Below are 144,179 nucleotides of genomic sequence, written 5' to 3'. Positions count from 1 at the left end.
AGGACAGATTTGTCCTTGGTTCAGTGCTCTTGAAAGGCAGTGCAATGAAGTTACTGTGAAAATTCCCTAGTCACCACACTCCAGCATCTGTTCGGAGTGTGAATTCAGCATGGCGAATGCACATAACCAGCACGCCTTTTAGACTGTGGGAGGAAACCTAGCACCTTGAAGAAACCCACACAGCCACAGGAGGGACATACTGACTCCACGCACAGACAGTGACCCAAGCCAGGAATCAAACCCAGGTCCCTGGCGCTATGAGGCAGCAGTGCTACCCACTGTGCCACCACTCTCAGCACTGAATTGAATCGTCAACTTGAGTTATGTGATAATATTTCTGAAATGGTACTTGAACCTTGACAGTCTGATTCAAAAGCAAGAGTGCGGCTACCATTGGGTCAAGTCTGCATTAGAGTTAGGATTAAGAGTTTTGTCCCAATCACCAACAACCTGTCCTGGTCCCCCATGACAACTCTAGAGTTAAGAAAGACCACCAACCCCTCTACTTTTTCAGAAGACGAAGGAAATTTGGCATATTAGCTATGACTTTCACCAACTTTTACAAATGCACAATAGAAAGCATTCTTTCTGGTTGTATCACAGCTCGGTGTTGCTCCTGCTCTGCCCAAGACCAAAAGGTCGTGAATGTAGCCCAATCCATCACACAAACCAGCCTCATATCCATTGACTCTGTCTACACTTCCTGCTGCCTCGGCAAAGCAGCCAACATAATTAAGACCCCATGCATGCCTGACATTCTCTCGTCCACCTTTTTCCTTTGGGAAAAAATACAAAAGTCTGGGGTCATGTACCAACCGACTGAAGAACAGCTTCCTCCCTGCTGCTGTCAGACTTTTGAATAGACTTATCTTGCATTAAGTTGATCTTTCTCTGCACCCTAGCCACGACTCTAACTCTCTCTCATTTCCTTCTCTATAAACGGTATGTTTTGTCTGTGCAGCGTGCAAGAAACAATACTTTTCACTGTATGTTAATACACGCTACAATAATAAATCAAATCAAAACATCTTTGGACTGTGGGAGGAAACCAGAGCACCCGGAGGAAACTCATGCAGACATGGGGAGAATGTGCAAACTCCACACAGACAGTGACCCAAGATGTGGTGAGTTTGATAAAACTGAACTGTTGACACTGGAGAGAGGAGCAATACAATATTGGAAACCAAGTGCTTAAAATTCAACCACAAATTCAGCATAAAAAAAGAATCAAGCCCATTGAGAAGCCACTGCTAACATCCCCACATTCCTCTGACTTGCTTTGTCACTTGGACTTAATCAGTCTGCTCAGTTTGAAGAACCAGCCGAGAGGGATCCTGAGAGGGGATAACTAGAAGGCAAACTGGAGCAGAGATTTTCCCTTGTGGTTGCTTTTGCAATTTAGGCCTGGTTCATTCACGCTTTGCTGTTCTGTAAATCATGCGAGAGTCCCTTGGTGTGCCTTATTAACAACACATAATGGCTAATTAAATTACTCCAGTTGTGTTACTTTCCACTAATTGAGACCACGTTGCCTGAGTCCATAGGGACTTGACATCATCGCAGATAACAATATACATATTGTAGCTCTAATATCATGTAGCAGTAGGGGAATTGGTTAGGAGGTGTGCTGGTTGGTATGTTTGTTGTTAAGATATAGCTGAAATCATAGAATCCCTACAGTGCAGAAGGAGGCCATTTGGCCCATTGAGTCTACACCGACCTCAACCCCACCCAGGCCCTATCCATATAACCCCATGCATTTACCCTAGCTAACCCCTCCTGGCACTAAGGGGAAATTTATCATGGTCAATCAACCTAACCCACACATCTTTAGCCTGTGGGAGGAAACCGGAGGAAACCCACACAGAAACAGGGAGAATGTGCAAACTCTACATAGACAGTCACCCAAGACCGGAAATCGAACGCAGGTCCCTGGTGCTGTGAGGCAGCACTGCTAACCACTGTGCCACCTTGCTGAAATATTCTTGAGTATATGACGATACAAAGAATCTGGAGTAGAGCACACAGCCCTTCAAGCCTGCTTCGTCACTAAGGAGATCATTGGTTTAACATCACTTTCCTACCCACTCCACATCTTGCTTCATTCCTTGAGAGGCCAAAGGCCTAAAGTCATTGAGCCATAGAGGTGTACAGCATGGAAACTTGCCCGTTGTCCATGCTGCCAAGTTTTACCACCAAGCTATCTACCTTAGCCTGAAATATAAATGACGATGTATTCACACCCTCTGGGGTGGAGAATTCCAAAGATCCACAAACCCATGGGTGAAAAAATTTTTCTTCATGGCACCCCAAAATGATCAGCCATTTATCCTTTAGACTGCGCCCCCTTCCCCCGATCCCCAGCCACACCCCCATGCCCTAGATTTCCGAGCCAGAGGAAACATCTCTCATTGTCTACCCTGTCAGGCCCCCTTCACAATATTGTGGGAGGAAGTTTCCCGTCCCATCCCCATGGGAATGGCAGCAGGTGAGAGGCGGACCATCAGTGGGATTTTCCAGTTTAAAGGGGGAGCGTGGCTGGAAAATCCTGCCCTGTCTATTTCGAAGAGATCTCCTTTCATTCTTCGAAATTGCAGAGAGAAGAGGCCCAATTTACTCAGCCACTGATCATAGGACAATCATCTCATCCCAGGAACCAATATGCTTCCACTTTATCAAAATCGCAGAATTATATTCATATTCTGCCAAGATTTCTGACACAGTGCTAACGAAACTATGCGTGACCTGTCAGAGGATGGTCCCAATTGTGTGGGTGACTACCTCATGTTTTGTTATTGCTGGAAGGTGCCAGGTATTCATAGAATCACAGAATCCCTACAGTGCAGAAGGAGGCCATTTGGCCCATCAAGTCTACACCAACAACAACCCCACCCAGGTCCCATCCCCGTAACCCTGCCAACTATCCTTACGCTAACGTGGCCTATCAACCTAACCTGCACATCTCTGGACTGTGGGAGGAAACCGGAGTACCCGGAGGAAACGCACACAGACACGGGGGGGGGGCATCGTGCAAACTTCATACTGACAGTGACCCAAGGCCTGAATCGGACCAGGGTCCCTGGCGCTGTGAGGCAGCAGAGCTAGCCACGGGAGGGGAGTGTTAAAATACTTATGACCATTAGTTTGTCATTAGATGTGGTCAGGACATCATTAAGGCCCTACAGGAAAAGGAAGTGGCAAGCTTTGACAGATAATTTCTTGAGCAGATTATCAGTCACTTGGCAGACTGCCTCATCACAGAATTTTCAAACATGCACCAAGATGTAGCTGGGCTGTTGGCGAGAAAGTCCTCCTCAACAGACCCTTTATACACACGTGGAATCTCACACACTCACACCTCCTCCTTCCTCCCACGAAAACAAATTGTCCTCCAGGCTGTGGTGGAGAAGAACCCATTATCTGTGTCCTTCTGGAACGTTCATTGGCAAAGAAGGTTGGGAGAGAGATGAAGTGGTTTTTGTCAAGGTTCACCCTGAGCAGCTCCATGGCACTGAACTCTATGATTTATGGGTTGTTCCCAAGGCCGCACAATGAGACAAACATCAACTTCTGCTGGGGGACCATCTGCTCGCTGGAAGATATCTAAAATCATAGAATCTCACAGTGCAGAACAGGTCCTTCGGCCCATCAAGTCTGCACTGACACACAGGAAAAAACAGACCTCCCACATAACCCTCTTTACTAGCACATGGTCCATAGCCCTGAATGTTATGATGTTCTAAATGCTCATCCAGATAATTTGTAAAGATTGTGAGGCAACCTGCCCCTATCACCCTCCCAGGCAGCACATTCCATCCTCTGGGTAAAAAAAACTTCCTCACATTCTCCCTAAACCTCCTGCCCCTCACCTTGAACCTATGTCCCCTTGTGATTGACCTTTCAGTTAAAGGTAATAGCTGCTCCTTATGCATTCTGTCCATGCCCCTCATAATCTTGTATACTTCAATCAGTTTTCTGTGCTCCAACGGAAACAACACAAGTCTATCCAACCTCCCTTTATAACTTAAATATTCCATTCCAGGCAGCATCCTGGTGAATCTTTTCTGCACCCCCTCCAGCGCAATCATGTCCTTCCAATAATGTGGTGACCAGAACAGCACACAGTACTCTAGCTGTGGCCTCACCAAAGCTCCATACAACTCCAACATGATTTATCTGCTTTTGTAACCTCAAATGATAAAGGAAAGTGTCCCATATGTCTTTTTTACCACGCCACTAATATGCCCTCCTTCTGCCTTCAGGCAAACATGCCAAAGTCCCTTTGTTCCACAGGACTTCCTGGTGTCCTACCATTCATTGAGTACTTCCTTGTCAAATTACTCCATCCAAAGTGTGTCACTTCACACTTTTCAGGGTTAAATTCCATCTGCCACTTATCTACCCATTTGAATATTCTGTTTGTATCTTCTTGTAGCACAAGACACTCAGCCTCACTGTTAACCACCCAGCCAATCTTTGTGTAGTCTGCAAACTTACTAATCCTACCCCCCACATAGTCATCAATCTGATTTATATAAATGACGAATAATTGCCGGTCTCCCAGTACAAAAAGTTGTCCTCGATCGAGTTTTGCAAGCTAGCGCATTCCAAAGTGCAGGACTATGTGCTGAGAGATGCATTAAAGCTTGGGAAAGCGCCATAGAGGCATAATGGGGAAAGGTCACTGACTAAGGTCTTTCAGCCATAATTCACCATGGGGCTGGAAACTGTGCAGAACCCTTTGGGCTGTATGCCTGACAAGGAGTGTATGTTTTGAATATTAAGTGCATTGAAATTCTATTTAGCCACCTCAGAGTGGAACATACTACATGGAGAAAAGTTGAATTTTATTGCACTTTCTGTAATTTTCAATTAGAAATGTTTTGCCCTTGGGTCGCAGGCTTCTCACAGAATGTAAATCGCAACTATCGAGAGAATTACAATTGTATGGAGGCAACCCAACGTGGAATATACTGTATTGAGATAAAGTTGAATTCTATTGTACTTTCTGTAATTTTCAAGTCAAAACATTTTGCAATGGGGTTTTACAAATTTAATGAAGGAAGTCAAATTTTAGAGTTAAAAAATAAGGAGAAGAATTTGGAAGTCACCTTTAAAGTCAACCAAGGCTACTTATTAAAGTTGGGCAGTACACCGTGCTAATTTTGATATTGTTATAAAAGGACAATTTACATTATTGGGATTGTGAAATCAATTGTAACCATCATTCTATGTGGTCACGTGATATGAAATGATGCAGCTTAATGATTAATATCAAGTCTCCTTCCACCACATTTCTCTCACCAACTTTTGCAGACGTGTCATAGAAAGCATTCTTCCTGCTTGTATCAAAGCTTGACATGGCTCCTGCTCCACCCAAGACCGCAAGGAACTACAGAAGGTCATAAATGTAGCCCAATCCATCATACAAACCAGCCTCCCATCCATTGACTCTGTCTACACTTCACACTGCCTCGGCAAAGCAGCCAGCATAATCAAGGACCCTCACATACCCTGGACATTCTCGCTTCCACCTTCTTCCTCAGGAAAAAGATACAAAAGTCTAAGGTCATGTACCAAGCGACTCAAGAACAGCTTCTTCCCTGCTGCTTTCAGAATTTTGAATGGACTTACCTTGCATTAAGTTGATCTTTCTCTACGCCCTAGCTATAACTGTAACATTACATTCTGCACGTTCATGAATGGTATGCTTTGTCTGGATAGCGCGCAAGAAACTTTTCACTGTCTGTTAATACATGTGACAATAATAAATCAAATCAAATCAAATCACATGGTCTATGCAGACTAACATCAGAGAAATACGTGTCCAAACCATAAATCATTATCATTATGGTCCCTAGTTTATGTTTTTCCTGTAAGCAGCTGTGTTAATCAACATGTATTAAATAAGATACAGAGGCTGTGTAAGGGGGCAACAGATATTACTGAATCTTCACAGGTATTCACAGCAGACCTCATATGCCTTCAATCCTCAACATCTGACACTTTGCCAAAACAAGCTATATGGCTTGACAGGATTACCTTGGTTTTGGCACCTGACAATGCTTTTGCGAATGTTTTTTGTAGTCGCTATAATTATTTGACACCACTGAGTCAGTTGTCGTTAAATGGTGGATGAGGTTTATAGTGTAAAAATTAAAGTGGTTAAAGATTATGCTATGTTCAACTTAGCATCTGGGTTCCTGAAGAGGCTGCTCACTGGCCTTAATGATGCAATTGGGATGTTGTGTGGAAATTAAGGCAAGTTGATTAGCAATTAGCAAGGACACAGTGGGAGTAATAAGGTAACTGTTCAATCAATTACTTCCTAAGTGGCTTAGATTACCTCCTTTTGTATCCTTCCTGCTCAATTTTGTGGACCTGACACTGGAACCATTGGATTGTCACAAAATGCAGAGAGAAGTAATACTGAATAAAAGTCAGCTGAAAACAGTGACAAAAGGAGTAAAAACTGCAAGAGTTATTTATGTTTATTAGGGATTAATTATTAGGGATAGGATTTATAGTTATTTGGAGAATAATGAAATGATTAGAGATAGTCAGCATGGTTTTGTGGAGGGTAGGTCATGCCTTACTAACCTTATTGAGTTTTTTGAGGAAGTGACCAAAGAGGTGGATGGGGGTAAGGCAGTTGACATGGTATATATGGACTTTAGTAAGGCGTTTGTTAAGGTTCACCATGGAAGCCTTCTGCAGAAATTGCAGATGTATGGGATTGAGGGTGATTTAGGAAATTGGATTAGGAACTGGCTGGCGGATAGGAGACAGAGGGTGGTGGTTGATGGTAGGTATTCGACATGGAGTTCAGTTATGAGTGGTGTGCCTCAGGGATCTGTTTTGGGGCCACTGCTGTTTGTAATTTTTATAAATGATCTGGATGAGGGTATAGCTGGGTGGATTATTAAATTTGCTGATGACACCAAAGTCGCAGGTGTGGTTGATAGTGAGGAAGGGTGTCTTAGTCTACAGGGAGACTTGGACAAGTTTCAGAGCTGGGCCGAGAGGTGGAGGATGGAGTTTAATGCGGAAAAGTGTGAGGTAATTCACTTTGGCAGGAATAATGGGTGTGTAGAGTATAGGGCTAACGGTAGGACTCTGAATAGTGTGGATGAACAGAGGGATCTAGATGTATGTGTACATAGATCCCTGAAAGTTGGGAATCAAGTAGATAGGGTTGTTAGGAAGGCATACGGTGTCTTGGCGTTTATTGGTAGGGGGATTGAATTTAGGAGCCGCAGCGTCATGTTGCAACTGTACAAAACTCTTGTGCGTCTGCACTTGGAGTATTGTGTGCAGTTCTGGCCCCCACATTATAGGAAGGATGTGGAGGCTTTGAAGAGGGTGCAGAGGAGGTTTACCAGGATGTTGCCTGGTATGGAGGGGAGGTCCTATGAGGAGAGACTGAGGGATTTGAGGTTGTTTTCATTAGAAAGAAGGCGGCTGCGAGGGGACCTTATTGAAACATATAAGATGATTAGAGGTTTGGATAGGGTGGACAGTGATAGCCTTTTTCCTCGGATGGAGAAAGCTAGCACGAGGGGGCATAGCTTTAAATTAAGGGGTGGTAATTATAGGACGGATGTCAGGGGTAGGTTCTTTACCCAGAGGGTGGTGAGGGATTGGAATGCCCTGCCTGCTGCAGTTGTAAATGCGCCTAGTTTGGGGGCGTTTAAGAGATCCGTGGATAGGTTTATGGATGGAAAGGGTTTGGTTTAGGTTAGAGGGTCATTGTTTTTTAACTGGTCGGCGCAACATCATGGGCCGAAGGGCCTGTTCTGAGCTGTTATGTTCTATGTTCTATTTACATTCTGAGGTGTGATTGCAGAACTTTTTGTAATGCAAAACCCACACAGACTCCGCACAAATAGCGATCCAGTTCAGGAATCAAACCCAAGTCCCTGGTACTCTGAGGCAGCAGTGCTAACCGTTGGGCTATTGTGCCACACTTCCATGCCCAATCACCTTTGTGGATTTTCATTCATGCCAGTCTCACCCAATCCTCCAACCCAAATGGGGCGAGATCGGAGATTGAAGAAGGGCGTGGCCATTTTTTTACAACACTAGCTGCCATAAACTAATCCCTCCAAGCTATGGAATAGATAAGTGTCTAAGATAAGAGGATAGGGCAGGGTGTGAAATGTCATGGGGGAGGGTCAGGGGGAGTGGTGATTCCATCCGTGGGAGGGGATGGTTATTTGTTGGGTGTGGAACGTCTCCTGAGGAATAGGGAATATCATATCAGGGGGGTCGTGGGTGAAGGTCTGGGTCTTTACAATGGTTACGCAGAAGTTAGAAGAGGTTTTAATCCTAAGATTTTCTGGGTAACTATTGATGTAATCCTGTCAGACCCATCCAGGGTTGGTGATTTTAACACAGTTTTGGATGGTTCCCAGCGCACAGACTTACTCAGGAAAAGTTTGCACTTCTAGGCAATTGCCTTGCAGACCCTTCCCTATAAAATTCTGAGAGGGATTCCCCAGCGTATCTTTGAGTTTCCCCCAATCCGACACTGGGGAACTCAGAAGTTATGGCCAATGTCATGATGATGTGGCTAAGGCATGAGTGATATCAATCTGAAATTCTATCATCTAATCAAACATATGGTTAGCAGGAAAAGATGTTGATGTAAGATGGCTGCCATAAGACACCTGATATCTAAAATTATAAGTTGACCGATTCCAGGAAATTTCCAACGTGAATTATTCAGACACACCATATCACAACATCATTCTCTGGAATGTCATACCTGCTGATGTCAAGGACTGCTTCAAAAGAATAGCTGTACAGATCCTCATATTTCCTACAAGGCTACCTCTCAAACAGAGACAGAAATTCTACTAAGACAACAGATGTAAGGAATTTTATTATTCTATCTATATCATCAAATTGGATAACGGATATTCAGGAGTTAATACTTAGGACATTATAGAATCTAATCACCCAAGCCAAGAAACGAAAGCCTCAGTTAGCTCAGACATCAGATAAGCTGAAATCATTATGGGGGATAGAGGGTCATATGACTAGAGTAACCATTTTTCAATCTCGATTCAACACAATGCACAAGCTGCTAAAGCAGTAGCCTGGAAGAATTTGACAAAGAGGTTCTCTTCCCTCCCAATTAAAGCCCTATCTCTTATAGTTTAACAACTCAGCACAGAGATGGCGAATTTTCATCAAAATATACGTATATACAAAACTCTTTGGATCCTGGAAAAGACAGGTTAAGTTTTGAAAAGAAATTGCCTTTGGCAATTACAAGTCAACATGGGCTTCAATTCCATTGAAATTACAAGCTCACCACAGAGAAAGATTTCTGTCACAGCCACAAGTATCAGCAAAGGACTCATTAAAAATCAACTTGTATTTTTGACCTTTTAGCATTGAAACTTTCATTTGCCAAAAAAGTAACAGCCTACTATATCCCTTGGAAGTGTGTGTGTGTGTGTGTGTGTGTGTGTGTGTGCACGTGTATGTCTGTGTGTGTGTATATGTGTGTGTCTGTGGGTATGTTTTTGTGTGCACGTGTGTGTGGCTCTGTGTCTGTGTGTGCATGTGCAAGCTCAATAAAAGGTAAGGGCACGACCTTACCACCCGTTCATGCTACACACCCACCGCAGCGAAGGTGGGGAATTTGGCAACAAGGCAAGTCTCCATTCTCTGCAACGAGATGGGAAAATCCCGCTGACGTGAACGGTTTGGAAAATTCCAGCCTAAGTGTTTGTGTTTAAGTTCAAGAATGCCTATCCGACTGAGTTCTTGGTAATCAGTATGTGAGTGGTTAAGTGCAGATATCAAATTAAACCTTTACCTTGAAAAATGACAAAAAACCCTGCCATGGTGAACCACAGAATGAGAAAGAAAACCAAGTCCTGATATGTATACTCACTAATCGTATACAAATCTCTGCAGGCTCCTCGCCATGGCCTCTGCGAGATATAAACAGCCTCCTTTGTCGCACCTTTAACGTAACAGAACATCCCAAAGCGCTTCATCGTAACATTTTAATTATCCAAATTTCCCTTCTTAATGTTAATAAGGAAATGATGCACATTGGCTGAAAATGATGGAACAGGGCTTGTCAAGGTTTGGGATTAATGGATACCAGACAGCTAAAATGTAATGGTATTTTCTGCAAGAGTAGCTGTAATCAACTTAATGCTACTTCAATATTGATTGCCAGTGATAGATGGGTAAATGGCAGACAGTGGCATTGTGGTAATATTGCTAGACTAATAATTCATCAGGCCCAGGCTAATGTTCCGGGGTACTGGTTCAAATCCCACCACAGTAGCTGGTGGAATTTAAAATTCAGAAAAAAAATCTGGAATTCAAAGCTAGTCTCAATATTGGTGCCAGCAAAACTATTATAGATTGTCTTAAAAAAAAGTCCTCTGGCTCACTAATGTCCTTCAGGGAAGGAAATCTGCCATACTCGCCTGGTCTTGTCTACACATGACTCCAGATCCATAGTAATATGGTTGACTCTTAACTCCCCTCTGAAATAGCTTAGCAAGCCACTTAGTTCAAGGGCAATTAAGGATGGGCAACAATTGTTGCCCTTGCCAGTGACAACACATCCCATAAAAGAATGTTTTATTTAAACCTGGAAAAACGCATTTAAACTCTTGTTGACCTTTGCACTAGACAGTGGAGAATCTCTGTGTGTTTGAGAGATGTAGTGGCCGTTTAAAACCATTATTCCTGAAACTATCCAATGGAACCAAAACGAATTACTGTTAAGTATTGATCAGAATTCTCCATACCGACTGGATTTTAAAGAGAGAATGGATTCTGATGAAGAGACCATAAAGTTGTTGATGTGTGGCAGTTACATTCCATCAACAACACTATTCACCCAGTAACATGAATATTTCCCTTGTATATCTTTATTCTTTATTAAAAAAAGATTCTGCCATTTTTAGTGAGGAAATTCAGGAAAGGTTGGTTCTAATGAAAGACTAACAACATGAATTCAGCCTGTTTCTCCCGCCTCCACCGCGCCCCCCCTCCCCACCCCCGAGCAATGTAAAAGATCCCATAGCATTATTACAAAGGAGAGTAAAGGATAGTTCCCCTATGTACTGCCCTTAACAAACATCACTAAAACAGATTATCTTGGCACAGTAGTTAGTACTGCTGTCTCACAGCCCCAGGGATCGGGTTCAATTCCCGGATTGGATCACTGTCTGTGTGGAGTTTGCACGTTCTCCCGGCATGGGTCTATGTGGGTTTCTTCCAGGTGCTCCGGCTTCCTCCCAAAGAAGTGCGGGTTAGGCCATGCTAAATTGATCCTTGGTGTCAGGGGGACTAGTTAAGGTAAATGCATGGGGCTATGGGTTAGGGCCTGGGTGTTTTTCCCAGCTGAATGGGTCAAATAGCCTCCTTCTGCACTGTAGGATTCTATGATTATCACATTTGTTTTGGGAGTCTGCTGCATAGAAATTGGATGCTGTGTTTACCTAGTAATTTCTGTTTTAATTTGATCACTGGATGTGGAGCGCACTAGCAAGGCAAGCAATTATCACCCATCCTTCACTGCCAAGAAGGTACTTTTGAATATTTACCTGGCAGGGGTGAAGCCATGGGGATGAGGCTAGCCCATTGCATTGGGGGTGTGCTGATACCTACGATCGTGGTTTGCCCAGACTAGGATTAGTGTAGCCAATGAGGTTAAACTAAGGCTTTACACAATGCAACTTTTCTAAAGCCATCTCGGCATTTTGGCTAAGATGAAGCATTAGATGGAGCCCAGGGTGGGGTGCAATGCCTCATCCCATCAGCTTGGATCTGGTTTGATCGAGCCCAAGTTGGGATGTAAGGTCTTGTCAGCTTGGATCTGGCTTGTCCCTTATGTGGGCATCATGATTGGACCTCATTTGAATTGGCTTATTTGTTAGATTAAAATTACCAAAAGGTATCAAAAAAAATGAGGAATTTCAGTAGGCAGGCAAGAATCACTATGGAGTAGATCAGATCAGATAAAGAAGGCCGATTTTCTCCCCTGAAGGACTTCACTGAACCAGATAAGTTTTTAACAACAACCTAGTCGTTTCGTGATCACCATTGCTAAGGTCAGATTTTTAATTCCAGGTTGATTTGGTTAACTGAATTTAAATTTCCCAGCTACCATGGTGAGATTTGAACTCACATCTCCATATCATTAGTTCAGGCTCCAATAACCAACAATAATTTCTCCCTCAATGTCAACAAAACGAAGGAGATTGTCATCGACTTCAGGAAGCATAAAAGAGAACATGCCCCTGTCTACATCAATGGGGACGAAGTAGAAAGTGTCAAGAGCTTCAAGTTTTTAAATGTCCAGATCAACAACAATCTGTCCTGGTCCCCCCCATGCTGACACTATAATTAAGAAAGCCCACCAACGTCTCTACTTTCTCAGAAAAGTAAGGAAATTTGGCATGTCAGCTACAACTCTCGCCAACTTTTGCAGATGCACCATAGAAAGCATTCTTTCTGGTTATATCACAGCTTAGTATGGCTCCTGCTCTGCCCAAGACTGCAAGGAACTACAAAAAGTGGTGAATATAGCCCAATCCATCATGCTAACCAGCCTCCCATCCATTGACTCTGTCTACATATCCCACTGCCTCAGCAAAGAAGCCAGCATAATTAATGACCCCACGCACCCTGGACATTCGCTCTTCCACTTTTTTCTATTGGGAAAAAGAGACAAGAGTCTGAGGTCACGTACCAACCGACTCAAGAATAGCTTCTTCCCTGCTGCTGTCAGACTTTTGAATGGATTTACCTTGCTTTAAGTTGATCTTTCTCTACACCCTAGCTATGACTGTGACACTACATTCTGCAATCTCTTGTTTCTTCCTCTATGAACAGTATGCTTTGTCTGTACAGCACGCAAGAAACAGTACTTTTCACTGTCTGTTAATACATGTGATAGTAATAAAGCAAATCAAATCAAATCAAGAATTACTGATCTGGTAACATGACCTTTATGGTACTGTACCCTGTAATGCATTGTAATGCTGTAATACACTGGCTGCAATGTGCTGTGTGATGTACAAGGGACAGGAAAGGTGTTGCAACAATACAAGTTCTTTCCTAAACAGCCAACTTAGCATCTAAAATACAAAGCCTCAGATGGTGCCGCACTTCATCAGAACCCTACTGAAAGGTTGACCTGGATTACATGCTTGGAGGGAGACTTAACTCTTCCTGCCATCCAACTAATGGAAAAGGATGAGGCTGAGGCAACCCTCAACTCCCTAAGTACAATGAGATAGAATTTTCAGAGAGTTCCCTTGATACCGTTACTCATGCCATTAAGGTTCCCATTGGGCACATATTCAGAAGGCAGCAGAAGCCACACCAAAACCTGTGCTTTAAAGAATTGGAGTTGCCATCATCTTGAAAAACCTAAAGATACTTACACCCTGATGGGAATCTCACATATCTATAATCAGCTGCACTCCTGTGCAATAAAAGTGTATTTTTTTATATGCTCCATCCTTACAAAGCCAATGCTCACAATGGACCGGGCAAACCCAAATCCATTCCTTGCTTACTCCAAAAACCAAATTTAAAGTCCAATTGAATCCAATTCAAGGTCCCCACAAAGGAGATAAACAAGATCTAAGCTGACAAGATGGGGCATCTTGGGCTTGAGCTGACACTTGACCTTGGCCAAAAGGCCGAGAAGTATCTTTCCTGTTAATAAAATCAGGAGGGCAGCACAGTGGCGCTGTTGTTAGCACTGCTGCTTCACAGTGCCAGGGACTCGGATTCGATGGCCAGCTTGGGTCACTGTCCATACAATGTCTGCATGTTCTCCCCATGTCTGCATGGGTTTCTTCCAGGTGCTTCAGTTTCTTCCCAGTCTGAAAAACGTGCTGGTTAGGTGCATTGGCCATGCTAAATTCTCCCTCAGTGTACATGAACAGGCAGCAGAGTGTGTCAACTAGGCGATTTATGCAGTTGCTTCACTGCAGTTTTACTTGTAACAGTTATAAATAAACTTTAATCCAACACTAGAAATTCTAGGAACGGGAAGTAATGCAGTATCTTTATCCCGCACCACTTTGTGCCCTGCTCTTTTGATGAAACGAGTAAGATGTTTTGCAAGACAATGACAAAAATAGTTCTTACATGGGTTTCAACATGAACCGATGCACTGACCACACTCTATAACTGTAGAGTAATGGGAGGATAAAACCACATCCATCCAAAATGATGGGCTGGTCACTGCAAAAATGGAAATATTTGTAACCCATTTAAAACAATTGCTGAAAGTAATTGTAAGAAAGGCTTAACTGAAGCAGTAAATATCATTAGTCATTCCAATGAGGATGTGACCTCACTTTATAATTCTCACCAGAAGAAAATCCAAATTCTAATTATAAATCTCGAAGGTCAGAAAGACTCTTTTTTAGATAAACAAATTTTGTGCACTTTCAAGTTTTATAGGCAACCAAACATGTTGGTCCATTCGGACATGATGAGAATAGTGTTTTTGTTGCAAGCTAGGACCATTCTGGGTTTGGCTTCCTGTTCTCTGACATGGTCTTCCCAACTTCCCCCACAAGCAAATTCAAGGATCGAGAATGGCCATCCCATCCAGAGGCCAATAGAAGCCCTTGAAGACCACTCAATGTAGTGTAATGGGTTAATAAATGAGATATGATAACATATAATGTAAACGATATTGTGCCACTGATTCAATCAGCCATGTATTGGATTCAAGAGAGAGAGGTTGGAACACCCTGCCTGGGAGCAACATGCCTCACATAGTCTTCATAACCAATCCAAAGGTGTGCGGGTTAGGTGGCTTGACCATGTTAAATTGCCCCTTGGTGTCCAAAGGTGTATAGATTAGGGCGATTAGCACAGTAAATGCTGGGGTTACAGAGGTAGGGTGCAGGGTGGGGTGGTTAAGATGTCAGAAAGACTCAATGGGCCAAATGGAGTCCTACTGCACTGTAGAGATTCTATGATTCTAAGTGCTGAGCAAGTAACAGAGTATGGCTGCAGATTGTCTATTGACCTAGTTCCACGACTGGGCCAGAATTTTACCGTTCCGCCCACCATGGGAATCGGAGTGGGCGAGGGGCAGAACATGGAAAGATGAGTTCACCTCAGGCAGGATTTTATGGTTTCAGAACCAGTGAGACCGTAAAATCCTGCCCATAGAGTCCAAGAATGGAAGATTATTCCAAAATACTTAAGGCCTCATTTTGCCACTCCTTCTCAGGCACCACATTTTCAATGACAGGATCACCCAGAGGCTTAGAGAGAGAGAGAGACATTCCCTGCCCTTCATTGCAACTCCTTCTCCCATTGCCAGGGGCCTACCTGACCAGACCTGGTGACAGCGCCCCACTTATCTACATTCCGTGGCTCCCGCAATGATCTATGTCCATGGGCCTCCTGCAGTACCAGTGGTGGTCACCAGTGGCTCTTGCCAGTACTGGATAGCTGAGGACCTCTGACTGGCCAACAGCTCTTAGAGGCGGGACACTTCAGCGCTGCAGGAGAAGATGCAGCAGCAAATTGCCCCCTAGTGGTGCGCTGAACTGGGAATTAGTCCCAAAGAGACTCCTGGAAAGGCTGTTGGCGTGACTGCCACGGCCATTAAATTCTGCCCAAGTGTTTCCAAGATTAATTCATCATGAGCAGGTTGTATCCTTTGCTTCAATTCTTCTGGATGAGGTGAAAATTAACATGGTCTGCATCATCTAATCCTATTAGAAGTCTAAAAATAACCTTCTCTTTCCTTGTAGAAGTATTTTCAAATTGCTCCTGGTATTCTTTTCTTCCAGACCCGGGAGGTATGTTAAAACACTCACGAATCCGTAAAGTTTAAACAAAACTCCTTCATGTGATGTGGGCGCCACTAGCAAGGCCAGCATTTATTGTATATTCCTTTTAGGTGTCCAGATCACCAACAACCTGTCCTGGTTCCCCCCAATGCTGACACTACAGTTCAGGAAGCCCACCAATGCCTCTGCTTTCTCAGAAGGCGAAGGAAATTTGGCCCGTCCAATACAACTCTCGCCAACTTTTATGGATGTAGCATAGAAAACCTTCTTTCTGGTTGTATCACAGTTTGGTGTGGCTCATGCTTTGTCCAAGATAGCAAGAAACTACAAAGGGTGGTGAATGAAACCCAGTCGATCACTCAAACCAGCTTTCCACACATTGACACCGTCTACATTTCGGAAAAGCAGCCAGCGTAATTAAGGATGCTACGCACACCGGACATACTCTCTTCCACCTGCTTCCGTTGAGAGAAAGATACAAAAGACTGAGTTCACATAACAATCGACTCAAGAACAACTTCTTCCCTGTTGCCATCAGATTTTTGAATGGACCTACCTCACATTAAGTTGATCTTTCTCTACACCCTAGCTATAACTGGAACATTACATTTTGCACTCTGTCCTTTACTTCTCTATGAACAGTTTGCTTTGTCTGTTTCATGCGCAACAAACAATAATTTCACTGTATACCAATACATATGACAATAATAAATCAAATCAAATTGCCCTTGAACTGAATGGCTTGCTAGGCATTTCAGAGGGGCATTTTAGGAGTCAACCACGTTGCTGTGGTTCTGGGGTCACATGTATAATGTGGGTGTAACCCAGGGATTAATAATAGGACCACTGATTTTTGTTTTGCTATATATTCATGGCCTGTACATCCAGATGGCACAAAATGCATAACTAAGAAATAGTGAGGAGGTTTCAGGAAGTCATAGAGAAACTGGTGAAATGGACAGACACTTGGGAGATCAAATTTAATGCGGAGGAGTGTGAAGTGATTCATTTTTTGGTCGGAAAAATTAGCGGGGGCAGTTTAAACTGAGTAGTATGATTTTAAAAGGAGATGCAGAAACAACCGGAGAGACCTGGGGGTGTAGGTGCACAAATCTCTGAAGAAGGTACAAGTTGAGAAGGTTGTTAAAAACGCAGATGGAATCCTTGATTTTTTACAATACCAGGTTAAAGTTTATCACGAGCTTTCAGAGCACTGCTCCTTCATCAGGTGAAACTTCTTACAGTGCCCACCTCAGTACAACGCCAGCATCTGCACATCTTGATTTCTTTTATGACTAAGAGCCCATATACATTACAAAAGCAAGAGAGTGATGCCTTTTTTATGGGCCACTCAATTGGAACTTTGAAAAGGGAATTGATAAATACTGCAAAGGGAAAAAATTGAAAGGGTTCTAGGGAAAGAGCTAAGGAGTGGAATTAATTTGGTAGCTCTTATAAAGAACAAGCACAGTCACAGCAAGCTGAATGGTCTCATTCTATCCTTATCATTCTATGATTCTTAGATCAGAATGGAATCCCTATAGTGCAGAAATAAGCCATTCGGCCCATCGAGTCTGCACCAACTCTCCAGCTTAGCCATGCCTTCTTCTCCGCCCTATTCTCATAACTACACAAATTTAAGCCCACTAATCCCCCAAAACTACACATCTTGGGACACTAAAAGGCAATTTAACATAGCCAATCCACCTAACCTTCATAAACTCCTACAGGACAGAATGAGGCCATTCGGATCATTGAGTCTGCACTGACCACAATCCCACCCAGGCCTTTATCCCCATAACCCCATGCATCAAAGTACCAAATGAGTCCCCAACACCCTTTCAGGCGGTGTATGCCAGATTATTTCACTGCACAAGACATTTTGTCCTCATGTCTGGTTTGATTATTTGTCAATTATCTTCAATCTGTGCCCTTTGGTTAGCAATCATGTTGCTATGACAACCAGATTCTCCCTATTTTTTCTGTCATTGATTTTGAACACCTCTGTTAAATCTCACATTGACCCTCCTCTCCCCCCATTACCCCACCCCCCACCCATGTTCCATGGAGAACAATCATGGCTTCTCCAGTCTCTCCTACTGAATTCTCACATCCCTGGGAATATAGTAAATCCCCTCTGCAGCACCTCCAAGTCCTTCCTTACTCATGATGCCCAGGACTGATTCCTTAATTCCTCAGCAAGTGGCCCATAAAAAAATATAACTTTCTTGCTTTTGCGTTGTACCAAATCAAGGTGTGGAGATGCCGGCGTTGTACTGGGGTGGGCACAGTAAGAAGTCTCACCTGATGAAGGAGGTGCTAGTCCCCCTGACACTAAGGGGCAATTTAGCATAGCCAATCAACCTAACCCGCACATCTTTGGACCGTGGGAGGAAACCGGAGTACCCAGAGGAAACCCATGCAGACACGAGGAGAATGTGCAAACTCGACACAGATAGTCACCCAAAGCCAGAGTCGAACTTGAGTCTTTAAGGAGTAGATTGTATTCAAAAAGCAGCTAAGTCAGCTGATGTATTGGTCAATATCCTCCCTTCAATTCATTACACCAAAATAACTGGTCATCCATTCGATAATATTTCATTGGCTATTTTCTTCAAAACTGACACCACATAAATTGAACAAAAATATATGAATTTCCTGATTATGTATGCTATCTGATATTGCACTAACGCCAATGACTCCAAATTTCTTTGGAAATACAATATTGGATTTGATGCAATGGTTTGTTACTTTGGTTAGATTGATTAAAATGAATTAACAAAATGGAAGACTTGCATGTATTTAACATCTTTCAGGATTTCAGGGCTAAGTAGTTATTAAAAGTGGGTTGAAAGTGTAGTCTCTGTAGTAATGTAGGAAACATGGCAGTACATTTCCAGCTTCCTCAGCCAGCAATGGAATGAGTGACCAAATCACCTTTCTGAGTTGTTGGTTGAGGGATAATCATTGTCCAGGGCATAGTGAGATGGGTGAACTACTGCACTCCACCTAGAAATAACATCTTGGCGTATTTACATTCACCTGAGCAGATCATATAATCATCAAATCCCTACAGTGCAAAATAAGGCCATTGAGTCTGCAGTGATGACAATCTCACCCAGGCCCTATCCCCGTAACCCCATGTTAGTCCCCCTGACACTAAGGGTCAATTTAGCCAATCAATCTAACCCGCACATCTTTGGACTGTGGGAGGAAACCGGAGCACCCGGAGGAAGCCCATGCAGACACAGGGAGAATGTACAAACTCCACACAGACAGTGACCTGAAGCCAGAATTGAATCAAAGTCTCTGGCACTTTGAGGCAGCAGTGCTAACCACCATGCCATCATGCCAACAGGCAGGTAGGCCCTGGATCTCATGTCGCATAATTGTACAAAAAGAAAGAGATGCATAAGAAACCAAATTGGAGGAGCGTGGAAATGATGGATGGATGGATGGATGGAAGGATGGACGGATGATGGTTAGACAGACGGACACTCGGTTCTAGGTAGCATTCTGTAATATCTTCCCTTTTAAAAATATTGCTACCCAAAAACAGTCACTGATAGGCCTATTGATTCATATGGTGGAATTTTGCCATCCTGCCCGTCATGGGAATCGTAGCTGGTGAGACATAGACCATGTAAAGGTCTGTTGATCTCTGGCAGAATTTTCTAGTCTTGGGGCGAGCGTGGTCGGAAAATCCTACCCTATGTAAAAGCTTTCCTCTGCTTGAGGTATGACGAAGCTGTACTGCAATCATCAATTTCTGTAACTTCCTCTCAGTCATCCAGATTTGACATGAAACAGGGCTTAGTTTCCTAACCTATCCTCATTGTATAAACTCTCTGATGTTGAGGATTGATTGGCCTTGTGGCTTCTCTCTGAACTATCTGCTGAGTTTGAACGCCCCACGTCTACTGACTTGGTTACGAAACCAAGCCACAGCATTCAAGCTGTGGTCAGGCTAAGGCGACTATATAATTTTAGTGTAGCCTCCTCCAACTCATGTTCCACTGATCTGGTAAAATGGTTCAATATTATGTTTGCTTTGCTCATTAAGACTGCTATTTCAGAATCTAGACTCCTTTGTGAGTACAATGCCTTTTTCTATTCTCACTGCGGCTGGGTCAAATTCCTGAAGCTCTACAGTACGAGAAAAGCATCTTTACCATGAAGATGGCTGTTATCGGTTCAAGGAGACAGCTCACGGCCACGTTCTCACCGCAACCAGGGACAGACAATAAATGACAATAAATCATTAAAGTAACATTGTAAAAAGACTCAGATTTGAAGGCCGTCTGAAAGCCAATTCCTTCACATAATCGATCCTCTGTGCTCACCATCAGAAATTTCATTCAGTTCATTTGGAATTTATAGAATTTCCCATCAAATTTTTGTGGTTTCATGCATTTAGAACATTCTCCTCCAAAGGTAGCTAGGAAAAGAAAGACTGGGGGTAAGGAATCATTCATTCTATGGGTGGAGTTCTGCTTTTATCTGTTAAAGTGCTCGTGTTAGGAATGAGTGACTTCAATGACATAGGGAGACCAGAGACACCTGGATTTTTTTTTTCCCTCGACAACAGATTAAAGGGAGATTTAATAGAGGTGTTCAGAATTATGTGACAGAAGTCTAGTGAAGCACCCCAATGATCTTATTATCAAATCATATGATCTACTCTTAAAGCAATCATGCGACCACTTAAAAAGAGTCACTGCAGTGTAGAAAAAGGCCATTCAGCCCGCACCGAACAACAAACCCACTCAGGCCCTATCCCCACGAATTTACCCCATTAATTTCCCTGACAATAAGAGACAATTTAGCATGGCCAATCAACCTAACCCACACATCTTTGGACCCTGGGAGGGAACCGGAGAACCCAGAGGAAATCCACAGAGAGCACATGAAAGCTCCACTTAGACAGTCACCCGATTCCAGAATTGAACCCTGGTCCTCTGCACTGTGAGGCAGCAGTGCTAACCACTGTACCACCATGCCAGCCTTAAACATCCCTCCCCCTTTACTTCTGTTGTCATGACTATAAAATACAATGATGTTCAGCATATGGTTAATACTATTCTGAGCACTGTACAATGCACCAATAACTAGTATACACTGTCAATAAGAAAGTCAATCAGAGGGGCATTTATTCCTCTTTGGTTGTATATCATGTTTAGAATTAGTTTTAGATTATTTAATAGTGTCACAAGTAAGGCTTACATTAACACTGCAACTAAGTTACAGCGAAAATCCCCTAGTCACCACTGTCTTTGACCCCAGCAGCACGATTTGGACCTTCAGTAGACATCTCCTGTTGGAACTAATTCTGCATCATTCTCATGTGGTATAGTAACACAAACACAATGATCAGGTAACTCAGATTCAACTAAGTCTTCCACAGTAGGATTCATACAACACTAAGGACTAAAGAAGTCGGGACTTCTGGAGATGATTCTGAGAAATCATTTTGACGTGACAATAATTGGTCAGTATTTCTCTTTAGCAAACTGCCCCATCTTCAGTTTGAACTATGTAAGAAATTGGACCTGCTTTTTGCTAAAACTACGCCTGGCACCCATTTGTCAATCATGGCATAATTCTGAGCTAACACTCAATCTCCTTGTTAAAATGAGTGTTGCTTGCCCTCACTTCTTGTCTAGCTTGAGATTATTGGTGCTGCTGAAATAACCCTTAAGTTTCTTCGGGTGATAACAAATCAAACATTGGTCAGAACATTGAATACAGGAGTTGGGATGTCTTTGTTGAAGACATTGATAAGACCACACTTGGAATACTGTGTACAGTTCTGGTCACCCTATTATAGGAAGGATATTATTAAGCTGGAAAGAGCACTGAAAGATTTACTAGGATGCTATTGGGACCTGATGGGTTGAGTTATAAGGAGAGGCTGGATAGACTGTGACTTTTTTCCAATCTCATTATAAAATAATGAGGGGCATAGATCAGTTAAATAGTCAACATCTTTCCCCAAAGGTAGGGGACTGTAAAACTAGAGGGCATAGGTTTAAGGTGAGGGGAGAGATACAAAAGAGTCCAGAGGGGCAATTTTTTCACACACAGGATGGTGAGTGTCTGGCACAAGCTGCCATAGCTAGTAGTAGAGGCAGGTACAATCTTGTCTTTTGAAAAACATTTAGACAGTTACATGGATAAATTGGGTATCGAGGGATATGGGCCAAACGCATGCAATTGGGACTAGCCTAGTGATTTTAAAAAAAGGGCAGCATGGACAAGTTGGGCTAAAGAGCCTGTTACCTTGCTGTAAACCTATATGACTCCATGACTCTAAACATATTTCTCAACTTTCTTTTTAAGAGTAGTAATGCAGGTAAACTTTGGATGGTCGCATGAGCAGAGTTTCTATGAGACTTCAAAAAGCTATTCTCACGACATGATAATGAACCTTGCTCTCTTGAAGCTTTTAAAGAATGTTTCAAGGACTGTCCTAATCTTTCCGCTAATCCATTGTTGTTAAGGTGTGGATTTTATATGCTGAACACCATCTACTTTTGAGATACTTTGAGATAATCCTCAAACACTTGTGAAGTAAATTGTGAACCATTATCGTTGATAATCTGTTCCAGTTTACCAAATCTTGTAAAAAGTTTGTCAAAGTTTCTCATTCGGATGTAGTAGATCTCACAATAACAGCTTCTGGTCAGTTTGAACGTAAACCCTGCAGCTTAGAAGAGCCTATCCATTATTTTCCCAGTATGAAATGCAACTTTTTTCTTTTTTTTACTTGCCCTCCCTTCACTGGCACTTCAATCTTTAAACCTTTTGATTTTCCTCGCAATTCTAATACTTGAAGTGTGAGAACCCACAATGTTTGTTCTCTACTTGGGGTCTTTTCTCAATATTCTCAATGAAACAAAATCCCCTCTCACTGCCTATTTTATTTTTATAATGTTCTAACTCTGATAGGGATTCAGGGTTTTAATACAAAGGAAAAGATGTGGTTTGCATACGTCGATTCGAACTAACACACAGCAGGTTTATTGAAAGAGATGTTGTCTGCACAGAATGTCAAATGAAACTAAGACAGAAGCCTGTGACACACCCCAATGTCCAAATTTTCAAGACATGTGACCTGCAATCATGCAACCACTTCAATATAAACCATGTTGTTACTGGACTAGAGGCCCATGGTCTAGGAACCCGAGGTTGAATCCCACCAAGGCAGAGGGTGAAATTTGAATATCTGTAATTAAAAGCCTAAAGAGGAGGATCATTGTCCATCGTTGTAATAACCCATCTGGTTCACAGATGTCCTTTATCTGTCATCCTTACCTAGTCTGGCCTACATGTGACTCCAGGCCCACAGCAATGTGGTTCACTGAACTGCCCTCCGAAATAGTCCAACCATCCCTTCAGTTTAAGCACAATTAGGGATGGGTAACAAATGAAAGTATAATCAAATGGTAGGCACAGGAATGCTAAATAAGTTCACAAGGTGATGGTCAGCCTGTAATGACTTTAATCAGGCAATTGAGGTGGGCCTGTTAGAATATGAACTCTGGGATTAAGGGCCAAATTGATGGGCCAATCAGGGAGCTTCTTGCTTTGTACTTAACCAGGAGTTTCAGCTCCTCTGGGGTTCCTAGTATAGACTGCTGACTGAAAGCATGCAGTTGTCAGACTTAAATAAAGGGATTTTGGTGAAGGACTTCTGTCTCTGAGGATTTATTACATTCCCATAACTGTCTGTGTAAAGCTGCCTGTCTATCACTGTATATGTAGTATATACCAGAAACAATGTTTCTGTATATTGAATCTAAATGGTGGGTTTGAGTTGGGTTCCCTTCAACCAAACCTACACATTTCTGCTGTAAGTTGGGGGACAATATATCTAATGGGTTGGAATCTTAAATTTGGTAATAAGGTGAATCTTAGGGCACTTGACATTTTCAATATCAAATGCTGTTGACTTAATTGGCATGGGGATTTGGTGAAACCAGGTGGTAAATGCCTTCACATCTACATGCCAAATCCAAGTTCCTGCCTGAGAAGCCTGCATGGTTGGACATGACTATACCCCCCCAAAGCTCCAATTCCTTTTTCTCCTCAGCTCTGATCCCAACTGCTTGTGCTGGCACTCAGGGTATGAATGATTGTCTGGGTTCTCAGCCAAGTATACAAAGTAAGGCTTAGCTGAGAGCCTTGACATCCATTAAACTTGCCGAAAACACCGCACCCCAGTGAAATTATTGGCTGATTAACAGTTCAGGATCCCTGGTCCCTGTTGTCACTTTCACAATATTTGTTTATGCCAGGTTAAATAATTTCAAGTGTTTGTGGTTTTTGTTATTGAACCTGGATGATTAACACTTTTATTAGTTTGTAGCTAAATTACTTTTATAAGAACATAAGAAATAGGAGCAGGAGTAGGCCATCCAGCCCTTCGAGCCTGCCCCGCCATTCAATAAGATCATGGCTGATCTGTCGCTGCTCAGTTCCACTTTCCCGCCCTCTCCCCATAACCCTTAATCCCCTCTCCTATCAAAAACCCATCAACCCGCGTCTTAAAAATATTTAGCGAGGCAGCCTCCACCACTTCAACGGGCAGAGAATTCCAGAGATTCACCACCCTTTGAGTGAAGAAGTTCCTCCTCAACTCTGTTCTAAACCGCTCCCCCTTTATCTTGAGGCTGTGCCCCCTAGTCCTACTATCCTTTCTGAGCGGGAAGAATCTCTCCACCTCTATCCTATCCATCCCATTCATCATCTTATACGTCTCAATGAGATCTCCCCTCATTCTTCTAAACTCTAACGAGTACAAGCCTAATCTATTCAGCCTCTCCTCATAGCTCAACCCCCTCAACTCCGGAATCAGCCTAGTAAACCTCCTCTGCACTCCCTCCAAGACTAAAATATCCTTGCGTAAGTACGGCGCCCAAAACTGCACACAGTACTCCAGCTGCAGCCTCACCAATGCCCTATACAGCCGCAGCAAGACCTCCCTACTTTTATATTCAATCCCCCTCGCGATGAAAGCCAGCATCCCATTCGCCTTCCTGACCACCTACTGCACCTGCAAGCTGGGTTTTTGCGACTCATGCACAAGGACCCCGAGGTCCCTCTGCACCGTCGCCTGCTGCAGTTTTTCTCCACGTAAGTAATAATCCTTCCTACCATTATTCCTACCAAAGTGGACCACCTCGCACTTACCAACATTAAATTCCATTTGCCATTTCCTGGCCCATTCGCCCAGCCTATCTAGATCCTTCTGTAGACTCTCCCCACCCTCCGCACAATTTGCCTTTCCACCAATTTTGGTGTCATCAGCAAATTTCGACACCCTACACTCGGTTCCCTCCTCCAGATCATCTATATAAATGGTAAATAGCTGAGGCCCCAGCACCGACCCCTGGGGCACTCCACTAGTCACCATCCGCCAATCCGAATAGCACCCATTGACCCCCACTCTCTGCCTCCTATTTGACAACCAGTCCTCTATCCACGCTAACACCCTACCCCCAACTCCATGTCCCTCGACCTTCTGCAATAACCTCTTGTGAGGTACCTTGTCAAACGCCTTCTGAAAATCCAGGAAGACCACATCCACTGGCTCTCCTCTATCCACCGCCCTAGACACATCCTCATAGAACTCCAGTAAATTTGTCAGACACGACTTCCCTTTAAGGAAACCGTGCTGCGTCTGCTCTATCAAGCAATTCCCCTCAAGATGTTTCGCTATTTCCTCCTTGATGACGGATTCTAACATTTTACCTACAACAGACGTTAAACTAACAGGCCTATAATTCCCCGCCTTTTGCCTGGCACCCTTCTTAAACAACGGCGTAATATTAGCCGTTTTCCAATCTTCCGGCACTTCCCCGGAATCCAGCGACGTCTGGAAAATTAGCCATGCTAAATTGCCCCTTAGTGTCACAGGGGTTAGCAGGATAAATATGTTAGGTTAAGAGGATAGGGCCTGGGTGGGATTGTTGTCAGTGCAGCCTCAATGGGTCAAATGGTTGTAGGGTTTCACTGTAGGAAACACTGTAAGATTTCTGTGAATTCAGTATATATGGATTGGTTTTATCACAAAATTCTTCACTCAATTTAACCAATATCTTCTATTCCTTATCTCTCCCAATATGTAAAACAATGTATTTCAAATTTGCATTGGCACGCATTTGATGTACTAATGCAAACATGCAACATTTGCCTTGTATGAATGCACAAACACTGAAGTCTGTGCAATTGGAAATGGAAAGAAGTCTCACAACTCCAGCTTAAAGTCCAACAGGTTTATTTGTAGCAAACGCCACAAGCTTTTGGAACAGGCTGTCCCTTTGTCAGGTGGGTGGGAGTTCTGATCACAAACAGGGCACAAAGACACAAACTCAATTTACATGAATAATGATTGGAATATGTGTCTTTACAGCTAATCAAATCTTAAAGGTACAGACAATGTGAGTGGAGAGAGCATTAAGCACAGGTTAAAAGGATGTGTATTGTTTCCAGACAGGAAAGTTAGCGAGATTTTGCAAGTCCAGGCAAGTTGTGGGGGTTACAGATAGCGTGACATGAACCCAAGATCCCGGTTGAGGCCGTCCTCATGTGTGCGGAACTTGGCTATCAGTCTCTGCTCAGCCACTCTGCGCTGTCGTGTGTTGTGAAGGCCGCCTTGGAGAACGCTTAACCGAAGATCAGAGGCCGAATGTCCATGATCGCTGAAGTGTTCTCCAATTGGAAATGGGACAGCACTATTTAATGCAGTTGAACTTTGACCCCAGATTAATGGCATTTATGTATTACAGAACTGTTCCTTGATGACATTTGGCATCAACGCCTCAGGGTGCTGGGTGCTGTAGAAACCACAGTGTTTATTTTGGAGGTTGCCACAGAGATTGGAACAATAGGGAAGTAAGATCTGCAAAGGTCAGTGAGAGTTATAACCTTAAGCTGGTCCATTCAGCCCTCCAGCAGTCAGCTATCTCTGCTTGCAATTTTTATGTTGCTGTTCAAAACTGGATGCAAGATTCTGCTTTTCATGCAACAACTGGTATTTTTGTGGTGAATTTAACCTAGTGAAACATTTCAAGGTGCTTTACTGGAGCATCAGCAGAGATAATATGACACCACGCTGAGACACTTAAGGAGATATCAGGGCAAAGTGGGTTGGTCAAAGATTTTGACTTTAAATTGCACCTTAAAAAGATGAATAGAGAGGTGACAAAGATCTTCAAGGAGGAAAATTCACCAGTTTAGGACCAATTGCAACACAGCCCCCAGTGTTGGGGAAAAAGTATTCACAAGAGGGTAGAATTAGAGGGATTCAGGTTCTCAGATGGAGGAAGTTATAATAATTGGCAGCAAAGACAACTGTACCTCAATTTAAGGATGACATCTACACAAGGTCCTGAGGTTCTGCTGTGGGCGACATGGTGGCACAGTGGTTAGCACTGCTACTTCATAGCGCCAGGGACCCAGGTCTAATTCCGGCCTCAGGTCACTGTCTGTGTGGAGTTGCACATTCTCCCCATTTTGCGTGGGTTTCCTCCGGGTGTTCAGGTTTGCTTCAGCATTCAAAAGATGTGCAGGTTAGGTGGATTGGCCATGCTCAATTGTCCCTTAGTGTCAAGGAGATTAACAGGGTAAATATGTGTGGGGTTCCAGGGATATGGCCTGGGTGGGATTGTTGGCAGTGTAGGCTCGATGGGCCGAATGGCCCCTGTCTGCACTGTAAGGATTCTATGATTTCAGGGGTGTGTCTGCTATTGACCGAACAGACAGACCTTGATCTAAATATTTCTGGGTACAGGACGTCCCATGAGGTGCTGGGATCTGGAAGGCAAAATTTGATTCCCTTGTTTTCCATTCTCTGCAACCACTCTGCTTCATCATTAAGACATTGGCCCTGATTTTACCAGCACACCCACCCCAAAATTGGAATGGGTGAGGCTTGCAGAACAGCACCCTCCATGGCCTCAGGCATGATTTTATAAGCCTCGAGCAAGCGTGCCGGTAAACATTCGGCCATTGTGACCGAACACATGCTGCGGTTAGATGGACAAGCCATTGTCATTTTGAACTGATGCCCCACAGGGCCAGGGAAGCAGGTTCAGTTCTGGCCTTGGGTGACTGTCTGCGTGGAGTTTGCATGTTCTCCCCATGTCTGCATGTGTTTCCTTTGGGTGCTCCAGTTTCCTCCCACAGTGCAAACATGTGCACGTTAGATGGGTTGGCCATGCTAAATTGCCCCTGATTGACCTAAAATGGATAGATTAGATGGACTAGCCATGGTAAATGTGTGGGGTTATGGGGATAGTGTGGGGGAGAGGACCTCTCAGTCAGAGTGTCAGTGTGGACTTGATGGGCTGAATGGTCTCCTCCTGTACTGTACAGATTCTATGAACGATAGATAGCAAGCTCCTCCCAGCCTGTTGTGCTTCAAAGAGAGTTTCAGAGCATCTTTGAAATGTTTTCTTTGTCCTCCTCTTGAATGTTGTCCACTTGTTGAGTGAACAGCACCTGATGGTAGAGGCAGTTTTTAGCTATCTGGATATAGTGTCTAGTCCATCAAAGTTGGTTCTGCAGGAACTATTCCTGAATGTTTCTGGAACTGGCTGTTAGCACTGCTACCTCACAGCACCAGGGACTTGGGTTTGATTCCTGGCTTGGGTCACTATCTGTGAGGAGTCTGTGCGTTCTCCCCGCGTCTGTGTCGATTTCCACCAGGCGCTCTGATTTCCTCCCACAGTCCAAAAGACGTGCTGGTTAGGTGCATTGGCCATGATAAATTCTCCCTCAGGGTATCCAAACAGGCGCCAGAGTGTAGCAATTGGGGAATTTTCACAGTAACTTCATTGCAGTGTTAATGTAAGCCTACTTGTGACACTAATAAATAAACTTAAATTTGTTCTGTTTGCATGATGGTCTTCCCATTGAATCCATAAGATGCAGAACAAGCGCTGTTGATGGAATTCCTCCAGCATTCATACAATGAAGATTATACCAGTACAGTTATGTAAAACCTCACCCATTTTAACATAAAGACCTTCTTTTCCTGAAAGTTGTTCCGCTCCTGTTGTATCCAGGATTTCCAGAGTGTATTGTCACCTATCAAATTCAATGCTGTTTCTGTAAGGGCCCTGTATTTTTGGATCATACTTTTCAATAACTTCTTTTGAACAAATCAGACGGTACAAATAAGTGGTTTGTTATATCCTGCTTTGTTCTGCTTGCTTGCCTCAGGTGAATGTAAATGAGAGTATGTAAACATTGCACTGATGGAAGCCGTAGCCATAATAACAATAACCCTATCTCTCTGTTTTCCCATCCCGGCTGAGGTTATCCGTGAAGGCCCCGCCTTCACAACCTTGCCCCTCACCTGAGGTGTGGTTATCCTCAGATTAAATCACCGTCAGTCAACTCTCTGTCAGCAGATAGAGCAGCCTATGGTCATCTGGGATTATGGCCACCTTCACGTTTCGTCTCTTTGTTAAGCTACAGAAAGAGTCCATTTTCTCCAAGATAAAAGCGAAATACTGCAGATGCTCAGTCAGCCCAATTGCTTCCAAAGTTGCTTACCATGAGCACACAACAGCTTGTTACATCTTACCCCTTCTTCATTTCATTGATGTTGTCTGTCCGTACTCATCAAAGTGAAGGAGGCATAATGAACATTTTCATTATCAGCCTCCAAGATCAGCATCAAAGCACACATGAGGATGGCAGTGGCACAGTGCTATGGTTACTGGACGTGTAATCCAGAGACCCTGGGGACTCAGGTTCAAATCCCACCATGGCAGATGGTGAAGTTCGAATTTAATAAAAATCTGGAATTAAAAGGCTAATGATGACAATTGTCGCAAAAATCCATCTGATTCACTAATATCATTTAGGGAAGGAAATCTGCCCTTAACCTGGCTTGGCCTATATGTAACTCCAGGCCCACAACAATGTGGTTAACCCTTACCTGTTCCCTCAAGGGCAATTAGGGATAAATGCTGGTCCAGCCTGCGACACCCATGCCCAATGAACGAATAAAAAGAACACGAGAGTCAAGCAAAACACTGTCAAATGTAGATTAATATCCCCTCTATACTATGCATGTTAACCACAACTTTCCTCAGAAGTGCATACCCCACTGCACCAACATGACATTTAATGACCCAAATGTGCCATCATTGTCTTCTTCAGAATATTAAAACATTGTCGCTGATTTCAATTACTGAGTGCCATTTCCACAAAATGCTCTTTGAGAGTTTGTTGCAAAGACAATAACCGCAGGCGATGCTGCCATATATAGACACAAACTCAATTACAAGATAATGGTTGGAATGCGAGTTTTAACAGGTAATCAAGTCTTTACAGGTACGGACAATGTGAGTGGAGAGAGGGTTAAGCACAGGTTAAAGAGGTGTGTATTGTCTCCAAACCAGGACAGTTAGTGAGATTTTGCAAGCCCAGGCAAGTCGTGGAGGTTACAGATAATGTGACACGAACCCAGGATCCTGGTTGAGGCCACCCTTGTATGCGGAACTTGGCTATCAGTTTCTGCTCAGCGGTTCTGCGTTGTTCTGTGTCATAAAAGCTGCCTTGGAGAATGCTTACCCAAAGGCTAAATGCCCGTGACTGCTGAAGTGTTCCCCGATAGGAAGAGAACACTCCTGGTGATTGTCAACTGGTGTCCATTCATCCATTATCATAGCGCCTGCATGGTCTCCCCGAAGTACCATGCTTCGGGACATCCTTTCTTGCAGTGTCTCAGGTGGGCAATGTTGGCCAAGCTACAAGTGTATGTACCGTGTACCTGGTGGATGGTGTTCTCACGTCAGATGATGGCATCCATGTCGATGATCCGCATGTCTTGCTGAGGTTGCTGTAGCAGGGTTGTATGGTGTTGTGGTCACTGTTCTCCTGAAGGCTGGCAATTGGCCTGGCTGGGAACCCATAAAGGCCAATTTATCTAAATATAGCACAGATTTACCAGAATAATACTGGGAGTATATTGTGAAGTCAAGTGACATAAACAGAGCTTGTATTCTCATGTGTATAGAGAATTGAAGGGCGGCACAGTGGCACAATGGTTAGCACAGCTGCCTCACGATGCCCAGGAGTTGAGTTCACTTCTGGCCTCAGGTCACTGTTTGCATGGAGTTTGCACATTCTCCCCGTGTCCTCCTGGTTTCCTCCGGGTGCTCTGATTTCCTCCAAGAGTCCAAAGACGAGCAGGTTTGGTGAATTGACCATGGTAAATGACCCCTTGTGTCCAATGATGCGTAGGTTAGATGGATTGGCCATGCTAAAGTGCCACTTAATGTCCCAGGATATGTAGGTTAAGGGGAGGTTGGGTTAGCAGGGGATAGTGTCTAGGAGGGATGCTCTGATGAAGAGTTGGTGCAGACTCGATGGGCTGAATGGCTTCTTCCTGCACTGTCGGGATTCTATCATGCATTTGTTAAGTGCAACCTAGGATGGCGGCACAGTGGCACAATGGTTAGCACTGCTGTGTCAGAGCCATGGGGACTTGGGTTTGACTCTGGCTTGGGTCACTGCCTATGCGGAGTCTGCATGTCCTCCCTGTGTCTATGTGGGTTCCCTCTATGTACTCCAGTTTCTCCCCACAGTCTGAAAGACGTGTTGGTTAGGTGCATTGGCCGTGCTAAAGTTTCCCTTAGTGTACCCAAACAGGTGTGGGAGTGTGGTGACTATGGAATTCACAATAACTTAATTGCTGTGTTAATGTAAACCTACTTGTGACACTAATAAATAAACTTAAAATTTAACGGAGATGGGACTGTTGAAGCTAATACAATATTTTATTTTCAAGAGTTGCAGGGAGATAGATCAAATAATTTTTTTATTACTCCCCTGCTGAATCTATTAAATCTTGAGCGAATCTTGAGTAGTTTAAGATCATATTATACACATACAATGGAAAAAAAACCCAGAACACTCAAACACAACCTATAGAGTGAGACCAGGAACTGCCAGCAACGCCTGCGTAGTTGGGACTTTGTAAGTTACAGCAACTGTTATGGTTTCAAGAGCCTTCCTTTGTAGAGGGGGAGGGGATTGCGACGTGCAATCATTATTCATTTGAAAATATAATGGCAGTGCAGAAAGAAAGGGCTGAAAGGGAGAGAGAGAAAGAGGAGGGGGGTAAGTTCTGAGAGTGGTTTGTGTGAAAGAATCATTGTGAGTTCAGTAACACAAAGCAAGCAGCTCTCTCCTCTGTCAGTCAGTCCACCTGATTACTCTCTGGATCAGTCCATTTCCAAGTGTGTGTGTGTGAGAGAGAGAGAGAGACTGGTGTCAGCAGAAAACCCAAGTGAGGGGAGACGCAGCGGTGGAGAGAGACAGACAGACAGAGAGCTTTACCCAGGAATGTGAAGGCTAAGGTCGGCTTTCCAATCCCCTCCTCTCCCTGGGCAGAAGGGGAACATTGGTGGAAGGAGCCCCCTTCCCCCATCCCCTGCCCTTCTATTTTTAGCATCAGCTGTTGAAGCATGGATTAGGGAGTAAAGTCAGGGGCAGGTCTGTGCAGAGGAGAAGGAGAGAGGCTTTCTTTGTAATAAAGGGAAAGGAGGGACATTCACAGCGGCTACACTCTCTTTCATTTAAAGAGAGTGGCAGAGCAGATTGTTGTTGGAGCTGTGTGTGTGTGTGTGTGTGTGTGGATGGCAGGGGTTCGGTAAGGGAGCAGCCCTGGGCTGCCTGCCGGGTTCTCGCTACAGTTTTGACATGTTGGCCAGCACCGTGTAGAAAGAGGCAGCGACAAGCAGGAGTAGCAGCGGCGACTTTAGGGTAAGTTACTGGGCAGGAATTAAGACTTTGTTCATTTTGACTCAGCTCGGATTAAAACCATTTTATTCAAAAGAAAGTAACGAAAAAAAAAGATTCTGCAATTTTCATTCCTTAACTTTTCCCCCTTAACTTCTCCACCTCCCCCATATTATTTCATATCTTAAATAATAATCCTTCATTCCAACCTGCCTCTCAGCTGTCTGTTCTCAGATTCAATCCAGACATATTGTGTAATGATTCCAGATATTGTACAATTTCAGAAGCTTAATAGTCACAGAGCATTGGACTTAATGTAATGTGTTAGCCTGCAATTTATCTAAGATTATGCATTTTGCTGCGATGTAACTTTTCTGAGGAACCATTGTGTCTTGGATATTTTGATTTTTGATTATAATTTTTTTGTCTTTTTTCAAAAAAACTATAATGCTTTAAGACACTGAAATAACTCATTATTCAGTCTATTTCTTATGTTCTTATGTTCTAACGAGTCAGCAGGAGTGTGAAAGGATGCATGGTTTGATGGAAGCAGGTACATTTTAATCCTTGATCATGCTGATATCAGCTTTCTCAGGCCTCTGTTTTCAGGCTTCGTATAAAACCACAATTTGTTTTTTTTTTGTTTTCACTTTATATTTCTGTGAATATCGGATTAAGATCAGTAACCTTTGCACCCATGTTCTCCACACACACACCCACACCCTTCCCCCCCCACCCTCCATGCTAAATGAAGGACCAAAAGGACTCTGAGATCATTAGCTGGTTCACTAAAGAATTTAAAAACACTGCTTAAGATTGACTTTGAGGAAGTAACCCTACACCAGCCTTTATTAAAAAAAAGCAATTCAAATGTTAGATTTATTTATCACAGGGTGGCTGTCACTTGTGAACAATGAAGGAGCAGTACTGGGATGTTGCACGACCGTTCCAATACGCCTTCTGATCTTCTCATAACATTGGTAATCCCCTATTTCTAACCCTCTCTCTCACTCAAGCTGTGGTACCATTGTCAGGTGGGGAGAGGAAACCTGTCAAGGAAATGGAACTGTCGCAGTATTACAAGCTGTAAAATGAACCAGCACTGCTTGATATGGATTACAAGCGGTGGATGATATAGAAATGTGTACAAGAGAGTGATATAACATTGGGGTTCAGACAGCTGACCTAAACCATACAGGATTAGCCTCATCATTAATGGTGTTTTGAACCCCTTGACTGGATGATTATCTTGTGTATATAGTCAGCATTGTTCCAAGCTTCCATTCTTTACGGCAATTATAGTGCGGGTAGGAGGGAGAGAGAGAGGTTACAATGAGGTTAACTTCAATCAAGAGATATTAACCCAGTTCTAAATTAGGTCAGAATCGTAATAGAGCAGTTCAATATTTGATTGATTTTAAGTTATTCTGTTATAATAATTAACCACGGCAAGGACAATATTACTTCATGTTCAACAGGCTTCTACAGTTGGACCATTTGATTCTTGTTTTTTTTTCTGATTTTTTTTTAATCAACCAATTCAAGGTACTTGAAGGTTAGTGCGAGCAGTTTCTTTCCATTTTGTGTAGCTGTCATGTGGAAGTTAGTGAAAGATATTCTCAATCAGACCCATGTCTTAGCTCCAATTTATGTATACATTGTTTTGAAATGGAAAAGAAATGGGATTTTTGAATAATTAATTATCACAGCATTCTGGACACTTTTTTCTGAGACGCAGAATGCATCAAATTAGTCTTTCTCTGCAGTCCATCCTGATTAAATGAGATTTAATAAGTCAAATTAAATGATATAACTGTACTTTGGAACTAACCTATGCCACAAAGCCATCACCACCACCCCCCCCCCACCCAATGCAATGGACTAAGACAAAGGAGGAAAAAAAAATCACAAAACTAGGCTTGAATGCTGTAGGATTCGCCATTTCAGAACCAATTTAAATCCATCGCTCGAGTGCTCTGTCCACAATAAATTTATTTTTTGTCAAAAGTTTTCCTTATATGGGATAGCACATATTTATTATGTGGCTTTGGGCTTGACTGTGGATAGAAAGCAGTGATTGGCTGGTCTTGGCTTCCTGAAAGCAGGCCACACTAGTTAAGGGGGTGTTACAGCTTTAGGAACATCTCTTCAACATCGTAGCGTTTCATTTTTAAAGGAAAGAAGACTTCTGATCTTGATGACCGAGAGGCGAAATGTGAGATTGTTGACAATTGTTTCTTATGCGGAGGAAGCTGTTCTTTTCCGAGAATTGTTGTAAGGAAATTGGCTGGGGGTTGTCTGTGTGTGTGTGTGTGTGTGTGTGTGTGTGTGTGTGTGTGTGTGTGTGTGTCTTTTTTGTGTGTGTGATTCCAAGGCTGATTTTGCAGTAGTTTGTAAGATGAATGGTGGATTATTGTGCTATCCCTCCTCTCTGGAGCAAGTATCTCCATTCCTTTTTTTAATGATCTAACTGTTATTAAAAAGATTTCTTCTTTTCAAACCTGGTGCTGTGAATCATATCAGTCATGGAATGAAGCCCCAAGGCTGATGTGAATCCTCAGCTGTTTCATAACATGAGTTGTTTTTGGTTGACCAGTGTCAGATTTCACTGTTTAAAATTATGACAGAGCGTTGAGTCATTGAGCGCTAAAATCATACATACAAATATAGTGTATGTGTGTGATATAGGCACAGCAAAATAACGGAACAATAGCCCAGAAAGAAAAACAATAGCCGCATTGTTCAGCAAGAAACAATCTATTGAATAAATTCCAGTGTCCTTCTGTGCCCGCTGAGTTTCTGTACTTTATAAAGTTTCTGCAAATTCTATGCGTTTCCCTTGACTAACGTGGATTGCCCAGTGAAAGGCTGGCTAATTCAACACTCACGTTGCCCACGTAAGTTAAGTACTGCAGATTCTGGAAATCTGAAATAAAAGTGGAAAATGCTGAGAATACTCAGCAGGTCAGACAGCTCCCTGTGGAGAGGGAACATTTCAGCAGAACGCTGCCCTGAATTTTGTGCAGTCGTAGTACACCAAACAATGCAAATTCCATCTCAGCGACTTCAATTTTTAAACACCAGTAAAAGCCAAGGATATAAACTAATTCTAATGAAAATGGGATTTGGTTTATTCATGTTGAAGCAGCCTTGTTTATTAATGTGGAGACAATGGATTGTGTATCTTGGCTGCCCCTGATATCTTATGTCAAGAATTTATTCTAAGTTAAATCAAAATAAGCAGAGCTGGAAAAAATAATGATTTTAAAGTATGTCAAGATGACTGAAACTAATTTAGTCGTCTTACAATCCTTGTGTGTGGCTGCTTAGACAGAACATCAAGATGTATCTTCCCAGTTTTAGTGATTGTGAGAGGTTTTGTTTTAATTCGTTCATTTATTGCCTATCCCTGAGGGCATTTAAGGGCATCCATTGCTGTGGATCTGGAGCCACATCTGGGCCAGACCAGGATAAGGACAAATTTCTTCCCTAAAAGGTATTAAGGAACCACTTGGGATTTTATGACAATCGACAATGGTTTCATGGTCATCCTCAGACTTTTGATTCATTCAGACTTCACCATCTGCCATGGTGGGATTCAAACTCGGGTCCCCAGAATGTTACTCTGGATTACTAATCCAGCGACAATACCACTCCGCCAGCATCTCCCCTCCACTTATAAACTTTGGGCCCAGTGCATTCCTTTAGAGCTTTCATTTTTGTTTCTGTAGTCAACCCAGATTCGCTTTTATGTTGTCCAGCCCATGACAATATGGCCTCTGCTGGGTTCTATCTAAATCTGGAAACAAGTGATAATGAAACCATTGCAAATAATGGAAAATAACGGCTTCCTTTTTTTGGATTTAACTCAAATTTTGATCTCTAGATGCCTAAATTATGGGCGGGATCTTGAGCCTGTGCTCGCTGTCCACGAGACTGCTGATGGTGACTAAAGATGTGGCGAAACCCAAAAATCACACATCTTGCCAAGGGATCGGTACTTCCAATTTTTGCCACCCTTCGCCAGTGACATAATCAGATTCAGTCTCACAAGTGGCATGAAGCTGATTCAAATATATTTTAATAGATTTACATCTTATTAAACAACCCCCCCGCCCCCCCACTATATATTGACCACCTCCGCCATATTTTCAAACTGAACCAATGTTACGTCACATCACTGAGGTTAACAACAGGTTCGTCCAGATGTGAACCTGTCATGGGGATTGCCCTGGGGAGGTAAAAAGTGAGCATTGCCCTCGAGGGAGAAGGACATTTGATTTGATTTATTATTGTCACGTGTTTTGGGATATAGTGAAGAGAATTGTTTGTTGTGAGCTATACAGACAAAGCATACTGTTCATAGAGAAGGAAACAAGAGAGTGCAGAATATAGTGTTACAGTCATAGCTACAGTGTAGAGAAAGATCAACTTAATGCAAGGTAGGTCCATTGAGCAGCAGAGAAGAAGCTGTTCTTGAGTCAGTTGGTACATGATTCAAGAACAGCTCCTTCCCTGCTGCCATCAGACTTTTCACAAGGCCAGACACTGGCCTGGCAACACTCTCTGGCACATGTTGGTGCTGCATTGGATGTGTAGGGGAAGGGGTCTGATGTTTGAGGGTGGGAGGGAACGTTCCTGGCTTGTATGGGTAGAGGAGAGATGTTAACTCCAATGCAGGCTCCAACTCTGATCGCAGAAGGCAATGGGGGAGCCCCTAAGATCTCCATGATGGACTGGAGGGGGAAAGGTTTCTTCATATTCTGATTGAGGAGCACTTTAAACGTGGTGCTGTGAACTCAGTGCAGTTGGGCCTTTCCAGCATGTTTAGGCCCTGCCCCCTGCATAATGGTGTGAACATGCCCAGCTGGGTTTGTTTTTTTTTGACAGTGTGGTAAGATCTGGCAGTAAACGCCAACCTGTTTCTCTGAAGAGAAGCACACCAGTTTTCTCACCTGAACCAGCACCCTGTCAAATTCTGATAAGATCACCCTCATTGAATATGACCAATCTAGGTTTTAGTGTACTGGACTCTAACTTCTCCAGCACTTCTGGTGATAATGTCACTAATCCAAAGACCTGGGCTCAGTCTCTGGGGACATTGTTCAAATCCCACTACATCAGCTGCTGGAATTTAAAGTCAATTGATTTTTTTTTTAAGTCTGAAGTTGTAAGCTGATAACCATGAAACTATCATTGATTGTCATTAAAAACCCATCTGGTTCACTGATGTCCTCAAGTGAAGGAAATTTGCCGTCCTTACCTGGTCTACATTCGAGCCCAGATCTGCAGCAACGTAGCTGCCCTCATTCTTTCTGATTTCTGATAGACAAGGGAATTAAGGGTTATGGGGAGAAAGCGGGAAAGTGGAACTGATCCACTTCAGATCAGCCATGATCTTATTGAATGGCGGGGCAGGCTCGAAGGGCTAGATGGCCTACTCCTGCTCCTATTTCTTATGTTCTTATTTAGGGGCAGTTAGTGCTAGGTAAGAAATGCTGGCCTTGCCAGTGATGCCTACAACCCTTAAAGGAATAAAGTTTTTAAGAAATCTTCTCTTTCTTTTGAAATCTAACACTTTTTTTCTTTCAACGTTTTAAAGTTTGAATATTATCTCTTTATTTGTCGTAGTATCAGAATTTTGTCTGATAATGCTCTTCCTGAAGTGTCATAGAATCCCTATTGTCGGTGTAGGCCCATCAAGCCTACACCGACAATGATCCCACCTAGATCCAATCCCTGTAACTCCACATACTTACTCTGCTAGTCCCCCTGACACTAAGAGTCAATTTATCATGGCCAATCAACCTAACCTGCACATCTTGGACTGTGGGACGAAACCGGAGGACTCGAAGGAAACCCATGCAGACACGGAAAGAACGTGCAGACTCCGCACAGAGAGTGACCTGAGGCCAGAATTGAACCCGGCTCCCTGGCGCTGTGAGACAGCAGTGCTAACGACTGTGACACCGTGCCATGGGACATCCCCTGATTACATTTCAAGGCACTATATGAATGCAAGTTGGAGTGTATTGGAGGCTGACTCTGGGCGTGCCTGGGTACTATACTCCTGGAATCCAGAAAAATCTTACTGGTGTTATTTCTGACTGTTTTACCTGACATACTGACATCACATTACTTAGCTGTCCCTTTGTAAATGAGGATGATCTGATATTCAACATAGTTGCTGAGAAAAGCTGAATAAAACCCCCTAATTGCCCAAATCAGCTGAAGTGTTAACCAATGTAAATTCCAATCTTCAGTACATTAAAGGTATAGACATTCACTGGCTGTATTTATAAGGAGGGAGCTTGATTGCGTAACAATATAAATGTCGTATTCAAATAAGCACTCTTGATGGGCAACAGTCTTTTTCCACCTACACGTTTTAAAGTGTTCCTCTTCAAATAGATGAAACATTGCCTGTTGCTATTTGAGAATGTGTCACTGTGATGGTGTCTGTGAGATTCTCGCTGGTCCTATGTGATGTTTCGTACACATAAAATGAGTCATTGGCCAAATGTGCCATTTATATAAGATTTCAGGCTACCCTGCCATCAAAGTTGAAGATTATACAGACAGATGTTACTGTATACATGATCTGCCCAGTATTTTGTGCGGTAGTTCTCTCTTTGTACAGAATTGAGTAAATGTTGATGTTTGCTTAACATGCAGAAAATTGCCTACACTTTAATTCCTTCCTCTTGGGAAATACATGGTTTCCAACTAATCTATTCCAATGATATTTTGAGTCAGAATTGTGTTTGGTGAGTTGAGGAGTTAAGTATTAATCCCCAATCCTTAAATCCCAGTTACTTCATTCACCGGAGCATCAAGAACAGCTTTTTTATGAGCTCTCTTTTGATAGAAAGCTGTCTCAAGGCATGACAGATGCATGGAAATGAGGGAGAGTGAGATATTATTTAAAATTTTTATCCATCAAAAAGTTTGTCTGTGCCTATTGTGAATATTAGATTCCTTCTCCTCCACCTCTTCCACCAAGGTCATAAAGAAGATGGAGGAATGTAGTGATCAACTTCCAGAGTGTGAAACGCACAATGATGGAGAGAGAGAGGGATGTACAAGAGGCTGGTATCAGATGCACAGAGTGTAGGGAGGACGGGCTTGTACTCCTGAACTAGGTTGTACAAATGTTGAGGGGTTCTGGGATTTTAAACATAACTAGCTTTTGAGGAGTTAGGGAGAATAAGAAGCCATTGTAAGTGACAGACCAAGTGGGAACTGATGCAGAGTGGGATGCTGGTTGCAGGTTTTGGGATGAGTTGATATTTGTGGGGGAAGACAGAGACAGGCTAGACGGTTGTCACCTTTAGATTTAGTTACTCCAACAATGACAGAGATGAGGGGTTGATAACAAATGGGCTGAGATAAAGTTTAAAGTTTTTTTTGTTATTCATTCATGGGACATGGGTATCGCTAGCTGGCCAGCATTTATTGCCCATCCCTAGTTGTCCGTGGAGGGCAGTTAAGAGCCAGCCACATTGCTGTGGCTCTGGAGTCACATGTAGGTCAGACCAAGTAAGGATGGTAGATTTCCTTCACTAAAGGACATAGTGAACCAGATGGGATTTTCAGACAATTGACAATGATTTCATGAGTAGATTTTCAATTCCATATATTTTTAGTGAATTCAAATTCCATTAGCTACCATGGCTGGATTTGAACCTGGGTCTCCAGAACGTTAGCTGACTTTCTGGATTAATAGTCTAGTGATAATATCACTCGGCCATTGTTCTTGGTTCAGAATGGGACACTGGTTGGGAGGAGGAGGGAGCCCTCAAACAACAGTCAAAATCATTGAAAAAAATTCAATTTGTAATTCATTAGTATTTTAAAGCATTTCTCCTTGAATTCAGGCTAAAGAACTGCAGAGATTAAGCTTTGCTAATGTGCATATTACCTTAAATGATCTAAGGAGGCTTCTTAGATCTTGGTACCCATATTGAGGTCTTCACTTAATCCTGTTCCCCTGCCAATTCCTCAAGTCCTTCAAATCTTTCAATAATTATTCACTTCCATTTTAGAAGCTATTGTAGATTCTGTTTTCCTTACCTGTATGTGGTCAGGAATTCTATATCCTAACCAGTTTAAGTCATCATCTATTCACTTTACCAAAGCCTCTTGGTTCTTTCAGCATGTTTGAGTGGAAAGAGCCTCAGTTTCTCATGTCTGTCTTCATCTTTGGTGACATCTTATTAAACCTCTTCTTCATGGCCTTGACATTGTCCCAAAAGAAGGCACTCAAAGCCGAACGCAATATTCTATCTATGGCCTAACAAATAGTGATGAAGTGGAGATGCCAGCGTTGGACTGGAGTGTGCACAGTAAGAAGTCTCACAACAGGTTAAAATCCAACAGGGTGCACCCACCTGATGAAAGGGCAGCGCACTCAAAGCTCATAATTCCAAATAAACATGTTGGACTTCAGTCTGCTGTTGTGAGACTTCTTACTGCAACAAATAATGTGCATAGCTTTAGTATTCCATCTTTACTTTAGTACGTGTGCTAAAATCATGATTTCATATGTTTTATTTGACTTATTTTGCAATTTTCATCTCTCTCTCTCTCTCTCTCAGATCTGGCTATCCAAGCTCCCAAAATCCCGATTTCTAACCCGCAGTGGGTTTGAGCCAGTCAGGGTACCATTCACGCTCCTCGGTGAGAGTTCTGGGCCCCATTTTTAAATTCCGATTGGGCAGTCTTCCAATGCCAGCAGGACTGATGGTCCATGATGGTGGGAAGGGAGCCTACATCAAGATGCCCAAGGCGGTATTTCACCACCCAGTGCTGGGAGCACGGGTTTCCAGAGAGCTGCAAGTGGTGAGAGGAAAGGAATGGGAAGGCAGAGGATTCCCAATGGAGTCTGGTAAAATCACACCTGAGCCAGAGTGCAACCTCCCAAAAAAAAGGAACATGTCTTTTGGCTACTCTGGCCTAATTTTTTTTTAAATTAAAAGTGCGGCAGGAAACCAGTCACCTCACTGGGCCACAACTTGATTTGATTAATTATTGTCATGTGGATTAGCAAACAGTGGAAAGTATTGTTTCTTGCATGCTAACATACAAAGCATATCGTACATAGAGAAGGAAACGAGACAGTGCAGAATGTAGTGTTACAGTCATAGCTAGGATGTAGAGAAAGATCAATTTAATGCAAGATAAGTCCATTCAAAAGTAGCAGCAAAGAAGAAGCTGTTCTTGAGTTGATTGGTACCTGACCTCAGACTTTTGCATCTTCTTCCAACTGAAGAAGGTGGAAGAGAGAATGTCCGGGGTGCATGGGGTCCTTAATTATGCTGGTTGTTTAGCAAGGCAGCGGGAAGTGTAGACAGAGTCAGTGGTTGGGAGGCTGGTTTGTGTGATGGATTGGGACACGCTCACAACCTTTTGTAGCTCCTTGCCGTCTTAGGCAGAGGAGGATCCATACCAAGCTGTGAAACAACCAGAAAGAATGCTTTCTATGGTGCATCTGTAAAAGTTGGTGAGTCATAGCCGACATGCCAAATTCCGTTAGCCTTCTGAGAAAGTAGAGGCGTTGATTGAAATTTTGATTAGGTTCCTACCGCCATAAGTTTTTAAAAATTACTATTCTTTCCTAGCATGTGGGTGTTGTGGGCAACGCCAACATTTGCTATCCATCCTGAATTGCCCTCAAGGACCTTGTGGTAAGCTACCTTGAATCATTCCGATCTTTGTGGTGTAGGTATACCCACAATGTTGTTGGGAAGAGTGTTCCAGGATTTTGACCCAGGGACAGTGAAGGAGGGGTGGTATGGTTCCAAGTTAGGAAGTTGTGTGGCTTAAAGGGGAACTCGCAGCCTGTGGTGTTGCCCATGCGTCTACTGCCCTTATCCGTTGAAGCAGCAGAAGTGGCGGGTTTGGAGGATACTGTTGACAGAGCCTTGGTGAGTTGCTGCACTATATCCTTTAGATGGTGTATGCTGTGCACTGTGCATTGGTGTAGATGGGGTGAATGTTAGAGATGGCTGACAATCAAGTGGGCTGTTTTGTCTTGGATAGCATTGAGTTTGAGTGTTGTTAGAGCTTGCACACACACAGGCAAGTGGGGATGCGATAGCCTATTGGCATTATCGCTAGAGTATTAATCTACAAATTCAGCTAACGTTCGGGGTTCAAATCCCACCACGGAATTTGAATTCATTAAAAATATCTGGAATTTAGAATCTGCTGATAACCATGAAACCATTGTCGATTGTTGTAAAGACCCATCTGGTTCACTAATGTCCTTTTAGGGAAGGAAATCTGCCACCCTTAGCCAGCTGGCCTACATGTGACCCCAGAGCCATAGCAATGTGGTTGACACTCAATTTCCCTCAGGCAACTAGGGATGGGCAATAAATGCTGGCCAGCCAGTGATGCCCATGTCCCACAAATAACTTAAAAGAACACTCCTGACTTGTGCCTTGTAAATGATGTGTAAACTTTGGGGAGATGGGAGGTGAGTTACTTGCTACAGAATTCCCAGCCTCTGTAGATGATGTGTAAACTTTGGGGAGATGGGAGGTGAGTTACTTGCTACAGAATTCCCAGCCTCTGTAGATGATGTGTAAACTTTGGGGAGATGGGAGGTGAGTTACTTGCTACAGAATTCCCAGCCTCTGACCTGCTCTGGAAGCAACAGTAAATGGCTAGTCCAGCCTGACTCATTTTAAAACTCCACATCCCCAGCAGACTTGGTTAAAATCAAGCTTTGAATCCAATGTTTCTGCCCTTCTGCGCTAGGGACCCGGCCTCGGGTCACTGTCTGTTGGAATTTTCACATTCTTTCCGTGTCTGCATGGGTTTCCTCCGGGTGCTCTGGTTTCCTTCCACAGTCCAAAGATCTGCAAGTTAAGTTGATTGGCCATGCTAAATTAACCCTAGTGTCAGTGGGATTAGCAGGGTAAATATGAGGGAGTACGGGAATACGGCCTGGATGGGATTGTGATTGGTACAGACTTGATGGGCAAAATGGCCATCCTCTGCACTGTGGGGATTCTATGATCTATGAATCTCCTTTTACGTGTGTTTTTACTATTATATTCCTTCTCAATGAAACCAACATAGAAGTGCAATGATTTTGACATTTAAGTGTGGGAGCGTCACCACTATTCATGTCCCTCTTGTTGGAGAAGCCTTTGTTGACTGTTACTCTGCCTTTTGGCCAGCCTCCTATTGGTGCTGGCCACATATAATTAATGTGTGTGTTTCAATTTCTTTGATAAGTTTCTGTTCTTTTCTTAAATAACGCAAATAAATTCGTCAACAGCAATATGTCATTTGCCAATCCGTGTGAACTGACCCTTGTTAACCTGAGCCTTTCGAGGTAGTATTTTTGTGTTGTATATTATGGTCCCTGGTGCTTGCAAAAACTTGGGTTGGAGAACTGAATAGTGTTGCGCTGGGTTTTTCTTATGATTGAATGATGAAGTGTACATTGAATCAAATTACCTGAGGAACTTTATGTCAACGGGAGGCAGTGAATATTGTATAGCAGGCTGAGATAGCAGGCTTTGAGAGCAAAGCGAATCAATTAAAAATTGACGTCTATGAATTTTTACACTACTTGATGGAATTGGCAATAGCAGTTCTCTCGTCCAGAGGGAGGGGAAAATTGATGTATCAATTTGAATACCACTTGGTGGAACTGGCAATGTTTTTGAGAATAAGTCCCCTCGCTGCCAAGTCAGTGAATTGTGAGATTTTGAGATTTAATGAGGTAGAGAATAGGGACTTGCGAAACAAGGAAGGAAATGAAGGCATGTGACCTCACTGGTAAATCAACATTTCATGAAAGCTGTATGCAGCAACTGGGAGAAGCAGGAACTATATGTGTCCGACTCCGATCAAACTTGCACCTTTTAGGAGCAACTGGAGAGTCATTGGTAACGATGAACTACTGCATTCATTTTCTTTCCCTGTTGCAAAGATCTTCTAATTAAACTCTTGGTTCCTTAGCTCTTACTTAACTCCTGTTAACTGAGCAAAGAGCGAAAAAGTGAGCAAAACTTTTTCTTTAAATAGATTCTTAATTCGGTGAGTCCTAACCTGAACTGCAATTGCTGGTCTCCTATATAGCCCTGTATTGTTAATGGGTCTCTTGTTATAGAACAACAGTACAACGCAGCCATCTGCATGGCACAATTTTTTTTTGCCTAACTCACAAAGACACTATTATACTAAAGTTATCCAGTCTACTTCAGACTCCTCAGCAATACTTGTGTTTCTCTCGGTCTGAATGTCAATTTTTTTGCTAGACCCATGAGTGTGACGCTGTGAAGCTTCTGAAGTGTTCTAGTTTGTGTAAGCTTTTTTGATATTATTAATTTTAATGAATGCCTGAAAAGTGTAGATAGGTTATTGTTAGTCTGTAATAGCACTGAGCAGTTCCATTGAATCATTTTTTTGAGGCCCATATACCCCAAACACTGCATAATTTCTCAATGTTTTCAAAAATACACATTCAACCCTGCCAACAGTAACCATCACTTGACTTTTCAAAAGGACTTGCTTTTTGTGTGCGATCCTTTAAAAAAAAATGAAATTGCTTCAGATGTTCAAGTGGATTTAGCGAGGCGATGGCCCAGTGGTATTATCGCTAGACCATTAATCCAGAAACTCAGCTAATGTTCTGGGGACCCAGGTTCAAATCCCACCACAGCAGATAGTGGAATTTGACTTCAATTTTTAAGAATCTACTGATGACCATAAAACCATTGTCAATTGTCGGAAAAAAGCCATCTGGTTCACTAATGTTCTTCAGGAAAGGAAATCTGCCTTCCTTACCTGGTCTGGCCTACATCTGACTTCAGAGCCACGGCAACATAATTCACTCTCAACTGCCATCAGGCAGCTAGGCGAAGGGCAATGAATACTGGTCATCCAATGATGCCCATGTCCCATAAATGAATTAAAGTCTTGTCTGAATCACAAGGTACAAGTACTGCACCCCAGTGCTTCCCTAATATCTGTAACTCTGTGCGTTTTCTTGTGTCCAGAAATGGCTGAACTGAATTTTGTAGTTTGATAGCTAAATATTTTTTCGTTGTTTCTGTTTCCAAGCAGTTTCCAAAGTCAATGGCTTCAGGAGAAGGTAGCTTATCTCTGCTGGAGATAGCCTCTCCTGGTTCAGTGGCATCAGTTGCTTTCAAAAGCAGCTCAAACATGTTGCTTTTGTGGCCATAGATATTTTCCCAATACCTGCTTGTGCGATAGTGTGACTCTAGTGTGTAACAATGGAATTTGGGATCTAAAATTCAGGTCGGGTTAGGGTTGATTGGCCATGGTAAATTGCCTCTTATTGTCGGGGGTGGGGGAGGCTAGCAGGGTAAATACACGAGCTTAAGGGGATAGGGCCTGGGTGGGATTGTTATCGATGCAGACTTGATGGGCTGAATGGCACTGTAGGGTTCAATGGAACTGAGAAAGGGTAACCATAAGTTTGTTGAAAGATGGTGTGGCCATTAGGGAAAGTCTTAATGTACAGAGATGTGAATTAGTGGCAGCAGCAGGCCATTCAGCCCCTTGGACCTGCTTCACCTTTCAATAAGTGTGTGTCTGAGCTTATTGGGGCCTCAATTTCACATCCCGCCTACCCCGATAACCTGTACTCCCTTATTGGTTCAGAATCTTTCTACCTTTTGCTTCAAAGATATTCCTTCACCATTTTCCAGAGAAAAGAGTTCCAAAGGCTGAAATTTTCCAGCTCAGGAGAATGCAGCTAAAGCCATTGACATCGGCGGGACTGGAAGATCCTGCCACCAGGCAATGGCTAGGAAAAAATTCTTCACGTTCTCTACTAGTACAAGGGGACACAAAATAAAAATAAGGGGTTTCCCATTTAAGTCAAAGTGGAAAAGAGGTAGAGAGATGGTGTGGCACTGTGGTTAGCACTTCTGCCTCTCAGCACCAGGGACCAGGGTTTGATTCTGGTCTTGAGTGACTATGTGTGGAATTTGGGTTCCCATCAGGTGCTCCAGTTTCTACCCGCAGTCCAAAGATGTTCAGGTTAGGTGGATTGGCCTTGCTAATTTGCTCCTTTGGGCCTAAAGAGATGTCGGGTAAATGCATGGGGTTACAGCAATAGGGTGGGGCGGACCTGGGTAAGCTGCTCTGTCATGGAGTTGGTGCAGACTTGCTGGGCCGAATGGCCTCCTTCTGCATGCAGGCTTTCTAAAATTCTATGAGAACTGTACTGGGAAAAATTTCAGAGCCTGCAGCCATGGCCACTGAAGGATTTGGCAACTGGCCCAATAAGTTCCGTGGGAGTTACTGTAGATTATAAATGGGTAGGGTAAGAACATGGGTGAGAGAAACATCAAGGTGAAAACTCTTCTTAAAAACAGTTAATGAATTGGCAGGTAAAAAGGTGGCAAGGTTTAGATTTAGAATCTCAGGGTTTAGGACCATGGCAGCTGAAGGCACAGTTGCCAATTGTGGAGCAGTGAAAACTGGGGATGTGCCAGAGGCTAAAGTTGAAAGGGGGAGCGATATCTCAGTTAGCTGAAGAACTGAATGAGCTTACAGACATGGGGGTGGCCATGGAGGCACAGGGGTGAGAATTTTAAAACATTCTCCCAATGGCACTGTATGGACTTTGGAAAGTATGCAGCTTTTTGGAGGCAGAAACATTGGAAAATGTTCAACTAACAAATTATGAAATTCTGTTCAACCATTTGTGAACACACATCACCACAAATCCCCCTTCTTTGTGCCTCCTTAGCCTAATATGTGAACCCAAGAGCAATGTGAAGAAATTGCCCACAACAATTGAATTTACCTTAAGTCTCCCCTCTTCGCATCTTTGCTTTCCCTTTGCTTTCCCTAATATGTGAACCCTTGGGCATTGTGAAGAAATTGCCCACAACAATGGCCTTTACAGTTAAAACAAAGTTCTGATTTTAATTTCTATCCTTCTACATGTTGCAGGTTAAACTAAGACATGGCAACAAGTGCGGTTCCAAGTGACAATCTCCCCACGTACAAACTTGTGGTGGTGGGAGACGGTGGTGTTGGAAAAAGTGCTCTCACCATCCAGTTCTTCCAGAAGATTTTTGTGCCCGATTATGATCCAACAATTGAAGACTCTTACTTGAAGCATACAGAAATCGATGGGCAGTGGGCCATCCTAGATGGTAAGTTTGCGATTATATCATGTATCTAACTCCTAAAAGTGCAGTTTTTTTAAGTTGCAGAAAGATTATTGAAATATTAATTCAGAAAAACCTCACTATGTACTATAAAGCCTATTTATTAACATTTTGGTTTTTTTTTTATAAACTTGCATTTTGCATGGCTTATTTCCAGAACTCCACCCAAAAGATATTAGCCAGAATTCTTTGACCTCGCTTGCAGCTGGGATTCTCCCTTCCCGCTGCAGTGAATGGATATTTGGCAGAGCACCAAATTCTCTGTTTTCACTGGCAGCAGTAGCGGCATCGGAGAATCCTGGCCATTGAGTAAAAAAAAACTCAGTGCTGGATGTATACAATAGGTCGATGAGCGACTGGCAGAGGAATTGTTTAATGGGGCGGCACTGTGGCATAGTGGTTAGCACTGCTGCTTCACAGGGCCAGGGACTTGGGTTCGATTCCCGGCTTGGGTCACTGTCTGTGTGGAGTTTGCACATTCTCCCCATGTCTGCGTGGGTTTCCTCTGGGTGCTTGGGATTCCTCCAACATTCAGGAAGACATGCACGGATAAATGTGTAGTGGTCCATTTTGGCAGGTCCAATGGGATGAAGGAGTATAATATCAAGGGTAAGACTCTTAGCAGTGTAGAGGATCAGCAGGACCTTGGGGTCCAGGTCCATAGGACTCTTAAATTGGCCTCGCAGGTGGAGGATGTGGTCAAGAAGGCGTATGGTGTACTAGCCTTCATTAATCGAGGGATTGAGTTTAGGAGTTGGGAGATAATGCTGCAACTTTATAAGACCCTTGTCAGACCCCACTTGGAGTACTGTGCTCAGTTCTGGTCGCCTTACTACAAGAAGGATGTGGAAGCTATTGAAAGGGTGCAGAGGAGATTTACAAGGATATTGCCTGGATTGGGTGGCATGCCTTACGAGGATAGGTTGAGGGAGCTCGGTCTTTTCTCCCTGGGGAGACGATGGATGAGAGGTGACCGGATAGACGTTTATAAGATATTGAGAGGTATAGATAAGGTGGATTCTCAGAGGCTATTTCCCAGGGCTGAAATGGTCACTATGAGAGGACACAGGTTTAAGGTGCTGGGGAGTAGGTACAGAGGAGATGTCGGGGTAAGTTTTTCACTCAGAGGGTGGTGAGTGAGTGGAATCGGCTGCCATCAGTGGTGGTGGAGGCGAACTCGTTGGGGTCTTAAGAGACTTCTGGATGAGTACGTGGGATTTAACAGGATTGAGGGTTATAGATAGGCCTTGTAGGTAGGGATATGATCGGCGCAACTTGTGGGCCGAAGGGCCTGTTTGTGCTGTAGTGTTCTATGTTCTATGCACTGACCTGAACAGGCACCGGACTGTGGCAAACTAGGGGAATTTCACAGTAACTTCATTGCAGTGTTAATGTAAGCGTTACTTGTGGCTAATGAATAAACTTGAAACTTTTAACTAAATGTTTGAGGATATGTTCTACTGTTCTCACCACAGAAGCCGATGAATCTGCATTTACCCATTTCGATATATTCTGTTTCAGTATCAGAGCATTCAATGTGTTTTCTTTTCCTTTTGCCCTCCATATTACAAGAAATTTGCCCCATCTAGTCTTTTGTTACACTGTGAACTGGAGTTGTGCCAATAGTTGTGCTTTGGGTGATATTTCTTTTTACAATCAGAGGAAATTATAACCTGTCCTAGAGGCATTTTCTCATTTCTTCAAAATCGTACCCTTGCTGTAGGAGTTTGGTGCATTAAATTTAATGCTTTTCGTACTGGGCGTTGCAGCAATTGCTATCCACAACAAAAATACAATTTCTCCCCTCCCTTATCAATTATTGTAGGTCATTGCTGTAAGAAAAAAACAAAATTTTTCGGCCTGAGTTCATCAGGACATTGAAGACAAAAAGCTTCAACAAAAACTGTCTCTCTTTTCAGAAGTTCCATACTCCCAAACAACTATTGTTGGTCACCAGGGATACCGAGTAAAGAAGCATTTTATTTTTTTGACTGTCTATTTAAAACCTACGTTATGTTAGGAATTTTATAGAGTCAATTGTTGCTGCAGCAACTTAGAAACATGGGGGGAAAAGGAGCACGAGTAGCCCATTCAGCCCATTGAGGCCACTTTGCCATTCATAGAACGTAGAAAAACTACAGCACATTGCAGGCCCTTCGGCCCACAAAGTTGTGCCGAACATGTCCCTACAGAGATGGTGCTGATCATTTACCCTTACCGCATTTTTCCCTCTATCCCCATGTCCCTTAATGCCACTAGTATCCAGACTTGTTTTTGTATGGCATCTTCTACCATATTAAAAATGTCCAAAACCTTTCACAGGAATATGATTGTAAACGTAGCTAATTTCCCTATTAAAGTCTCTTTGGCTTGTATCAGCGTGAAAAGCATGTCAAATTATACATCCAATCAGCGATAATCAAATTTTATTTCAAACAAGTGAACAGCCTCCGAATTTATTCTCGATACATATTCACATATGACCAACAGTTGGAGCTTGCCTCAGTACAATTCTCGGTTGAATTTGGAGCTGAATGTTGTGTCATGATACTTGCAAATTGCTTTAGTGACTGAAATAACATTGCATGCTTTGAATATTTGAATATGGCTTGAACGTTGCCACAGTGGTTCACACTGCTGCCCCTCAGCACCACGGATCCGGGTTCGATTCCCAGCTTAGATCACAGTCTGTACAGAGTCTGCATGTTCTCCCGTGTCTGGGTGGGTTTCCTCCAGTTTCCTCGACACAATCCGAAAGACATGTTGGTTAGATGCATTAGCCATGCTAACAAATTCTCCTTCAGTTATCCAAACAGAGTTATGGCGATAAGGGAATTTTCACAGTAACTTCATTGCACTGTTAACGTAGGCCTACTTGTGGCACTAATCAATAAACTTTAAAAAACTTTAAAATATTGTTTGCAGCACCATGCCACGTAGAAGGTGCTTGTAAATGATGACATGAGCGCAATGCAGCACATCTTTGGACCCAGTTTCTGAAGTGCCAAACAAGTGCCCCCCCACCCCCCCGCCACTAACTTATTAAATTCCTTTCCCTTCACAAAGAAATCCAGGAACTGATTATGACGTTTGTCATTGAAACAGCATTACTGATAGTTAAGTCTCCCTCTACTCTGTTTCCAAGATGTGCCTTAGCTCCCAACCCCAGGCTTACAAAAAACACAATGCTTTATATCTCATACCACCCCCCCTTGTACTTTCCTCAAGTGACACCAACATCCTTATAGTCAATTGGTTTGGACTCACATATACTAGAACCTTGATTCAGGCTGTCCAAAGGTCTTTGAGCCAGAGGCGATCTGTCAGTATCAATAGTCTCTGCTCGTTCTGAACCTAGACCCCAGAAATAAAAGAACACAGTTCAAACCTAGTGAACTATGCAATTCAAATACAAAACCTTTGACCTACATCCAATCCCAGCAAATTATTTTATACGTTTCGTACAGTTGTGCAATTTTGAGGGCCATGTCACTTTAATTATGCAAACATTCTCAATAGATTTGCAAAGTATGGAAATAAATCTGCCATTTTCAAGTTGTGCTTTTAATATGGTAGACAGCAGAAGATTTAATTAAGAAAGCATTATGCGATTCCACATTTGTCCTCGTGACAGTTCCCAAAAGGAATTAAAATGCCACGTTTGTCTCCTGGCAACCATCAGTGCAGCAATGCTGGTGTTAAGAGCATCAGAGATATCAGGACTAGACTATCCTACGCCACCATTCACTCAAATCGTGGCTCTGTGGAAGAACCGATGTAGACCTGATGGGCTGAATGGTCTCTTGTACTGTATTATTCTATGATTCTGCTTCCCCATTTTCTATCCCAGCTGTCTTAATTCCCTTCAAAGGCAAAGAAGTAGGAATGCTGGGAATGTAAAGAAACAAATAAGACCAACTGAGTTTCCTTATCTTCAAGGACCAAAGTTGGAAGTTTGATGTCTCCCCCACCCCTCCACCCTCCTGCACCATCAATTAAGTGGTTTAAGTACCGCCCTTTCGTCCTCATGGCTTAGGTTTAAATCCAGATTTGAAATGCATTTGAGTTGTCTTCATACAGTTCCTGGTTGCTATGGGCCCCAGTGCAAAGCTACATTTCATTCAGCAGTGAATGGCAAGGTCATTCAGAGAACCTACAGAGTGGTTCTCTGGCAGAGTGAGAGGCTTTTCTTAATTCATTGGACATCTGATTGAAAAGTTGTTGCTTAGTCAGTCCTTAATTTTAAACCTGAGATTAGTTAGCAAGGGCCAATGAAAAGTATTAAGGTTATGGAGTTAAAGTGGGTTCATTGAGTTCGCTGACCAGTCAGCCATCATATCATTGACTGGCAGAACTAGCCTGAGAGGCTAAATGGCCTACTCCTGTTCTCGCTTTTCAAAAAGGAAAGTTTAGATGGATTGGCCATGCTAAATTGCCTCTTAATTTCCAAAGATGTGTAGGTTGGATGGTAAATGCTCAGGGTCACAGGGATAGGGCAGAGAGGAGGGCCTGGGTGGGATGCTGTTCTGGAGAGTCAGTACAGACCCGATAGGCCGAATGGTCTCTTTTTGCATGTAGCGCTTGTTTGGATTTTGTAGAAAGGACTATGTGGCAACAAGAGTGGAGCTAACCGGAAAGTTCTTTCAAAGGGCACCGTGGGCCAAAAGGCCTACTTCTGCACTCTGCGATTATGTGACAGGGACAGGTTCACAATACCATCACTATTTAATACTCATCAGTGCTGGGTTCAGTTTGTGCTGAAGATTTCCTTTCTCCACAAACCTACTTTTCCAATTTTACATTTAAATCGAAAAATAGAAATGAGATTTGAGAAACAGTTGTTGCGATTTGGAATGATTTGTAATAGCTGTACTGCAGATCTTGTCTCTCACGCATACACACACCAGTATTGCAAGACACTTGTACCAAGGTGACTTTAATGCAATGTTTTGCATTGACTCAAATTAAGAGGCAAAGTGTGGTTTCCTAAGTTCCAGTATTCAGTCATCAACTCTGCCAACTGTCATAACTATAATTACAGAGAATTAAAGCAAGGAAGTTTCACCTTTCTGAAACACCTGGTTCAACCTCCGCTGGAGTATTGTGTCAAATTCTGGATGCCACACTTTAGGAAGGTTGTGAAGACCTTAAAATGGCACCAAAATAATTTTACAGTAATGGTGCCGGGGATGAGGGACCTCCGTTAATGAAGAAAGATTGGAGGAACTGGAGTTAGTGAGGAGAAGATCAAATTCAAGTTTCAAGTCCGTTGAATTACCTTGCACCTTCTCGACGGCACGGTGACGCAGTGGTTAGCACTGCAGCCTCACAGCACCAGGGACCAGGGTTCAATTCCCGCCTTGGGTTACTGTCTGTGTGGAGTTTGCACGTTGTCCCTGGGTCTGCATGGTTTCCTATGAGTACTCCGATTTCCCCCCACAATCCGAAAGATGTGCTGATTACATAAGAACATAAGAAATAGGAGCAGGAGTAGGCCATCTAGCCCTTCGAGCCTGCCCCGCCATTCAATAAGATCATGGCTGATCTGTCGTGGCTCAGTTCCACATTCCCGCCCTCTCCCCATAACCCTTAATCCCCTCTCTTATCAAAAACCCATCAACCCGCTTCTTAAAAATATTTAGCGAGGCAGCCTCCACCACTTCAACAGGCAGAGAATTCCAGAGATTCACCACCCTTTGAGTGAAGAAATTCTTCCTCAACTCCGTTCTAAACCGCCCCCCCTTTATCTTGAGGCTGTGCCCCCTAGTCCTACTGTCCTTTCTGAGCATTTTGGTTGTGCTAAATTCTCCCTCAATGTACCCGAACAGCTGCCAGGGTGTGGCGTCTAGAAGCTTTTCACAGTAACTTTACTGCAGTGTTAAATGACTAATAAGTAAACTTAGGTGGTGAAAGCAAAGCCTTTGAATATTTTTAAGACAAGAGCTAGATTGATTTTTGATAAAGAAGGAGGTGAAAGGTTATTGGGGGTAGGTAGGAATGTGGCGAGCAGAGTCTTATTGAGTGATAGAACAAGCTTGAGGAGCTGAGTGGCCTACTCTTTCCAATTCATATATATGTTTGAAAACCTTTTTTATGCAGCAAGTGGTAAGGATCTGGAATGCACTGACTATGAAGTGCGGTGAAGTCAATCGTGGCTTTCAAAAGGGAATTGGATAATTATCCAAGTGGGAAATATTTGCATGGTTACAGGGAAAAGGTTGGAGAGTTGGACAAGCTGAGAAGCTCGTGAAGACAGACATAATGGACCAAATGACTCCCTGTCTTGTAACCATTATAGGATTCTATTAACAACCCTGAGAGATTTGGTGAGACAGTATATTATACTGTACACTCTATACCTCGGCACATTGATTCCATCAAAGATTAATGAGCTGATCAAGGTGAGGGCCCTTGGATGTTTAATACTGTTCCTAGCTGAACAGCAGTTACCTATTTGTCATCTGACACCACTGGCAATATATCTCTGAAATTACTTTTGAAAAGCTGGAATGATAAATCAAATGTTACATTACAAAATTGGTGCATTTCCCTAAGTTTGGAATTGAGCCGTGATGTAGCAATGGACATTTCATCTCAAAGAGGAAGGATGCTCTCTGGCTAGATTCTTCTGCTGGTGAGAGCAAACTTGATGTTGACACATAAAAAGCCTTTTGTATTTAAAAAAAAATCTGAATAATGTATATAATCGATAATAAGAACATAAGAACATAAGAAATAGGAGCAGGAGTAGGCCATCTAGCCCTTCGAGCCTGCCCCGCCATTCAATAAGATCATGGCTGATCTGTTGTGGCTCAGTTCCACTTTCCCGCCCTCTCCCCATAACCCTTAATCCCCTCTCTTATCAAGAACCCATCAACTTGCTTCTTAAAAATATTTAGCGAGGCAGCCTCCACCACTTCAACGGGCAGAGAATTCCAGAGATTCACCACCCTTTGAGTGAAGAAGTTCCTCCTCAACTCCGTTCTAAACCGCCTCCCCTTTATCTTGAGGCTGTGCCCCCTAGTCCTACTGTCTTTTTTGAGCGGGAAGAGTCTCTCCACCTCTATCCTATCCATCCCATTCATCATCTTATACGTCTCAATGAGATCTCCCCTCATTCTTCTAAACTCTAACGAGTACAAGCCTAGTTTATTCAGCCTCTCCTCATAGCTCAATCCCCTCAACTCCAGTATCAGCCTAGTAAACTTCCTCTGCACTCCCTCCAGGGCCAAAATATCCTTGCGCAGGTGCGGCGCCCAAAACTGCACACAGTACTCCAGCTGCGGCCTCACCAATGCCCTATACAGCTGCAGCAAGACCTCCCTACTTTTATATTCAATCCCCCTCGCTATGAAGGCCAGCATCCCATTCGCCTTCCTGACCACCTGCTGCACCTGCAAGCTGGGTTTTTGCGACTCATGCACAAGGACCCCATGATGGCACCAGGGACCTGAGTTCAATTCCAGCCTTGGGTGACTGTCTGTGTGAAGTCTGCACATTCTCCCCATGTTTGGTTGGGTTACCTCCGGGTGCTTTGGTTTCCTCCCATAATCCAATAATGTGCGGGTTGGGTTGATTGGCCACGCTAAACTGACACCGTTGGTGTCAGGGGGATTAGCAGGGTAAATACATGGGGTTATGGGGATAGAGCCTGGGTGGGATTATTGGCGGTGCAGGCCCGATGACCGCCCCCCAGCTCCTGCACAGTTAAGATTCCATGATTAAATTCTTTGAAAAATCACAAACTTGGTCCTCAGGGAAACTGTACTGGTGACATTCCTGAAACAGGTTTGATTCCTATCGCTGAAGTGCCTAGAATTCTAATACTCAGTGCTGAAGTTATTTTCCCCTTTGTGAAACAATTGAGTTTTATCAGTTCCGAGGCAGCTGACATGTGAAGGCTGCATCAGGAAGGCTTTATTTAATGACCTCACAGTTGCAGTGAAGGCACTTTAGTAAAGCAATTGCCAGGGGAATTTGGGCATGCAAACCTTTTGAACTTTACTTCGTGTTCTTGTTTATATTGGCCACATGTTGACTTCAGCAAAATAAATCACTTTTTTAAAGTTACATTTATGAGGCATAGCATGGGTACTATTAGTGATACATTAATTCAATTTCCAATATCATGTCAGCCCTCAGCGGCGTTATTCTCACACATGGGGTCAACTTCCACTTGTATGCCAAGCTGTAATCCTTCCACTGCTCTCAATGACTACGTTGTCTGCCTACTAAACTGACATCAAGTTAAGGATGAACCAGCTGAATACTAGAAAAGTCAAATACGTTCATAGAAAAAGAGAGAATAGGAGCAGGAGTAGGCCATTTGGTCCGTCAAGCCTGTTCTGCCATTCATTATGATCGTAGCTAATCGTCCGACTCCTCTCCCCACCCACCTCACCATCACACACATATCATGTCCTTTGATTCCTTTAGTCCTTAATCCCTATTTATTCCTATCAGAATCTCTTGTCGCCTACCCACTGACTGCCTCCTCACCATACTGTCTCGGGCAGAACCAGATTTATGCAACCTCGGACGTCCTGCTCAGTTTCTTTGAACTGAGGTTGTTTCCATTCTCCATAGTTTACCCCTCCCTCACTTTGCCTCTGAAGCCAGTGTCAGCACCAGTGTTGTATCCAGGGTCGACGTCTGCGATGGTTTCCTTTTGTTGGCCTCTCCAGGTCCATTCTACACAGTCTGCAACATGTGCCAAGCTCAGCTACGTGCATCCTGTGCAAACTTCTGCTTGGCATCACCTTGTTCTCTCTGAATACCACCAGGTCCCAATCCTCCAGGGCACTGAAACCCTTGTTAGCAAATTCCTCGCAGCCTTATCCCCCATTCTATTTCAGCATCCTCCTCCTCCTCCAGTGCTGTGACTCAGCTAATACCATTCTGTCCTCCAACTCTGGCCATCTGTGCATCTCCATTCCACAGACGTTACTCCACTTGAATTTTTGGCATCCTCTCCCTTTCTAAAACTCACCATTTCTCTCCCTGTCTTGGGAAACCTGTCTTTTTGTTGAGGCTATTAGTCATGTTTCTTAACAAGCCCTCTGTAAAAGCCCAGTGAGGTAAGATAAAGTTGGTGTGTAGGTACAAGTTATTGCCACTATCGTATTTCAATATTAATGAATGTACACCCATGAAATGCTGATGGATTAGATCAGTTAGCTAGATTGCTGAAATGTGATGCAGAATGATGGCAACGGCACTGGTCCAGTTCCCGTATCCGTTGTGGGTTCGTGGAGACCTGCCTCCTTGCCTTGCGGGCACTGGTGGAGAAGTGTCCCAAGGCTGTGTGTAAGCAATTGTGTCGCGATGCTAATGGTCCTTTGTGGACTATGGCTGATTACCCATGTCGAATAACTGGGCAACTGCCTCAACTCAATAGCAAAAAACAGAATCGCTTTAATACAGGCTTCCCACCAATACTGAGCACCTCACAGTGCTTTACAGTCAACACAAGACTTTTGAATTGTAGTCGCTGTTGTAAAGTACAAATTGGGGCTCAATGAACTCCTACAAACCACGGTGCGGTAATAACCAGATAAGCTGCTTTGGTGATATTGAATGGGGATAAATATTGGACAAGACTTCAGGGATAACTCCCCCGATCTTCTTTAAAATACTGCTTCTGGATCTTTTACATGCACCTGAGCAGACAGACTGGGCCATGATTTAACATCTCATCTGAAAGTCAACAGCTCCTGACAGTGCAGCACGGTGTTGCAATACTGCAGGACTGTACTCGAGGGCCAGGCTTGATTCTTGTGTTCAAGTCACGATACATTTTGATTGTGTGTTAACCGTGCCGTCATCAATAATGCAAATATTAATGATGCTCGCTGAGAAAAATGCTGATGAGTTCTCTGTTAGAGTCTATCGCAAGTCACCTACTCTAGTCAATACACTCATTGGCATTCCTACAATTCCCTGAACTATCAGATTGACCTTATCAGTGATCTTGTAAATAAGTCCCATGCCATTCGTTGACCAGGAAAGCTTGAGGCCGAAATAGGGTGGGATCTGTGGGATAATTGTCTATCCTAATCAGATTATTGCTTGTTGTGTGTTAGGAGTTTGCATGACAGGGCTTAAGACTGCCACTCTCAGTTCAGAATGTGCTCAGTCTATCTCCAATTACTCCGGAATGGCAAGTATCGCAAAACTCTGAGTGATGAACAAGCTAACCATTTCATGCTACTATTACACAGTAGCGGGTAAAAGATAAACTTGCCATCATTCCAGGTAATTATAGGCTGCTCTCCCCTAAAAGGGTAGTGGTGATTTAACCTGAGGATTACCACACCTCCGGCAAGGGGTGCGGTTGAGAAGGCTGCCTTCGAAGAATTGAACCCGTGCCATTAGCACCATTGCGCATTACTAACCAACTGTCCAGCCAACTGAGCTAACCCAATCCATATTATATATCAGCAATGCATGTGGTGTTCTCCACAAGGTGCTGCCATCGAACCAAAAAGACGTTCTGCCCACCACAAAATGAGTAATGTGTATGGATTTCAGTGTCAGTGTGATGTCAGGTATGTAGGCCTCAGTGACTGATGCACCATATCAAGCAGCACATCCTTTTGACTGTTTGCAACAAGCAAAGTACTGACTGTACCAATGAACCTTTGTTTGCAAAACTCAGAGCATGGTGTCCAACACTCAATGTGATTCTGTAACTGGGCAACACTTGGACAGCAATCCTGATTGGTTGCTAGTGTAACTTTTTTAGCACAATGTAAGATTCAGTTGAGCTCATAGCGTGGCTCATGTGTTGGAAGCCTCATACGTTTTTGATCTTTGCAGACAGAACATGTCCACCCATTGCACCTTTTCAACTGAACAACAGTTCGGGTAACAGGTATTACCTGGTCCCCCGCCTAGTTTGAATTTGAACAAAAGCTTGACAATTAACTGTTCCCTGGTCCATTCCTCATGGCAATTGGAATCCACTTGCCAACCAATATGTACCTTCTTCTCAAGCAATACAAGTAGTTCCCTTTGGTATTCAGTATTCTTGTGATTCTGTCCTGATGAGTGCGAGGAAAAAACTTTGACAGTATGTCTTTTTTCCAGTAATATTCAAATAATAATTCTCAGCTTGTGTTTTTTTTAAATTCTAGGATCAATTTTATTTGTCCTATAAAATCATACTTGTTTGCTCCAAAGATTGAGGTGAAATTTTTTTTCTTTTATATTCTTTCATGGGATGTGGGTGTCACTGGGCCAGCATTTGTTGCCCATCCCTAATTGCCTGAGAGTATTTAAGAGTCAACCACAATGCTGTGGCTCTGGAGTCACATGACCAGGTAAGGATGGCAGATTTCCTTCCCTCAGGGACATTAGTGAACCAGATGGGTTTTTCCCAACAATGGTTTCATGGTCATCAGTAGATTCTTGATTCCAGGGTTTTTTTAAATTAAATTCGAATTCCACTATCTGCTATGGCAGGATTCAAACCCGGGTCCCCAGAAAAGTAGCTGAGCTTCGAGATTAATAGTCTGGTGATAATAACCTCTCTGCTGTAAATTTCAACAATTTTACATTAGCTGATGAGGAACTCTTTACACACTCCTTAGTCTCATATATTGTAAAATCAGCATGTGATGCAAAGTGCACTTACATTTGCAGTGAGTCTCTTTGCAGCAGCACTGCAGCTCCAGTATATGTCTCACCTCAAAATCTGATGACCGGACCCGACCTTCGTCTGAAAGGCAATAATTAGCTCAGGCTTGCACGACTGATGTACAAGTTTAATCTCGCCAAATATTTGCCTCTGCGCTAACCCTGCTGAATCTAAATCCACTGTTAAAGCATGGGGGACAATTTTTCTCAGCTGGTGTGAATCGAGTGTAAAAAGATTAGGAAGCAGCCTGCTCCTGGCACGTGTTGTGAACACTTATTCCAATATTGCCTTTTGAGTGAGTAAGAACAATCTGTGCCGACCACAGCATTCAGAGCATGGTGTCCAGCATTCAGTGTGATTCTGTGACTGGGCAACACTTGGACAGCAATCCTGATTGTGCTAAAAAAAATACACTAGCAACTAATGTAAGATTCAGCTGGGCTCATAGTGTGGCTCGTGTGTTGGAAGCCTCGTACGTATTTGATCTTTGCAGAGAGAACATGTCCACTCATCGCACCTTTTCAACTGAACAACGGTTCGGGTAACAGGTAAAGTGGGGGCTGAGATTGTTTCAGCTGTGGCCCAGTGGCTTGCTCTGCTGCCTTGCAATGCCAGGGACCCAGGTTCAATTCCAGCCTCTGCTAACTCTGTGTGGAGTTTTCGCATTGTCCCAATATCTGCATGGGTTTCTCCGGGTGCTCCGGTTTCCTCCCACAGTCCAAAAATGTGTGGGTTAGGTGGATTGACCATGCTAAATTAATGCTTGGTGTCAAGGGGATTATCAGGGTAAATGCATGGGATTGCGGGGATAAAGCCTGTGTGAGGTTGTTGTCACAGGCTCGATGTGTGTTTTTCTCTGTTAAATCCATAAAATAATTGATGTCCAGCCAAAGAGGGCTTGCATTACCCGACTTAATTCTACATGAAATAAGGTAGTGGGAGTTGGTAAATTAAAACAATGGGTGTGGGAATAATCACACGACAATGTAGCCTCCAGGCAAAGCATTTGCTGTAACCTCTCCTCGATCATACCAAGGAGGCAGATTGCAATTGTCTGATCATAGGCACTGATAGTGGGTTTGATTTCTCTTATCATATATTTAGATGTATTTGTCCGGCTTGAACACGAGCTGTGTGCGATACATCGAATGTGTTTCACTTGAACCCTTTCACTAATCACAAAGGAATCCTGTTAAATTAGTGAGAAAACCTTTGTGACTAGTCCTCATTGCTTGTAAACACAGAGTGGTGATGGGAGAGTGTAGCAAACTAGCAACCACTTTCTTTGCAATTTGTCTTGCATTTGGGAGTGACACTAATCGATAGTGTTGTTTGAGAGATAAATATTCAAGGTGTCAGGGAAAACCTCCCAATTTTTTTCAGAAGAGTGTAGTGATGGTGCCTCTCTGTTTAATGTCTCAGTATCGTGCTGCGATGTCAGGCTGGATTTTCTACTGAAGCTTCGAAGTGGGGCAGCCAGCTTGAGGTCAACAGCCACACTGAAGCTACATATCCAATATCGCTTGCATGTGTTGGCAAATCACTGGTTGGGTGGGGTACTGTAGTCATCTTGTGCCTGAGGGGAGATCTGATAGAGGTCTACAAAATTATGAGGGGCGTAGGGTGCAGAGCCCAAGGCTTTTTTCCAGGGTGTCAATTACAAGGGGGCACAGGTTCGAGGTGAGAGAGGGAAAGTTGAAGGGAGATGTGCGGGGGAGGTTTTTCATGCAGAGAGTGGTGGGTGCATGGAAGGCGCTGTCAGAGGTAGTGGAAACAAGCACATTAGCAACATTTAAGAGGCATCTGGATGGGTACATGAATAGGGGGAGAATAGAGGAATATGGACCAAGTGAAGGCTTTTTTTAAATTTAGTTAGGGCATCACGATCGGCACAGGCTTGGAGGGCCGAGGGACCTGCTCCTGTGCTGTATTTTTCTTTGTTCTTTGACAGCACAGTGAACAATTGACTCCCTACAGCAGCACTGACCTCTTCCAGCTGAAGGCTAGAGTTGTTGGCTGAGGGGAACACGTCACCCATTAACTGGTCACTGACTCCTGCGCTGCTCCATCCTTCAGCTGTCATAGCATGAACTTCCATGACCCCTGTTTACATTCATTTGTTGGGACAGTGTTTCAAGCTTTAAAAACAAAGAACAACCCAGCACGGGAAACAGGCCCTTCGGCCCAACGAGCCTGCGCCGCCGCATCCTCCTACACCTACCCTGCCCTGCGTGTCTGCGAGTGGAACCCCTAACTTAGCCAGATTCAGGGGAGAATAGTGTCAATTTGGTAAAACCAATCAGCCTAAGAGCACATCTTTGGGGTGTGGGAGGAAACCGGAGCGCCCAGAGGAAACCCACGCAACCACAGGGAGAATACGCAAACTCCCACAGACACAGGCCCAAATCCATGTGTCTGCACAGCCAGCAGTGCGAGTCACTGAGCTGTTGCGGCGCCCGTCTACCGGTCCAGGATCAAGCACACACACTGACACGAAGTACTAGGCCACTCCCGGAACCTCCAAGAGCAGCCCACGCACGACCCACCGTGTGCATGCCCCTTGTTTGACAACAAGGTGGACCTCCACCTGCGGAATAAAAAGACAAAAACGTTGACATATAAGTCTGCATTTCCGGTGTCTCCCGAGGCTCTGACCCTATTTAATACCCCCTACTATAACCCTCCATCCTTGTTTCGCTCATGTGTCTATCTAAGTAAACCTTAAACAAGTCCAACGTGCCTGCCTCCACCACCCTACTTGGTAGCGCGTTCCATACCCCCACGACCCTCTGCGTGAAGAACCTTCCTCTCACATCCAAATTATACTTCTCCCCCCTCACCCTTAGATCATGACCTCTCGTAATTGTACCCAATCTAGGGAGCAGCCTCTCACTATTGACTCTATCTGTTCCCTTCAGTATCTTACATACCTCTATCATGTCCCCCCCTCAATCTCCGTCTTTCCAAGGAGAAAAGTCCCAGTTTCTCCAACCTTTCCTCATAACTCAGGCCTTCCATGCCAGGCAACATCCTGGTAAACCTCCTCTGTACCCTCTCCAGAGTCTCCAATTGTCAATTGATTTAATATTTTTGTTAAATAGTAAACTGGGTTGACGGTGAAGGCTGAAGGGTGTCTTGGCTGAGGTGTACAAAATTATGAGGGGAAGAGATAGAATGAACAGGATCAATTGTTGCCCTTGGAAGAGAATTCCAGAACCAGGAGACATGGATTCAAGATAAGTGGCAGTAGAGGGGACATCAGAAGAATCTTTTTTAAATAAAGGGTGGTGGGTGGCTGAGACCCTAAACTCTTTTTTGTAAAAGTACTGGATCTGCACCTTTAGTGGTGTAAACTACAGGGCTATGGGCCGGGTGCCAAAAGGTGGGATTTGAAAGGGCACCTGGGTGCTGGATTGGACAAGATGGGCCAAATGACCTCTTTCTGTGTTTGTAACTTTTCTATAATTCTATGAAACGCTTTGTTCATTGAGTAATTATGAAAATCCAACCCACTTCTTACCTGATTCTGAAAACTTTAACTCTTAAACTGCTGGTGAGTGTAACAGATTCCAATCATCCCGCTGCTATTAAAATTGACCAATGACCCTACAGGCTTAGAGTAGAGGTCATTTATTTTTAATTAAAATTGTTTTAATATTCCACATCATCTACTTCGACCATTCACTTTTCTCTAGTTTTATGCTTAATGTTTGACATTGCCACCTGAAAACAAAATGAAATAAAATATTTAATTTACTCATTTTTTTTAAAGCAATTGCAGTGATGGTACAAGTTCCTATTTCTGAAGACCACATCTGTAGCAATATCAATTGCATATTGCAGACGTAACTATTGGAAACCTCGCCAGAAACATAAACATTGCCTCACACACCGGCTATATTGCTGACTATATTGTTTCCAGTAAATTACAAGTAAAATGTCTTGTTCTGAAATGAAGCTGCCTTTGTACTTTGGGCACAGCAAGAAGTCTCACAACACCAGGTTAAAGTCCAACAGGTTTATGTGGTAACAAACGCCACTAGTTTTCGGAGCGCTGGTGAGTGACCTGATGGAGTAGCGCTCCGAAAGTTAGTGGCATTTGTTATCAAATAAACCTGTTGGACTTTAACCTGGTGTTGTGAGATTCCTTACTGCGTTTACCCAGTCCAACGCCAGTATCTCCACATCATTTGTACTTTGGGGACAGTGCAAGGGGATAATGCTCAGTCATACTTCCTCACTCCCGTCATTCAGTGTTCAGCCAAAGTGACATAAGCTAACTCATACATGTACAGAGTTCCACCCGCAGATGTCTCAGTGCTGTTCACTACTATCAAAAATTTCAGGGCAGTTCAACAAAATACCAGACAGAGAGCTTTTTAACTTTAACCCTAAAATTAAAAAATATTTCCTCCTTCTCATTTTGGCCACCATAACGTTTCCTCACCTGATGTGGTTGGTTGTCTTGAACTTAGCGTAACTGATGAAGGGTCATCTAGACTCGAAACGTTGGCTGTGCTCTACTCTCCACGGATGCTGTCAGACTTTTTGTTTCAGATTCCAGCATCCGCAGTGTTTTGCATTTATCTTACATCGAGGAGTTGACATCTTGGAATATAGGGGTGGCACGCTGGTTGGCGCTGCTGCCTCACAGCACCAGGACCCTGGTTCAATTCCCAGCTTGGCTCACTATCTGTGTGGAGTTTGCATGTTCTCCCTGTGTCTGCGTGGGTTTCCTCCCAGGTGCTCCGGCTTCCTCCCACAGTCTGAAAGACGTGCTGGTTAGGAGTGTTGACCCGAACAGGCACTGAACTATGGCGACTTGGGGAATTTCACAGTAACTTCATTGCAATGTTAATGTAAGCCTTACTTGTGACTGATAAATTAACTTTAACATAGGAACAAGAGTAATCCAGTTAACTCTTCCGGTCTATTCTGTCCTTCAGTACGATCGTAGCTGATCTGCAGCCTAACTCCATGGCTGGAATTCTCTGCCTCATTTGCCCTTGCCACCGCAAGACGGGAGAATTTGGCACTCAGGCAAATCGCCATTCGCATCAGCAGGAGCGGACAATCCCAGCTGCAGGCGAGGTCAGAGCATTCCAGCCCATTTTTCCATCTTTTTCCCTATTTCTGGAATGCTTCCACCTTCTGATGCCAGGACAATCTTCCCAATCAATGATGTCCTTCATCATGCTTGACTCCACAGCACAGAGACCACCCTCCAGAAAATGGAACTTAGATGGATAGACTATATCCTCCCCCCCACCATGGATGATGACAGAATCCCCAAGCAGACCTCCCATGGGAAACTGTCTTGGGGTAAATGACATCAAGAGGGTCAGTAGAAACAATATAAGGACACCCTAAAAAGAGAGCTGTACAAACTTCTGCAGACCACCTCTCTTGGGGGGAAAAAAAACACACTGCAGCTGACCACCCCATGTGGAGGCAGGCACTGAAATGTGGTTCAGCAAGTTCTGAGACTATCTGAGCCAAACCCACAAAACCAGAGGAAGGGAGAGGTGGCACAGCTGCAAAAGTTCTTCCCCCAACTCCGGAACACACTTGCACATACACACACATGCACATGCACACGCAAACATGCACACACACACCCTTCCTCTCCCAACATGAACCGCCAGTTCTGTGACCATCCATGCCAATCGTACATGGGCATCTGAATTAGGAGCAGGACCCATTGTTTGACAAGATCGTGGCTGATCTGATTGTGGCCTCTACCATCCTGTCTACCCCACTACGCTCTTAGATTTTTTACTGACCACGGAGTCAATCTAATTCGGCTTTAAAAATATGCAATGACCCTGCTTCCGTTGCATGCTGGGGAAGAGCATTCCACGATCTAATAACCCTCTCTGTAAAATAATGAGGGGCATGGATAAGGGAGATAGACAACATCTTTTCCCAAAGGTAGGGGAGTCTAAAACTAGAGGGCATAGGGTTAAGGTGAGGGAGGAGAGACACGAAAGGGTCCAGACAGGCAATTTTTTCTCACAGAGGGTGGTGAGTGTCTGGAACGAGCTGCCAGAGGGAGTAGTAGAGGCGGGTACTATTTTATCTTTTAAAAAGCATTTAGACAGTATAGATACATTGGTATTGGTATAGTGGGATATGGGCCAAATCAATGAGGTCCTTCATCATACTGGGCTCCACAGCACAGAGACCATCCTCCAGAAAATGGAATGTAGATGGACAGACTATATCACCCCTGTAGATAGACTATATCGCGGGCAATTGGGACTTGCTTATTGGGCGGTACACACAAGTTGGGCTGAAGGCCCTGTTTCCAGACCTGTAAACCTCAATGACTCAGAGACTAAATTCCTACTCCTTGTCATAGACTGGAAATCCCTTTTAATAGTACCCCTGGCTCGGGTCACACCCTTAAGGAGAAAAATTCTTTCAGCATTCATCCTGTCAAGCCCCGCAGAATCTTCTGTTTCTTTAAGATCATCTTTTATTTTTCTAACCTCCAATGGATATGCACCTGACTTCTCCTCCATAAGACAATTCCTCCAACCCAGGAATTAACCGAGTAAATCTTCCCTGAACTGCTTTAAATGCAATTAAATAAGGAGACTAAAACTGTACACCAAGCTCCAGCTGTGGTCTGACCAATGCATTGTGCGATTGTAGGAAAACATCCTTGCTTTTATATTCAATTCCCCTTGCAATAAACAACATTCCATTTGCCTTGCTGTACCTGGATTCTAATGTTGGTGATTCAGGTACCAGAACACTCTGTGCTGCAAAGTTTTGCAATCTCTGTCCATTTAAATAACACACTGCGTTTCTATTCTTCCTGCCAAATTGGAAAGTTCACATTATCCTGCATTATATTTCATCTGCCAAATTTTTATCCACTCGCTTAACCTATCTACATCTCTTTGCAGAATCTTTCTTTATCCTCTCACAGCTTATTCTATCCTTCGAATCATGGAATCCCTACAGTGCAGAAGGAGGCCATTTGGCCCATTGAGCCTGAGCCAACAACAATCCCACCCACGTCCCATCCCTGTAACCCCACATATTTACCCTCCTAATCCCCCTGACACTAAGGGGCAATTTATCATGGCCAATCAACCTAATCTGCACATTTTTGGACTGTGGGAGGGAGCCAAAGCACCCATGATTTCTGGGATGTTATTTATGACTGCAACAATGAAGGCATACACATTATTAGTTCAATATATCTGCCATTTTATTACTTTTCCCCCAAAGGGGGTGGCACAGTGGTTAGGGCCCTGGGTTCGATTCCCAGCTTGGATCACTGTCTGTGTGGAGTTTGCACATTCTCCCCGTGTCTGTGTGGGTTTCCTCCCACAGTCCAAAGATGTGCTGGTTAGATGCATTGACCAAAATAAATTATGTCTCGGTGCACCTGAGCAGGCGCAGAGTGTGGCGACTGGGGAATTTTCACAGTAACTTCATTGCACTGTTCATGTGAGCCTACTCATGACACTAATAAATAAACTTTTGAAAAAAATTATTAATTTGCCAGACATACTGTCGCTGACTCATGTGCATTTTAGTTTAGCATTGAACTCAGTCATTAAGTTGCCACAAAAAAAATTACAGTTTTGAGATACTTGATGTAGAGATGCTGGCATTGGACTGGGGTAGGCAGACTTCTCACAACTACAGGTTAAAGTCCAACAGGTGCTACCAAATAACTGTGTTGGACTTTAACGCGTCGGTATACTTGAATAACAAGTCTCCCCGAATAGCTTTGGCTAATAAAAGTCTATCACTCTCAGATTTTTAAATTGACAACTATTGTAGTAACAAATGTCATTTGTGTAGAGAGTTCCAAGTTCTGCCAATGTTTCAAGTCTGGAAGACCCTTTATCAGGACTGTGACAGGGTCATCGAGACTCAAAACACTGACTCTTCTCTCTCTCTCTCTCCACAGATGCTGTCAGACCTGCTGAGATTTTCCAGCATTTTTTTGTTTCAGATTCCAGCATCTGCGGTATTTTGCCTTTATGTTCCAAATTCTGCCAACCTTTTGCATGAATAGTTATTTCCTAATTTCACTCCTGACTTTAACTTCAGACTATCGCCACTCAGTCCTGGAGTCCCCAACTAAAATTGTTGCTTCCAATCTTTTCACCTTTTTATTACCTTGGGTTTTCAAGGTAGTATTCATCACTGGCCTGAAAAGAAGCTGGCAAGTTCTGGGTTATTACAGTGTGAAAGTGTTCCTTTTAGGATAAACCCGAGCATTTGAGTGAAACGCTCCAAGCGCACAGGGGTTTATTTGAAGTAACGTTTCACTGAGAAGCAGCTTGAACAATGAGCTGTTCTTCTGGGTGATATGAAAATGAAAGATCTTTGTCGCTGATGACCACCTTCAGCAGAGGTGACAAAATTAGAGGCCTCCCCCACAAGTTTCGAATGGCTATATTTGTGCAGTGTTCTTGTCGGAATGATACTTGATGGGAAGGGAATGTTCTCGATTTTGCCCTTTCTGTCAGAGCTTCACATGGAGGGAAGTGTATTGCGGAGTTTGGAGGTGGAGCACATTGATTTTAAACAGGAGGAATGGACTCCCCACTCTCATTCCCCAATCAAGTGAGGCATCTTGCCAAGGGTGCCTGATGAAGCAATTATCATCTCGTATCTCGCAATATAAATGTTTTGTGGGAAATGATTTGAGCTATCTGGCAAGATTGCTGCGATTAACTCCTGTAATTTTTATAGTTTTTTTTTAATCATTTAAAATAAATTGTCATTTGGACTTTTTTTTAAATGGGAAGTTATGTGAGACTGAATTGGTAATGGCATAATGGATTTGTAGAATCACTACAATGCAGAAGGAGGCCATTCAGCCCATCAAGACTGCACCGTCTCACTGAGAGCATCGCACACAGGCCCTATTCCGCAGTAGCCTCACTGATTTCTCCCACTAATCCCCCTAGCCTACGCATATTGGGGCAATCTGGCATGGCCAACGCACCTAACTTATACATCTTTGGGAGGAAACCGGCGCACCCGGTTTCTTATGTTCACCTGGAGGAAATCCATGCAGACTCGGGGAGAATGTGCGAAGTCCGCACAGATAGTCACCCAAGGCCGGAATTGAATCCGGGTCCCTGGCGCTGTAAGGCAGCAGTGCTAACCACTGGGCTTCCGTGCCACCGCATATGTTTTGTGGTCAATGCACCTAACCTATACGTCTTTGGACTGTGGGAGGAAACCAGGGCACCCAGAGGAAACCCAAGCAGATACAGGGAGAAAGTGCGAACTCCACACAGACAGTGATCCAAGGCAGGAATCGAACCTGGGTCCCTGATGCTGTTAGTCAGCAGTACTAACCACTGTGCCACCCAAAAGTATAGCCGTGCACCCAGTTGGAACCAAATGATGTTTTGATGATGAAACGGCTCCTTTAATCTGCTTAAGTTGCCCTGTCTACTTCAGAGCGTACTTTTAAGCCAAATGTCCTGTTGCTTATGTGAAATACATGGGAAGTGGGTATGTTATGGTCAATTATAATTTCTGAAGAGGCTACGCCACTCTTTTTGACAGTAGATTAATGCATAGTGCACAACATGGTATTCTTGTCCTTAAGAAACATCATCCAACTGGGAAATCTGTTTGGTGCTGTATTAATATAATTTACATTTGCTTTTTTATTTAATTTAGCATTCGATATTGCTTTGACTCCATGGGGAGTCTGAGGGAGATGCTGAGTTCATTTTAAGCGTGAGAATGAATTGCTTTCTGAAAATCAAAATGCAGTTGAGTCTGTCTCCAAATGAGAAATTTTCTGATCTGCAGGTCAGACAGTCTCAAAGACAGGAGATGACTTTCAATGAAAAGTACGTGTGTGGGCAGGTAGTCAGAATTTCACAGAACCATAGAATCCCTACAGTGCAGAAGGAGGCCATTCAGCCCTTCAAGTCTGCACCAAGTGCTTACACAAGCCCACATCAACCCACCCCCATTCTGTCACCCTACACATTTACCGTGGCAAATCCACCTAACCTACACATCTTTGGATCATCTGCACAGAAAAGAAATTCAGGAATTCTCTCTTCCAACCACCTCTCGAACCCTCCCCCCCCCCAAAAAAAAACCTCCTATGACTTAGGTCAGTTGAACTAAAACGGAGCTGGATTGATTGTTTTGTTTTGTTGTTGGGAATCACGGTGGGTAGATTAGCCCTGTCTATCTAAATGACTTTCGGCACAGGCTCGAAGGACTGAATAGCCACCCCCTGTTTCTAGCTGTACAATTACAAACTTGGACAGGGCACAGTAACCTCAGAAAAAAGACCCTCATAGTAGCTGCTATGTTCATGAGCTGGCTCACGGAACAAGGGAGATTATATTGCTGTGATGTTTCCTGCTTTGTATTTCATTTTAAAACATCTCGAGGAGCCTTTTGTTCGATCTGCATAGAACTCCAGGCAGCTGTGTTTTTCTGAACTAGGTGTAACATTCAAGGCTATATATAATTTGCAGAAAAAACATAACCCAAATGTTCAAGCTATAAATTGCAGTGGTACAAGTCATGCTAACATTTAAGTTTATTTATTAGTGTCACAAGTAGGCTTACAGGTAATCAAGAAGGCATAATTAACACTGCAATGAAGTTACTGTGAAAATCCTCTAGTCGCCACACTCCGGCACCTATTTGGGTACACTGAGGGAGAATTTAGCATGGCCAATGCACCTAATCAACATGTCTTTTGGACTCTGGGAGGAACCCACAACACCCGGAGGAAACCCACACAGACATGGGAAAAACGTGCAAACTCCACACAGACAGTAACCCAAACCAGGAATGGAATCTGGGTCCCTGGCACTGTGAGGCTGCAGCGCTAACCACTGTGCTGCTGTGCCACCCCATTTTAACAGGCAGCACAGTGGTATAATGGTTAGCCCTGCTGCCTCAGTGCCAGGGACTCAGGTTCGATTCCCAATTTGGGTCACTGTCTGTGTGGAGTTCGCACGTTCTCTTCGTGTTTGTGTGGGTTTCCTCCGGGTGCTCCAGTTTCTTCCCGAAAGACGTGCTGATAAGGTGCATTGGCCAGGCTAATTTCTCTCTCAGTGTACCTGAACAGGCGCCAGAGTGTGGTGACTAGGGGATGTTCACAATGTAACTTCATTGCGGTGTTAATGTAAGCCTTGTGACTAATAAATAAATTTTAACTTTAATATTCAAGGAAAGGTACAAATTTGTACCTTTGAAACTGTGAATGTTTCCATTCCTATGAATATGTTCAAGTATTTACGTGCCAGGTAGAACTTGATAAAGAACAAAGTGCAACTGTTATTTTTGGAATTAAAGAATTTATTTTAAAATCTTAACTACTGAAGGGGCAAATTCTTTTGAGTTTAATTTCTTTTTCTCGCCAGTGCTAACACGTCTGACTGTATCTGTGAGTACCAGACATTGCAATGAATTGCGAATTTCTAAACTTTTGTTCCGTGTATTGTTGCTAATTTTCCTCAATTTTGTTTTGTCCTTTTGTTTTAATTTTGAAGGTTACATCATTATTTGTGCCTTTTACATTTTGAACTCTCTCTATTAACATCAACAGGGTTACCAAAACAGAGCAGAGGCCTCATTCTGTGCGGCAACTGTATTAGTAACTTTGCAGTTGTAAACATTTCATTTTTTTTAATCCTGTTACCAAACCACACAGGCACTATTGAGACTCCAGTCCAAGGCTGAAAAAGTTCATTTAAATTATTGGAAAGACCGAAGTGTAGCTTTCCACAAACTGCTGCAATTCCAGTTGCGTGCAATATTTCAATAACCGCTTTTGTCTTTTCTCTCACCATGACTCTAGTGCTCGACACTGCAGGTCAAGAGGAGTTCAGTGCCATGAGGGAGCAGTACATGAGAACGGGGGATGGGTTCCTCATAGTCTATTCAGTCACCGACAAGGCCAGCTTTGAACATGTGGATAGGTTTCACCAGCTGATCCTCCGGGTCAAAGACAGGTGAGTGTCTGCAGAACCCGATATTTTAATAAGTTTTTTGTGAGCCGTTCTTCTTCAAACTTGGTCGGCTAAAGCCCTCTCACTCCCCCTTCTTTCTCTCTCTCTCTCTCTCTCTCTCTCTCACACATGAGGATGGCCTTAACTGGGATCTTGGGTTCATGTCACACTACCTGTAACCCCCACAACTTGCCTGAGTTTGCAAAATCCTGCTAAGTGTTCTGGCTTGCGACAATCCACACCTCTTTAACCTGTGATTAACCCTCTCTCCGTTCACATTGTCTGTACCTTTAAGACTTGATTACCTGTTAAGACTCACATTCCAACCATTATCTTGCAATTGAGTCTATATATCACCAAAAAGAGAAAATGTTGGAAAATCTCAGCAGGTCTGGCAGCATCTGTAAGGAGAGAAAAGAGCTGACGTTTCAAGTCCAGATAAGCCTTTGTCAAACGTTTACCCTGTGTCTACATGCTCTGTTTGTGAACCCAACCCTACTGATGAAGGGGCAGTACTTCAAAAGCTCGTGCTACCAAATAAACCTGTTGGACTTTAACCTGGTGTTGTGAGACTTCTTACTCTCTCAACACTGCCTGAAAACCAACACCTCACTTGGAACGAAGGTTTGAAACATTAGCGTTTGAATGCCTGTTGGAACTTGATATTCCTTTACTGTTCTAACAATGGTGGTAACCCCACAGACCTGACAGCATCTGTGGAGAGTGATTAGAGCCAACGTTTTGAGTCTGGATGACCCTTTGTCAGAGCAGAGCTTGATGAAGGGTCATCCTGACCAGCAACATTGTCTGTACTCTCTCTCCACACACGCTGTGAGATCCAGCATTTTCCGTTTTCGTTTCAAATTCCAGTGTCCGCAGTATTTTCCCTTTATTATAAAGGTGTTAACCCATCCACTTTAAAGGAAAAACTAATCAGTTTAAAATGCAGGGAAATGTTAGGCATGCATGCCAAACGCACCAATAGAGATCAGAAATAGGAGCAGGAGTTTCAGCCCCTTGCATTGAACGAAGAAAATTACAGCACAGGAACAGATCCTTTGTCCCTCCAAGCCTGCACTGACCATGCTGCCCAACTTAACTAAAACCCACTACCCTTCTGGGGATCATATCCCTCGATTCCCATCCTATTCATGTACTTGTTAAGGTGCTCCTTTAAAAGTCACTACCGTATCTGCCTCCACTACCTCCCCCAGCAACAAGTTCCAGGTACCCACCACTCTGTGTGAAAAATTTACCTTGTACATCTCCTTTACACTTTGTCCCTTGCACCTTTAATCCGTGCCCCAAGTAATTGGATTTGATTTATTATTGTATCGGGATACAGTGAAAAGTATTGTTTCTTGCGCGCTATGCAGACAAAGCATACAGTACGTAGGAAAGGAGAAGGTGCAGGATGTAGTATTACAGACATACCTAGGCTGCAGAGAAAGTTCAGCTTAGCCTATGACCAGTCCATCGGGATCCTTGTGCATGAGTCGCAAAAACCCAGCTTGCAGGTGCAGCAGGTGGTCAGGAAGGCGAATGGGATGCTGGCCTTCATAGCGAGGGGGATTGAATATAAAAGTAGGGAGGTCTTGCTGCAGCTGTACAGGGCATTGGTGAGGCCGCAGCTGGAGTACTGTGTGCAGTTTTGGGCGTCGCACCTGCGCAAAGATATTTTGGCCTTGGAGGGAGTGCAGAGGAGGTTTACTAGGCTGATACCGGAGTTGAGGGGGTTGAGCTATGAGGAGAGGCTGAATAAACTGGGCTTGTACTCGTTAGAGTTTAGAAGAATGAGGGGAGATCTCATTGAGACGTATAAGATGATGAATGGGATGGATAGGATAGAGGTGGAGAGACTCTTCCCGCTCAAAAAAGACAGTAGGACTAGGGGGCACAGCCTCAAGATAAAGGGGGGGCGGTTTAGAACGGAGTTGAGGTGGAACTTCTTCACTCAAAGGGTGGTGAATCTCTGGAATTCTCTGCCCGTTGAAGTGGTGGAGGCTACCTCGCTAAATATTTTTAAGACGCGGGTTGATGGGTTTTTGATAAGAGAGGGGATTGAGGGTTATGGGGAGAAAGCGGGAAAGTGGAACTGAGCAGCGACAGATCAGCCATGATCTTATTGAATGGCGGGGCAGGCTCAAAGGGCTAGATGGCCTACTCCTGCTCCTATTTCTTATGTTCTTAAAAGTGATGGCAGCAGGGAAGAAGCTGTTCTTGAATCGGTTGATATGTGACCTCAGACTTGTGTATCTTTTTCCCGATGGAAGAAGGTGAAAGACAGTATGCCCATGGTGCATGGGGTCCTTGGTTATGCTGGCTGCTTGCTCCACCATTCAGGAAGATCATGGCTGATCCAGGAACAGAAACAACTGCACCTACAATATATTTGCCACTACCCAGCTCTGATATCCAGCCTCTGCATTCTTCAATGGGATCATCATCTGAGCTCGGAAGGCTGTGAACTTTTTAATCTGGTTTCAACCAGTTTCAGCTGTTTTCCAATCTCAGTTTTGGTCTTAGTTTCTCTGGAAACCAGGAGTTATGGTTTCCCAATTTCCTGGTTCGACAACAATATAAGCCATATTCAACTTGAAGCCATAGGTTCCATTGGTGTACAATTAGTCAGAAACTGCAGGAATGTTTTTTATCGTATGCATCCTTTTGGAAGCAGTTTCAGAGTCGGGTTTTTTTTTCAGTTGACTGAACAGCTGGTTAGTGATGCAGAGCAACGCCAACAGCGCGGGTTCCATTCCTGTACCAGCTGAGGTTATTCATGAAGGCCCTGGCTTCTCGGCCTTGCCCCTTGTCTGAGGTGTGGTGGTTGTCAGGTTAAAATCCTCACCAGTCAGCTCTTCCCCTCAAAGGAGGCCTATAGTCAAGGTATAGAGACTATACCTTGCAGAGGATTATAAACTTGCAAGCGATGTTGATATCAAGTGCTAAACACGTCCATGCTTTGATGACATTCTTTTGCCAGCTTTTTTAATGTGGTTGTTAATCTGATTTTAAAATGGCCTTATGCCCTCCATATTAAACAGCAGGCAGTGATGTTATAATACGTGTCAAGTGTTTTCATCTATTATTAATATGAACATATTTTAATCTTTTGTCCTAGCAACATACATGATAACTCTTTCATAAATCTATATTGACTCTGCCCAATCCTATCATTATTTTCAGTTTCACATCCTTTATAATAGATTCCAGCATTTCCCCTATTCTTGATGTCAGACTAACACGCCTGTAGTTCCCCATTTTCTCTCTCCCTCCTTCCTTAAATACTGGAGTTAAGCTTGTTATCTTCCTATCTGAAGGAACTATTCCAGAATCTACAGACTTTTGGAAGATGACCACCAATGCATCCACCATCTCTAACTCTTTCAACACTCTGGGTTGTATATCATCGGGTTCAGGAGATTTATCAACTTTCGATCCCATTAATTTTTCAAGTATTACTTTGTTAATTCCTTTCAGTTCCTCATTCTTGCTACTGCTTTGGCTTTGTAGTATTCCCAGAAGGACTTTTGTATCTTCCTCAGTGAAGACGAGCACGAAAGCACTTTGTTTCGTTTCTCTGCCATTTACTTATTCCCCATTATAAATGTTGCTGTCTCTGCTTGTCTCCATCTGAGAAGCTTTTACAGCCATTTTTGCTTCTTGTTCATTTCCTACTCTATTTTTTCAGTTCCTTGGACCTCCTTCGCTGAATTCCAAAATGCTAAAAATCCTCGGGTTTACTTTTGTTTTGGTAATGATTGACAATTTAGGATTATAATTTATATATTTTCACTAAGACCTAGAATCAGTGGTCAACTTTTTTGCTGAAACTAAGTAGATGCTAATGGAAAATGAGGTAGCTTGTTAGAATCTAGCGTTCTGAACTTATGAAGTTGTCAAAATATCTCCTTCTCCCATTCATTGAACCAGTCTTGAACTGAAAAGATGTTGTATTGAACATCTTTGTATATTCTTTATTTCCTGGAAACTTCTAATATTGTTGCATAGGCATTGATGTGAATTTTTTTTATTCATTTGTGGGACATGGGTGTGATTGGCTAGCTCATCCTTAAGTGCCCTTGAGAAAGAGGTGATGAGCTGCCTTCTTGAATCGCTACCAATCTTCTATGCGTTGAACTACATTGCCATTAGGGAGGGAATTCCGTGATTTTGACCCAGTGACTGCGAAGGAACAGTGATATATTTCCAAGTCAAATGTCATCTGGGACTATGGTGGCGTGGGCTCGTTGGGTCGAAGGGCCTGTTTCCCGTGCTGTGTTGTTCTTTGTTCTAAGTCAGGATGGTGAGTGTTGGAGGGTGTTCCCATGCATCTACTACCCTTGTCCTTCTAAATGGAAATGGTTGTGGGTTTGGAAGGTGCTATCTAAGGATCTTTGGTGAATTGCTGCAGTGCATCTTGTAGATAGTATACACCGCTGCCACTGAGCGTTGGTGCTGGAGGGAGTGGATGTTTGTAGATATGGTGCCAATCACGTGGGCTGCTTTGTGGGATGATCCTAAGTGTGGAATCTCTGAGCAGAAAACGTGGACAGATGAAACATGTGCCAGTTCTCTCAAACATTTGGAACCATTGACAGGTGGTTTCTGTAGGAGTTAAAAGTATCCTTTCAGTGTGGTTTCAGCCCAGAAAAACCTCGATCATCAAAAGGATATGGCTTGATTAGCTCTGGTTTACCATTAAATGCATGGGAATAGGGCCTGGCTGGGTTGTGATCTGTGCAGACTCGATGGGCCAAATGGCCTCTTTCTATACTGTAGGATTCTATGACCCCAGTTTAACACTCATCTAAAATCAGCACTGCTGACTGTGCAGCACCCCCTCAAGATTAAGTGTTCAAGTCTCTGGAATGGGGTTCAAAGCCATAACCTTCCAATTCAAAGCCACAAGAGACTGGACTCAAGGTTGCCACTTGATTCCATTTATGGGCAGGCCACATTTCTCAAGTTTAAAAATTCTAGAGAGATTTTCTGGCACATCGCTGAAAGAGCTAATTTTAGCAATATAAAAAACAACCTTATTGATACTTGACTGCGATGCTTGTCAAAACTTGCTGACAGGTAGAGAGGGACTGATGTGAGGCACCGCACTGGCCATTCCTTAGCCCTTGGCCAAACCATGAGCAAGACAATTGGGCAAGCTTGGGTCATCAATTATCAGGATCTCGGGGTCTCAAATACTCAATGTGTGTAGATTTAATGTACTTATTTTTTTAAAACTTGTCTTCTGTTCTTGCCCACATTTGTTTCCAAGGTGAAGTTTATTTTCAAACCATTCTCCCAACTAAAGTCACCTTTTGGGCTTCAGAAATTTTACAGGATTTGGATTCACCTTCTCACTTAATTTCAATCCCTTCCAAATGCCTCACCTTTCTGCATTAATGCCTACTCAGAAAACTGCAACTGGCACAAGCCTGCTTTCTGTTGACCCTGTATATTCACATGTGAGGTGCTATAATTTTACATCAGTCTCTCTCTACCTGTCAGCAAGTTTTGACAAGCATCGCAGTCAAATTTCAATAAGGTGGTTATTTGTGTTGCTAAAATTAGCTCTTTCAGTGATGTGCTAGAAAATCTCTTTAGAATTTTTGGCTTGAGAAATGTGGCCTGCCCATAAATGGAATCAAGTGGCAATCCTGGTTCCAGTTTCTTCTGCCTTTGAATTGGAAGGTTATGAGTCTGCACCCCATTCCAGAGACTTGAACACTTAAGCTTGAGAGAGTGCTGCACGGTCAGCAATGCTGATTTCAGATGTGTGTTAAACTGGGGTCATAGAATCCTATTGTACAGGAGGAGGCCATTCAGCCCATTGAGTCTGCACTGACCACAATCCCTCCACCAGGCCCTATTCCCATAACACCATGCATTTACCCCAGCTATTTCCCCTGACACTAAAGGGCAATTTAGCATGGCCAATCCACCTAACCTGCACATCTTTGAACTGTGGGAGGAAGCCGGAGCACCTGGAGAAATCCCACGCAGACACGGGGGACAACATGCAACCTCCACACAGACAATGACCCAAGCCGGGAACTGAATCTGAGTCTGTGTGCTGTGGGGTAACAATGCTAGTCACTGTGCCACCATGCCACTGTCCACCTTGTCAGATAAACATAAAATATCTATTTGAAGAGGAGCAGGAGAGATTTCCTGGTGCCCTGACCACTATTTATCCCTCAGCCAACTTCACTGCAATAGATCCATGACTCCGTCTACACTCCCCACTGCCTCGGCAAAGCAGCCAGCATAATTAAGGACCCCACACACCCCAGACATACTCTGTTCCACCTTCTTCCATCAGGAAAACGATACAAAATTCTGAGGTCATGTATCAACCGACTCAAGAACAATTTCTTCTCTGCTGCCATCAGACTTTTGAATGGACCTACCGTATATTAAGTTGATCTTTCTCTACACCCTAGCTATCACTGTAACACTCCATTCTGCACTCTCTCCTTTCCTTCTCTATGAGCAGTATGTCTTGTCTGTGTAACACGCCAGAAACAATAGTTTTCGCTATGTCACAGTATGTGGGGACACACAGTCATTGCTGTGAGCACTTGCTGTGCAAATACTTGCTGCCTCATTTCCTATGTTACAGCAGTGTCTATATTTCAGGTGTATTTTATTGGCAGTCAACAACATTGAGACATCAGGAAGTTGTGAAAGGCTCTATATACATGCAATATAATTGTTCTGGCAATGTTACATCAGTTTACCCCAATCCAATGCCGGCATCTCCACATCAGTGTTACATCTCCCCAGAACCTGCTTGTCCGATGGGTAAATGAACAACTATCCTGGCACTGAGACATATCCACCAGAATTGTTTAATTGACAATCTATGCTGATATCAACTGCACAGCAACTAGTCATTGCGTTCAAGCTCCACTTTCCGTGGAATAGTTTAACAGAACTAGAAAGAATAGGAGCAGGATTAGACTGCGTGGCTTCTCGAGGGACTTCAGGAACAACATTTTTACGCAAAGGGTGCGGGATGTCTGGAATTCACTGTCCGAGTTGGTGTGGATGCAGAGACATTAAACTCTTTTTTTTAAATACGTGGATCTGCATCTTAAGTGCTGTAAACTACAGGGCTATCGCCAGGTGCAGGAAGATGGGATTAGAAAGGGCACCTGGGCCTCCTTGGGCTGGCATGGACAAGATGGGGCTAATGGCCTCCTTCTGCGCTGTAACTTTTCTATGGTTCAATAAGAACATGGCTGCTATTCTACCTCCTGCTGTATCACCATTTTATTTCATTCTCTTAAGAGTCCAGAAGGTTATTAATCTCTGTCCTGTATATACTCAATAACTGATCATCGCTTGATTTCTGGAGTACAGGATTGCCAAAGATTCACAACCCTTGGAGTGAAGAAATCACTCCCCTTCTCCATCCTGAATGGCTAATCCCTTATCCTAAGACTTTGACCCCTGGCTCCAGACCCTTATCCTGAGACAATGACCCCTGGCTTTAGACTTTCAACCTGAGACCGTAACTTCTTTCTCTAGATCCTTATCCTGAGACCATGAATGCCTGGCTCTAGATCCTTATGTTGGGACCATGACCCCCTAGCTCCAGACTCTTATCCTGAGACCGTAACCACAGGCTCTAAACATTTAGCCTGAGACTGTGACCCCTATTCCAGACTCTTATCCTGAGGCCATGACCCCTAGCTCTAGACCCCTACCTGGGACAATGACCCCTGGCTCTAGACTCTCATCTTGAGATCCTGACCTCCTAGTTCTAGATCTAGCAACCAAGGGGGATGTTCAAATCAAGTGAACACAGCTAAGAACTTGCGTTCAAATCAAGATAGGATTAACATGGTTATGGTGTTCCACTTGGTCAAATAAACAACATCCATCGTCCAGGATTATGTATCGAGAAAGGTGAGAACAGCACCTTGAATTAGTTGGTTTCCCGGGAAGAGGTTAGAGAAATGGGGATTTCAAGAAGTCCTGGGGCAGAGTGAAATTGAGGGCCTGTGCTGTAGAAATTCCATTTGGAAATAATTGGGGGCAAGGTTATCAAATGAAACTTTCAACAAAAACAAAGGGTGCGTTAAGGCTGCTGATCAATTTCTTTTCAGTGATGTTGCACGTCCATGAGGCTTGGTTTGTTTCCCACTGACGACCCCAGCCATGTTACAGGGACACTTGGTTGAAAGCAGAGCAATGCCAACACCAGACTCTGCCTCCCCGTCTGCAACGTGATTTCACATCAAACTGCCAAAATTGCTTTGAAGACTCTGGAGTTCACAGAATCCCTACAGTGCAGAAGGAAGCCATTCGGCCCATCAAATCTGCACCGACCATAATCCTACCTATCCCCCCATAACCCCATACATTTATCCTAGCTAGTGCTCCTGACACTGAGAGACAATTTAGCATGGCCGATCCACTTGACCTGTATATCATTTGTCCTGGTGAAGATCTTACATTCTCGCATCAATGTTATCAGTTCCCGCTGTAAATACACTGCCTTGGAGGCAGTATTTCACAAGATAAATCCATGGCCATGAATGCAGTGAAACTGAAGCTCAGTATATTCCTTGGATTTGGCCTGTAAAGCAAATGGAATGCAGAAAATGATCCTCAGCTGGTTAATTGGAAACGGTGTTCAATTTTGCCTCCGGTCTCTGATCGAAAGGGAATTTTACACTGGTTTTGACAGCAGTTTTAAGCAAAGTAAATGCTCTCAAAAACTTCCATATCTTGTTCACAGGTCAGTGATTCTAAACAGAAAGGACGTTCTGCTAATTAATATTGTATGACCATTTTTCTTTATCTACATTTATCCAACTTCATATTTTTCTGTGAAGGTGTATGACCTGATGCAGTATAAAATGGATAAATATGAGGTTATTCACTTCAGTAGCAAAAATAGGAAGGGTGATTATTATATAAAAGGATGTAAATTGTGGGAGGTGGATACTCAGCAGGACTTTGGTGTCCTTGTGCATCAGTCGCTGAAAATAAGTGTGCAGGTACAAGAGAAAGTAAAGAAGGCAAATGATATGTTGGCCTTCATAGTGAAAGGGTTTGAGTATAGGAGTAAGAATGTTTTACTGCAATTGTATAGGGATGTTGGTGTGGCCACACCTGGAATACTATGTGCCACTTTGGTATCCTTACCTTAGGAAGAATGCCCTTGCTATAGAGGGAGAACAGCAAAGATTTACCAGGCTGATTCCCAGGATGGCAGGTCTGTCATATGAGGAGAGATTAAGTCGGTTGGGATTATATTCAGTGGAATTTAGAAGGGTAAGAGGAGATCGCGTAGAAACTTACAAAATTCTAACAGAATTAGATAGGGTAGATTCAGAAGAATTGTACTCAATGGTGGAGAAGTCCAGAACTAGGGGTCATAGTTTGAGGATCAGGGTAAATCTTTAAGACTAAGGAGAGGAGAAATTTCTTTGCCCAGAGAGTGATGAATTCACTTCCACAGAAAGTAGTTGAGGCTAAAATGTTGTGCAATTTTTGAGAAGAAATTAGAAATAGCTCTTGGGGCTAAAGGGATATAGGGGAAAAGGTGGGATCATGGTATGATCATATGAATGGCTGAACAGGCTCAAAGGACCAAATAACCTACTCCTGCTTCTATTTTCTACGTATGTTTAAGAACAAAGAACAGTACATCACAGGAACAAGTCCTTCGGCCCTCCAAGTGACGTGAAAACATTTCTTCCCTCTTGATTGTCTCCCTGTATTCATTCTCTCCTGTTCGATTGTGGTTCCTGCTAACTGTGGTTACATGGGTGGCATCTGGTATCTCACTGTATACTAGCTGATGGCGTGAGAATGGAAGGGAAAGATTTATGGGCTGGTTGACGTTGGTGGTTTTCCAAAGGCACAACCTCCAGCTTGGATCGTTAAACAGCAGGAGAATCGACGTTGAGTTTCACCTTCGCAAACAAAAACTGGTGTCGCCAAGGGGAGCACCCTACTCAACTGGTTCCACCTTTGAACAACCTACTGGCCTGCATGTCTCAGCAGCACAGCAAGTGGTGAATAAAGCTATGATTTGGAAGAAATGCAGAACCAGTCTTATCGATGGGTTGAGATCCTTGATTGATTTGTGCAAGAGTTGGTGTTTCATATACCTTTTCCATTTTGCAAAACACTTTCCAGATATTTTCATGCGGAACAGGCTTTAAATGCAAAAGGTTACTGTTTATTGACAACTTGGTGCTTTATGTGTGTGAATGGAGGAAAGTCAATTAGTTTCAGTGATCTTTCTCTCTGAGCGTTGTCGAGCATATAATGCCTCCAGTTAATCTGTGTTTCTATTTATTTTATTGCAGAGACTCTTTCCCCATGATACTGGTGGCCAATAAGGTTGATTTGATGCATTTGCGAAAAGTCACAAGTGAACAAGGGCGGGAGATGGCTGCAAAGTACAATGTGAGTTTGTAATTTTTCAAAGGGAGCTTTGCTTCCAAGTGCTTCCTAACTGGATGAAAGATGTTGAAATCTGTGTATTATTGATAACAAATTGCTGCTGTCTCACTCTGCACGACAGATTATTTGTGTCATGAAGCCCAAGTGATATATTTCCCAGCTCTGACCTTCTGTCATTTGTTTGTGGACATTTGTTTGAACAGACAAGCTTTTGACACATTGCACAATGAATGGGAACACTTGATACCAGCAATCCAAAGCTTAATTTGCTCCGGATTTAATAGTACGAGATGGGGGTCGGGATTTTAGAACTTTGCTTGGGCAATGCTCGTAAAATCCCATCTCAATGGAGAAGTCCGTTCTGCGAGCCTCAAAATTGGGGGGGGCAAAGCGGTAAAATTGCACCCAGGGACTCTCTCCTGTCTCGGCTGATCTGACAGTGAAACTCAATGTTACCTGTAGACTTGACTCCACACTGGTCAACCTCATTCTGCTCTCCGTAAATTTGAGCAAAACATTGTTGCCCAAATCTCACCCAAATCCTGCACGCACTGACCAACAGTGACCCCTGGTCAAACATTGTTATAATGTATAACATTGTTATACATTATAAAATTTGTATTCTTGTTTTCAGGTACCCACGTGGCTTCACCCCTTGCTCTCTCGCTAATCTCCTCCAGCCCCCAAACTCTCCAAGCTCTCTGCCCTCATCTAATTCTGGCCTCTTGAACATCCTCAATTTGCTCCACCATTGGTGGCCATGCTTTCAGTTGTCTAGGCCCTAAGCTTTAGCATGTCCTTCTACATATCTCTGCCTCCCTACCTTGCTTTCGTTACTGAAGATACTTCTTTAAAATCTAACTTTTCGATCAAGTTGACATGTGTCGTTTGGAAAGTTCCACAGGATGTTTTAATGCATTAAAGGTGCTACCTTTTTTTGTTTTTATTTATTCATTCACGGAATGTGGATGTCAATGCTAAGCCAGCATTTGTGCCCCATTCCTAATGGCTCCTGAGAAGGCGATGGTAAGAAACCTTCTAGAACTGCTGCTGTCCATGTGGTGTAGGTACAACCACAGTGCTGTTAGGAAGGGAGTGCCAGGATTTTGACCCAGAGACAGTGAAGCAACGGTGATATATTTCCAAGTCAGGATGGTGTGTGGCTTGAGAGAGGAACTTGCAAGTGGTGTACCTGCTGCCTTCTCTCGTCCTCGGTGGAAGAGGTCACAGGTTTGGAAGGTGCTGTTGAAGGAGCCTGGGTGAGTTGCTGCAGGGCATCTTGTACATAGTAGACACCATTGCCACTCTGTCGGTTGCAGATGGGGTGCTATTTGAGCAGTCTGATTTGTCCTGATGGAGTTGAGCTTTGTGACTGTTGTTGGACCGCACTCATCCAGTTGAGTGGAGAGTTTCCCATCACACTCCCACCTTGTGCCTTGTAGATGGTTGTTGCAATACTCTCTTCAGAGGCAGTGCCACTTGTCTGCCTGGGTTTCCTCCGGGTGCTCCAGTTTCCTCCCACAATCCGAAAGACATGCTGGTTAGGTGCATTAGCAATGCCAAATTCCCCCTCGGTGTACCCGAACAGGGGCCAGAATGTGGCAACTAGGGAAATTTTCACAGTAACTTCATTTCAGTGTTAATATAGCCTACATGTGATACTAATAAATAAACTTCTGTTCTTGAATGTAGCTGCATGCATGTCTTTGGAACACCAGCATTGCTCTGTATCTTTGAGCAGAGTAAATGGGATGCTACTTGTTCATGGTGCTACCATCTCGTTCTGAGTTGCAGGCTGAGCTCCCAGTGTGCCTGTTCAGCACAGCACCGTGACAAAGGCACAGAGTGATGGATTTAAAACCACTGTGCAGGCTTCATGTTGTTGGAGTGTTGCCGTCAATATTCTAAATCTGCCTCCACAGCACAAACAGGGTGAACTTAATACACAGCCACCTTCACCGGCATTGAAAAGGTCCACCCACACAAAGTACTATTGCACTGAACAAAGCATTGCTTAATTATTGCCGTGCAACAGATTCAGTGTGCAAGTTTCATCACACCCAAGTTGAATTGTTGCCATGGCCACCAATTTATTTCAACGCTTTGCTATTTTTAGCCGCCTAGCTCAGTGACTTCACTCGTACTCCTCCTCCCTACTTGAATGCAAAATCCATCTTGAACTTGACTAGAATGAGCCTGCTTTCCGGTTGATTTCACTAGCTATAGACATGTGAATGTTAAGCAGCAATATTCTAATATTTTGGGCACCCTGATTTATGCAAGAGGGCCAGATTCATGTGTAACAAAAGCATCTCTTTCTGGTTATGATGGGCCTGTGTACTTGCCAACATGAAGGACATCACTGCTGAAATTTGGAGCACTTTGCCATTTTACACTTTGCCATTTTACACTTTGCCATTTTACACTTTGCCATTTTACACTTTGCCATTTTACACTTTGCCATTTTACACTTTGCCATTTTACACTTTGCCATTTTACACTTTGCCATTTTACACTTTGCCATTTTACACTGTGTTCGTATCAAGTACTTCAAGTCAGGCTATAGCATGACTTCAGTATAGGGTAATACATTCCTCTTGTTGTACCCATGATGTGCATTACTTTATTTGCTTGTTTTGCTTTCATGGGCTTCTTCCCACAAAATTGCTCATTTTCATCGTGATTGCACTCCCCTTAAACCACTTAAACCAGCCACCATGATGGCCATGGCGTTCCTTCAATTCTGATGATGGTAGGGATGTACCAAAGCACATGATGGCATGGGGGCGGCACAGTGGCACCATGGTTAGCACTGCAAGTTCAATCCGAGTTCAATTCCCAGCTTGGTCATTGTCTGTGTGGAGTTTGCACATTCTCCCCGTGTCTGCATGGGTTTCCTCTGCGTGCTCCAGATTCCTCCTACGCTCCAAAAATGCGCTGGTTAGGTGAATTGGCCATGATAAATTCTCCCTCGGTGTACCTGAACAGGCACTGGAATATGGCAATTAGAGAATTTTCACAGTAACTACATTGCAGTGTGAATGTAAACCTATTTGTGACTAATAAATAAACTTTACATTATTGTTTCTCCACACCTTGCTGCCTTATGTTTTCCTCTTCAGTTGCTTGTAGAAACGTCTAATATCAGATGTCTAATATCATCATTTCCTTTCTCCTTCTTGATTTACAAACCTTTAACCTTCCTTCAGCAAGTTCTCAGGCCTGAGAATATGGTCAGTCTAGCCTTGTTACCTTTTCTTAATGACACTCTGAATTGTGATAATCTTTCTGTTTCCTGCCATTCTGAGAACTCCTTCAATTCTCTTGCATTCTCTCCAGTTGATGTTTTAATTTCACTCTGATTATGCTGAGAGGCAAGTCGGCACCTTGGGCTGTTTTATTATATTAAAGGCCCTACATAAAGAGAAGCATGGTGGCTCAGTGACTAGCACTGCTGCCTCACAGCGCCAGGGACCCGGGTTCGATTCCCGGCTTGGGTCACTGTCTGTGTGGAGTTTGCACGTTCTCCCCAGGTTTCCTCCGGGTGCTCCGGTTTCCCCCCTCACTCCAAAGGTGTGCGGATTGGGTAGATCGGCCATGCTAAATTAACCTTAGTGTCAGGGGGACTAGCTAGGGTGAATGCTTGCGGTTGTGGGGATAGGACCTGGGTGGGATTGTAGTCGGTGCAGACTCGATGGGCTGAATGGCCTCCTTCCGGACTGTTGGGATTCTGTGTTGTTAGGCCAGCCACTTTTATTTTGATAAATGACACTAAATAATTTGCCATTTCAATTGAATTCAATTGCAGAGGCATTGCTTATCACAGACTGGCTACTCAAGTCAGCAGTAGGTGAAGGTCATCATATTGCGTGGTAAACCGAACCACAGGCAGATCAGCAGTTTCAAAATAGTCAAACCATAATCTGTTTTGCTGTTACTGTTTGTGACCAACCCCCCTCTCCTTCCCCACCCACCCCCCCCCCCGCCCCTCCAGCTCCAGCCCCAGCCCACTGCGCTGTGCCATTTGGTAGATTGCAGCCCCCGATTCTTTATTTTGGAGGTGGGCAACCACAAGACCATTTCTAGAAAGGGATGCAACAGGACTTGCTATCAAACCTTCTTTAACAGGCACAAGTTTTTCTTTTGTAGCTCCCCTACTTGCCAGAATATGCACTCACTGCCACCCTCCAGCTCCCAGAATGTTACCATTACAATAACCGATAGTAGATGTGCGGTGTGACTGTCTGCCTCGTGGGGGGGGTGGAATATCATCATTGACAGTGACACTCCAGTGATAAACGGTGGAGAGTGTAATATCAAATTAAAAGCTGTGGTGTTTTGCGAGTCCTTGTTTATTGTGAGCTGGATAGAGGCACGCTTTGAAATTCGATCCTGAATGTCATCCATGAACTTTGAAGACATCAGGCAGCTTGTGTTCACATAAGAATTAAATTTAATACCATCCACCTTGTGAATATTTGACCCCCACCGCACCAGCTGGCCGGGATATCTGAACAAGGTGAAGGGATTGAACCTCGATAGTTATGCTTTTGCTTTGTTTTTTTTTGCTCCAGATACCTTACATAGAAACTAGTGCCAAGGATCCACCTCTCAATGTTGACAAAGCCTTTCACGATCTTGTTCGAGTCATAAGGTAGGTACTTGAAATTACGTCAGTCTGCTGTAGAATTCATCTATTCTATTTTCAGTGTGATTTTCTGCAATCTTTCTAATGCAAAGACACTTGAATGATGTATAAATAAAAGAACAGTATTTATAGAATCCCTACACTGCAGAAGGAGGCCATTCGACCCATCGAGCCTGCACCAACAATAATCCCACCCAGGCCCCATCCCTGCAACCCCATATATTTACCCTGTGAATTCTCCTAGATCCTAAGGGACAATTTAGCACGGCCAATCCACCTAACCCGCACACCTTTGGAGTGTGGAGCACCCAGAGAAAACCCACAGAGAGATGGGGAGAATGTGCAAGCTCCACACAGACAGTGACCCGAGGCAGGAATTGAACCTGCGTCCCTGGCACTATGAGGCAGCAGTGCTAACCACTGTGCCACCCGTGAACATTATACGATGTAAACATGGGGAATGGCGTCTCCAGATTTAAACCCATTATTGAGGGAAAGCTCAGGTTAGGATTCAGACCTCAGACCTTTGGACATTTCCTTTTGAGCTACCAGTTGCAATGAAATTCAACTTCATTTTTCCTTTGAGGAATTATTTTTTATTCTTCAACCTAAAATCCCCAATCGTCAAAGGTTTGCGACACAGAAAGAAGCCGTTCAGCCTATTGTGCCAGTCAATGAAAAACCACCCAGTCTAATCCTATCTTCCTGCTTTCAGTTTGTAACCCTGCAGATCCCAGCTCTTCGAATCTAGAATCATAGAATCCTGCAATGCAGAAGGAAGCCATTTAGCCCATTGAGTCTGCACCGACTAGTGTCCCACCCACATCCTATTCCCGCAATCCCACATATTTACCCTGCTAATTCCCCTGACAGTAGGGTCAATTTAGCATGGGCAATCAACCTAACCAGCACATTTTTTTGAAGTGTGGAAGGAAACCCACACAGACACGGGGAGAATGTGAAAATGCCACACAGACACTGACCCGAGGCCGGAATTGAACCCGGGTCCCTGGCGCTGTGAGGCAGCGGTGCTAACCACTGTGCCACCGTGCCGCCCTTGCATGTGCAGACATACAAGAACATTTTAAAAATGTGCAGAGGGTTTCCGCCTCTGCCGCACTTTGAGTCGGGGAATTCCAGGTCACTACCATCCTCTGGCTGAAAATAAAATTTCTTCCTCTCCGCTCCTGAGCCTTCTACCAATTACTTCAAACCCGTTACGCCCTGGTTTTTGACCTCCTCCGCTAAGGTGAATGGAGTAAATTGGATGGACTGTCTCAGCCCCTCCGTTTTGTACACAATATAAATCTGGCACTGTTGTCTACTTCCACTGGATGTTAGACAGTAAAAGCACTTAAGGATCATAAAGTTTAACTTTAACAAATCTTGCTGTGGAATTGAAAGTTTTCATAATTTGACTTGATCATTTGATTCAAAAAATGTAGAAAAGTCAAACACAAACAATTCCACTGCCACGCCCTAATTACTCGCTTCCACACAGGAGCCTTACGACTCAAATTGTCTATATTGCTGTCAATGTTTCATCTGTCTCTCCTCCCTCCCTGCTTCACTCAACTCTGTTTGCAATTTCTTCTATTGCTTTCTCCCCTTTTCATCCTTTTTGGGCAGCACAGTGGTTAGCACTGCTGCCCCACAGTGCCACAGACTTTTTTTTATTCATTTGTGGGCATGGGTGATGCTGGCAAGGCCAGCATTTATTGCCCATCCCTAGTTGCCCTTGTGAAGGTGGTGGTGAGCTGCCTTCTTGAGTCGCTGCAATCCATGTTCGATTCCCGGCTTGGGTCACTGTCTGTGCGGAGTCTGCACATTCTTCTCGTGTCTGCATAGGTTTTCTCTGGATGCTCTGGGTTCCTCCCACAGTCCGAAAGGCGTGCTAGCTAGGTGCATTAGCCATGCTAAAATTCTCCCTCAGCGTACCGAAACAGGCACCAGAGTGTGGCAACTGGGGGATTTTCACTGTAACTTCATTGCAGTGTTAACGTAAGTCTACCCATGACTAATAAATAAACTTTACTTTTAAATGTGCCATCAAGAAACCCAAGTGAAACAGGTTTCAATGAGAGGGAACACACCCCACTAGTTGAAGTCATACCTAGCACAAGGAAAGATGGTTGTAGCTATTAGAGACCAATCATCTCAGTCCGCAGATTTCACTGCGTGTGTTCCTCAAGAAAGAGTCCATGACCTAACCATCTTCAGCTGTTTCATCAATGATCTCCCCTTTATGGTAAGGTCAGAGGTGGGGATGTTTCCTGACTATGCTCCCTGATGACTACACAATGTTGGCATGATTTGCAAGTCCTCAGATACTGATGTTGCAAGACATTCAGGTTTGGGCTAAAAATGACATGCAACGCCAATCCCACACAAATGCCAGGGAATGACCATCTATATACAAGAGAGAATCTAGCCAACTCCCCTTGATGTACAATGAGATTAACATTGCTGAATCCCCCATTATCAACATTCTGGGTGGTTACCATTACATGGAGGTGCTGGCATTGGACTGGGGTAAACACAGTAAGAAGTCTCAACACCAGGTTTATTTGGTAGCACAAGCCATTAGCTTTCAGGGCACTGCTCCTTCATCAGGTGAGTTGGATTTCAGTTCACAAACAGGGCATATAAAGAGACAAACTCAATTTACTAAATGATGGTTGGAATACGAGTCTTTACAGGTAATCAACTCTTAAAGGTACAGACAGTGTGAGTGGAGAGAGGGTTAAGCACAGGTTAAAGAGATGTGTAATGTCTCCAGCCAGGACAGTTAGTGAGATTTTGCAAACCCAGGCAAGTTGTGCGGGTTACAGTGTGTACCATCTACAACGTGCACTGCAGCAACTCATAAGGACTTCCTCCAGCACCTTTCAAACCCACAAGCTTTACCACCTAGCAGGACAAGGGCAGCAACTGCAAAGGAACACCACCACCTGCAAGTTCCCCTCCCAGCCACACACCATCCTGATTTGGAAATATATCACAAGTCCTTCTGGGTCTGAAGGACTCTGGATCAAAATCCTGAATCTCCCTCCCTAACATCAATGTGGGTGTCCCAACAGTTCGTGCAGTGGTTCAAGAAGGCAGCTCACCACAACCACCTTGGGGGCAATTGGAAATGGACAATAAATGCTGGCCTAACCAAAGATATCCACATCCTATGAACAAATGCATTTTTAAAAATGCGTCTTGCAATTTTCCTTGACGACTCCATGCGATAGCTGGCTCCACATTCTAAGCACACTTGAGATTTTAAAAAAAGACATTTCTCCTAGATCATTGACTGGACTTCATAATGCCACAGAGGAGTGATTTGGAGCAGTTGCCAGCTTTCCTTGTGTTTTTTTTCCCCCCTTACTCCACAGTAAGCAAACAAAGGAGTCCATTGACCCAAAGTGTGAAAATAATGAAACTGTTGGCAAAGGAAGGACATTAACTCACGATGCGCTGTGTGTGTTTTTCTTTTCGTCTCTCGTTCCAAACAGGCAACAAATACCAGAGAAGAGCCAGAAAAAGAAGAAAGCAAAATGGCGTGGAGACAGGACAGCTGGCTCCAACAAACTGCAATGCTCGGTTATGTGACCAGCCCCTCTGCCTACTTGAAAGCTGCTATTGTCCAATTCAATAGGAACGTTGAAGCCAGTGCTAAGTTATATATCGCCTGTGTAATACACAAGGACCTTTCATACTGTGCGCAGTAAACTGTAGCAGTGTTATGTATGGGACGGGGGCGGGGGGGGTTCGGTGGTGGGGGGAGATACTCCCCTCCTCCGTGGAACAGGTTTACGCTCTGGGTAAGGACCCGTTTTGTGAAATGCAAAGGCACCTCGTCTGACTTCACTCTGACCGAATTTGGCAGAGAAGCCACTATTCTTTTTATTTTATTTGACACCAAGTCGTGCGTCAAACTGAACTGCTGCACTGAACTGAGCTGTCATGTGCCCAACTCGACGAGTGACGTGGCACCTTGCCTCATTTTCCAGGACGCAGGGCAACGTCGCCAACACCTGCCTGGTGGAGAGAGGAGACGGACTGGAATGGTGAATGGAGAGAATTAAATCCATCTGCGGTTGCCTCCTGCACATTGCGTCAAACTTGGCACACAGCAGACTTACAGTCCATAAATTTGAACAACTGCGGCTCTCTCACTCTCTCCCCCAACCCCATCCACAATGTTTTTTTTTAAATGCATAAAGAAAAGCTTCACATTACTTGTCCCATTCAATTGTGGCTGCTCAGTAGCCCATAGTCTGCAACTACTCAATGCAAAAATGGAAGACCTTCACAGAAAAGGAGGCAGTTTGTCTTTATTTTTTTCTTTTTGTAATTGTTTAAAATATCTGCACTTTTTTGTTGGGTTTACAACCCCATTTTATACACTTGGTTGTTAAATACTGCACTGCAATTTGATTTGTTTAAACAGTGTATTTGTATAAGTGGCAACTTTTCTGGTACCAGACATATGAAAAAGATAATGCCCTAACTGATCAAGAGGGAAATTCTTCCTTCCCAGAGTAAGCCAGACACAAAAATGATCTTTTGTTCTCGTGTCATTTTCTGTAGCCAGAGAAAGGCAGCAGTCAGTCACAGGCTTGTTTCTAATTGAACCAGCTGGGGCAGAGCTCATGGGCAAGGTGGAATTCCTTATCTGTAAAGTGGGCAGAGCGCGGACGGGAGAGGAGCTTGCAAGTTGTGTTTAAAGCTCTGTTTCGACTGCTGCAATGTTAGCAAGGAAAATCTGTAACTGGATACATGCCAGGAAGCGTGCAGGAGCTGACTTACACACAACTCACCCTCTACGTAATCTTTACAGTGGCCTCTTGAGTAAAATGGGAAGTGCTGACTTAGCCTTTTGAGATTTTTCAATGTTCACCCCACTATTTAGCTCCATGCTTTGGGCATTTTATTTTCCCCAGTGAATGTTTGTTGACGCATCGCAGTTAATGTTCTGTAGCGAGTGATTTCACCAAGAGCTTGGGACACTACTCTGGATGTCACTACCTTTAATGTTATGTGACCAGGTGCTGTATGAAACTCTTCCCCATGGCTGGCATCAGCCCAGCGATGCTCAGCTTTTGGCCTTGGAAGTCATTGACATCCAATTGGGAAATCATGCAATTTCTACCGAGTGGGTCTGAGCAACAATAGAATTAGAAGTGTCATTGTCCCTTTGTGGCAGTTCTCCTTTCCACATGGGGTTCGGTTTCAGTTCCAGGGGCTCAGTCCTTACAGCCTGAAGATTCTGCTAATAGAGAACTGGGAGAATTCACAATGCTGCAACCTAATTTTTACATTAACTGCTTTCAGCTGAACAACTGTTGCACAAGAGTACATGCGCTAATTGCTATATGACTGTGTCCCCATAATGGAACAGACGTGAGAATGCAGAGTGTTTCTGTTAATGAAGCATTTGGACATGTGGCCACTGTTGTAAATAAATATGGCAGCCAGTTTGTGCTTGGAGGGAACAGCAGTGAAATGAGATTAATGACAAGCTAATCTGTTAATGATTAACTAATTAGCCATGAGACCTCCCCTGCTCTGATTGGATTGGATCTCTTGCATCCACTCAAAAGAACGTGCTCTGTTTAGCATTTGGTCTGAAGGGTGGGGATAACTGGCAGTGCCAGCAGACCCAGCCCTGCACTAGGCTCAAGTGCTCTGGCATGACCTCCTGACTGAGGTGAGAGTGCATCAGGGCTACCACCTTTAACCTCTGGCAGCTGTTCAAATCCAGCCAAGACCAGAGGGATTTTGATCGAAATAAGTTTGAACAGACTAGCCATCAGCACAAAACTAGCCCTAACTTCGTAACCTTTGGTAATCACCCTCCAACATTCCGCAGGGTGGCTGCTGTGGAGGAATATAAGATGGTGGCTTCCAGAAATATGTTAGGCCAGAACTATGGGGCACAATGGGACTGATGTGCTTTGCAACTATAAACATTGGATCCTCCTGCTCAGTTGGTGTTTTGCCACCGGAATAATTTATTAAGACTCATGATGTTGCGACATCATTTTATTGAGAGAGTCCCCTGTATTACATAGGATTGGTAAAGTTGTCTGCAGGTGGTGTGACCAAGCTTTTCCTTGTATTTTGTAATTGCTGCGTAGTGACATGAATTGTTGGCACCAGCTAATTGTTGGTTGCAAGATACCGGTGAATTCGGTAAGTGACGCGATGAGGTCAGAGCATCTCAACCTTTTTTAAAGTGCAATTTGGTAACTATAACCATGCATTAAATTGTTTACACAACAGTTTAAAGGGATGATGACACCCTTTCAGTATCTGGTACCAGAGAGGAGTAAGGGCTTGGAATTTTTGGACTACACCTTTAACTGTATGAGTACCACACACTGGTGGAAAACCCCCACAGAAGGACACGTTTCCAGTTCTTTGACTCCACTGCCATAAACTGTTCCACGTAGCGGACTGTTGTTCCATTGAAAAGTAAGCTGGTGACGTTTAAGGGGTTAACCACGGCCTCGTGTGAATAGCATTCGTTTGTAAGATGAACTTGAACAGTTGCAAAGACAACAGCCGTCTGAATCTGTTGGCTACTGCTGTACTTCAAGTTAAGAGATTTGGAGGTTGGAGATTTAGAGGTTTTGTGTGTGGTAAATTGTACAATGTGACCTTAATTGCGAAAAAAAAAGAGGTTAAAAAAAAAGTTTTAAACAAGCGATGTAATATTTTAATAAAATTCTAACTGGAGGACTGGTTTCTGTGTAATTGTTTTGAGTAACACATATATGTGCAGTGATGGATGGACTAAATCAACCGATTCTCATTTCTCATTTCTGTTAAATTTGTTCTTGGATTTTGATGTGGGATATATTTCTTTGCATGACCTATTCTATAATACCAAACAAATTGACAAAACTGAGACTGAGTTTCTGCAGTTGGTATATGCGGGAGTCATAGAATTGGGCCATTCGGCCCATCGAACCTGCTGCATCATGTAAACCGATCATGGCTGAACACCATTTCCCCCCCTCCCCACTATCCCTAAATCCCTTTGTGTCATTTATTATCCAGAAATCTATCCATTTCTGGGCAGCACAGTGTCACAGTGGTTAGCACAGCTGCCTGACAGTGCCAGGAACCTGTGTTTAATGCTGGCCTTGGGTGACTATTGCAGTGGAGTTTGCACTTTTTTTCCATGTCTGCGTGGGTTTCCTCCCAGGTGCTCTAGTTTCTTCCCACAATCCAAAGATGTGCAAGTTGGGTTGATTGGCCACACTCAATAGACCCTAGTGTCAGTGGAATTTGCAGGGTAAATGAGGGTTACAGGAATAGGGTGGGTGGGATTGTGGTTGGTACAGACTTAAAGGGCCAATGGCCTCCTTCTGTACTGTAGGGATTGTGTGATTGCCCACGTTCAGAGCAGAATGAGCATCGAAGGTAGAGGAATCCAAAGATTCAGCACCCTCTTGAGTGAAGAAATTCATCCTCATCTCAGTCCTAAATCATAGACTCAACCATAGAATAGAATAGAATCCCTACAGTGTAGAAAGAAGCCATTTGAGTCTGAACCTACTCTCCAACAGAGCCTCTTAACCAGGCTCACCCCTGCCCTATCCCCAGAACTCCATGCAGTTATCTCACAAACCTCTCTAACCTAATACCTTGGGGTGTTAAGGGGCATTTTAGCATGGCTAATCCACCTAACCTGCACATTTTTGGAACGTGGGGGGAAACTGGAGGAAACCCATGCAGACAGTGATCCAAGGCTGAATATGAACCCAGGTCCCTGGCTTTGTGAGGCAGTAGTGCTGCCCACTGTGCCTAAACTGCCTGGCCCTTGTTCTTAAGAGTGTGTCCTGTGACAGTTGGCTAAAGCATATGTGTTTATCTGAAACGGGAAGGAGTGTTGCCCGTGTCTATCTTTCAGATCTAGGGATTGATGGAAATAAATTAGGAGAGAGTTAAAATAAGGATACTGACTCCCATCCCCTGTTTTCCACCATTGTACAAATTTGAGATCTACACCCTGAGTTTAATAAAGGCAGTTGTTTGTCTTTCGTTCTGAATTTTCTGGCACAAGTATCTGGAAAAGATCCACTTCTTAATGGCACGTGGCAGGTCTGCCTTCACTCAAACTGCTGAGCAAGTGAGAGTAACACTCCATTCCTGAGCGGAGATTGGCACTCTTGTGAGAATATTTCCTTGTTTGGGAAAAAAAAAGAGAATTAAAAAGTGGACTGCTTGTGGCTTGGGTCTGCCAGCCGTTCTGCTTTTTGGCTGGCCTTTTGTCAATGCACTCTCTCCCTCCTCCCCATTAACACCCTCCCTGGTCCAGGCAAAGTGCCAACATAGATGGTCGCCTCTGTCACATCTGTTAGCCCACGGCTCACGGCCTGGGAAACCAGCCCAAGTGTGTGTCGGACCGTGCATCTGCTGTCTCGACTAAGTTTAAAACGCTGGACAGAGAAGGATAGCAAACAAAAACATAAATCCCAGAATGTTGTCGGAACTTAATTGTATCATCCACCCACTTCATTTAGCGTCTGAGCCTCAGCTTTTAACTGTAAGTGACATTAAGTAGGAAATTCCTTCCTGTCTGGCATTTCTTCCCGTACCTGCCAACATTTGTATTTAAGTAACGCTGCGAAGTAAATCTTTTTCACCAGTTTCTCGTTCACGCTGGCTTTGAAACAAACACGAGACTGGCAAACACATTTCATCATCTGCTTTAACATTATGAGTCAGTGAATGTGAAATCTTTAAATTCTCTTGAGGTTAATGGGAGTATGCTGGTTCATTTAGCAGGATGTACTGCAAGGATCGATTACCAGAGCAGGAATGAATTTTTGCTTATTGAGATAATTAGCTGGGGATTTTTTTTGCATCGAGATGGTCTACTTTTTTTAAAAAAAAAGCGGTTTAACTCCATAGTTAATGGAGTTAAAAATGACATGCCGACTGAATAGTGATGTAGTTGTTACCTTGTCAATTCTATGACCTTCACATGCTCTTGCTACTTAATAGTGGACAGGCCAAAGGCAGGAAGAATTTAAAGAGAACTGGACAGTTAAGTACTCAGGATAAGTTTCCTGCTTCTCTGCAGTGTCCAATGTGGAGGAAGAGGGTTGTGAAACTGTACCTCCCTCGTGGCTGGTATAAAAAGGTCTGATTAGTTGATATGAATTCATATCCTTTACAGCTTAAATACAAATCTTAAAACGCACAACTCTGAGATCCTGTCTTGGGATCGATGGCTAAAAGGTTTTTGTTCCCTGATTTTTCTCTTGGCAAGGTGATTGTGAATTGAAAATCTTTGTCCACAGACTGTTTTAAGCACCAGTGTGGTATCCGAATGGAATGCGTCTAAATAGACCATCGAACATGACTAACAACCTCATGTCTCCCGCTGTCTGGAGAGCTCGGCAGCCTTTCCAAAAAGGGCGTACACTGTCAACTGAGTTCTTACAGCAGGTCCAGTATAATTAACTCATGATCTGAGGCAGTATTCCTGCACTGTGTGCAAAAAGTAACATTGCAGTATCATAGTTTTCTTTTCTCTCAGTCTGCACTCTTGAGTAAATATATACTTAAGTAAATATACACTCAAGTAAATATATATAAATATTAAATAAATGTACATCTGTGTACAATTGTTCACCGAGTTTTTAAGAACCTACTTAATACTGTTTAAATTCTGTCAGCAAATCCCTTTCTTTAATAAGGTGCTTCGCTGTTGTTTTAAATAGTGGGTAGCAATGAATCATAAAATTCCTACAGTGCTGAAGAGGGTCAATTGGCCCATCAGGTCTTTATTTTTATCCATTTTTGGCACATGGGCATCGCTAGCTGGCCAGCATTTATTGCCCATCCCTAGCTGCCCTTGGAGGGCAGTTGAGAGTCAACCACATTGCTGTGTCACTGGAGTCACAGGTAGCCCAGACCAGGTAAAGTCAGCAGATTTCATTCCCTAAAGGACATTAGTGAACCTGGTGGGTTTCTTTGACCATCAACAATGGTTCCATGGTTATCAGTAGGTTTTTTTTTATTGAATTCAAATTCCACCATCTGCCATGATGGGAATCGAGCCTGGGTCCCCAGAACATTCTGGATTAATAGTCTATCAATAATACCACTAGGCCATTGCCTCCCCCAGCTCTCTGACAGAGTGCTTTTCTCCAACACCATCCCCTAACCCTGTATGTTTTACTATGGCTAATCCACCTAACCTACACATGGACAAGGCTTCCCCATCAGTGGAGCAAACTTGAAAAAGTCAGACCAATGTTGCTTCCTTGTGTTAAGGTTCATCGAATGGCTACAACACAGAAGCAGGCCATTCAGCCTGCCATGTTCCTGCTGGCTCTCTGCAAGATCTGATCCCATTACTTTGCCCTTTCCCTGTAGCAAATATTTTCTCTTTGGATGCTTATTCTCTTTTGAAAGCCACCATTGAAGGTGCCAGCAAACCATGCTCTCAGGCAGTGCACTCTAGATCCTAACCACCTGCCGCATGCAAATGTTTTTCTTCAGGACACAGTTGGTTCTTTCGCCATTCACCTTAGCTGGGTGCCCCCTGATTCTCTCCCTGTGGGAGTAGTTTATGTCTACCTGCCCTGATAGACCCTTTAAGATTTGAACCCCACCCCTGCCTCTCCGCCCCCCCCCACCCCCCCACATCACCAATCAAAACTCCCTTCCAAGGAGAACAACACTAAAATCTCCAATCAATCCATGTAACTAAGTTTCTTATCTCTGAAATCATGCTCATAAATCTTTTCGGCACCCTCTCTAGTGTCTTGAACTGCTCCCGACAGTGTTGTGCCTGGAAATGGACACTGTACTCTAATTCAGGCCAAACCACAAACATTTTAATGGTGATTTAATATAAAAATTCCTGACTGTTGATTATCTTAGGCACATCCTTGCCTTTGGGTCAAATGTTGTGAATCTGGCCACACTCCAGTACTTGAACACAGGCCCACATCTTCCGAGCAGCGACAATGATAGTCTGATTGAATACTACTATACACGTCTTCCAGGATCTTGGGATCCATTGGGACTTGGGAGTCATTGGTCAAGATTCTCTTAATGTTAACGTGCGGGTTCAGTCAGCAATTAGGAAGGCAAATGCAATGTTCGCATTCACGTTGAGAGGGCTGGAATACAAGAGCAGGGATGTATTCCTGAGGCTGTATAAGGCTCTGGTCAGTTCCCATTTGAAGTATTGTGAGCAGTTTTGGGCCCCGTAATCTAAGGAAGGATGTGCTGGCCTTGGAAAGGATTCTGAGAAGGTTCACCAGAATGATCCCTGAAATGACGAGTTTGTCACATGAGGAACGGTTGAGGACTCTGGGTCTGTACTTATTGGAGTTTAGAAGGATGAGGGGGAATCTTATTGAAACTTACAGGACACTGCAAGGCCTAGATAGGATGGACACAGGAAAAACTAGAACCAGAGGACACAATCTCAGGCTAAAAGGACGATCCTTTAAAACAGAGATGAGGAGGAATTTCTTCAGCCAGAGTGTGGTGAATCTGTACCACAGAAGGTTGTGGAGGCCAGGTCATTGGAGGTCTTTAAGACAGAGAGAGATAGTTTTGATTGTTAAGTGGTTCGGGGTTATGGGGAAAAGACAGGAGAAAGGGGATGAGAAAAAAAAATCAGCCATGATTGAATGGCGGAGCAGACTCGATGGGCCTAATTCTGATCCTACGTCTTATATCAGCTATCACAAAGGTGTGTCCAAATACATGTGGATTAGGTGGAATGGCCATGCTAAATTGCCCTTAGTGTCAGGAGGATTAGCAGGGTAAATGTATGAAGTTATGGGCAGCGAGCCTGGGTGGGATTATGATCAGTGCAGACTTGATGGGCCAAATGGCCACCTTCTGCACTGCAGGATTCTATGATTGATCTATTTGCAGTACAGCATGCCTTGGGGAACTGTGTTGAAGCAGAATCAGGGTAAGATGGGGCATGTCCCCTTTTTATGGGACAAATTGAATAGGGTTGGGAGGGTCCAGTGGTGGTGGGGGACAGATAGGTATGGGAAGTTGGTAGTTAGGTGTCAGTTGTGTCATTACCCAGGTGTTAGGGACTAAGTTTTAATCTGTCCAACATTACCTAAATACCCAGGCAAGTGTTGCGGGAGCTATCCGAGATCTTTAAATTTATCTCACAATTGGAGACATTAGCAGAGGGTCCCAGGAAGTAGGGGAATAGCCCATTGGAAGTTGACGCTTCTTGGGCAATTCCCATGTAGGTCTATTGGTCAAGAGCTTCACAGGGTCATTGTGGGTTGGCACAGTGGTTAGCACTGCTGCCTCACAGCACCAGTGACACAGGTTCAATTCTGGCTCAGATCATTGTCTGTGTGGAGTTTTCACATTCTCCCTGTAGCTGTGTAGGTTTCCTCCAGGTGCTGTAGTTTCCTCTCATGCTCCAAAGATTAGCTTGATTGGCCATGCTAAATTGCCCCTGAGTGTCAGGGAAATTAGTCGGGTAAATACGTGGGGTGACAGGGATAGGCTCTGGGTGTGATTGTTGTCAGTTTAAGCTGGTTGGGCCAAACGGCTTCCTCGTGTATTGTAGGGATTCTGTGATCCTGCCCCACATTGCACTTGTCCACTGTGGAAATGCATTTCTTTTTAGAAGCAGTCTACTTAAAAAAAAATCTATTTATACACATATTAGGTTAGATTGATTAATCATGATAAATGCACAGTGTTATGTGGATCAGGCGGGGCAGGGGTAACCTTGGATAAGATGCTCTTTCGGAGAGTCAGTGCAGACTTGATGGGTCGAATGGCCTCCCTGTGCACTGTAGGGATTCTATGGTTCTACATTCAAGTGAGAAAATGAGGACGGAAGCGTTAACATTCTAGTGAGGATAGGGCTGTAACACCAGTGTGTAATTTAAAAGTGGCAGCTCCAGTTAATCCATGCATGAGGATTTGCACATTGATCTGAGACTATGGCTCTGGGTCTTTGCATTAGCCTGGGCATCAGGTTGGATAAACCTGCTCTGAAGCTGGGAAAATGAAGGGTCCAACAAAAGATAAATTTAGGTCATGACCCAACTGAAAATAGTTGATCTGGAAAAATCAATTGTCGCTTTCTGGAGGGTGAGGAAGGTATTGGCTCAGATGTGCATGAGGTTGAACAGGCTGACACTTCCACCCTCCACACTGGGGCCGGGGGTCAGGAGTTTAATTGATTAAGGTTTCACTTTCTATAATATTCACGTCTTCGGCGTCTGAAAGCACAAGGGGGTGAGGTTATGCTTGGCCATTTTCAACCGCATACCAGAAGCATTAATTCCATTAACCTCCTCCAGTGTTCAGCTCTCCAGGGAAAAGGCAGATTTACTGTTCCGCATCAACTTACAAAACACCGGCTCTGCAACCACTCACTGGAGCTGCATTTATCTGCAGCATCTGTGTAATTACAAATAGATTCGTTTTTAAAACTTGATGTGTCTATTTGTCCTGCTCCCATTATGATGTAGATGTTTCTGTGCCCTCTGGGAGCAGCACTCTGTAAAGATCTTTATTTAAACAGGGGGGCAAAGTAGACTTTATTACAGACCGTCAGCTATTGCTAAAGGAGATTTGGGGTTGGACCCTGGTGATTAATTTTATTTAATTTTAGCCAGCCCAGTCCTGCGTCAAGCTCAGCTGATCAGCCAATTGTAAGGCTCACCCATCAGAATCAGCCCAGCGTGTCTAAACCATTAGGCCAATTAAGCACGAGACTGCACTCTCCCACATTTTAAATCCCGTGTGACATATTTCTACCCCTTACAGTTCAAGTGAGGTCTTTAGAGATAAAACTTCCACTTATGGGAGCAGCCGCATCACATTGGAGTGTAGGGTGAAATCAGCACTTTAACATGGAAGGCAATATTAACCTCGAGACAGCCTTGACCCACAGGGTGTCCACAGCTCATTTTGGGAAGCAGCTACAAGGCTGAAGTGAGCTCAACAGAAAGGGGTGGCACAGCGGTTAGCACTGCTGCCTCACTAATACCAGGGACCCAGGTTCAATTCCAGCCTCGGGCCAATATCTGTGTGTGGTTTGCATGTTCTCCCTGTGTCTGCGTGGGTTTACTCTGATTTCCTCCCACAGTCCAAAAACGTGCGGGGTAAGTTGATTGGCGATGCTAAATTGCCCCTTAATCCTAAAATTTGTAGGTTAGAGGAATTAACAGGGTAAATATGTGGGGTGACTGGGATACAGTCTGGGTGGGATTGTTGCTGGTGCACTCCCGATGGACCAACTGGCCTCCTTCTGCACCATGGGGATTCTATTGTTCCTATGAAATATTTTTGAGGACCAGCCTTCCTTAGATTCTTCATTTTATGAAAATAGTGGGAATTTATTTTTACAAATCTGCCATTTTTTCTTCACACAGGTTCAAAAAGCATTAGGTCATCACAATCCATAAGTTTTTGATGTATTTTTCATTTGTTATGGAGGAAGCCTTTGTTAAAAAAAACTCTGGAATAACATCGTTAATCAAAACATGGGTTAATGAGCTCCAAGAACCAACTTGTTTGAAAACAAAAGATCCAGGAACTTCCAGCAGCTCTAGAAGATGATTTGATTTGATCTGATTTATTATTGTCACATGTATTAACATACAGTGAAAAATATTGTTTCTTGCACGCTATACATAGAGAAGGAAAAAAGAGAGTGCAGAATGTAGTGTTATAGTCATAGCTAGAGTGTAGAGAAAGATCAACTTAATGCAAGGTAAGTCCATTCAAAAGTATGACAGCAGCAGGGAAGCAGCTGTTCTTGAGTTGGTTGGTAAATGACTTCAGCTTTTGTTTCTTTTTTCCAAAGGAAGAAGGTGAAAGGGAGAATGTCCGGGGTGCATGAGGCCTTTAATTATGCTGGCTGCTTTGCCAAGGCAGCGGGAAGTGTAGACAGAGTCAATGGATGGGAGGCTGATTTGTGTGATAGATTGGGCTACGTTCATGACCTTTTGTAGTTCCTTGCTGTCTTGGGCAGAGCATGAGTCACACCAACCTGTTATACAACCAGAAAGAATACTTTCTATGATGCATCTGGTGAGAGTCATAGCTGACGTACCAAATTTCCTTAGTCTCCTGAGAAAGTAGAGGCGTTGGTGGGCTTTCTTAACTATAGTGTCGACATGGGAGACTAGGACACATTGGTGATCTGGGCACCTAAAAACTTGAAGCTCTCGACCTTTTCTACTTCATCCCCATTGATGTAGACAGGGGCATATAGTCCTTTATGTCCCCTGAAGTCAATGACAAGCTCCTTCGTTTAGTTGACATTGAGGGAGAGATTATTGTTGCTGCACCAATTTACCAGATTCTATATCTCATTCCTGTGCTCTGTCTCGACATTGTTATACTGTGCAGTTTGGTATCCTTTGGAAATGAGGCGATATTGCATTGTGGCTTACCTTGCATAGTAATGAATACATAGTAATGAATACTTTTAAACAAGAGTTAGTTGCATTGTCTTTACTATGACTTTAATACGTCTCTCAGAATCATTACATCAAAGCATACATTGGAATGGAGTCATTGTTGGTAAATCATAACATTTTTAGAGAAGTCAACAAGATTTGGTTAATCTATCTTTGGTGGTGTTGGGAGAGTTAGACATGTTGGCCAGGAAAAATCACTACTTCTCTGACTATTAATTCCAGTAAATTTAGGCAAATGAGATCTTTAGTTGATTTCTCATCTTAAAGGCCAATCAATATCTGTAGCATTTCTCAACCAATTTTTTCAGTCTCCAGATTGTCAGAGGCGAAACCTATTTCTGAAGATACGTGTGATCAATGTGTGGGTTGCTGCCTTTGAGTTTGATCAAAGGGTGTTGATGTGTGAGTTTTCCTGGATATTTTCTTTCAAAACTATTGAGGCTCATGAGGTATTGCAGAGAGCTAATTCTCTGGAAAATAAATGATGAAAGACAAATGTAATCAATGTGCATTTACAAGATTCAGATTTTGCCAGACAACCCTCTGAGGACACTAGAAATAAGCTAGATAGCCGAACTCTTGATAACAGAGTCTAATTTGACTTTCAGAAAGCTTTTGTTGAGGACAGTCTGTCGGTGCCCCTAACTATCAAGTCCCCAACTACCACTGCTCAACTGCACTTCGATCCACCCTGCTGTATAACAGAACCAGTTGTGGTGCCACTATTCTGGCTACTGCCGTTGTCACCCCCTGAATGGTACCTAACACGGTATATCCGTTTGAGAGGGGAACAGCCACAGGGGACTCCTGCACTGAGTGCCTACCCCTTGTGACCATCACCCATCTATCTGCCTGACATAGATTTATTGCTGTTTGTGGGACCATACTATGGTCAAATTGGTTGTTACATTACACAGTGTCTATACTTCAAAAGGATTTCATTGAAAAGCACTTTGGAACATCTTAGTGTAGTGAAAGGCATTACAACAAGTACTTTCCATTGCAATACTTCCAGTATCTTTGCATATTATAATATTTTATTTCAGGGTATTTCATTACTTCTCAGTTTTTTTTGTAACATGGAGAGTTGAAATAATATTTAGGGAGGCAAGGTTTAGTTCCCCTTCACAGTAAGTTTGTTTTTCAATACCTGGAATTAATCATCCTGTATTACTCACCAAAGGCCCTGCAAAGTGGATATAAAGCTTGAAGTTTATTTATTAGTGTCATATGTAGGCTTACATTAACACTGCAAAAAAGTTACTGTAAAAATCCCCTACTAGCCACACTCTAGCACCTGTTCGGGCTCACTGAGGGAGAATTTAGCATGGTCAATGCATCTAACCAGCACGTCTTTTGGACTGTGGGAGGAAACCGGAGCACCCGAAGGAAACCCACATCAGCACTGGGAGAATGTGCAAACCCAACACAGATAGTGACCCAATGTGGGAATCGAAACCAGGGATCCTGGTGCTGTGAGGCAGCCGTGCTAACCGCAGTGCCACTATGCCGTATTTTAAACATTTAAAGAATTTTCTATAAAACAGAAAGAAATGAAAAAGAAAGGCAGATGAAAGGACTTGTCCATGATACCAATCTTCATTGGGAGCCACCAAGTATTGCGGTGCAATGCAGAGACTGTAGGTGGTCAGCGGCTGGACACATTGGAATGACTGTTAGCTAGTTGTAATGCTAACAGAGTCAATGTTGAAAGGAGAAATGCCAAGGAAATCAGAAGGGACACTGTTTAAAATGCCTCCACACACTAATGTGTCACCATATCTAGCTAGCAGTTCCATGCCATCTGTCGAGATAGTACTGCTATTGACAGTCAAGCTCACTTCCTTCCTTGCCTTTTTTTCCCTGTTTCCAAGGAGCAGAGCCTAGATGTTAAGTAACTGTGGTTAGAATGTGGAACTCATTCCCAAAAGGCGTCTGTTGAGGCAAATAGAACTTAAGGGAAGGCTAGACAACATACAAGGTCATTCTTATAGCATTAGAGTATTTGAAGGAAGAATGAGTGAAGCATAAACAGTGGCATAAACATGTTGGGCAAAATAGTCTCTTCCTGAGCCATATGTTCTAAACAATTCTGTGTAACTAATTAACATATCACTATAGCTAGCATTTCCATTATCCTTTCTCCCCAGTGTCATAGCAAGCTGTGTTTCCATGTTGCTGCCGACCCTATGTGAAAATAAAAGTGGCTATACATTAAGTGGGTTAGGTGGGTAAGTGGGTCAGGAAGGTAAATAGGTAGCCAGGTTGGAGGAGGGCAGTAGTCAGGTTTGTTGGGCAGGGGTATATTATTTGGGTTTGGCTGGGAATGGAATCAGGTCAGTGGAGGGCAGGTAGTTAAGGCATCACTTGAGTATTTTACCCAGATGTTAGACCAGGTTTTAATCTGTCCAACATTTCCTGGGTAACTACCCAGATAAATACCACAGAGCTGGTATACCAAAGGCTCCAACTGTAACTCACAGTTGGAGACACTCATAGAGGACACTTGGGAACAAGTTGAATCTTCCCAGTCAATTCCTATATGAGTCCACGGGTCAGGACTTTCACGGGGACTTAGAATCCCTACAGTGCAGAAGGACGCCATTTGGCCTATTGCGCCTGCATCAACATCAATGCACCCTATCCCCCACATATTTACCCTGCTAGTCCCCCTGACAATAAGGGACAATTTAGCATGGTCAGTCAACTTAACCCGCACATCTTTGGACTGTGGGAGGAAACCGGAGCACCCAGAGGAAACCCATGGGGAGAACATGCAAATTCCACACTGATAGTCACCCAAAGCTGGAACTGAACCTGGGTCATTGACTCTGTGAGGCAGCAGTGCTAACCATTGTGCTGCCATGCTGCCCATGAACGTCATGAAGCCTGTCTTTAGTCATACAGATGATCTGAAAACTGGAAGATTTGGCCCAATACTTGATGTGTGAAGATGTCAGTGTGTCATGTTTGGCAGTTGTCAATTATATCTCTCTTGCAGAATGTGTGTACATGACAAGCACAAAGTCTTGCACTTACATAGTTACGTTCATGACCTCAGGATATGCCAGATGCTCTATGGTCAATAAAGTATTTTTGAAATGTGGTAACTGTTATAACATTGGAAATGTGGCAGTCAACTTGTGCACAGCAAGCTCTCACTTACAGCAATTTGATAATGACCAGGTATCCTTCCTTTAGCTCTTGATTGAGGGATAAATTTTGCCCTGGAAACCTACAAAAGAAACATTTAGAGTTTAATCCAAAAGAGAGTGCCTCCAACAGTGCAGCACTCCCTCAGTGAGACACTGAAGTCTCAGCCTAGATTTTATACTCACATTCACAATGTGGCTCAAGCCCATAATGGGAGAACTCAACATGGACCAGTGGGAAAGCTGGAACATATGGAACATCAACATTTCCCTTGAGTAATCTAGATGTCAAATAATCATAGAATCCTACAGTGCAGAAGGAGGCCATTCAGCCCATAGAGTCTGCACCGACCACAATCCCACCCAGGCCCTATCCTCATTACCCCATGTATTTACTCTAGCTAGTCCCTAATGCTGGTGGCTGGTCTTAATTTGGAGTGCCACCTATTTTTGCACTTGTTCTCAGGTCCTGTGGAGGCTGTGTTGAGCCTAGTGCTGCAGTGCTGACCTCTTGAAAGGGCACCGCTTGTATCCATCTCATACAGCAACATCTCATGTAACAGATGAGGAGGGGAGGGGTGCTTAGCAGTGGATGCTCAATAACCTTCTCACTGATCTTGTTTCTCGCTTTCATGTCTTTTTCCAGATTCTGATTTTGATTGCTCGGACACTTTTTGGAACCTATTAAATACATGTGGTCTTTCGTAAAGGCCTCACAAAGGTTGCCAATAGGCACAGCTGCTTTTAAAGCCCACTGGCTTGAATCATTTCCCAGCAAGCTCCTACCAGCAAGGCCAATGTGGACCAGAGGCACACTAGGCCTGAAGTAAATTATGAGGAAGATGCATAGCCCTGGTCTATTAACCCTTTGGTCTTAGAAGATTACTCGATTACCCAAACACGATGTTGAAGGCAGTAAAAAGATTTGATAGGGTGAATATTTACTTGGGTCAGATAATCCAATACAAGAAGACATGCCCTTAAAATAAGAGCTAGGCCATTTGCGAATGAAGGCTAGGAGCTCTTTCTCACACTAAGGACGGTGAAAATCTGGTACTCCCTACCAAAGGTCTGTGGACACTGGATCAGTTGAAATGGTCAAGATTACAATCAATAGAGTGAGTCTGTCCCTATCTCTGTAACCTCCTCCAGCACAGCAAAGCTCCAAGAACTCTCCAACTCTGACACTTGATGCAACACACTTCCTCCATTCCATCATTTCTGCCTGTGTCTTCACCCAGTTGCGACCCCAGGGCACGGGATTCCCTTTCTAGACCTCACCACCACTGTATCACTCTCTGCTCCATTAAAATGTTGGTTAAAACCTGCCGCTTAGCACAAGCAGTTTGTCATCCATCCTGTTGTCTCCTTGTTTGACTGCGTTATCTTTTATCTGAATACACTCCTAGAAAATGCCTTGGAATGATTTTTGTTTCTACATTAAAGGCACTATATAAATAGAAGTTATTGTTGTTGCAACGAGAAACCAGTCTTTTTTATATTTAAAACACTTAGGAGCAAAAGAAAAGGTGTCCTTGAACAAAATCTCTAAGGCAGAAGATTTGGTGATTCTTATCTTTAAAGTTAAGAAGGATGAGGGTCCATTCAAATGTCTGACAGCAGCAGGGAAGAAGCTGTTCTTAAATCAGTTCGTGTATGACCTCAGATTTTTATATCTTTTTCCCGACGGAAGGACGTGGAAAAGTTAATGAGTTAAAGGGTTAGAAAGAGAGGGGGAGAAATTTCTTCAGCCAGAGAGTGGTGGAATTCATTGCCACAGAAGGCTGTGGAGGCCAGGTCATTGAGTGTATTTAAGACAGAGCTAGATCGATTCCTGATTGGTAGGGGGATCAATGGTTACAGGGAAAAGGAGAATAGGGTTGAGAAACTTATCAGCCATGATTGAATAGTGGAGCAGGCTCAATGGGCTGAATGGCCTATTTCTGCTCCTATATCTTACGGTCTTATTGACTTATCTTGTAAGTGATCGGCAAAGAAAGTGAAAAAATAAAATTACTTCCTCATCTTTTTTGCTGCTTTTCTGCCATTCGCAATGCCACAGCTCCCATGTGAGGCCTGTTTCTCGTATAACCATCTGCATCAGTGACATTGCAAAAGTGACTCTCACAATGGTAGGTACTATCTTTGGTAAGTCTGCTTGCTTTGCTGGACAAATTTTCAAAAGGGAAAAGGGGTTAAGGGAATTGGAGCAGGAGAACACAAGCTGCTAAATATTCAGCGACATTGTCAAGCGAAATATTCCGAGCTAACAGTTTCCAAAAAAACTGGAGCCAGTCAGGCAGCTGTGTCTCCATGGCAACACTAGCAAAGCTGGTGTTTGAGTGGATTGAGATCAGGCTTTATTTCTATTGAAAGTCTTTAAAAAAAATTGACCTTGCAATCGAAGAGCGGGGACAAAATCCAACAACAGCATTAGCGGTTTGCCGCTGTCTTTGGGGCGTTGCAATTAATGGAGTGTTTCGATGTTAATTTATCCTCATTTTGAACAACTGGGTTTCAGTAATCTTCACTCCCAGGCTCCTGGAGTTTGTCAGGTCGGCACATTACAGAATTCTCAAAGGTGCCCCCAAAGTTACCCCTTAAACCTGTGTCCCCTCATGGCAACCAGAGCTGAAATGGTTGCTACGAGAGGACACAGGTTTAAGGTGCTGGGGAGTAGGTACAGAGGCGATGTCAGGGGTAAGTTTTTCACTCAGAGGGTGGTGGGTGAGTGGAATCGGCTGCCGTCGGTGGTGGTGGAGGCAAATTCGAAAGGGTCTGGATGAGTACATGGCACTTAATAGGATTGAGGGTTATAGGTAAGCCTAGTAGGTCGGAGTATGATCGGCGCAACTTGTGGGCCGAAGGGCCTGATTGTGCTGTAGTTTTTCTATGTTTCTAAAGTGCGGTCCACATGTTCCCAGGGGCACAATTCTTTGATCATTCTGCCGCGCCGTCATAATTTGCTATCATTAAACTGATGCTCAAAGCCCACAGGGAGGTGCACCACCCCATTACTGAAATCACACAAAAAACACAGCAGGTTATGATTAACGAATGTTTTACAGTTTCCAAGGCTTGTCTTCCTATGGCAAAGATATTCATCTTTATTATCGTTTTCTGTGGGCTGGGTGAGTGGAAACTGAATGAAACGCAAGCCTTCGAAAGGTAGCAACAAATTTGAAATCGTGCACTTAAAGGGTTAGTGCTGTGTGGCACCAACAATGGAACTACTCAGAGTGTAGCTGGACTGTAATGTAATATTTAATATGTCCCTTGAGATTTACAACAATCTTTTTACTTCACGGCTGAACATAAAATCATTGATAGTGGCTGAGGTCCACCCTCACCCTTTCCTGATGTGTTTCCATTGAAAAATATAAGAAAACAAAAACAATGAGGAAAGACCCTTGATCCTATCGAGTTGATTTCTTCCACAAGCCATGTACAATCCTCGCTTTTTCACATTCCATCCATTCTGGACAAGATTCTCCCTCTGATGGTACCTGACCACCCTTTCATTTTGCATTAGTCACTTTAACTATCCATAGACAGCACAGAAGGAGGCCATTCGGCCCACGGAGTCTGCATCGACTCTCCGAAAGAGTTCTGTGTGGAGTTTCCATTCGGGGACTAAGTCCCGTGTGGGAGGCTGGAATGGGAAGGATTTCCCGCCACAGGGACCAGTAGGAATTTACACCATATCACACAATTCTAGCCTAATTAGCTATACAGTCGGGGATTTGCTGGAGTTTTGTATGATGGACTTGGCTGGATGACTCACGTCCCACCATCATATCCGGGTGTCATGTTTAAAAGATGCCTGAACATCAACTGACCCACCGTTGAGGGAGAAATTCTACCTCCTAAATGATCCTACACTCCGATTCCCAAGTGGTTGATGCTGGATCTACACATTGCCACGCATGGTGTTCCAGGGTCTGTTGATTGGACGGTCACGTCTTCCTTTCCGATTTCAAGGAACTCCCAGGCCTTCTTTCAAGTAAATCCAACATGTGCCTATCATGTAGGCCGGGTGTGTCTGGACCAACGCAATATCCTGCTGGTAGTGAGGAGAGCAGTATAATTCCGGTCAGGCCTTTATTTGCTTCTCATTGGGCAGCACAGTGGCACAAGTGTTTAGTACTGCTGCCTCACAGCGCCAGGGACCCAGGTTCGATTCCCAGCTTGGGTCATTGTCAGTGTGGAGTCTGCACGTTCTCCCTGTGTCTGCATTGGGTTTCCTCCGGGTGCTCCGGTTTCCTCCCACATGCTGGTTAGATGGATTGGCCATGTTAAATTCTCCCTCGGTGTACCTGAACAGGTGCCAGAGTGTGGCAACTAGGGGATTTTCACAGTAACTTCACTGCAGTGTTAATGTAAGTCTACTTGTCACATTAATAAATAAACGTAAACTTTAACTGGCTGCAAAACTGTGTCACACAGACCTCTGGATTCCCACCGTGTGTGAATTTTTCATCTCCTGCTACATTGTCCCTCTGCGTTCACCATTAAACTCGCCATGGGGGAACTAGAAAGTTCTGCCATCTAAGTCTACTCCATTATCTTAATATTCATATCAGACATTCCATATTCTTTTTCTTTTTCAAGGATATAATTTCAGAATAATTGTTCTGGAAAGTTTTCTTGGCAGCTTTTTAAAAATTATTTTCCCTGAAGTGTGAACAGACAGTTTGCAGAGATTGTGACCTCACTGAAGTTTTCAAAATTATAAAGATGGCAAATAAAATTGACCCTCACAAACTACGCACTATGGTTAAAAAAAAAGAAAGAACTTGCATGTGTATAGCACCTTTTAAGATCTCAGGATGCCCAAAGAATTTCCAGCCAATAAAGAGTTTGCCAAAGTTGTGTGTCAGCCAATTCTCAGACAGCAAACTACCTACAATTTGGTAATAATCAGATTTTTCAGTAAGGTTAGTTATGAGATGAATATTGACCAAATCACCAAAGGGAAGTTTTCCAAATTTTCTTCAAAATAGTGTCATGGGATCATCCCATTATATCTGAGAGGGGGGACAATTTAACGTCTCAGTCAAAAAAATGGTCCCACCAGCAGGACAGTGCTCAATACCAGAAGAGACAGATTTACTGTGTGATACTGGTGTTGAGAATTAACAGACAATGCATGGCCACTAGTCAAAGCTTTTAAGCTTATATTACCTGCTAGCAAGGAGAACAGTCACAGAGAATTTCACTATGGTGTTTTGTCGATTCATACAGAAAATGTAACAATTATAGTTCACCGTATCTTGCTCTTGTTATTGGGTCTTATTTTCATTCTGTGGCCAAGGCTGGGAACGCAGTGTTTATGAAACTGACAAAAAGTTTAGATTAGTCACTAATCCTGAGTATGTAAGTGCTGAAGGACTTGTTTGCCAATAAGCAATCTCCACTACTTGACAGAGTTGTTTGTCATAACTTAATTTCCACAATTGTTGTAAATTAGTTTCTCCATACCAGCATCTGGTGTTTTTAATTGCTTTTAACTATAGTTTCACAAGTTCCAGCAACCTCATGGTGCTTTATTTGAAGTGAGCACCCTTAATCTTGCAGAACAAGCTAAATTAAATATTTGGCCAAAGCTGGAATTACAACTTAATTTCCACATTGGCATATGAGGGAGGCAATTTCAGGTAGGCATGTTAAAGAGTTGGCAAGTAGATAATCCACAGTGTACGTCATGGTGCAGGAATCTCAGCAATGTGGAAAGAATTTCTTTTTAAACACACAAGTAAAAGTAAGGAAGACCATTGAAGGAAAAATGAAGAAGTTTTTTAAAATGTACAAGCAAAATCCATTCTGTGCATGCTGGAATTTGAAACAAAAACAGAAAATGTTGGAAAATCTCAGCAGATCTAACATCATAAAGGTCATAAATCAGCAAAGATTTGTAACTCAAGGGTGGGTCGGGGAGGTGTGGTAATAGGACAAAGGGAATGTAAGTGAAGATAAAGATGACGGAGAGAGGTGCTAAAAGTCTTTAGCTCTGTCTTTATCCCCTTTTTTCTCTTACATCCCCCCCCCGCCACCCTCATAGTATAAATCTTTACTGATTTTCTTTGCCCTTGACTCTGAAGAAGGGCCATCCAGACTCGAAATGTTGGCTCTATTTTCTCTCCACAGATGCCGTCAGACCTGCTGAGATTTTCCAGCATCTTCTGCATTTAAAGTGTACTTAGATTCTTGGTGTGAGAAGCACCTGAGGAACTGTTCCATTGAGAGGGCAACCAGGTGACACGAACACAAGAAATGTGAGCAGGAATTGGCCACAAGGCCCATCAAGCCTGCCTCAACTTTGAATTTGATTATGGCCGATCTTGAACTTCTGCTTCATTTTCCTGTCCCTTAATTCCCTTAAGAGAACAACATACATTCGTTCAAGAGATGTGGGCTTTGCTGGCTAGGCCAACATTTATTGCCCACCCCTAATTGCCCTTGAGAAGGCTGTGATGAGCTGCCTACTTGGATTGCCACAGTCTGTACTGGGGGAACACCCACAATGCTGTTAGGAAGGGAGTTGCAGGGTTTTAATCCCATGACAGTGAAGGAATTTATTAATAATTCATTAAAACATTTGTTTTGCATTCCTTGTGGAACTAGTGGGAGCAGGGATGTGCCTCAAAGGGAAAAAAAAGGTTTTCCCACTCTTTAGTTACCCCCCACCCTCACTTCTTTCGATTGTGAGGCTCCCCAAAAACTCCTTTCCCATCACGTACCTGAATGTTTTTCCTCCCATCTAGCATCTCCTGCTCCCCCACATTCTGTTCCCACCTGCCAACAAGTTAGAGGAGGTCTACTGAATAAGAGACATGCATAGAAACATAGAAGATAGGAGCAGAAGGAGGCCATTTGGCCCTTCGAGCCTGCTCTGCCTTTCACTGCGATCATGGCTGATCATCCAACTCAATAGCCTAATCCTGCTTTCTCCCCAGAACCTTTGATCCCATTCACCCCAAGTGCTATGTGTAGCCACCTCTTGAATACATTCAATGTTTTGGCATCAACTATTTCCTGTGGTTCACATCTCTTTGGGTGAAAAAATGTCTTCTCATCCCCATCCTAAATAGTCTACCCTGAATCCTCAGACTGTGACCCCTGGTTCTGGGCATACACACTATTGGGAATATCCTCCCTGCATCTTCCCTGTCTAGATCTGTTAGAATTTTATAAGTCTCTATGAGATCCCCCCCTGAACTCCAGCAAAAACAATCCTAATTTAGTCAATCATTCCTCATACATCAGTCCTGCCATCCCTGAATCAGCCTGGTAAACCTTCACTGCACTCAAGAGCAAGAACATCCTCCCTCAGAAAAGAAAATCAGAACTGCACACAATACTCTAGGTGTGGCCTCACCAAGGCCCTGTATAACTGCAACATCGCATCCCCGCTCCTGTAATCGAAACCTCTTGCAAGGAAGGCGAACACACTATTTGCCTTCTTTACCTCCTGCTGCACCAACATGCTTACATTCAGCAACTGCAGATGATGACAGGATGTTAAAATGGCCCAGGCTCCATGATGCTGAGCTATGGAAAGGGTAGGGTGGTTTGCCACTTGCCTCAGTCCCAACCTGCCCTCCTGACTCCCATTCCTCATTAACTCATTGCTTATATGAGAGACAATCCTACATGATGAGCTATTGACCAGTGATAAGAAATAACTACCCAGTTTATGAGCATCCAACTGGTAAGATTTGGGGTGGTGCATGTTGCAACCCCTTCTTGAGTTGCTTATGGACATAGACTTTAGGAGACCTGCATTGACATATGTGATGGTGCGTGGTCAATTCTGGTATTTGGAGCATACCAGTCCCATAACGAAGTGCTACATTACTTCTTTTCCATGATAGTGTATGTGGAGGAGTCCAGCACTCGGATGGACAATCTAGGACTAGAGGGCACAGCCTCAAGATAAAGGGGGGGCGGTTTAGAACGGAGTTGAGGAAGAACTTCTTCACTCAAAGGGTGGTGAATCTCTGGCATTCTCTGCCCGTTGAAGTGGTGGAGGCTGCCTCGCTAAATATTTTTAAGACGCGGGTTGATAGGTTTTTGATAGGCAAGGGGATTAAGGGTTATGGGGAGAGGGCGGGAATGTGGAACTGAGACACGACAGATCAGCCATGATCTTATTGAATGGTGGGGCAGGCTCGAGGGGCTAGATGGCCTACTCCTGCTCCTATTTCTTATGTTCTTATGTTCTTATGAATGAAGAGTTGTCAGCACAGCAATTTGTCATTGATTCTGGTTTCCCTTTATGATTCTACTGCATTTTATCTCTAGGAGACAAGGATAATGATTGCTGAGTCAGAAACCCTTGGCGGTATTTAGCCGCTCTACCTGATATCAGGATTTATAAGTATTAGTTGTTATAAGCCAGGTCAGAAACTCCAATGTCTTTTATGAAGTCAGCCTAGAACATAAGTTTTAAATTTTGAATTTTGGCAGAAGATCTTTCACTCCAGGTATGATTTAAGTGACCCCCCCTCCGCCGTTGGCAGGAATGAATGAATTGAGTCTTCAAGATCGTATAGAGCTTTACCAAAAATGGCTTTATTCAATATGCATGAGGGAGAGCAGAACTCGTGGTTGTAATTCCAGCTTACTTCCGAGCTACTCTGCTAATCATAGGTTCTTACACATTCTTATACTTTTTCACGTTACAGTGTGTTACATTTGAGATTTCAATTACGTCACCATCTTGTTACCTTAAACTTGTTAAAGTTCTGTTCTTTATCACATTGTGCTGCTTCTCTGTATTTTTATCTTTAATCATCATTTCCACACATCCTGTCTACCTTGTAATCTCAAAGCTCTGCAGTTTCCTTCTAGAATGCAAATTTCAACTGTGCCTGTCAATTGTCACCATCTCCCCGATACTTGATTAGTTTACTGGAGGCATAATGGAACTTATACATCTTCTCTAGACATTTGGGGTCTTGATAACTGGTATTGATTCTTTAATGCTGCTGTATTCTCTGAAGAGTATCACTTGGGGTGTGACTGCCTAGTGCAGTCTGAGAGGTAGTTATTTGTCATGTGTCTACCTGTAGTGAGTTTTGATACTACAGCCATACTGTCTGTTTAACCTTTTCCACTCTTTCCTATCTTGCTGCAGCCCAAGCTCCCTGGGAGCCCTACTATACCCACTTGGGAGCTTTTATCAAAGTTTATTTAGGAAGCAGTTCATATATAAGACGAGCAATAACTTTTACCAATTACAAACAAGAGAAAAACCAATGAAGATATTTTATGCACGTTAACAGCTAAATGTATTGTTTTAACCAAAACAAACGTTCTTACGAACACATACCCCTTCGTTGGTTCAGTGCAGAGAATACGCACACTCACCTGACCTGGATTTTCTAGATCTGCAGCACCTGATGTGAATTACTCCTTCAGAAGGAGAATCGAACCTCTGACTTCCCTGCCCTGGATCTCCCAGCACCCCTCGAGGCAGAGATAGAGCCACTGCTTGCCTCCAGCTAACAAATCACCAACCGCAAAAGTTTTCACTCCAGAAAGGCTGCTTCCAACGAGCCAGCAAAATTTCTAATACCGGGCAGAGAAACAAAAGCACCGCGTCCAGTCTGCAGTCCAGCTTCTAACCCAGCCGGCAACCAAAACTGAAAATAAAAGGATTCTCGTGAGGAAAAAACTGTCCCACCTGACCTGTCAACCATTCTTACCCCCAGCAATTCAAAAGGATTGTAAAGCTCATAAAACTCCAAAACATTGCATTAGGCCCAGATTAAAAATAAACAAAAGGTCTGTTGTATGATTCTAGCAACAATAAAAGATGCCCATTCCCCTCCCCCTCCTCCTCCCCCTCCCCCATTTCACTTTCTTCCCCCTCCCCGCCCCTAACCCTCCCCTGCCCCCTCCCCCTCTCCCCTCCTCCCCTTCCCCCCACCCCCTCCACCTCCCCCCACCCATTCTCCCCTCCCCTAACCCTTCCCTGCCCCCTCCCTCTCTCCCCCTCCCCTCCTCCCCTTCCCCCCACCCCCCTTCCCATTCTCCCCTCCCCCCTCCTCCTCACACTCCCCTCCCCGCTCCCCATTCCCCATCCCCCCTTCCCCACTCTTCCCTCCCCTGTCCCTTTCCTCCTCTCTCCTCCCCCCTTCCGCTGTCCTGCTCTCCTGATAGACTGATCCGTTAGTTCACACTACACATCTGCTGGTTCCCTGGATCAAGCCTTGTTGGCTTTTAGTTGATTCTCCACCTCCCTCATCCCTTCGATCCTTCCCTCTTTGTTCTCACTAATCCCCATCCTAAACTATTACTACTGATCTGTCTTTCCTCTTTCTACCACATCCCAGGCAAGCCTAAAGCTACCCTCATTCCAAAAAACTAAACAAGTCATGCATTGATTTCTCTTTATCAGCCCAATTGACCCATTGTCCTCTTTTGACGACCTTCCCACCCAGTGTCCTCAATGGGAGCTAGTCTCACCAATCTGTTTCTCTGCCTTCTCAGACAATGCATCAATTCCCCTGAAACTCTGTTAGTAGATCAACAATCGCATTTCCCTTTGTGTTTCCCCCCATGATATCCACTCATCCATGAAGGAAACTCCTGCCATCTACCTTATTATGAACAAATGTATTAGCATCCTGAATTTGACTGAAACATGAATCACAAGTGATGATGTCTTGCTCTTAGCAAAACCTCCCTGCCTGGCTGTACTACCCTGGCTATACTTGCCTCTGTCCAAAATCAATGCCACTGCTGTGTGATCCTATCACCAAGTCATACCCTGTTTACCTTTTCCATATTAAACTAGAAAGAGTGCAGAAAAGATTTACTAGGATGCTACCAGGACTTGATGGTTCGAGTTATAAGGAGAGGCTGGATAAACTGGGACATTTTTCCCAGGAGTATGAAGCTTCGGGATGATCTTATAGAGGTCTATAAAATAATGAAGATCACAGATCAGTTAGATAGTCAACACCTTTTCCCAAAGGTAGAGGAGTCTAAAACTGAAGGACATAGGTTTAAAGTGAATGGGGAGAAACACAAAAGGATTCAGAGGGACAATTTTTTCACACAGTGGGTGGTGAGTGTCTGGAACGAGCTGCCAGAGGTGATAGTGGAGATAGGTACAATTTTGTCTTTTAAAAAGCATTTAGACAGCTACATGGGTAACATGGATATAGAGGGATATGGGCCAAATGCAGGCAATTGAGACAAGCTTAGTGATTTAAAAAAAAGGGTAGTATGGATAAGTTAGGTCAAAGGGCCTGTTTCCATGCTGTAAATCACTATGACTCTAACTCTATCTCTCTTGTCATTATTCACTACCTTTCGAAGCTCTATCTGATTTTCTCAGTATCCTCCCTCTTTTCTTTCTCAGCCTTGACACTGAGCAACGACTCTTCTTGGAGGATTTCAATCTCTCTCTCAGTTCCACTTCCATTCTCTCCTCTGAATGCTCCCCTTGTCTTCTTTAAAGCCCTCTCTCCACGTAAACACCCCTATTCACGTTCACGGCTACTTTCTTAGACTTGTCACCTTTGGTGGCCATGCTACTGCCATAATCTCAATCAGTAACAAGACCATCTCTGACCACTTTCTGTATCCCTCACCACACACACCCCTTTATCCTTCCAGCCCCACTTCCTTCTGTGATTCCAAGAAAAGATTTCCAAGCTGCCCTTACTGAGGGAATTAGGCTTCCTTTTGCAGTCTCTGAAGTTCTGCCAATGGAAGAGTTACTGGCTCCCTCTATATGGCACAAGTAATATTTTTGCAGATCTGCTGCCACAGATGGCCAACTGTCTGCTTTACCAACTTCCTTGAAGATACATACTGCCCTTTGGCACAATCACCCAAAACACAGTCAGCTTTCAAACGTACACAGATGATGCCCAACTGTATTGCGCCATCACCCCTCTTGACTCGTCTAATAATTCAGTCACTGAATTATTTGACTGCTTGTCGCACATCTAGAACTGGGTGAGAGATATTTCTTGCAAATAATTATTGAGAAAACCAAAATTGTCTTTGGTTCGCATTATGAACTTAATTCCCTAGTTACCATCTCCCTGACAACAGACGAGGATTGAACCAGACTTTGCAATCTTGGTGTCTTGTTTGATCATGAGATGATCTTCCAAGCTATCTAACATCACCATCGACACTTCTTATTTCCACCACTAACACTGCCAAATGCTACCCCTGTTTCAACTGATCCGCCTCTGAAACCATCATCCATGCCTTTGTGAATCCAGAATTGACAATTCCAGTACACTCTTGTCTGGCCTCCCACATTCCATCCTCTGTAAAGTTGACATTCACAATTGGCTGCCTATATTCATGTTTATACCAAACCATTCATCCATCATCCCCTTGTTTGCTGACACACATTGGTTACTGTGCAGCAAATTTTAAAATTCTCATCCTTGTTTTTAAATCCCTCCATGTCCTTGCCCCTCCCGACCGCCTCAAGTCCCACAATCCTCCAAAATATCTGTGCGCGGGTGTTACTTGGTGCCTGAAGGGATGCTTGAGTTGTTTACTATGATGGGGGATTTTGGAGTGAGGGGTTTCTTCCCAGTGAGCTTGTTGTTGTGTGACTCTAATCCTCAGTGAAGAAGGCTTCCCAAGTGTGTTAGAACTACCACAAGGACTATTGAGGTGTTGTTGGTGTTTGTCCTCGATTTGGGAAACAGAAGTTCACTGTCACAAAACAGCCTCCTAAACTCCTGCCTCTTGAGTGCCTCCAATTTTAATTGCTCCATCGTTGGTGGTCATGGTCTCAGCTACTAAAGCCCTAAAGATCTGAAATCCTTCTGTAAACCTTCCCACCTGTAATGACCTTAATCAGGTAATTGAGGTTGGTCTGTTAGAATATGGGCTCCCTAATTAAGGGCCAAATTGATGGGCCAATCAGGGACCCTCTTGCTTAGCACTTCACTTGGAGTTCCAGGGGAACTGGCTGCTGACTGAAAGCATTCTTTATGCTGTAGTCAGACTGGTAAATAAAGGGATTTTGGTGAAGGGTCTTCTGCCTCTGAGGACTTATTTCACCACCTCAGCCCCTCTCTTTCCTTCTTTCAGAGGCTCCTTAAAACCTTTTGACCAATCTGTTGATCATCATCCCTGTGACTCTATGTCAAATTTGTTTTGCTAAGTTTCTTGAGACACTTTATTGTACTTTAAGTGCTCTAATAACACAGGTTGATAGTGACCCACAGGCCTTACTGGAGGAAATATTTTTGTGTGACAAACCAGTGTCAGCTGGCCTTATGGTTGGTATTCTTGAAAAAGTATCAGAAGATGGTTGATGTGACTCACAGTGAGATTGGCTTGATGGTTGAGTGAGCCAAACACTACTTCCACCCTTACGCATTTCTCCCGCAAACAACTGCTGTAACATTGAGCCAAAGCTTAAAAAGTAGCATTCTAACTTACATATATTCTAGATGATTAAACCTTATAGAGGTCTACAAAATAATGAGGGGCATAGATCAGCTAAATAGTCAACATCATTTCCCAAAGGTAGGAGAGTCTTAAACTAGAGGCAGGGTGGCAGGGCGAGACTCTGCTGCCGCACAGCACCGGGGACCCATGTTCAATTCCTGGCTTGGGTCACTGTCTGTGGGAATCTGCACGTTCTCCTCATGTCTGCGTGGGTTTCCTCTGGGTGTTCCAGTTTCCTCCCACAGTCTGAAAGACATGCTGGTTAGGTGCATTGGCCATGCTAAATTCTCCCTCAATGTACCCGAAAAGACGCCAGAGTGTGGCAACAAGGGGATTTTCACAGTAACTTCATTGCAGTGTTAATGGAAGCCTTACATGTGACTAATTAATTAATTTTTTTTTTAGAGGACATAGGTTTAAGGTGAGAGAGAGAGAGACAAAATGGTTCAGAGGACAATTTTTTCACACAGAGGGTGGTGAGTGCCTGGAATAAGCTGTGGAGGTAGTAGTGGAGGCGGGTACAATTTTATCTTTTAAAAAGCATTTAGACAGCTAGATGGGTAAGATGGGTATAGAGGGAAATGGGCCAAATGCAGGCAATTGGGACTGGCTTAGTGGTTAAAAAAAGGGTGGCATGGACAAGTTGGGTTGAAGGGTCTGTTTTCATGCTTTAAACCTCTATGTTTCTAAACCTGCTAACAAAATCGTGACTCCAATGGATATGGGAATGCGTAGGCCCAGGAATCCTGTACATAAGTATATCTCCATATTATCAGCAGGCACAATGCTTTTCCCATTGATATAGAAGCAGCACATCTCATTGAAATTTGTCTACCCTTTGGAAATTCAAGATGCGGGTGGCATGGTGGCACAGTGGATAGTACTGCTGCCTTGCAGCTGCAGAGACCCAGATTCAATTCCAGCCTTCAGTCACTGCCTGTGTGGAGTCTGCACGTTCTCCCCATCTCTGCATGGATTTCCTCTGGGTGCTCCGGTTTCCTCCCACACTCCAAAGATGTGCAGGTTAGGTGCATTGGTTATGCTAAACTTCCCCTTAGTATCCAAAGATGTGCAGGTTAGACGGAGTCGCCATGGGAAATGTATGAAGTTACAGGTATAGGACAGGGGACAGGGTCAGGGTAAGATACTCTGTCAGAAAGTCAGTGCAGACTGAATGGACTGAATAGCGTCTTCTGCACGGTGATTCTACAATGATACAATGGTTAGCGTCAGGGACCCAGATTTGATTCCCAGCTTGAGTCACTGTCTGCGGAGTTTGCACGTTCTTCCCTGTCTGCGTGGGTTTCCTCCCACAGTCTAAAAGACATGCTGGTTAGGTGCATTGGCCATGCTAAATTCTCCCTCAGTGCACCTGAATGGACACCGGAGTGTGGCGACTAGGAGATTTTCACAGTAACTTCATTGCGGCGTTGATGCAAACCTACTTGTGACTAACAAATAAACTTCTAACTTCTATTCTATGTATGCAGCACAGCGGAAAGCTATGCTGCCCATTGTGCTGGTGCCTTATTGCTGAGTCTTTCCCGTCTAAGGATTTCTACAAAAATCAGGCCACATGCCCTATTATATTTGATAAACAATCCTTTCCCCTAGCATTGGCACTAAGTGTGGAGCAAAGCAGTTACATAATGAAGCTGGAACTGAGTGATGGAAAGCTGACAATGCTTTTCAGCTTTGTTAATATGACATGGATGAGCACTCAGCTCCAGATAACTGTACTTCCCCCCTTCATGTACATTAACAGCTCCGCTGAGTATAGTACGTACCGAGATGTTGACTGATTTATGAAAAGCCTTGACCTCTCTTCAATGCCATGTGGCAAACAGTGTAAATCTATTAAGATCTTCTTCCTCGATTTGTTTTTAGAAAAGTGTTCTTCTGCAATTTTCTGAAGAAGATCAATGGAATGAAAAAAGTTTCTTTTTTCTCCTTCAGGGATGCAGTGTAATGACCAAACACGTAATTTAAAGTACCATTATTGTTCAATGGACTTCAATTTTAACTATGTGGGCTGGAAGCATTTGGGTCTAACTGTGAAACCATGTCCTGTTTTAGATTTTATTTTCACGTCAGCTTGGAATCTGATAGGCTTTCGAAACATAAATTATTTTCTGCCCCTAAGGACTTTCCCATACCTGAAACAAGAGAGCAACTCCTCATTGAAATCAGTGAAGCAACAACTTCACCTCTGATCAGGGCTGTTGTATTCGGCCAGATTGGCATTGTGGCACAATGATTAGCACTGCTGCTTCACAGCGCCAGGGACCCGGGTTTGATTCCCGACTAGCATCACCGTCTGTGTGGAGTCTGCACGTTCTCCCTGTCTCTGCGTGGGTTTCCTCCGGGTGCTCCTGTTTCCTCCCACAGTATTGAAAACATGCTGGTTAGGTACATTGGCCATGCTAAATTCTCCCTCAGTGTACCCAAACAGGTGCTGGAATGTGGCAGCCAGGAGATTTTCACAGTAACTTCATTGCAGTGTTAATGTTAGCCTGGTTTGTGACTAATAAATAAACTTTAACTTTAAAATTCCAAAATCATTTGAACAAATCCCTGGCTTTCTGGAAAAACAGACTCTTATTTGGGGTGGCTGAAGGCTGTTTCGCTTTGTTTCTTTCACAGTTTTGTCCCAGCACAGTACACTCTTTGGACTCTTCCATAGTTACACCCTTTACCATAACTTCCAACCTTTCTTCGAATATATTTTTCCTTTTCCATCATTTCCCAATTGTCCTTTCTCTTCTTTGAAATTTACCTTTCCCACAGTGTAAATGCGGCTTTTGGGTAAAATAATACTTAATAACTTTGCTACATTTATAATGATCTATGTTAATTTATAAACTTGATAACAACTTCTGGATTTCTGCATTATTCTATATATGTACAATTAGGCTTATGTTAACATTTCAATGAAATTACTCTGAAAATCCTCTAGTCACCACACTCCAATGTCTGAGGGAGAATTTAACATGGCCAATACACCTAACCAGCACATCTCTTGGATTGTGGGAAGAAACCGGAGCATCCAGAGGAAACCCACACAGACACGGGGAGAATGTGTATACTTCGCACAGACAGTGACCTAAGCCGGGAATCAAACCCGGGCTCCTGGCACTGTGAGGCAGCAGTGCTAACCATTATGCCACTGTGTTGCCCCAAGTATTCTGAGGAAGAAAGTAGATAAAATGAGTATTGATCCCATTAGGTGGTGAGACTAAGGAATTAAGAATGAGAAATAAAGAAATGGCAGAGACGCTGAACAAGTATTTTTTATCCATGTTCATAGTAAAAGACAGTGTTAAAGCACAGCTAATGGTAAATTAAGTTTAAGGTTATTTATTAGTGTCACAAGTAGGCTGACATCAACACTGCAATGAAGTTACCATGAAAATCGCCTCGTTGCCACACTCAGGTGCCTGTTCAGGTACACTTAGGGAGAATTTAGCACAGCCAATGCACGTAACCAGGCTGTGGAAGGAAACCAGAGCACTGGGAGAAAACCCATGCAGACACGGGGAGAATGTGTAAATTCCACATAGACAGTGACCCAAGCCGTGATCCCTGGCGCTGTGAAGCAGCCATGCTAACCACTGTGCCACCTGGAGCTGTTCAAATCCCAGAAGGGAAACTTGAAATGATTGCCTCACATTTGATTTTGGCAATTTTTGTAGTATTATGTAAAGGTACTGAAATCGAGAAATGATGTCCCCAACAACTTGTGCTGATGTTATAGTGAAGTCAACATTTATTGAGAAATAATAAAAAATGAAAGAGAATTACACTTAAATACAACAATGGCTTCACACAATACTGATACTTTAGAACAGTTCCAATTAATCTTAATTTAACTATCTTCAGAGCCAACATTCCCCTTTTCTGATCAGTAATTCCTTATAGATTATAAAATCTATGAAAGTCTAGTATTTTTACCACATTTTGTCTTTAATGTATCTTGGTATGTCCTCTGAAGTTAACAGCAGCTGGCCTTTTGGGTCTGGCTTCATTCAAACTGCTTGTTTTCCCTTGTGTGCACTAATGGAAGTCTGGGCTCTCAGCCAAGCATGCATAATGAGGCATATAATCTTAAAATCTATGATTTTATGCTTATTAATACAAATGGATGGGAGCCTGTGATTTGCCAAAATGTGGTGCCTGACGGCACCTTTCTGCCCTGGCAATTGTGGATTCACATGTCAATGTCTCACAGCTTTTAGAACCTTGGATGAGAGTGGGAAACTTCACCGATGTCTGTCAGCAAATTCCAATTCCTCAGTGCTGTTTCTGAAGCGGGACATTTTTCTCGTTTCAGGCATGAGAAAACATGAGCGAACTGAAGGATGTATGGAATGAAGCCTAGTCAACATTGACGCTGTACTTTCCTTAGTTCGTACAACTTCCAACTGTGAACAAAATGGTCTCTCTGGGCTGAATTCTGTAGTGAGGGCAGAAGTCCCAGCCACCCAAAAGCGGGTGTGATGCCATTTTGGTGGGAGGCAACCAGCGGGACATAGTACAGACAGCCAATCAATTGGCTGCCAACAAGGCTGCCATCTAAATAAGGATGACAGCCCCCCCCCCCCCCCCCCCACCATTGGTCCAATCACGAACAAGCAGCTCAGTAGCCTCAGGAGTGCCGACATTAGCGATAGCCAGTGTTGTGGCTACAGCCACTAGCTTTTGGAGCGTTGTCCCTTCATCAGGTGAGTGAGAGTGATCAGAACTCCCACTCACCTGACGAAGGGGCAAACCCGGAAGCTAGTGGCTTTTACCACCAAATAAACCTGTTGGACTTTAACCTGGTGTTGTGAGACTTCTTAATATGGCTTGGCAGCAGGGAGATGTCGAGTTTCCCCCTCGATGCCTTCCTGTGCCATTTTGCCCACCAGCTCATCCCCAAAAAGCTGCTGTTAACTTCACAGGGCACCCCAAGATAAATTAAAGGCAACGTGTGGTAAAAATACTAGACTTTTATAAATTTTATAATCGATAAGGAGTTGCTGATCAGAAAGGGGAAACATTAGCTCTGAAGGTAGTTAAATTAAGATTAATTGGAACTGTTTGAAAGCATCAGTATTGTTTGAAGCCATTGTTGTATTTAAGTGTAATTCTATTTTTTAAAATTACTTATCACTAAACGTTTACTTCACAGTAACATCAGAAAATCCAGGCTTAGGTTTCTGTTATAGACTCATAGAGCTTTGCGACATGGAAACAGGCCCTTTGGCCCAACTTGTCCATATCGCCCAGCTTTTACCACTAAGTTAATCCCAATTGCCCGCATTTGGCCCATATCCTCCTTACCCGTGAAACTGTCTAAATGCTTTTTAAAAGACAAAATTGTATCCGCCTCTACTATTGCCTCTGGCAGCTCGTTCCAGACACTCACCACTCAGCATTGTTATTGGAAAAGATATTGTGTCTGAACCAGACACATTCCTTTACAGTTGTTTTGATCTGTAACTGTAAGGGAATTACTTTTGGATTATGTTAAAAGTCAAGAGCCAGGTCCGTAAATCTTACTGGTTTCTGTGTTTGAATACGTGCAAGGAAATGAGATGGAACAACCACCATGCATTATTTCCAATGCCATTCTTGAGATTCCATCAATTTTCCCCTCTTTCAAATAAAACTGGGTTTTACAAACAAGCTTTAGCAGCAATTTTACCGCAATTTGGCACCTGTTCAGGATATCATGTAGGAGGTTTTGAGGCACAGTGGGCAGCATCCCTGCCTCTGAGCCAGAAGCTCTGGATTCAAGTCCCACCTTGGTTGGTTTGATGGCCAAGAAAGATGCGTTCGTAATGCAGTCAAACAAATTGAGTATCGACCTGAAAATCTTTCCGATGATTGCAAGTGGCAAGTGGTAAGTTGGAGAGTTACCTGGTCAACCATGTAATGGAAATATCAGAGTCAGTACCATCACAATCCACAGCTCCAGACTGCAACATTGACTTAAAGTGCATGTTGCCACAGCAACAAGGACTCCTGAGTGAGTTGTGTCAATTGTTATGGGAACTAAAAGCAGCCTTGTGCTAATGTGTTTCTGGATTATTTTACTCTTGTTATAGACATCCAGTCTTAAGGTTACCATTTAATATGAATAATAGCTTCAATGCACCTACAGCATACTTGACACTTGAAAGAGATACATGGAAGAGTTTAGCTGCTACACTATTATCTGCTCATTACCATGCTGCAGTTTGTGACACCTTGTTGCCTAGATTGGTTGCTGTATTTGTTACATTACAACATGGAATGACAATTCAAAAATATTTTATTGGTTGTAAGGCTGAGATTGTGCAAAGTGCTATTTAAGTGCAAATTCTTTCTGTTCGAAGATTTGCTACTGAAACACACAGGAATTGATCCATATAATCTACAAAATGTCTAAAGTGCAGAAGGAGGTCATTTGGCCCATCGAGTTTGCACCGTGTCTCCAAAACAGTATCTTACCCAAGCCAAACGCTCCCCCCCCTCCACCACCCCCCACCTCCCTCCCCACCATATCCCCAAAATCCTGTGCATTTACCATGGCCAATCTACCTAACCAATACATTATTGGACACTAAGGGAAAATTTAGCATGGCCAATCCATCTAATCAGAGCATTTTTGATCGGCACATCTTTATTCTGCACAGCTGTGACTGTAACATTACACTCTGCACCCTCTCCTTTCCTTCTCTCCTATGTACTCTATGACGGTATACTTTGTCTCTATAGCACACAAGAAACAATACTTTCCACTGAGAACAAAGAACAAAGAGAACAAAGAAAAGTACAGCACAGGAACAGGCCCTTCAACCCTCCAAATTTGCGTCAATTATGATGCCTGCCTAAATGATAACCATATGCACTTACGGAGTCCGTATCTTCCCATTCCCATCCTATTCCTATATTTGCCCAGTTGCCCCTTAAATGCTGCTTTTGTACCTGCTCCCACCACCTCCCCAGGCAGTGCGTTCCAGGCATTCACCACCCTCTGTGTAAAAAACTTGCCTTGCACATCTGCACTAAAACTTTTCCCCACGCACCTTAAACCTATGTCCCCTAGTGCTTGACTTTTCTACTCTAGCAAAAGCATCTGACTATCCACTCTGTCCATGCCACTCATTATCTTGTAAACCTCTATCAGGTCACCTCTCAACCTTCTACGTTCCAGTGAGAACAAACCGAGTTTATCTAACCTCTCCTCATAGTTAATACCCTCCAGACCAGGCAACATCCTGGTAAACCTTTTCTGTACCCTCTCCACATCCTTCTGGTTGAGGGGTGACCAAAATTGTACACAATATTCTAAATGAGGCCTAACTAAGGTTCTGTACAGCTGCAGTACGATCTACCAATTTTTCTGCTCAGTGCCCCGACTGATGAAGGCAAGCATGCCATATGCTTTCTTGACTACCTTATACACCTGCGTGATCGGTGGACAGGTACGCTCAGATCTCTCTGCCTGTCAATACGTCTAAGGGTTCTACCATTTCCTGTATAATTCCTACATGCATTGGACCTTCCAAAATGCATTATCTCACACTTGTCTGGATTAAACTAAAACCACTATTTCTCCACCCAAATCCCTAACCGGTCTATATCTTGCTGTCTCCTCGGACAATCCTCTTCACTATCAGCAACTCCACCAATTTGTGTGTCATCTGCGAACTTACTGGAGTTCTATGAGGATGTGTCTAGGGCGGTGTATAGAGGAGAGCCGGTGAATGTGGTCTTTCTGGATTTTCAGAAGGCGTTTGACAAGGTACCTCACAAGAGGTTATTGCAGAAGGTCGAGGGACATGGAGTTGGGGGTAGGGTGTTAGCGTGGATAGAGGATTGGTTGTCAAATAGGAGGCAGAGAGTGGGGGTCAACGGGTGCTATTCGAATTGGCGGATGGTGACTAGTGGAGTGCCCCAGGGGTCGGTGCTGGGGCCTCAGCTTTTTACCATTTATATAGATGATCTGGAGGAGGGAACTGAGTGTAGGGTGTCGAAATTTGCTGATGACACCAAGATTGGGGGAACGGCAAATTGTGCGGAGGGTGTGGAGAGTCTGCAGAAGGATCTAGATAGGCTGGGCGAATGGGCCAGGAAATGGCAAATGGAATTTAATGTTGGCAAGTGTGAGGTGGTCCACTTTGGTAGGAATAATGGTAGGAAGGACTATTACTTACGTGGCGAAAAACTGCAGCAGGCGACGGTGCAGAGGGACCTCGGGGTCCTTGTGCATGAGTCGCAAAAACCCAGCTTGCAGGTGCAGCAGGTGGTCAGGAAGGCGAATGGGATGCTGGCCTTCACAGCGAGGGGGATTGAATATAAAAGTAGGGAGGTCTTGCTGCAGCTGTATAGGGCATTGGTGAGGCCACAGCTGGAGTACTGTGTGCAGTTTTGGGTGCCGCACCTGCGCAAAGATATTTTGGCCTTGGAGGGAGTGCAGAGGAGGTTTACTAGGCTGATACCGGAGTTGAGGGGGTTGAGCTATGAGGAGAGGCTGAATAAACTAGGCTTGTACTCGTTAGAGTTTAGAAGAATGAGGGGAGATCTCATTGAGACGTATAAGATGATGAATGGGATAGATAGGATAGAGGTGGAGAGACTCTTCCCGCTCAAAAAAGACAGTAGGACTAGGGGGCACAGCCTCAAGATAAAGGGGGGGCGGTTTAGAACGGAGTTGAGGAGGAACTTCTTCACTCAAAGGGTGGTGAATCTCTGGAATTCCCTGCCCGTTGAAGTGGTGGAGGCTGCCTCGCTAAATATTTTTAAAACGCGGGTTGATGAGTTTTTGATAAGAGAGGGGATTAAGGGTTATGGGGAGAGGGCGGGAATGTGGAACTGAGCCACGACAGATCAGCCATGATCTTATTGAATGGCGGGGCAGGCTCAAAGGGCTAGATGGCCTACTCCTGCTCCTATTTCTTATGTTCTTATGTTCTTATGTAATTACTAATCAGACCAGCTACATTTTCCTCCAAATCATTTATTTATACGTCCAAAGATGTGCGGGTTAGGTTGATTGGCCATGCTAAGAAATTGCCCCTTAGCGTCCAGGGATGTGTATGTTAGAGGGATTAGTGGGTATAACATGTAGGGATATGGGGGTAGGGCCTGGGTGGGTATGTGTTCGATGCAGAAGCAATGGGCCGAAGGGCCTCTTTCTGCACTGTAGGGTTCTATGATTCTATATACTACAAACAACAAATGTCCTGGAACTGATCCCTATGGAACACCGCTAGTCACAGCCTTCCATTCAGAAAAGCACCCCTCTATTGCTACCCTCTGTCTTTATGGCCAAGCCAGTTCTGAATCCATCTTGCCAGCTTTCCTCTGATCCAGTGTGACTTCATCTCTCATACCAGTCTATTATCAAAGGCTTTACTGAAGTCCATGTATACAACATCTACTGCCTTTCCCTCATCCATCATCTTTGTCACTTCCTCGAAAAACTCAATTAAGTTAGCAAGGCATGATCTCCCCTTCACACAGCTATGCTATCAATCATTAATAAGTCCATTTGTTTCCAAATGTGAGTAAATCCTACCCCTAAGAGTCTTTTCTAATAGTTTCCCTATCACTGACGTAAGGGTCGGTGGCCTATCATTTCCTGCATTGTCCCTGCTGCCCTCCTTAAACAATGGAACAATATTGGCTATCCTCCAGTCCTCTGGAACTTCTCCTGTAGCCAATGAGGATACAAAGATTTCTGTCAAGGCTCTGCCTATCAATACTCTTAGGGGTTCTACCATATAGTGCATTTTTCATCTCTTTATTAGCCCTTCCAAAAGGTTACCTCACATTTGTCTGGATTAAACTCCATCTGCCATTTCTCTGCCCAAGTCTCCAACCGATCAATATCCTGCAGTATCCTCTGATGGTCCTCATCTCCATCTACAAATCCACCAACCCATGTTCACCTGCAAACTTACTAATCAAACCAGTTACATTTTCCTCCAATCATTTATATATATTACAAACAGCAAAGGTCCCAGCACTGATCCCTGAGGAACACCACTTGTCACAGCTTACCATTCAGAAATGCATCCTTCCACTGCTATCCGCTGTCTTCTATGACTGAGGAGATGCCGGCGTTGGACTGGGGCAAACACAGTAAGAAGTCTGACAAACCTGGTGTTGTCAGACTTCTTTCTATGTTCTATGACCAAGCCAGTTCTGTATCCACCTTGCCAGCTCACCCCTGATCCCATGCAACTTTACCTTCTGCACCAGTCTGCCATGAGGGACCTTGTCAAAGGCCTTACTGAGGTCCATGTAGACAACATCCATTGCCTTACCCTCATCAATCATCTTTGTCACCTCCTTGAAAAACTCGATCAAGTTAGTGAGACACAACCTTGCCTTCACAAAACCATGTTGCTTCTCACTAATATGTCCACTTATTTCCAAGTGGGAGTAAATCCTGTCTTGAAGAATCCTCTCCAATAATTTCCCTACTACTGACATAAGGCTCACCTGCTTGTAATTACCTGAATTATTCTTGCTACCCTTCTTAAACAAAAGAACAACATTGGCAATTCTCCAATCGTCTGCGATCTCCGCTGTAGCCCAGTGAGGATGCAAAGAATTTCTCTCAAGGCCCCAGTAATTTCCTCCCTTGCCTCTCTCAGTATTCTGGGGTATATCCATCAGGTTCTGGGGACTTGTCTACCCTAATATTTCTCAAGTACCTCCTCCTTTCTGATCTCAATGTGACTCAAACTATCTACACACTCTTTCCCAGCCTTATCATCCACCACGTCTTTCTCTTTGACGCAAAGTACTCACTCACCTCACCCATTTCCTCTGGCCCCATGCATAGATTCCCTCCCCTGTCCTTGAGTGGGCCAACCCTCTCCCCGGCTACCCTCTTGCTCTTTATATAAGTATAAAAAGACTTGGGATTTTCCTTAATCCTGCTGGCCAATGCTTTTTTGAGACCCCTTTTAATCCTTCTTACTCCTTGCTTAAGTTTCTTTCTACTTTCCCTGTATTCCACACTTGCATTGTGTGTTCCCAGCCTCCTAGCCTTAATCAATGCTTCCTTTTCCTCTTTGACTAGGCTCACAATATCTCTCGTTATCCAAGATTCTCAAAACTTGCCATACTTATCCTTCATCCTTACAGGAATGTGCCAGAGCTGAATCCCTATCAACTTGCACTTGAAAGCCTCTCACATGCCAGATGTTGATTTGCCCTCAAACATCTGCCCCCAATCTACATTCTTCTATTCCTGCCTAATATTGTTGTAATTAGCCTTCCCCCAGTTTAGCACCTTAACTTGAGGACTAGACTTATCTTTAAACATCAGCACCTTAAATCTTACGGAATTGTGATCACTGTTCCCGAACTGCTCCCCTGCTGAAACGTAGACCAGTTGGCCAAGCTCATTCCCCAATACCAGGTTCAGTATGGCCCCTTCCCTAGTTGGACTATGTACATACTGTTTCAAGAAGCCCCCCTGGATGCTCCATACAAGCTCTGCCCCATCCATACCCCTGGCACTAAGTGAGTGCCAGTCAGTATTGGGGAAGTTAAAATATCTCACCACTTCAACTCTGTTACTTTTACACCTTGCCAAAATCTGCCTACATATCTGTTCTTCTTTCTCCTGCTGGCAGTGAGTGGCCTATAGTAATTGTGACTGCACCCTTCCTATTCCTGAGCTCTACCCATATCGCCTCACTGTATGAGCCCTCCGAGGTGTCCTTCCTCAGCACAGCTGTGATATTCTCCTTAACCAGTAGTGTAACTCCCCTACCCCTTTTTACATCCCCCTCTATCCCATCTGTATCCTGAGACATTAAGCTGCCAATCCTGTCCTTCCCTTAACCAAAACCCTGTGATAACAACAACATCATAGTTCCAAGTACTAATCCAAGCTGTAAGTTCACTTGTCTCACCTGTTACACTTCTCACATTGAAACAAATGCACTTCAGTCCACCATACCCTCTATGATTAGCAGCCACACTCTGCCTGTTCTTTCTCTGAGTCTTACTGGCCCTACTCTCTGGTTCCCCTTCAGTTAATTCACCTTTGCTTAGGCTCACACCCCTCCTGCCAATTTAGTTTAAATCCTCTCATGTGACACTAGCAAACCCCCCGGCCAGGATATTTATGCCCTTCCTATTTAGATGATGACCAGAACTGCACTCCAGCTGTGGCCTCACCAAAGTTCTATACAATTCCAAGTTGTATTCAAGTTTGATCTTGTTCATGGACAAACTCCACACAGACAGTCGTCCAAGCCGGGAATTGAACCCGGGTCCCTGGCGTTGTGAAGCAGCGGTGCCAACCGCTGTGCTACCCCTGGGGGCACAAGTTCAAGATAAGGGGGGGAAGGTTCAGTGGAGATGTGCAGGTGAATTTTTTTACACGGAGGGTGATGGGGTCCTGGAATGCACTGTCAAGTGAGGTGATTGAGGCAGACACATTAGCGACATTTAAGACTTATCTGGATAGACACATGAACAGACGGGGAAGAGAGGGATACAAGCGGTTGATCTTGATAGGATAACATGACTGGTGCGTGTTTGGAGAGCCATAGAGCCTGTTCCTGTGCTGTACTATTCTTTGTTCTTTGTTTGACTCTATCTAGACCAGTTCTAACTTTCTCCATCTCAAGTGTGGAGAAACTTTCCGTGTGGAAAGTTTGCAAGGCTTTCCCTTTCCCTCAAGTGAAAATGCAGCATTTGTTGCGCAAGTTTAGGCACTGGAATTCTTGTGGTGTAGAACCCCGGCTAAGTGGAATATTTTGTTTTTTAAATCAGCATTCCAAAAAAACCCTAAGCGTTGAAGAATAACACACACAAAAATTCCCTTTTGAAATTAACTCTACAAAGAAAATGCATTGACATGACACCAAGTTTCTGCAATCAGGCGAAACGTACAACACATTTAATGGAAAAATCTTCGAACAATTTGACTGAAAATGGTCATGGATTTTTGTTTTAAAAACTGCAGTGAGTGATCCAGCATGAAGGTGCATTAGTCTGATTGCAGCTTCTGCATACCTCTAAAGCTTTATCCTGTATTTGATTAGTAGAAAATGCAAGTTGGCCATTTCATCCCATTAGCTGAGCGGTCGTGTTATATTTTCTCACCAGATTACACTCGCATTAAAATTATTAATCATTCCAAATGCCGCAGTAATCACATTTGGATCTTCCATGACACCATTTATTTAATAAGAGTTAAAAATAACACAAAGCCATTCCCTTATTGTCAATAAATTATAATTGGATATTTTCACGTTGGCTAATTGTGACACAGACATCAGCGACCATGCATGGTGCAATGTGCTGCCTGAGAACATTCTAGCAGGCTAACACAGCCTTTTAAATTCAACGTGATCCTTGGCACATTTGAGGGGTTTTCTTTGGCTGAAATTAAACAATATATTCTGCATACTTTCCATTTCTGAATGTGACTATTGTTGTAAGATGTGTCTAGTTCGGTAGGTCTCATGAAGAGGTTCTGGCTCTTGTATAGTTTAACAGTAAGTGCTTATTAATTAATTGTAACCTATATGCATATAATTGTAACCTACGTACCTTAGCTAGAAGCTGTCTCCAAGCTTGCCTCTACACACATCTGTCCAATCCAACATTGCGGTGGAGATGTCAGCATTGGACTGGTGTGGGCACAATAAGAAGTCTCACAACACCAGGTTAAAGTCCAACCAGTTTATCTGGAGTCACGAGCTTTTGGAACACTGCTCCTTCATCACCTAATGAAGGAACTGCACTCCAAAAGCTCGTGATTCCAAATAAACCTGTTGGACTTTAACCTGTTGGTGTCAGTCCAATGTTGCCGTCTAAACTCAGATCATGTGTTTCTTTACTTCACACTGTGGGTGGTACAGTACCTGGTCCCACATGAACCCTTTCTATGCCAGACTTTTATATTACCTCTGTGATGAGGTCCTACTCAGATCAAGTTCCGATTGCCTCTTATAATGATGCATTTATACTCAATCTCAAGACAGCATTCTTAGTTGATTTTCTATGTCCCATACCAGCCTTCCTACAGGCCTTTCCATTGGGATTATCTAAGCCATGTTAATTAGCATTGAATTTTGAGAACTTTGCAGTCATATAATTTGGGGAACTATATTTAAAATCACCATCAAAACCAACTACACTAACAAACCACAAGAGCAATCAGGGAGAAGATATTGTCATCCCATTGGGTGAGGGGAATTAGTGCCACACATCTAAAGATGAATGGACATTTCAAGAAAGTGGACTTTCCCTCCAAAAAAGGGATTGGGTTTTCCCTCCAGGGATAGGAAATGGATGTGGGACACTTTCTGGCTACCAAATCCTCCCTTTAGGGAGAGAAGTCACTCATTGCGATTTTCATTGGGGTGTCCCTTATATTCACCACCTAATTAAGGGCAGCAAGGAGGTTCTCATAGTGCAGGGAGAATAGGATGCCTTCCTGTTTGAGAGGACCAGCAGACACTAATGGAAGGTAAGTATGAGAGAGGCTTCAACATTAAAGCTTGTAAAGTTCATTTATTTGTATCACAAGTAGATTTACATTAACACTGCAATTAAGTTACCCATGAAAATCCCCAAGTCGCCACATTCCGGCACCTCTTCGGCTACACTGAGGGAAAATTTAGCATGGCCAATGCACCTGACCAGCACATCTCTTAGATGGTGGGAAGAAACTGGAGCACCCGGAGGAAACCCACACAGATACGCAAAGAACATGCAGACTCCGGACAGGCAGTGACCCAAGCCAGGAATTAAAACTGTGCCCTGGTGCTTTCTCTCCAATCTTTTCAAGACCTTTAACTAAAAATTAGATTCAGCAACCAAGCCACCACTACTGTGGGGATGGAACCCTTCCCCAGGACAGACAATGGCAGCTCCTCCACCCTAGTACTGCGTGGCTAAATTCCCCTCCAATTTGATTTTCAAGTTTGCTGACAACACCATTGTGGTGGGTTGGATCTCAAACAATGACGAGACAGAGTACAGGAATGAGATAGAGAATCGAGTGAACTGGTGCGGCAACAATAATCGCTCCCTCGATGTCACAAAATAAAGGAGATTGTCATCAACTTCAGGAAGCGTAAAGGAAAACATGCCCCTGTCTACATCAATGGGGACAAAGTAGAAAGAGTCGAGAACTTCAAGTTTTTAGGTGTCCAGATTACCAACAACCTGTCCTGGTACCCCCATGCTGACGCTATAGTTAAGAAAGATCACCAACCCCTCTACTTTCTCAGAAGACTGAGGAAATTTGGCATATCAGCTACAGCTCTCACCAACTTTTACAGATGCTCCATAGAAAGCGTTCTTTCTGGTTGTATCACAGCTTGGCAAGGCTCCTGCTCTGCCTGAGACCACAAGGATCTAAAAAAGGTCATGAATGTAGCCCAATCCAACACGCAAACCAGCCTCCTATCCATTGACTCCGTCTATTCTTCCCACTGCCTCGGCAAAGCAGCCGGCATAATTAAGGACCCCACGTACCCTGGACATTCTTTTTTCCACCTTCTTCCTTCGGGAAAAAGATACAAAAGTCTGAGGTCACATGCCAATGAACTCCAGGACAGCTTTCTTCCCTGCTGCCATCAGACTTTTGAATGGACCTACCTTGCATTAAGTTGATCTTTCTCTGCAATCTAGCTATGATTGTAATACTACATTCTGCACTTTCTCCTTTCCTTCTCCATGAACGCTATGTTTTGTCTGTATAGTGCGCAAGAAACAATACTTTTCACACATGTGACAATAATAAATCAAATCAAATCAAGCAGGCAGAGGGACGTTCCAGGCCTACCACTAGGTGTCTGTCCTCAGGCAGTTAAACCTGGCCCCTGAGAGAATCTGGAGGCCAACTGGAAAAGTTGACTAGGCCTCTTTTAATTGGCACCAATTAGGTACTTAATCCACCTGAAGTCAAAACAAAATGCTGGAAGACTCAACGCAAGGCAGCATCTGTGAGGAGAGAAATAAAGCTAACGGTTCAAGTTGATGACCTAACTTCAGGATCCAGAATCTGCAAAGCTGGCACATAGTGGCACAGTGGTTAGCACTGCTGCCTCACAGCACCAGGAACCTGAGTTCAGTTCCGGCCTCAGGTTACCATCAGTGCGGAGTCTGCACATTCTCCCCATGGGTTTGCTGAGGGTGGCCCCATTTCTTCCCACACTCCAAAGATATGCAGGTTAGATGGATTGGCCATGCTAAATCGCCCCTTAGGGGGACTAGCAGGGTAAATGCATGGGGTTATGGGAATAGTGCCTGTGTGGAATGATGATCGGTACAGACTTGATGGGCTGAATGGCCTCCTTCTGCACTGTCAGACTCTATCATGGGATGGAGCCGGGGAACCAGCACATTGTCTTTGGGGTTATACTTAGCTCCCACCTGCCTCCAACCCCTGTCCCAGTGGAGGCCGTAAATCCAGCCGATGATATTTGTCTTTCTTGAGCTTGCTATTCAGAAAGGAAAAAGCAGGCCATTGCCAAAGTGTGTTGTAATGTCATACGAAAGCATGATTGGACCATTTGTTCCACATTTAGCACTACTCTAAGGGCAGGATTATTCCAGCCGCACTCACCCCAAAACCGGAAAATCCTGCCAAAGGTCAACGGACCTTTGCATAGTCTGCACCCCGCCCCAACTCACTACGATTCCTGGGGCAGGCGGGACAAGAAAACTCCCCCCTGAGTGTCGACACCTCCCAAAAAAAGTGGTGTGTAGAAAAGAGAGTATTCCTTTTTAATATCCTTTCGTGGCTAATCCAGCATTTATTCTCTAATCTCTAATTGCCCTCAAAATGCCATCTTGAACCACTGTTGATGGAGCAGACATACCCACAGTGCTGTGAAGAAAGGAGTTCCAGGATTTTGACTCAGTGACAGTGAAGGAGAGGCGATATATTTCCAAGTCAGGATGGCGAGTGGCTTGGAGGGGAACTTTCAGCAGGTGGTGTTCTCATGTCTCTGCTGCCCTTGTCATAGAAGTATAGAAATAAAGAAACATGAGTAGGCCATTCAGTCCTTCAAGTCTGCTCCGCCATTCACTTTCAATATCCTGATCCCCCCTTCCCCCTCCCATATCCCTTGATCCCTTTTGCTCCAAGATCTAATTCTGATTTCTTCTTGAAATCACACAACGTTTTGGCCTCAACGACAGTCTGTGGAAATGAATTCCACACATTCACCACCTTCTGGGTGAAAACATCCCTCCTCACCCCAGTTCTAAAAGTATGAACCCTAGTTCTGGAGTCCTCACCACTGAGAACATTCTTTCTGAATCTACCCTGTCTAACCGTTAGAATTTTAAAGTTTCTATGAGATCCCCTCTCACTCTTCTAAACCCCAGCGAATGTAATCCTAGCCAACTTAGTCTCTCCTCATATGACAGACCTGCCATCCTAGGAATCAGCTTGGTAAACCTTTGCTGTACTCCCTCCATAGCAAGGACATCCTTCCTCAGATAAGGATACTTAAACTGCACATAATATTCCAGATGTGGCCACACCAATGCTCTATACAATTGCAGCAAAACATCCCTATCCCTATACTCAAATCCTCTCACTGGAAGGCCAACATATCATTTGCCTTCTTCACTGCCTGCTGAAACTGCACACTTAACTTCAGCGAATGATGCCCGAGGACTCCAAGGTCTTGTTGACTTTCCACCTTCCTCAATTTACACTCATACAAGTAATAATCTGTTTTCCTATAATTGCTACCAAACTGGATAACCTCACATTTATCCACATTATACTGCATCTGCCATGCAGATGCCCACACGCTCAGCCTATCCAAATCACACTGAAGCATCTCTGCATCCTCCTCACAGCTCATCCTCCCACCCAATTTTATATCATCTGCAAATTTGGAGATAATACACTCAGTTTCCTCTTGCAAATCAAATATATTTATAATGTGAGCAGTTGGGTCCTAGCACAGATCCCTGCGGAAGCCCACTAGTCACTGATGGCCAATCAGAAAAAGACCCATTTATGCCAACTCTTTGTTTCAAAGAACAACAAGAACAAAGAACAACACAACACAGGAAACAGGCCCTTTGGCCCTACAAGCCTGCGCCGCCCATTTCCTATCTGCTAACCAGCTTTCTATCCATTTCAAGACATAACCTGCAATCCCATGTGCTTTAACTTTACATTGTAGTCTGTAGTGTGAGACCTTGTCCTTCTAGATGGTCATGGCCATGTGTTTGAAAGCTTGGAGTAACCCTGCCATTCTTCTATTTATTTGTTGACCTTGCTACTAAAGGCGTTGGTGGACTTTCTTAACTATTGCGTCAGCATGGAGGGACCAGGAGGGATTTGTTCTGCTTCTTGTGGACAGGATATGTCTGGGCAGTTTTCCACACCAGTTTTTCACACCGGTAGATACTAGTATTGCATCAATACTGGAACACCTTGGCTAAGGGCGCAGCTTGTTCTAGAACAAAAGTTTTCAGTACTGTTTCCCCAGAAAACTCCAACAAATTCATCATATATGATTTCCCATCCATAAATCCATGCTGACTATGCCCAATCAGATCATTAATATCCAAGTGTGCATTTACTACATACTTTAGAATAGATTCCAGTATTTCCTCTACCACTGATATCAGGCTAATTGGCCTCTTATTCCCTGTTTACTCCTTCCCTCCTTTCCTAAATAGTGGGGTGACATTTGCTACCTTTGAATCTGCAGGAACTATTCCAGACATGACTTGGGATACTCAGTCAATTGTATGTCTTGTCAACTGACAGCCAATTAAGGATGAACTGGAATCAGATCTCTTTGAATGCTTTTACATTTTTTGACAATTGATTCCCATTTAAATATCAATATTAATGCCCCTATCATCAATGGAGAATAAAGGGACTTGATGGATATGCTGATTTATCACGATCTCAGGATGTCTCAAAGCACTTTGCAACCAATGAAGTCATCTGCAAGTACAGTAATGTAGGAAACATGTCAGCCAATGTTCACACAGCAATACAATAAAAGCTATATGGTGCGGATGCTGGAATCTGAAACAAGAACAAACGGTGCTGGAAAGACTCAACAGGTCTGGCAGCATCTGTGGAGAGAGGAACAGAGTTAGTGGTCCTGATTTTACTGGCATGGCCGTCCTGAAATCGGGACAGGCGAGGCTCGCAGAACAGCGTTCCCCATTAGCCTCAGGTGCAATCTTACGAGCCTCAGGCAGACATGCTGGTAAAATTAAAGCCAATGTTTTGAGTCCATGCAACCCCTCTTCACAGCCAAGGAGAAGGAGAAACATGTTGGATTACATGATGCATAGGAGGGAGGTGGAGCAGCTGGAACAGAATAAAGGGTCCAGTGATCTACCCTCTGCAGTGCCATATTGTGGTGAGCATAGCAGACCACAATAATGCAGGTGACCTTAGGGGGGCTATATTTTAGGGTACCCAGCCCCCTGGTCCTTCAGCCCTCCAAGCCTGCACCGTTCATATGCCCAACTAGATCATTCGTTTGTATTCCTCTATTTCCAGTCTGCTCATGTGGCTATCTAGATAAGTCTTAAACGAACCCAGCATGTCCATCTCAACCACCTTGCTTGGCAGTGCATTCCAGGCCCCCACCACCCCCTGTGGAAAATACATCCCCCTGATATCTGTGTTGAACCTTGCCCCCCCACCCCTCACCTTGAACTTGTGTCCCCTTGTGTTCGTCACCTCCAACCTGGGAAAAAGCTTCCCACTGTTCACCCTATCTATGCCCTTCATAATTTTATACACCTCTATTAGGTCACCCCTCATCCTCCATCTTTCCAGGGAGAACAACCCCAGTTTACCCAATCTCTCCTCATAGCTAAGACATTCCATACCAGAAAGCATGGTGCGAGCTTCATTGCTGCGATCCCCTGCAGTGATTGTGGAACAAGTGCTGGGAACAAGTGCAGGTGCAGCAGGTGGTCAGGAAGGCGAATGGGATGCTGGCCTTCATAGCGAGGGGGATTGAATATAAAAGTAGGGAGGTCTTGCTGCAGCTGTATAGGGCATTGGTGAGGCCGCAGCTGGAGTACTGTGTGCAGTTTTGGGCGCCGCACCTGCGCAAGGATATTTTGGCCCTGGAGGGAGTGCAGAGGAGGTTTACTAGGCTGATACCGGAGTTGAGGGGATTGAGCTATGAGGAGAGGCTGAATAAACTAGGCTTGTACTCGTTAGAGTTTAGAAGAATGAGGGGAGATCTCATTGAGACGTATAAGATGATGAATGGGATGGATAGGATAGAGGTGGAGAGACTCTTCCCGCTCAAAAAAGACAGTAGGACTAGGGGGCACAGCCTCAAGATAAAGGGGAGGCGGTTTAGAACGGAGTTGAGGAGGAACTTCTTCACTCAAAGGGTGGTGAATCTCTGGAATTCTCTGCCCGTTGAAGTGGTGGAGGCTGCCTCGCTAAATATTTTTAAGAAGCGGGTTGATGGGTTCTTGATAAGAGAGGGGATTAAGGGTTATGGGGAGAGGGCGGGAAAGTGGAACTGAGCCACAACAGATCAGCCATGATCTTATTGAATGGCGGGGCAGGCTCGAAGGGCTAGATGGCCTACTCCTGCTCCTATTTCTTATGTTCTTATGTTCTTATGAGCCATGAATAGGGAGCTCCCCAGTGCTTGCAGCTGTTAAATTTTTGCGGAGTGGGTGAATCAGATGGAACATGCCACAAATGTGGCTTAATAGTCATGGGCATAAAAATTACCTTCATTGCAAGAGGTTTCAAGTACAGAAGCAGGGATGAGTTGCTGTAATTATACAAGGCCTTAGTGAGGCCACACCTAGAATATTGTGTTTTGGTCTCTTTTTCTGAGGAAGGGTGTTCTTACTCTTGAGGAAGTGCAGCAAAGATTTACCCCAGGCTGATCCCAGGGATGGCAGGACTGATGCATGAGGAGAAATTGACTAGGTTAGGATTGTTTTCACTGGAGTTCAGACGAATGAGAAGAGGATCTCATAGAGACTTATAAAATTCTAACAGGACGAGACAGGGTAAATGCAGGGAGGATTTTTCTGATGGTAGGAGAGTCCAGAACCAGAGGTCACAGTCTGAAGATTCAGCGTAGACCATTTAGGATGGAGAGGAGAAGAAATTTCTTCACCCAGAGAGTGGTGAGCCTGTGGAATTCATTACCACAGGAAACAGTTGATGCCAGAACATTGAATATATTCAAGAGGTGAATAGATATAGCACTTGGGGCAAATGGGATCAAAGGTTGTGGGAAGAAAGCAGGATTAGGCTATTGAGTTGGATGATCAGCTATGATTGTGATGAATGGCGGAGCAGGCTCGAAGTGAGGCAGCACAGTGGTTAGCACTGCTGTCTCACAGCGCCAGGGACCCAGGTTCAATTCTGGCTTGGGTCACTGTCTGTGTGGAGTTTGCATGTTCTCCCAGTGTCTGCGTGGGTTTCCTCCGGGTGCCCCGGTTTCCTCCCACAGTCCAAAGACATGCAGGTTAGGTGGATTGGTCATGCTAAATTGCCCCTAGTGTCAGGGGGATTAGCAGGATAAATGTGTGTGGTTACGGGGATTGTGGTAGGTGCAGACTCGATGGGCTGAATGTCCTCATTCTGTACTGTAGGGATTCTATGAAGGACTGAATGGCCTCCTCCTGCTCCTATCTTTTATGCTTCTATGTTTATCACTAATAAGGAATAAGATTCAGTCTGTAAACATGCCAGGCCCACTGACGGGAATCACTCCTTTTTTCCGCGCAAGAACAAATTCTCTTCCATTTTTTGGCAGCATTTCGTCCAAGCATTGATCTTTTAAAATTATTATTCATTAACAGCCCTTCCTGACAAGGTACAAATTAATTCCTTCTTGGAGCTGCACAGAATATTTCCTCCGAGCGATATGGACCATGTCCCAGTCGCATCCTTTGAGTTCTCTACACACATAGCTCCGAATCCTCAATCGTTCTTCACTGCAACTGTGTTCCCATCCAGAAGAGCAGGAATCCCACCGGGAAAATGTTCTGCAGCCTCGGTGACCTTAAGCTTCCCAGCATTTCCAGCCTGTCAAAGAAAAGAGGCATGACGGTGGAGCTTGATTTGTAACCCGAGATCCATAGAAGCTGATAAAATGTGTTGGAGGGGGAGGCGAGAGAGAGTGGAAAGTCTATGGTTGGAATGCGTTTAAAATAACACCCATCGATCTTTGTTTATTATCCATGAAGGAAAGTGTAACCGCTTAATCAATCACAGAGATCAGACGGATCCTAATTTTTTGCAGACTTTGTGGATTTGCCCTGCTTTCGCTGCTCATTAGGGTGAAAGATGGCATTTTCTGTGAGATTTGAAAGGGTTTTATTATTTCAGTGAGGGGTATGTTTGGGGGACTGTCTGGCACAGCAATACAGAAGTATGGCATTAAGCGGCTGAACTCATAGCACTAGTTGGCAATGGACCAGTTTTACAACTCATTCCATTTTAATCCTATGGATCAGTGCCTTCACACCAGTGCAAAGTGTTCAGTAATCAATGCTCCTGTTCAAATAGGGAATCAAGGAATTTTATAGGAACATAGAATCAACAGTGCAGAAGGAGGCCATTTGGCCCATCAAGCGGGCACCGACAACAATCCCACCCTAACCCCGTAACGTCACATTTTTACCCTCCTAATCCCTCTGACACTAAGGGGCAATTTATCACGGCCAATCAACCTAAACCACACATCTTTGGAGGAAACCAGGTCACCCGGAGGAAACCCACGCAGACATGGGGAGAACATGCAAACTCCACACAGACCCGAGGTCAAAATCGAACCCGGGTCCCTGGCGTTGTGAGGCAGCAGTGCTAACCACTGTGCCACCATGCCGATATGTTTCATCTTTTCATTCTTAATATGCACCAATACGTATAATGAGAGAGACAACAGCTGCTTTATCTCTCGTCAACCTCTGAAAAATATATAGTCACCAATCAAGGAAAAAAAAATCGCCAATTTTTTCCAGTCTTCCATCATAATTCTCATTTTTCATGCAACATGCTCGCAGTACTGGCTAACTTACTTATTGGAAAATAAAGTACATTTTATTTCCTAATGTCATAAACACGACTTAGTTCAGTGGCCAGAATTCTCCCAAACAGGATTAAGTCTGAATGCTGGAGTGGGGGTTGTGAGGTGGGTGGGAGAAACAGGAAGTGTTGCCCCCTGCGGAGGTCAACGGAAAATCACACCATATCTTCTGTCCCCGGCATTATTCATTATGCATCCAGGGGTTTTGCACCATCTTCCATGACAGGGCGGATTGGCCCATGTTCCACCTCTACTTTCTTAGAGGACTAAGGAAATTTGGCACATCCGCTATGACTCTCACCAACTTGTACAGATACATCTTTCCAATTGTATCACAGCTTGGTATGGCTCCTGCTCTGTCCAAGACCACAAGAAACTACAAAGGGTTGTGAATGAAGCCCAGTCCATCATGCAAACTAGTCTCCCATCCATTGACTCTGTCTACACTTCCTGCTGCCTCGGAAAAGCAGCCAGCATAATCATGGATTTCTCGCACCACAGACATTCTCTCTTCCATCTTCTTCCATTGGGTAAAAGATGCAAAAGTCTAAGATTACATATCAACCGACTCAAGAACCCTTCTTCTCTGCTGCCATTAGATGTTTGAATGGGCCTACTTTGCACTAAGTTGATCTTTCTCTGTACCCTAGCTGTGACTGTAATACTACATTCTGCACTTTTCCCTTTCCTTCTCTATGAATGGTATACCTTGCCTGTATAATGTGCAAGAAACAATACTTTTCACTGTATACTAATACATGTGACAATAATAAATCAAATCAAATCAAATCAAAATCATATTGAAAAGCTGCCCATCATCACTGAGCCCACCACTGAAGTCATGATGTGGATGTGCCGGCGTTGGACTGGGGTAAACACAGTAAAAAGTCTGACAACACCAGGTTTTAGTCCAACCGATTTATTTGATAGTAAACGCACAAGCTTTCGGGTTAGTCCCTTCGTCAGGTGAATGGAGAGTTCTGGCCTCAGACAGAGCATATAAAGCACAGACAGTTTACAGATTGCTGATTAGAATGCGAATCTTTACACCTAACCTGCTGTTCAAGTCTTGAAGTGGCCGACAATGTGAGTGGAAGGAGCCTTGGCAGCCTTCACGACACACGACAGCGCAGAGTCACTGAGCAGAGACTGATAGCCAAGTTCCACACACATGAGGACGGTCTCAACAAGGATCTTGGGTTCATGTCGCACTATCTGTAACCCCCAACACTTGCCTGGGTTTGCAAAACCTCACTCACTGTACTGTCTGGAGACAATACACATCTCTTTAACCTGTGATCAGTGCTCCTTCCACTCACATTGTCGGCCACTTCAAGACTTGAACAGCAGGTTAGGTGTAAAGATTCGCATTCTAATCAGCAATCTGTAAACTGTCTGTGCTTTATATGCTCTGTCTGAGGCCAGAACTCTCCATTCACCTGACGAAGGGACTAACCCGAAAGCTGTGCGTTTACTATCAAATAAATCAGTTGGACTAAAACCTGGTGTTGTCAGACTTTTTACTGTGCCCACCATTGAAGGCAGAATGTGGACCTCCTAAGAAAAGAATAACCTCCTGAAGAAAGAAGATGGACTTCCAAGGGTACTCTGAGGCTGGAATATAGATCTCCTCGAAGACACTGAAGCTGGAATATCCATCCGATAGATGCTCCTTACCCATTGCTGCAGTGTTCCATTGTTGCTGGCAACCTCCGTCTGAACTCCAGACGCAGTCCCAGACTTTCTTCAGATAAGACCCTACTTTTGAATGGCGTGTTTTTCCACTAGTGTAATAGAGAATTGACTGTAGGAGCATGATTCCGGTTGGGCCTTCATTTCTTTAGTGGGATGCAAATTGGTTTCATGCTAGCTTCCAGTGGGATTCCCAATCTACCTTGGCAGACACCATTGGGAGATCTGGCTGTAAATTAACGCTGGCATGAAATGGACATTTGGGCCTCCTGCCAAATTCTCCCACATTGTCCACCTGCACATTCTCCTTGTGTCTGCATGAGTTTCCTCCAGATGCTCTGGCATCTTCCTGCAGTCCAATAGACATGCTGGTTCGCTGCACTGGCCATGCTAAATTCACCCTCAGTGTATCCAAACAGGCTTATCAGAGTTAGCTAATAGGGGATTTTCACAGTAACTTGATAATGCAAGCCGATTTGTGACAGTAATAAATAAACTTTAAGAATTTAGCCATTGATCCCACCAAGCGGGAACATGGGAGAATTTAGCCCAATGTCTTGAACTCACTAGCTAAAAAGAATTGATGTTGTAACTCATAGATATAGGTTAAGGTCAGAGGGGGATAAAAGGCAGCTTTCATATATCTTATGTAGCCCATTCTATATTGGGCGCCACCTTTGCACTCCTTATTGGGAGGTCAGTGGTGTCACACACAGGCCTGCCCAGTCTAGTTTGGATGGGTGAGGCCATCATGCTACAATGGGATGTTGATCGTGGCCATGAAATTTCAATCTTCCCTTTGGCAATATGAAACTTGGAGACAGACATTCTGGAAAGTCTTTAGATGTCAGTCCGTCTTTAAAGAAAGAGATGTGTGAATTCCATAAATGGCTATGAGATACCGTCACCTATTGAATTAGGTATTTGCTGGAGACTTGATAAGGGCCAGGATCCCCTGACCTCCTCCGAGGC

At 43.7% G+C, this 144,179-nt stretch overlaps 1 protein-coding gene across 3 annotated transcripts; it reads left to right on the top strand.

Moving 5' to 3' along the window:
• Nucleotides 1-31,827: 31,827 nt before the first annotated feature.
• Nucleotides 31,828-93,161, top strand: mrasa (muscle RAS oncogene homolog a). Of its 3 annotated transcripts, none has more exons than XM_080199489.1 (6): nucleotides 31,828-32,600; nucleotides 47,526-47,731; nucleotides 71,209-71,362; nucleotides 81,691-81,790; nucleotides 86,362-86,441; nucleotides 89,939-93,161. In XM_080199489.1, the coding sequence occupies exons 2-6, from the start codon at nucleotides 47,539-47,541 to the stop codon at nucleotides 90,033-90,035; spliced, it is 624 nt and encodes a 207-aa protein (XP_080055615.1). In that variant the 5' UTR covers nucleotides 31,828-32,600; nucleotides 47,526-47,538; the 3' UTR covers nucleotides 90,036-93,161. The 3 variants fall into 3 exon arrangements, with proteins under 3 accessions (XP_080055615.1, XP_080055618.1, XP_080055616.1); XM_080199492.1 differs by lacking the exon at nucleotides 31,828-32,600 and adding an exon at nucleotides 34,713-34,791; XM_080199490.1 differs by lacking the exon at nucleotides 31,828-32,600 and adding an exon at nucleotides 42,213-42,262.
• The last annotated feature ends 51,018 nt before the right edge of the window (nucleotides 93,162-144,179 follow it).

This window comes from Carcharhinus amblyrhynchos, chromosome 11, assembly GCF_965287045.1.
Source record: "Carcharhinus amblyrhynchos chromosome 11, sCarAmb.v2.hapA, whole genome shotgun sequence".
Lineage (NCBI taxonomy): Eukaryota > Metazoa > Chordata > Chondrichthyes > Carcharhiniformes > Carcharhinidae > Carcharhinus > Carcharhinus amblyrhynchos.
Note: the sequence above shows the minus strand (reverse complement) of the source record. Positions and strands in the feature narration are given on the sequence as shown.

Coding starts and splice junctions, on each gene's coding strand:
- mrasa (XM_080199489.1), top strand. CDS start 47,539: ATGGCAACAAGTGCGGTTCCAAGTGACAATCTCCCCACGTACAAACTT. Junction 47,732..71,208: donor GCAGTGGGCCATCCTAGATG/GTAAGTTTGCGA, acceptor CCATGACTCTAG/TGCTCGACACTGCAGGTCAA. Junction 86,442..89,938: donor GATCTTGTTCGAGTCATAAG/GTAGGTACTTGA, acceptor CGTTCCAAACAG/GCAACAAATACCAGAGAAGA.